The sequence below is a fragment of the Rhinopithecus roxellana genome, chromosome 14 (assembly GCF_007565055.1).
Source record: "Rhinopithecus roxellana isolate Shanxi Qingling chromosome 14, ASM756505v1, whole genome shotgun sequence".
NCBI lineage: Eukaryota > Metazoa > Chordata > Mammalia > Primates > Cercopithecidae > Rhinopithecus > Rhinopithecus roxellana.
In genome coordinates this window covers 36132191-36254865 of record NC_044562.1, presented here as the reverse complement: position 1 = coordinate 36254865, position 122675 = coordinate 36132191, and the positions used below count along the sequence as shown (strand labels likewise).

General features: G+C 38.3%; 1 protein-coding gene across 1 annotated transcript; it reads left to right on the top strand.

Moving 5' to 3' along the window:
* Positions 1 to 25198: 25198 nt before the first annotated feature.
* Positions 25199 to 110962, top strand: LOC115893159. Its single transcript, XM_030916112.1, has 3 exons — positions 25199 to 25360; positions 25455 to 26183; positions 109829 to 110962. The coding sequence occupies exons 1-3, from the start codon at positions 25199 to 25201 to the stop codon at positions 109967 to 109969; spliced, it is 1032 nt and encodes a 343-aa protein (XP_030771972.1). The 3' UTR covers positions 109970 to 110962.
* The last annotated feature ends 11713 nt before the right edge of the window (positions 110963 to 122675 follow it).

The window sequence follows — 122675 nt, the reverse complement described above, 5'->3', positions numbered from 1 at the left end:
TGAAACAGAGTCTCGCACTGTCGCCCAGGCTGGAGTGCAGTGGCGCGATCTCGGCTTACTGCAGCCTCCACCTCCCAGATTCAAGCGGTTCTCCTTGTCTCAGCCTCCCGAGTAACTGGGATTACAGGTGCCTGCTACCACACCCGGCTAATTTTTGTATTTTTAGTAGAGAAGGGGTTTCACCATGTTGGCCAGGCTTGAAATCCTGACTTCAAGTGATCTGCCTGTCTTGGCCTCTCAAAGTGTTGCGATTACAGGCGTGAGCCACCGTGCCCGTCCAGTTAACTATTTAGACACAAAGGCTCACTCTGTCGCCCAGGCTGGAGTGCAGTGGCGCGATCTCACGCTCACTGCATTCTCGACCTACTGGGCTCAAGCGATCCTCCCACCTCAGCCTTCTGAGTAGCTGGGACCACAGGCAGGCCCACGCCACCACGCCTAGCTGAAAGAAGACTGCTTTGTAAAGAATACGTATTTTTGGTAGGTAGCTAAAATGATTACAACTGGATAAACTTATAGTAATGATGATGATTATTATAGCTGCCATTTATCAAGTACTTTGTTTCAGGCACAATGCTTTATGATTAGTATCATTTAATCTTTTCATTCTCACAGCAAACTTTCAGATAGATGCTCCAATTATCGTCATTGCACGTGATGAAGCAGAGGTTTGGAGGATAAGTAATTTGATCAAGATCTAAAGCTGTAGGAGGTTTAATCCTGGGTCTCCCCCCAACCCACAGTTCTTGATCTTAACCATTTTATCATATATTTTTTAAAGAATCAGCAGTAACAACTGCTTAAAAGTTACACCAGTAACAACTATTGTACACACTACTATAAAAGTTTGACTTTGGGTTACTTTGGCTTCAAGATATAGAATTAAAAAAAGAGTAACTATATTAATTTTTGATTTGTTCAAAGATTAGCTCTTCATATTATTTACCCAAAATAAAATGGGAAACAATTTTTGTTTATCTTACCCGAAGAATCCCTAAAGTCATTATACATGTCTGCATGCAATTTAAGCTCATTTTGTCAGGTTTAAGTCTCTGTGGAAATAGAGAATACAAACCTATTTAGATGAAAACTCATATTCTAAAGCATAATAATTTTACTGTTCAATACCAGTAGAACTAATCTTCTTTGGGCATTTTTTTTTTTTCCTAGGACTGTTGATGGATTTGGGTAGATGTTACTATCCTGTCTTGCCCAAATCTTTTTTGACTGAAAACACTTATTTTTCAAGAATTGCATTCTCTTAAAAAATGTATTCAGTGCAGTAGGTGTTTAATCTGAAAAAAATTTACATAATTTAGGGAACATTAACTGTGTTTCAAAGCTGGTGTTGGGTACTAGAGGGATATACTTTATTTTCAGTATGGCAATTCTCTGTTCTGCCTCTTACTATTAATTCTTACACCAAAAGGAATGTTCAACTTTAAAACTTGGATAAACCACTTAAAATTATGCAATGCACCCCAATTTAGTAGACACTTATAGAGTTCCTATTCTGTGCAGTACGTAATGGAATATAATATGGGAGATATGAAGATGAAGAACGGGGTGTCCCAATAGCAAAGACTTGGAATCAACCCAAATGTCCATCTGTGACAGACTGGATTAAGAAAATGTGGCACATATACACCATGGAATACTATGCAGCCATAAAAAAGGATGAGTTTGCGTCCTTTGTAGGGACATGGATGCAGCTGGAAACCATCATTCTTAGCAAACTATCACAAAAACAGAAAACCAAACACCGCATGTTCTCACTCATAGGTGGGAACTGAACAATGAGATCACTTGGACTCGGGAAGGGGAACATCACACACTGGGGACTATTATGGGGAGGGGGTAGGGGGGAGGGATTGCATTGGGAGTTATACATGATATAAATGATGAATTGATGGGTGCTGACGAGTTGATGGGTGCAGCACACCAACATGGCACAAGTACACATATGTAACAAACCTGCACGTTATGCACATGTACCCTAGAACTTAAAGTATAATAATACATAAATAAATAAATAAATAAGAAATGTAAAGACATATAAAGATGCAGTATTAAATAATGACTGCATGTAATTAACTGCAGTACATACCATACTACTGTAATAATTTCATAGCTATCTCCTGTTGCTATTGTGGGGATCTCAAGTGTTGCAATGATCTGCTAACCTGCCATGTAACACTAAGTATCTCCTTTTGTGCAGTTCTTCTCTCCAGTTAATTGTGTATCTCAGTAAAATTGATCTCTCCAAGTTCTTGCATATTTTTCATTGTGTTTTGTGTAATACCTTAAACATTAAATAACACCGTGGGACCCACAAAAAAAAAAAAAAAGAACGGGGTGTCCAATCTTTTGGCTTCCCTGGGCCACATTGGAAGAAGAGGAATTGTCTTGGGCCACACATAAAATATACAGACACTAATGATAACTTATGAGCTAAAAAAATAAATCACAAAGAAACTCATAATGTTTTAAGAAAGTTTACGAATTTGTGTTGGGCCGCATTCAGATGTGGTCCACGGGCCACTAGTTGGACAAGCTTGATGAACAAGGTCACACCTCTGTTCTCAAAGTATTTTAAATCTAGAAGGATAGAAAAAACTAATTACTCAAAACAGTGTAACATAGATATGCTTATAGGAACATAAAATACAGGCATAACAGGATAAGTGATATATGAACAATGATCAACCGTCTGTGGGAGCACAGAGAATAGCATCACAGAGCACAGCATCCAGGGCTGCGTAAGGGCGTCGTTAAGGCTGGAATGCTGGTCTGGGCAGAAAACCTGAGGGAAAGATGCTGAGCCTGTATCATGTACGCAATGCTGGGCTAGCCACATTCTTTTTAAGTCTTAGTTCTCTCTTTTTCTTTCTCTCATTGGAAACCTGAGTCTTAGAGAGGTAAAAGTGACTCTCATGGTCACATTGCTAGTAAGTGGTGGATGCCATTTTCAAAACTTAGTTCCTTTAAAAAAAAATTATACTTTAAGTTCTAGGGTACATATGCACACAGTGCAGGCTTGTTACATATGTATACATGTACCATGTTGGTTTGCTGCACCCATTAACTCGTCATTTTCATTAGGTATTTCTCCTAATGCTATCCCTCCCCCTGTCCCCCACCCCGTGACAGGCCGTGGTGTGTGATATTCCTCACCCTGTGTCCAAGTGTTCTCATTGTTCAGTTCCCACTTATGAGTGTGAACATGTGGTGTTTGGTTTTCTGTCCTTGTGATAGTTTGCTCAGAATGATGGTTTCCAGCTTCATCCATGTCCCTGCAAAGGACATGAACTCATCCTCTTTTATGGCTACATAGTATTCCATGGTGTATATGTGTCACATTTTCTTAATCCAGTCTATCATTGATGGACATTTGGGTTGGTTCCCAGTCTTTGCTATTGTGAATAGTGCCGCAATAAACATACGTGTGCATGTATCTTCATAGTAGCATGATTTATGTTCGGGCACGGTGCACTTTGTCATGTTACTTATACATGGCAATAAAGAGAATTTTATTCTGGAGACCTTTGTAAATAGGGGCCATTGAAGATGATTGAACCAAGAAGTTGTATATTCAGAGCCAAATTTTAGGAAGATATTTTCATATCAAAGAAGAGTTTTTGAGGGGGCACAGACTGGAAACAGAGAATTGAATTTGGCAGTAGATAAGCATGGCAGTAGAAGCTAAGTTGCCAGGTACAGAGATAGCCTAGACCAGGGAGTGATATAACTTGGTAGATAAAACAACATGAAAAGACATGTTTAGAAGATGCCTCTATTTCCGTTTTCTTTTTTTTCTTTCTTTCTTTCTTTTTTTTTTTTTTTACCTACATGGATTGTTTAATCAGGTCTCAGAGTTTACAAAAGGAATAAAATGGTGTAGAAATGGATGTATTCCTCTCCTCTCTAATTTTAACCATACTCCTATCCCAATCTACTAATTGGGCATAGGATTACAATGAGTTTTGCAATTCCATAAGAAATAATAAGATGAGTGTGCTTATTTTCATGCCAAGCAGTGGCCTTAATTCAATCAACATCACTTTGAAGAGGTCATATTCTTGCTCACTCCAATTGAAGATAGAATATAGACTGAGGCATTCAATATGTTTGGTGGACTGAGAGGGTTATTTACAATTATTTTGGTGCTGTAAATAGTGCTTTGCATGGTCACTGAACTACTAGTAATACCCTCACTCCCACCACCAGCACCAACATTGTCACCACCACCAAAATAAGATCAGTTACTGAGTTAATAAGTAGGAGAGCCATGCTTTGAATCCAAGGTGGTTTGACTCCAAAGTGCATGCCCTTTCTGTTGTGCTCTTGCTACAAAGTGTAATCTTCATAGGCAAATCCTCCTACAGGGAGTAGGACAGTTACATCCTGTTTGATGGCACCACTGTCAGGTACTCTTAATGAGACAATTCCAAGGTTTTTGTGGTCTCAGTTCAAGCCTAAGCAGCAGAACTCCTGAGTTCAGTCTCTGCTAACCTTTCCCTAATCTCTTATTGCGCCTTGTCCTTATCTTTTTTTTTGTTTGTTTGTTTGAGACGGAGTCTCGCTCTGTCGCCCGGGCTGGAGTGCAGTGGCCGGATCTCAGCTCACTGCAAACTCCGCCTCCCAGGTTTACACCATTCTCCTGCCTCAGCCTCCTGAGTAGCTGGGACTACAGGCGCCAGCCACCTCGCCCGGCTAGCTTTTTGTATTTTTTAGTAGAGACGGGGTTTCACCGTGTTAGCCAGGATGGTCTCGAACTCCTGACCTCGTAATCCACCCGTCTCGGCCTCCCAAAGTGCTGGGATTACAGGCTTGAGCCACTGCGCCCGGCTCTTTTTTTTGTTATTATTATACTTTAAGTTCTAGGGTACAAGTGCACAACGTGCAGGTTTGTTACATATGTGTACATGTGCCATGTTGGTGTGCTGCACCCATTAACTCGTCATTTACATTAAGTATGTCTCCTAATGCTATCCCTCCCCCCTCCCCCCTCTCACAATAGGACCTGGTGTGTGATGTTCCCCTTCCTGTGTCCAAGTGATCTCATTATTCAATTCCCACCTATGAGTGAGAGCATGCGGTATTTGGTTTTCTGTTCTTGCAATAGTTTGCTGAGAATGATGGTTTACAGCTGCATCCATGTCCCTACAAAGGACATGAATTCACCCTTTTTTATGGCTGCATAGTATTCTATGGTATATATGTGCAACATTTTCTTAATCCAGTCTGTCACTGATGGACATTTGGGTTGATTCCAAGTCTTTGCTATTGTGAATAGTGCCGCAATAAACATACGTGTGCATGTGTCTTTATAGCAGCATGACTTATAATCCTTTGGGTATATACCCAGTAATGGGATGGCTGGGTCAAATGGTATTTCTAGTTCTAGATCCTTGAGGAGTCGCCACACTGTTTTCCACAATGGTTGAACTAGTTTACAGTCCCACCAACAGTGTAAAAGTGTACCTATTTCTCCACATCCTCTCCAGCACCTGTTGTTTCCTGATTTTTTAATGATTGCCATTCTAACTGGTGTGAGATGGTATCTCATTGTGGTTTTGATTTGCATTTCTCTGATGGTAAGTGATGATGAGCACTTTTTCATGTGTCTGTTGGCTGTATGAATGTCTTCTTTTAAGAAGTGTCTGTTCATATCCTTTGCCCACTTTTTGATGGGGTTGTTTTTTTCTTGTAAATTTGATTGAGTTCTTTGTAGGTTCTGGATATTAGCCCTTTGTCAGATGAGTAGATTGCAAACATTTTCTCCCATTCTGTCAGTTGCCTGTTCACTCTGATGGTAGTTTATTTTGCTGTGCAGAAGCTCTTTAGTTTAATTAGATCCCATTTGTCGATTTTGGCTTTTGTTGCCATTGCTTTTGGTGTTTTAGACATGAAGTCCTTGCCCATGCCTATGTCCTGAATGGTATTACCTAGGTTTTCTTCTAGGGTTTTTATGGTTTTAGGTCTAACATTTAAGTCTCTAATCCATCTGGAATTAATTTTCGTATAAGGAGTAAGGAAAGGATCCAGTTTCAGCTTTCTACTTATGGCTAGCCAATTTTCCTAGCACTGTTTATTAAATAGGGAATCCTTTCCCCATTTCTTGTTTTTGCCAGGTTTGTCAAAGATCAGATGGCTGTAGATGTGTGGTATTATTTTTGAGGGCTCTGTTCTGTTCCGTTGGTCTGTATCTCTGTTTTGGTACCAGTACCATGCTGTTTTGGTTACTGTAGCCTTGTAGTATAGTTTGAAGTCAGGGAGTGTGATGCCTTCAGCTTTTTTCTTTTGGCTTAGGATTGTCTTGGCAATGTGGGGTCGTTTTTGGTTCCATATGAACTTTAAAGCAGTTTTTTCCAATTCTGTGAAGAAAGTCATTGGTAGCTTAATGGGGATGGCATTGAATCTATAAATTACCTTGGGCAGTATGGCCATTTTCACAATATTAATTCTTCCTATCCATGAGCATGGTATGTTCTTCCATTTGTTTGTGTCCTCTTTTATTTCACTGAGCAGTGGTTTGTAGTTCTCCTTGAGGAGGTCCTTTCCAGCTCTTGTAAGTTGGATTCCTAGGTATTTTATTCTCTTTGAAGCGATTGTGAATGGGAGTTCATTCCTGATTTGGTTCTCTGTTTGCCTGTTACTGGTGTATAGGAATGTTTGTGATTTTTGCACATTGATTTTGTATCCTGAGACTTTGCTGAAGTTGCTTATCAGCTTAAGGAGATTTTGGGCTGAGACGATGGGATTTTCTAAATATACGATCATGTCATCCGCAAACAGGGACAATTTGACTTCCTCTTTTCCTCATTGAATACCTTTTATTTCTTTCTCTTGCCTGATTGATCTAGCCAGAACTTCCAACACTATGTTGAATAGGAGTGGTGAGGGACGACATCCCTGTCTTGTGCCAGTTTTCAAAGGGAATGCTTCCAGTTTTTGCTCATTCAGTATGATATTGGCTGTGGGTTTGTCATGAATAGCTCTTATTATTTTGAGATATGGTCCATCAATACTCAATTTATTGAGAGTTTTTAGCATGAAAGGCTGTTGAATTTTGTCAGAGGCCTGTTCTGCATCTATTGAGATAATCATGTGATTTTTGTCTTTGGTTCTGTTTATATCCTGAATTATGTTTATTGATTTGCGTATGTTGAACCAGTCTTGCATCCCAGGGATGAAGCCCACTTGATCATGCTGGATAAGCTTTTTGATGTTCTGCTGGATTTGGTTTGCCAGTATTTTATTGAGGATTTTTGCATCGATGTTCATCAGGAATATTGGTCTAAAATTCTCTTTTTTTGTTGTGTCTCTGCCAGGCTTTGGTATCAGGATGATGTTGGCCTCATAAAATGAGTTAGGGAGGATTCCATCTTTTTCTATTGATTGGAATATTTTCAGAAGGAATAGTACCAACTCCTCCTTGTACCTCTGGTAGAATTCGGCTGTGAATTCATCTGGTCCTGGACTTTTTTTGGTTGGTAGGCTATTAATTATTGCCTCAATTTCAGAGCCTGCTATTGGTCTATTCAGGGATTCAACTTCTTCCTGGTTTAGTCTTGGGGGAGTGTAAGTGTCCAGGAAATTATCCATTCCTTCTAGGTTTTCTAGTTTATTTGTGTAGAGGTGTTTGTAGTATTCTCTGATGGTAGTTTGTATTTCTGTGGGGTCAGTGGTGATATCCTCATTACCATTTTATATTGCATCTATTTGATTCTTCTCTCTTTTCTTCTTTGTTAGTCTTGCTAGTGGTCTATCAATTTTGTTGATCTTTTCAAAAAACCAGCTCCTGGATTCACTGATTTTTTGGAGGGTTTTTTGTGTCTCTATCTCCTTCAGTTCTGCTCTGATCTTAGTTATTTCTTGCCTTCTGCTAGCTTTTGAATGTGTTTGCTCTTGCTTCTCTAGTTCTTTTAATTTTGATGTTAGGGTGTCAATTTTAGATCTTTCCTGCTTTCTCTTGTGGGCATTTAGTGCTATAAATTTCCCTCTACACACTGCTTTAAATGTGTCCCAGAGATTCTAGTATGTTGTATCTTTGTTCTCATTGGTTTCAAAGAACGTCTTTATTTCTGCCTTCATTTTGTTATGTACCCAGTAGTCATTCAGGAGCAGGTTGTTCAGTTTCCATGTAGTTGAGTGGTTTTGATTGAGTTTCTTAGTCCTGAGTTCTAGTTTGATTGCACTGTGGTCTGAGAGACAGTTTGTTATAATTTCTGTTCTTTTACATTTGCTGAGGAGTGCTTTACTTTCAACTATGTGGTCAATTTTGGAATAAGTGCAATGTGGTGCTGAGAAGAATGTATGTTCTGTTGCTTTGGGGTGGAGAGTTCTGTAGATGTCTCTTAGGTCTGCTTGGTGCAGAGATGAGTTCAATTCCTGGATATCCTTGTTAACTTTCTGTCTCATTGATCTGTCTAATGTTGACAGTGGCGTGTTAAAGCCTCCCATTATTATTGTATGGGAGTCTAAGTCTCTTTGTAAGTCTCTAAGGACATGCTTTATGAATCTGGGTATTCCTGTATTGGGTGCATATATATTTAGGATAGTTAGCTCTTCCTGATGAATTGATCCCTTTAACATTATGTAACGGCCTTTTTTGTCTCTTTTGATCTTTGATGGTTTAAAGTCTGTTTTATCAGAGACTAGGATTGCAACCCCTGCTTTTTTTGTTTTCCATTTGCTTGGTAGATCTTCCTCCATCCCTTTATTTTGAGCCTATGTGTGTCTCTGCATGTGAGATGGGTCTCCTGAATACAGCAAACTGATGGGTCTTGACTCTTTATCCAATTTGCCATCTGTGTCTTTTAATTGGACCATTTAGTCCATTTACATTTAAGGTTAATATTGTTATGTGTGAACTTGATCCCGTCATTATGATATTAGCTGGTTATTTTGCTTGTTAGTTGATGCAGTTTCTTTCTAGTTTCGATGGACTTTACATTTTGGCATGTTTTTGCAATGGCTGGTACCTGTTGTTCCTTTCCATGTTTAGGGCTTCCTTCAGGATCTCTTGTAGGGCAGGCCTAGTGGTGACAAAATCTCTAAGCATTTGCTTGTCTGTAAAGGATTTTATTTTTCCTTCACTTACGAAACTTAGTTTGGCTGGATATGAAATTCTGGGTTGAAAATTCTTTTCTTTAAGAATGTTAAATATTGGCCCTCACTCTCTTCTGGCTTGTAGAGTTTCTGCTGAGAGATCTGCTGTTAGTCTGATGGGCTTCCCTTTGTGGGTAACCCAACCTTTCTCTCTGGCTGCCCTTAACAATTTTTCCTTCATTTCAACTTTGGTGAATCTGACAATTATGTGTTTTGGAGTTGCTCTTCTCGAGGAGTATCTTTGTGGTGTTCTCTGTATTTCCTGAATTTGACTGTTGGCCTGCCTTACTAGGTTGGGGAAGTTCTCCTGGATGATATCCTGCAGAGTGTTTTCCAACTTGGTTCCATTTTCCCTGTCATTTTCAGGCACACCAATCAGACGTAGATTTGGTCTTTTCACAGAATCCCATATTTCTTGGAGGCTTTGTTCATTTCTTTTTACTCTTTTTTCTCTAAACTTCTCTTCTCGCTTCATTTCATTCATTTGATCTTCAATCGCTGATACTCTTTCTTCCAGTTGACTGAGTCAGTTACTGAAGCTTGTGCATTTGTCATGTAGTTCTTGTGTTGTGGTTTTCATCTCTATCAGTTCTTTTAAGGACTTCTCTACGTTGGTTATTCTAGTTAGCCATTTGTCAAATCATTTTTCAAGGTTGTTAGTTTCTTTGCACTGGTTACATAGTTCTTCCTTTAGCTGTGAGAAGTTTGATCAATTGAAGCCTTCTTCTCTCAACTCGTCAAAGTCATTCTCCGTCCAGCTTTGTTCCGTTCTGGTGATGAGCTGCGTTCCTTTGGAGGGGGAGATGTGCTCTGATTTTTTGAATTTCCAGCTTTTCCGCACTGCTTTTTTCCCCATCTTTTTGGTTTTATCTGTCTCTGGTCTTTGATGATGGTGACGTACTGATGGGGTTTTGGTGTGGGTGTCCTTTCTGTTTGTTAGTTTTCCTTCTAACAATCAGGACCCTCAGCTGCAGGTCTGTTGGAGTTTGCTTGAGGTCCACTCCAGACGCTGTTTGCCTGGGTATCAGCAGCAGAGGCTGCAGAAGATAGAATATTGCTGAACAGCGAGTGTTGCTGTCTGATGCTTGCTCTGGAAGCTTCGTCTCAGGGGTGTACCCAGCTGTGTGAGGTGTGAGGCGTCAGTCTGCACCTAGTGGGGATGTCTCCCAGTTAGGCTACTCAGGGGTCAGGGACCCACTTGAGCAGGCAGTCTGTCCGTTCTCAGATCTCAACCTCTGTGCTGGGAGATCCACTGCTCTCTTCAAAGCTGTCAGACAGGGACATTTACCTCTGCCGAGGTTTCTGCTCCTTTTTATTTTATTTTATTTTATTTTATTTTATTTATTTATTTATTTATTTTTTTTTTGAGGCGAAGTCTCGCTCTGTCGCCCGGACTGGAGTGCAGTGGCTGGATCTCAGCTCACTGCAAGCTCCGCCTCCCGGGTTTGCGCCATTCTCCCGCCTCAGCCTCCCGAGTAGCTGGGACTACAGGCGCCCACCACCTCGCCCGGCTAGTTTTTTTGTATTTTTAGTAGAGACGGGGTTTCACTGTGTTAGTCAGGATGGTCTCGATCTCCTGACCTCGTGATCCGCCCGTCTCGGCCTCCCAAAGTGCTGGGATTACAGGCTTGAGCCACCGCGCCCGGCCAGTCCGTTCTCAGATCTCAACCTCTGTGCTGGGAGATCCACTGCTCTCTTCAAAGCTGTCAGACAGGGACATTTACCTCTGCCGAGGTTTCTGCTCCTTTTTATTTAGCTATCCCCTGTCCCCAGAGTTGGAGTCTATAGAAGCAGGCAGGCCTCCTTGAGCTGTGGTGGGCTCCACCCAATTCGAGCTTCCCAGCGGCTTTGTTTACCTACTTAAGCCTCAGCAATGGCAGGTGCCCCTCCCCAAGCCTTGCTGCTGCCTTGCAGTTAGATCTCAGATTGCTGTGCTAGCAATGAGGGAGGCTCCATTGGCGTGGGAATCTCCGGGCCAGTTGTGGTATATAATCTCCTGGTGTGCCGTTTGGTAAGACCCTTGGTAAAGCGTAGTATTAGAGTGGGAGTTACCTGATTTTCCAGGTGTTGTGTGTCTCAATTTCCTTTGGCTGGGAAAAGGAATTCCCTTCCCCCTTGCGCTTCCCAGGTGAGGCGATGCCTCACCCTGCTTCAGCTCTTGCTGGTCGGGCTGCACCCACGGACCAGCACCAACTGTCCCACACGCCCCAGTGAGATGAACCTGGTACCTCAGTTGAAAATGCAGAAATCACCCATCTTCTGTGTTGCTCACACTGGGAGCTGGAGGCTGGAGCTGTTCCTATTTGGCCATCCTGCTATTTTTTTTCTTGTTTCCAGGTCTATTAACTTATTGTTTCATTTTGGGGGATTTTAGGTGCTTTCTTTTTCTCTGTAATGGTGGATGTTTGAAATAGGAGAGGTAAGGGATAGAGTTAAAAAAATATGCCTTAAGGAAGCAAAGAAGACAGCTCAGATCTTCTTTTCTCCTACAGGGAACACATCACTTAGACTTTGAGAGGGTGTTACAGAGACAAAGACTAGAACAATATTTGATTTATTGGATATTTTTGGAAAAATTTAGTTCATTTATTTGCCTATGCTGTTTATGAGCACTATTTAGGTGCAAGAATATACAATGTAGAACCTACTGCCTAGCATAATGTATGAACTCAAAAAAATATTTGTAGAATAAGGGAATAAATAAACAGATAAGCCTCACCCCATACCACACTTTATCTAAGCCCCCACCATTTGATTCTTACTTTAGACACTTGGACCATTAAGAGGCGCAACAGCTGGACTATTCCCTAATCCTTACCAGTAGAATGAGATCAGATACTTACTTTCTTGTCCCTAATTCCCAGAAGTGAATTTGGACATGTTTAACTGTAAAGGGAAGTTTTAATTGTGATGCTTAGTAAGAGGTGGCTTTTTTTTTTCATAAGATATAAACTAGGAGACTTCTTCATACTTCAGACAGGCTAGCTCATGGCTAGAACACACCTGTCCCTGTGGACCACTATGACATCCTTCTGGATTAGGAGTGAAGAACAATTGATTATTGCCAGAGAATCTTTTTCTTTGTTCTTTTTCCCCCTCAATGGATATGTGGATTCTAAATTTTAATTGATTTCTCCTGATTGATTTTCCCATTAGCAATTTATGAGAGTACAGATTCCTTTTCATTGGAACACTGTAAGTTCTCACTCTTGGAAGCTTCTGCCAGCTTGGTGGAAGGTGAATCTAAAAAGCTCACTGGTTTGTTCTTTAATAGTTCTGATGTTCCATAGTTCTTTTTTTAATTGACAAATAAAAATATTTTATAAATATATAGTTGTATATATTTATGGAGTACAAAGTGATATTTTGATATATGTATATATTGTGGAATAATTAAGTCATATATATTTATGGAGTACTAAGTGATATTTTGATATATGTATAATTATGGAATAATTAAGTCAAACGAATTAACATATCCATCACCTCATCTGCTTATCATTTTTCTTGTGGCGAGAACATTTAAAATCTACTCTTTTAACAATTTTGAAATGTATCAGTAAAACTTATTCATTCTATCTAAGTAAAATTTTTTACGCTTTGACCAATGTCTCCCCTTTTTCTGTTTCTATGAGTTTGACTTTTTTAGATTCTATATGTAAGTGAGATAATGCAGTATTTGTCTTTCTGTGCCTGGCTTATTTTGCTTAACATATTGTCCTCCAGGTTCATCTATATTGTTGCACATGACAAGATTTCCTTCTTTATAAAGACTGAACAGTATTCCATTGTGGACAAATACTACATTTTCTTTACCCATTTATCTGTTGATGGACACTCAGGTTGCTTCTATATCTTGGCTTTTGTGGATAATGTTGCACTGAACGTGGGAGTACAGATATCTCTTTGACATACTTATTTCAGTTTATTTGAATATATAGCCAGAACTGGGATTGCTGGATCATATGGTAATTCTATTTTTAGTTTTTTTGTGGAATCTTTGTACTGTTTTTCAGGATGACTGTATGAATTTACATTTCTACCAACTAGGCTTCCCTTCTCTCCATATCCTCACCAACACTTATTATCTTCCAACTTTTTGATGATAGCCATATAGCAGGTGTGAGGTGATACCTCATTGCAGTTTTAATTTGCATTTTTTTGATGATTAGAGATGTGTGTCAGGTCTTATTCATTTTTGTACACTGTGAACTTAACCCTGTAATGACACATAACAGGCATTCAATATTTTTTCTTAAACTGCTGAGGTAGAGCAGTGGTACTCCAGGGATATGGGAATGAAATATTAGAGCTCATATTTTTATTTATCTGCATTGATAAGAAGTAAATCAAGTTTTGCTAATGTTTGATATGTAGATTCCACTCTTACCCTTACTTGGTCCATACATGGGTAAAAAAGATATTTTGAGGGAAGATTGGGAGTTCTAGAACATGGAGAATTTGACAGCTCCAACTCATTGCCTGGTCCATGAGCCCAGCTAAATGAATTTTAAATTATGTTGTGTTAGTTTGAATTAAACTAACTCAAGATGGATGCATGGCTTAAATATTCCAGAGAACATAAATCAAAGATAATTCTAGTGAACTTTTCAAAAATTGCAGAGCTTACCCTTCTATTCTTACTGCAAGCACGTTCTCAGCCACATTGCGAAGTAAAAACAATGATAATATACCTTACAAGAAGTCACCTCCCCAAAATTGACTTTTCAGTATGTGGATGTACACCCTCTTCTGTCAACAACAGAAGGCCCTAAATGGATATTGTGTCTTAAGATATTAGCTAATGGTGGTATAAAGCCATCACCATTAGCAAAACATTTTAAAGTAATATTTGCTTCATCTTCTTATAACTCTTTGGTGTATGTTTTATAATGTGCATAAATACTAATATAGAGACACAGTAAATGATGGGCATCTTTAAAAACCAACAAGAATTTGCTATCAAAATGTGTGGAAACTCTTACAGAAGAGCATGGTCCTCAGGATCTGCTTTTTTTTTTGGTTTTATTTTAGGAGGCAGAGGAAATACTTAAAAAGGCAGACAAACTTAAAAAGATGTAAATATAGTACACTTGGTATAAAGGTGTTAAAGGAGAATAAATGGTAATTTGAGGGTTTTGGAAACAGTTTCTGGAAAAGACAATGTCTGAACTGAATTTGGAAAAAGGAGTGATGGTTAGCTCAAGGAAGAGAGGTGGCAAAGGGATTTCATATAACCAAGATGTGAAAAGCATGAAATGCATTTAGTATTCAGTGGATTTCAAGTAGCCTAATAGTCCTAGAGTGTGAAAGAAGAGAAGTAATGTAGCCAGAGAGGATTCCAGGGATATAGATAGGAGCCATGGCCATGTGTGCCAAAGACCCTGGACTCTATTCAGCTGGCACTGGGAAGCCAATAAAGCTTAATAGTGGGAAGTCAGATTTGTACTTTACATAAATCCCTCTAGCTACAATATGGAGGGAAGATGGATATTAGAACATAACACATGGTCACTGTAATCAACTTAATTGGTATTGGATGGGAATCAGGACAATCCAAAAGTAGACTGAAGTACATGTAGAAATGTGATATGTGACAAAAAGGATAATTCTATTCAGTGAGGAGGCAATAGGATTATTTAATAGTGTTGGCACAAATAGACATTCATCTGGAGGAAAATAAAAATAGACCCCCATCTTATTTTTAAAAATTTATTTGACACTTATACACACTCATTAACACTTATAAATATGAAAACCAAACTTAGAAATAAATTATAAATAGGCCAAATACATAAATAGTTTCAAAAACCAATAAAAATCTTGCAGAAAAAGGTAGGATTTGCATCTACAATTTAGGGGTGGAAAACTGCATCTTAATCAACAATGGAGACTCAAAAATTATAATTGAACTGATAGACATTTTTGATTCTTTGAAAATTGATATAATGTGTAGGCAAAAGTTTCCATAAAGTCAGTAAAGGATTATTCTAGATAACTATTAATGTAGATGACATAATAAGGATAATATTTACAATGTGCTGGTTGAGTTCTCTGGGAAGCATATGGAGTTAGGGGTGCAAAAGGTTTATTGGGGAGTAAAATATTTGGGGGAAAAGGGAGGAGCAGGTGGTGCCATCACTCTTGTTACAAGCTGACTTAGCCAGCCAAGTGGGAGTTGTGGAGCAAGGATGTCTGTTGGTGGAGTCCTGTGATGGTGGAAATGGAGAGAGGCATGCCCTCAGCTATCACTGCCTCACTCATTCATTGGCCATGGGCTGCCTGAATAAGAACATTATGATCTTGGTTCAAATTTGAGGTAGACCCTGCATAAGTGAATAGCTGCAGGCTGTCAGTGAACCATACTCCTCGCAGCTGGGGACTGAGTCCTTTATCGTAGCAGGGTCTGGGTGTGGCAACTCCATGTTTGCCACAAAACTCTTAGAATATCCTGAGAAAATGGCATTTGATTCAATAGTAAATAGGGCAAAGCACATTTGTAGACAATTTACTGAAGATCAAGACCAAATGGCCAAGAAACATTGGAAACAATGCTTAGTAATCTGGAAAGTGAAAATTAAAATAACAATAGACTATAACTTTATACCTATAATAGTCACAGAAATTAATGAGAGCTACAATACTTTTTAAGGTGGAATGTGAAGTATTGTAGCTCTTTGGGAAAGCTATCAGGCATTATCTATCAAAGGTAGATATACCCCTTAGACCCTAAAATTTGACTCCTGGGAATCTATCTTATACAAATAAAATCTTTGGTTGATAAATATATATATATAAATGATTTTTACAACATTGTTTGTAGTTGTGAAAAACTAGAAATAAATTGAATACCCTAAATAGGGCAAGGGCTGAATGAATTATGATATATTCACACCATGGAATATTATGCAATTATTTAAAAGAATGAATTAGTAGCTATTGCAGAAGAGGTGGTGGGATTTTTTACTAGCTCTTATTGAATGAAAAAAGAAAGATGTAGAGGAGTATTGTATTGGTCTGTTCTCATTGCTGCAAAGATTATATCTGAGACTGGGTAATTTAAAAGGAAAGGAGGTTTAATCGACTCACGGTTCAGCATGGCTGGGGAGGCCTCAGGAAACTCACGGTAATGGTGGAAGGGGAAGCAAACATGTCCTTCTTCACAGGGTGGCAGGAAGGAGAATGAATGAATACCCAGTGAAGGGGGAGGCCCCTTTTAAAACCATCAGATCTTGTGAGAACTAAGGATGGGGGAAACCATCCCCATGATTCAAGTATCTTCACTTGGTCCCTCCCACAACACATGTGGATTATGGGAACTACAACTCAAGATGAGATTTGCATTGGGATATAGCCAAACCATATCATTCCACCCTTGGCTTCTCCCAAATCTCATGTCCTCACAGTTCAAAACATAATTGTGGCCTTCCAACAGTTCCCCAGAGTCTCAACCCATTCCAGCATTAACTCAAAAGTCCAAGTCCAAAATCTCATCTGAGACAAGGCAAGTCTTTTCCATCTATGAGTCTGTAAAATCAAAAGCAAGTTAGTTACTTCTTAGATACAATGGGGGTACAGGCATTGGGTAAATACACCTGTTCCAAATGGTAGAAATTGGCCAAAACAAAGGGGCTACAGGCCCCATGCAAGTCCAGAATCCAATAGCACAGTCCCTAAACCTTAAAGTTCCAAAATGATCTCCTTTGACTCCATGTATCACATCCAGGGCACACTGATGCAAGAGGTGGGTTCCCATGGCCTTGGGCAGCTCGGCCTCTGTGACTTTGCAGGGTACAGCAACCGCCTCCTGGCTGCTTTCACAGGCTGGCACTGAGTGTCTGCACCTCTTCCAGATGCATGGTGCAAGTTGTAGGTGAATCTACCATTCTGGGGTCTGGAGGATGGTGGCCCTCTTCTCACAGCTCCACTAGGCAGTGCCCTTGTGGGGACTCTGTGTGGGGGTTCCAATCCCACATTCCCCTTCTGCACTGCCCTAGCAGAGGTTCTCCATGAGGGCTTTGCCACTGTAGCAAACCTCTGCCTGGACATCCAGGGGTTTCCATACATCCTCTGAAATCTAGGTGGAGGTTTCCAAACCTCAAGTTTTGACTTCTGTGGACCCACAGGGTCAGCACCATGTGGAAGCTGCCAAGACTTGGAGCTTGCACCCTCTGAAACCATGGCCTGAGCTGTACCATGGCCCCTTTTAGCCACGGCTATAGCAGCTGGGATGCAGGGAACCAAGTCCCTAGGCTGCACACAGCAGGGGGTCCCTGGGCCTGGCCCACAACACCATTTTTTTCCTCCTAGATCTCCAGTGCGATGGAAGGGGCTGCTGCAAAGTTCTCTGAAATGCCCTGGAGACATTTTCCCCATTGTCTAGGTAATTAGCATTTGGCTCCTCATTACTTATGCAAATTTCTGCAGTGGGCTTGAATTTCTTTCCAGAAAATGGGTTTTTCTTTTCTACTGCATCGTCAGGCTGCAAATTTTCCAAACTTTTATGCTCTCCTTCCCTTTTAAACGTAATTTCCAATTTCAGATCTCAATTTCAAAGTTCCACAGATCTCTAGGTTGGGGGCAAAATGCCACCAGTCTCTTTGCGTAGCAAGAGTGACATTTACTTCAGTTCCCAATAAGTTGCTAATCTCCATTTGAGGCCACCTCAGCCTGCACTTTATTGTCCGTATCACTATCAGCATTTTGGTCAAAGCCATTCAAGTCTCTAGGAGGTTCCAAAATTTCCCACATTTTCCTATTTCGTGAGCCCTCCAAATCTCTAAGAATTTCCAAACTTTCCCACATTTTCCTCTCTTTTTGTTGTATCCTCTGAACTGTTCTAACCTCTGCCTGTTACCCAGTTTCAAAGTCGTTTCCACATTTTTGGGTATCCTTATAGCAGCACCCCACTCTACTGGTACCAATTTACTATATGAATCTGTTCTCACATTGCTTCAAAGATACTACTGAGACTGGTAATTTATAAAGGAAGAAGGTTTACTTGATCACAGTTCAGAATTGCTGGGGAGGCCTCAGGAAATTCACAATCATGGTGGAAGGGGAGGCAAACATGTTCTTCACAGGGGGGTAGGAATGTGAATGAATGAACACCAAGTGAAGGGGGAAGCCCCTTATAAAACCATCAGATCTTGTGAGAACTAACTCGCTGTCGTGAGGATAGGATTGGGGAAACTGCTCCACATGATTCAATGATCTCCACCTGGTTCCTCCCACAACAAGTGGGGATTGTGGGAACTACAATTGAAGATGAGATTTGGGTGGGGAACATCCAAACCATATCAAGTATATATAAAATTATCTCTCTCCCGCATTTTTTCTGCTAAACAATGATGAAATATACTTTATTTATATATATATGTGTGTGTATATATATATACACACACACACAAACACACACATATACACAGATGAATGTTAACTTGAGTTACCTTGCAAGGAGTCGGGAGGGTTGATGTGGGTGGAAGAGGGAAGATATGTCCAAGACAGGCAAAAGAAGATATGAACAAATTGTACCAAAAAAGCATACATATGATCTCATTATGCTATAATTTCTAAACCTAATAAGAAAGGCAGAATTGGGGCTTACACAGCTTGCAGTAAAGAGATAAATGAAAAAAAATGGGTCACAGAAATGGAGATCACTATATGCAATTTTGTTGGATATATAAAAGTCTTTAGTTTGTACCAGTTTACTAGATGCCAGAAATATTTACTGGCTATATATAAATCAAACAGTATCTGGCCATATGAACTGAAAATGAAAGCATGGTTGTGGAAAGCACAGGGCTTTCAGTAAACTTACATATGTCTATCACTCAGCAGAGGCTAGGTTATATTACAGTGACAAATGACCCTCAAATCCAAGTGGTTTACAGCAAAGGATGCTTTACTGCTCATGTTATGTGTCTGTTATAGATTGGCTTCAGTTCTGCTCCATGCCACTTTCACTCAGGATTCAGCACCTATCTGGTGAACAATCTAGAGGCTGAGAAAATGAGATCATAGTTAAATTTATGCTGGCTTTTACAGCTTCTGCTTAGAAGGGGGTTCTTTCACTGGTCAAAGCAAGTCACATGGCTGAGACCACTGTCAATGAAATGAGGATGTATGACCCTTCTGCAGGGAGGATCAGTAAACATCCCCCAGGGTATAAAGATCTGCTTTATGACAAAGAGTGTTAATGAAGTGTTTCTGTGTGATCACAGTAGTGAATGTTATGAAGGATTGGTGGATTAATCAGTGGTGAGAATTAAGAGGAGAAATAAAAGGAAATACATTGTGTATGCTACTTTTTAGAATTAAATAAATGTTATTTTTATTATCCACTGGGTGTTAAGTATAAAGACACTCCTTTTGATTTTTTGTTTCAATCACAGATCACAGACCATCTCATCACATTTTCATAAAACAAAGTAAAATCCCTTTAATTCATATTCTGAATATAGAAAAATTATGATAGGCAGAAGGGTAAAATTTTAACTACATATTTTATTTTTCTGAATTTTAGAATTCACAGCAGTTTATTGATAAGAAATACAATGATCATCACAAATCAGAAAACAGATTCCTTCCTTTATAAATTATAGTATAAAATGGTACTGTTTTGTGCTTTTTGCCAGAGTTTAAGTATTTGCTTGTTAAAGAATCTTCCAAATAGATTTTATTTGCAGCTATCAGTTTAGTTATTAAATTTTTACTTTGGTTAGGAAAAAATTTGAAGAAAGTGCTGCAACCTCTTATTACACAAAATGTACAGTACTTCTTACTTGTTATTCTATTTCACAAGTTAAATTAAATTTCAATCCTTCACTGTTGTCTAATATTTCAGATGTTTCCTACAACATACTTAAACAAAATTTCAAAAACAATTGTAACATTATCTGAAATGTTTCACCAGTGCAATTTATACAGAACAGTGAATGGCAAAAGTACCAAGTGTGGTTCAACAGCTGTTGCTCATCTACTGTGGGCTGAGTAGAGGCAGTTGTATCCATGGTGACCTATCTGACTTAGTGAGAGTGGGAACTGCGGGATTCTCACAGGGGTTAATGACAGAGCAAACGCTGGAAAGTCAGCTTTCATCAAGCATTTGGCCTCAAATGGTTTTTTTCTTTTTTTAAAAAAACAAAGGATTCACTTTTTCTAACTCCTTATTTTGTAAAGCAGACAAACTTCGTATTGTGCTTAACAAAAGAGCTGTATATCTGAAAACTAATTCGGAAAAAAAGGGCTTACAAAACAAACTATACTTCACTTTTGTCCTATATTTTAATGTAAAATGTGCTTTATGATTTTATATTTATTCAAATACTGCACTCTGCTTCTTCCTGCCAAAAGGTTTAAGGTAGACTAGAACAAAGGCATATGAATAAAGTCTATAAAATAGGTGTAAGAGTCTTACACATTATGAGTGGAGAAAAGAAGTGCATTAGAAAAAGAAATATGACTCTGTAGTTTCTTTCAGTGGGCCCTATGACACTAAAAAGCATTAATAAACTTCATACCTTGGTATAAGTTGGAGGATTAAAAACCCCACCATCATGTAGGTGATTTCGATTTGGGGAATGCACCTGGGATTTGGGGGCTGGAGGGGAGGAGGAACCTATTATATATTCACTTCTGCATTGAAAATATCAGGCATTGGGTGTATATCTGGTTTGAAAAGGTTTCTGTCATAACTTTGTATCTGGAAAAGATGCCGGTTGTCAAATAAAACAGAGAATCAAGTTTTTATGGGGGCTTTATTGGTGCCATTTCAGTGGTACTCTTTTCATAAGTGCCTCTGGCTTCTGCATCAGTGGGGGAAAAAATCATGACATGAGCTCCAACTCCAGGATCCATGTTAAAGTAAGTTAATACATAGAAAATAAATCAACACTGTCTATTTTTAAAAGACCTTTGCCATGCACAATACAGACTACTACCAGAGGATTGGCCTGGAGCTCCTGATAGTGCCTTAGCCCCAGGGTCTTCATGGGGTAATTCCTGAGGGAATGGTGTTAATGGATAGAGGCCCAGGCATTCTGCTCTCCTGTAGACAGCAGAGGTTTCTAAAACTCTGAAAGAAGCAGCAGTAATCAGACATTGAAAAACATTGGCTGTAATTAAAGATTTCTTAGATTCATTGCCTTTCAGTACTTTAAAGATTCATTAAACTGGGGAATCTAGACCTATTATAAGCAATTCGTAACTTCTCATTTTTGTAGGACTGTTATAATGGAGCACACTTTACTTGTTCTTTGAAATAAGATTAGTTGATTTTTATGTTTTAGTTACTGAAATTTCTTAATTTCTAATATAAGTGACAAAGAAATAACTTTCAAGAAAAAACGTGAATTTCAAAGAGGTCATATACCAAGTTTTGCTTATCTTTTATTGAGTTGTATGTATTTACTCTACTATAATATTCACTCTACAAATTACAAATTCTGTTTTCTTGAGCTAGCAAAGCAAAAAGATCACCATGTATATTGGGGACGGCTATGACTGAATGTAAAGATGCATGCAACTTAACTGAAAATGCTGTATGTCCTCTTCTTTGATTACGTGCAATGCGTCTTTTAACTTATTATGAGAACTGTCTCAATATAAAAATATTTTTCTTACACATATGTGAATGAGATGATAAATGTGTTTCTTCACGCACTAATGAATCAGTCATACTAGTGGTCCATGTGGATGACATAAAGGTCATGCCGATGTTGAGAGAAGAGGTTGTCATGGTTAATATGAATGGTCCCAGATCTGAAGGAGTGTCTCTTCATTCTCCAGGACAGCTACTGGACTTGTATCTTATGAGAGCTTTGAGTAGCAGGAAGAATGTAGGCTTTGAAGTCACTAACTTGGCCTCAAATGCTGGTTCTTTCACTTCCTAGTTGGCTATAACTTCAAGCAAGCTACTTGACCCTTTTGATCCTCAGTTTTCTGATCTGTGAAGTGGCGATCAGAATACTGTAGAGAGGATCTATCTGGTACATAGAAAGCAGTTATCAAAGAGATAGTTCTTTCCCCCCCACTATGACTTCCTGGTAGTATATGGAAAGTCTTAATATTTTCACTGGGTTTTTCTCAGGCCCATGGTTCTGGACTTCCTGGCTGGAAGGACTATACTGACATATCTAGTCTTTTAGTCTGGTCTAGGTATTTCCAGGACTGCTAGAACTTGCTTAGTTCTTATTGGTTGTCTTTCAGTCTAATTCTAGATTTCAAGTCATTCCAATTTATAAGTGCCCTTCTTCTAAGATTTGTAGCTGCTTGGTCTGGACCTGTTCTGATTTCTGCTGTAAAATGGAATTCTAGGATCCTTGAGGATGAGAAGTTCTACCATGCAGACAGTGACAGAACCATTTTTCTTTATCAGACTGATTATTTTATTTAGTCACAGGACTGCAAAATTCTTCTGTCCATAAATATTTATTGAGCGCTTACTCTGTTCCAGACATAGTTCTGGGAGCTAGAGATACAGCAATGAATAAAATCCCAAGGTCTTTAGGCACACGGAGATTGCATTCTACATTGCAGTGAGGCAGAGATAGGGGGAAAGTAAAACAGAATATGTAAGTAAACAATTCCATGGAAAAGACAGTTTGTTCACAGTGCTAAAATCCTGTGAGAAGACAAAACACAATAATACGAGTGACATGGTATGTGTTGAGGGCTGTAGGGGCAATGTGAGCTTTGTAGTTAGAGAGTCCTTTCTGATGTAGTAACATTTGAATTTCCTGCTCATTACTATTATTCACATCTTATCTTTCTACCCCTGCTCACCCCCAAATTCCAATCTGCCAGTCTAGCAATTGTTACCATGACATGATAAAAGGTTGGGAGGCAAGAATTGTAGGTGACAGTTATTTGGAAAGAGGGACTGTTAATGCAGGGATAGGAATGTGCCCATGGCTGCTGACTTAACTGAATCTAGCTAGTCTCTTCTCTCAGTTTTTGAAGTGGGTCCACAAAGCAGAATCTGCTCCTGGATAGGAGCAAGTACACAGGAGGGTTTTTTTTTTTTTTTTTTCTCAGTTGCAAACATGAGTATTAGGAAAAGCCTTCTGAGCTTATGCTGGAAGACAACAATATAAATGACTTTTTAGATCAGGGTCCAACCTGTTTATCAAAGCAAGTAATTTAGACAACAACCTTTATGGATAGAGGCTCAGAGCAAAGGAATCAGAGGGGTGTGTGTGTGTGTCTGTGTGTGCATTTTTCACATGAGAGTGAGAGGGAAGGATGCCAAGGAAGGAAAAAGAGTCCAACTGGACATTGTCTAGTTGAAAGATAAAACATTTTGCAAGTTATGTGCTGTACTTTCTGGCTTCTGTTTTTTTCTTTTTTTTAGATCACTGACCTTGAATGTTTGCTAATAAAGTGATGCTAATTTTAATATTTGTAAAAATAATTATCATAATGGTATACAAGTCTGTAGGATGAGGAACTTATAAATGATATTAATATCCTATAACAAGATGAGTGAGATAGAGGCAATTTTACATTTTTCAGAGGACAATCCAAGAATGGGACTTTTATTAGAGTAACAAAGAAAAATGAAGCACTGACAACTGTAAATGACAGAAGTCAAATGTAATAATAGTTGAATATCAAAGAAAAAAGTGATAGCCTAAAATAAGATATATTTCTGAGGATAGTAATTAAAATATTTCCTATATAGCATAGAAGGGAATTCTCTGAACTAAAGGAGATGGAAGACACGTATGGTTGTTTTAAGTCTGGGTACAATTTATTTTCCTCGTGTAGTCTGTGCGTTATAAAGGCATACCCGTTGAAAAGGAAACTTTTGTTGGGTTACCCCTCCTGTCTTTTAAAGATCAGGGGGAAAAAGAAGCCTTTGCTGTTATAGATGCAGTTCTCAGAATCTCACTAGAGGGTGGTGTTGGTTCTAAAACCGGAGGTCACTGCTACTCTCTTCAGCACATTCATTACTAGGCTGCACTTACGTTTAAAGAAAAGGTAAATTCAAGTGTTCTCAGTCTTCCCTAGTAGTTGGTAAATGTCAAATCTGAAACCTTTCAAGTGCCCCTGCCAGTTCTGGCTGGTTGTAGCCCAGAGGAGACAGATAAAGTAGTGAAGAGATTATCGGAGGAGTTGGGTGGCGGATTCTAATTTCGGCTCCCGCACTAACTAGTAGACAAGGCTCCCTGGGCCTTTGTCTCAACTGTAAAACAAAAATGATGTCCTAGTTGATCCCTAAATCCCCATACATCTCTAAAATTATGAGATTCAAACCAAATTGTTGGTCTAAAATGCTGAATAATTTCTCATGCTCTTAGCCAGACTAAGGAACAAGTAAAATCTAAAATTATTAAATTATTAATAATTAAGATATAATGTAATGTTATAAGTGAGGTTTAATACAGATTCTAATATCAAAGAAGTTTAAAATTAAAATGCCAAGTCTTTTGTCTTGCCAGGGAGCCTTAGAGCCATGGTTTGTATCTGAGCATTCTGTGGATAATTTCAGTGACTTAATGTATCATCCAAAGATCTCTCCTTTCTTGGTTGCTAGCTTACTGGAAATGAGCAAAATATGTTTTTATATAGGATTATATAGAGAAAGGAGGCTGAACCATTGTCAAATAGGAATGTTTTAGGATAGAGACTGAACTCCCCACCTGCATTTATCTGACTTGGATTGTATCTGTGCTTTGTTAAAAGTCAGTCTTTGGAGGAATTTAGTTGGTTCAGTTCCTTTCACCCTCATGTCTTTTCAGCTGACTCCTCTTCCTTGTTATATTTACTCACATTGCAGAATGAACTTAGAATCCTTTCCTGTAACCCGAAGCAAATTATGGAACCCCAAGATCCCAGTAAGCCTTAGTTTATCTCTGCAAGGACTTGACTTCTAAGAATTGGCCTGAGAGCCTGCAATTAGCCTCTGACCACGCGAAGCTTCACCCCATCACGCCAAATGCTTGGACATTCATACTCAATACCTCCTTTCCTCCAAATTGCTTTGTTTGGCAGAAGGTTTCTTTCTCCCCCTTCCTTCCCCGCAACCTGGATTTTGTTGCATTTCAGGCTCGTGTAGCAAATCTAAACTTCCTAAAATATGCACGGAGCGCCTCCGGGTTCGCACACGCGCGCGCGCGCGCACACCCTGGCTCGAGTACACCAGCCCCGCTGGGCCGGCTCCCAGTTGCAGAACACATTCCATTCTTCGCGCTCAGGCACACCCCTCCGCAGTGACGATTGGTCGGGCCGAGCCCCCTCGGCGAGGCGAGGCTCCTAAGAGGCCCAGACGCCTGCCAATCCCCACGGGCTGTCAAAACAAGTCTCCCTCCCTGTCACAACAGAGCTGAGTGGAGGCCGCCGCCACCGCCGCACTTCCTGGGACCGCTGCGCCGCAGTCCGCGGGCAGGTGGCGGGTGCGCCCGGCCGCAGTCGCCCGGCTCTGGCCCCTATCGGGCCGCGGGCGTCCGGGCTCCAGAGGCCGCCTGGCTGGGCGCCCTGTGCCTTTTGTCTGGCGCAGAGCCGGCGTTTGCATCACATTTCGTATACCTCCCTCTCTTTTTTTGCCTCTCCTTCTGCCTCCCGCTCACATCGCCTCCCTACTCCCGCCACCGTCCCCCCGCCGGACTGCTAGCCTCCTAGACCAAAGCCTGAGGACGTCTTTGCCCGAGCGATGTCCCTTCTCCAGAAAGTTGCCACCGCCGCCGCCGCCACTGCCGCCGCTGGGCGGTGAAACAAAGTCTGGCGGGGCCGCCTCCCTGTGCAGGAGCGCACCAGTGCCTAGCGGCTGGACTCTGCTGCCGGGCGTCCCGCCTTCTCCCGGGGAGCCCGAAACGCGCCAGGCCATGGCCGAGGGCGCGGCCGGCAGGGAGGATCCGGCGCCGCCTGACGCGGCGGGGGGCGAAGACGACCCCCGAGTGGGCCCGGATGCCGCCGGGGACTGCGTGGCGGGGGCCTCTGGGGGCCGGATGAGGGACCGTCGCAGCGGGGTCGCACTGCCGGGCACCGCCGGGACCCCAGCGGACAGCGAGGCGGGCCTCCTGGAGGCGGCACGGGCGACCCCTCGGCGCAGCAGCATCATCAAGGTAAGCGAAGCCGCGCCGCACCGGGAGCGTGGCTGTGGGTGATGGGTGGGTCGGGGACCTAGGCAGGATGTGCGGTGTCCGGAGGCATCCAGGCTCGGCATTGTTTTCTCCCATCTCCTTCAACGCCAAACCTTCCTTCCTCATCCGGAGGTTCCCAGACTTAGCTGTCAGCCGTGAGACGCACAAGTGACTTTTCCCCCCTCCCCCCGAAAGCAGAGGAAAAGTTCCGCTTTGCGTCTTTGCGTTCTGATGGATGCTTTCCCTCATTTTCTCTGCAAGCTTCACTAAACCGTTGATGGAGGGAGGAAGGGAGAATTCAGGATAAATGCAGACCCACCGGATGGTTGTGCATTGCTTTCCAGCGAAGGGTGAGCTTTTTTCGTACAATGAAGAAAATGCACAGCTTACTCTCAAGTGGAAAAAAAAAATCCCCTCTAGACTTAAATGATCCCGAAATTCCAAGACATGTGAACTTTCCCGGTAGGCAGGTAGAGTTTTGAGTGGACCCTGCACCACAGTAAAGAGCAATGCAAGAGCCCAGAGTTTTTGCACTGCAGAAAGCACAACCGGAAAGCAATCAATCCCCCAAGCATTATCCCTTGTCCTTGTGGTTACCACTACATCCAGGGAAAACGCTTCCTGACCCGCTAATCACCTCGCAGAATTTCTCTCCATCCATTTGGCAAGGAATTTGTAAACCTCTTTCCTCCCCTTTCTCTTTCCATCTTCCTTCCACTTGGGGCTTGTTTCTTCTGTTTGAGATTTCCTCTTTTGGGAGCATGACTTTGGGGTAAGGTTATTTGGGTAAGAACCCTCTGGAAAAGGGCCTCAGTGTAAATGCATGTGAGTAATCAATCATATGCATGTCAGATTAAAATTGATTTTGGTGAAGCAGTCAGTATAAAACGACATATATGTATGTATATATGTAAGTATATGTGTGTGTGCGCATCCACACACACACCTCAATGACAATGAAAGATGGACTTTGACTTACTGTTGAATTTATTGGGTTCACTAATATATTCAAAAGCTCTGTTCAGGGTTAAGCTGCGTAACCAGTCCATCATGCATGTTCCAAACTCCCAGCACCAGCTTAGGTAGACTGACCACAGAATGTGGCTCCAGTATAGTCTTTTTCCCAACAATGACACATGGAAGTTTAAAATCAGTGGAGAGCTTTCTATAATATAGAAAGAAGAGTGGGTGGTAATTACAAATGACTTGGAGTAGTTTCTGTTATGTTGTGGCTTTTTGATTATGTGACAGGAGTGTTCTATTCTGGGTGTGAATTTGGACAAACAGAAATTACTATTTTGTTTTTAAACCACAGGTCAGAAAGCATACTGTTTTGAAACTTAAAAAAAATCACAATTAGGAAACACATATATTTTGGATTCTACGATATTGATACTACATGGTGTCCTGTGTGTGTAAAACGGGCACCACAAGAGACTTTAAAATATATGACAATAAAGAGCAAAGGGCTCTATAATGTTGTAAAAAACAAAAGTAATGGAGTATAAGGAATATACAAATTCTTGCAACTGAGTTTGTCACTTTGGAATTGTACTATGCTGGTTTATATTCTCCGAAGGGTCGTTGCTGAGTAATGGTGCCTCTTTTGTTTTGAAGTTTCTTTCTGTGAAAAAAGAAGGGAGACAACAGAATATTAACTTGATTTTTCCCCATTTAATAGTGAATGCAATTAACATTTGGTAAATGGCCTTTAAAATTAAATATATTAGAAAATAAAGTGAATTATTATGTTAGGTTTATATTGAAAAAGTAACACAAACATAATTTAAAAAAATCAAATGTGGCAAAGGAGTGTGAAGGAAAGACCCTCAGACACTCTACATTCCCACTTACGTAGTCCACCCTCACAGATGTTAACACTTTCTTATGTATGCTTCCAAAATATTCCATGCATATGTAAGCATATATATCTATATGTGTCTATGATGAACTATAGCAGCTCCTGATTGATACAAAAAAATTTGGCTAGAGTTTTACAAGCCTCATAGCTTTAAACATTTTTGAAGCCTAGAGGGTAGTCTAAGGTCATTGTGATGAACAAACTAATCTTCAAGGATAATCTGGTAGGTCTTTGGTGGGCAGCAGTCATTGGGGTCTGTTCCCAGAGGCCTTAATGCCCTTCTAAGTGGAAAAAAAGGCAGGTGGTAGGCTCTGTTCCACTCCTTCTCTGAGATCAAGAAACCTTTCTGTTGACGTTCTTGAATCTGCTGCCCCATGGTTTTTTCCCTTTAGGAGAGTAAAAATGAGTTTCCAAAAAAAGTCTAGATCATATAAGAAATACATAGCACATGTTCTATATTGAGAGAAAATGCATTTTTCACAGTTTTGCCAAGAGTTTTTTTAATTTGGAATTGAAATGTACACAAAAAGAAAAGCTTTAGTACATTTTATATCAATCAAAATATTAAATGCTGTTCCAAGTAGCTGTAGTGCAGTAATAATTGATATTCATAATGCTGAGCCACTGAAAGGTTGTGAATCATCAAATATTAAATTCTTTTCAGCTCAGTTTAAGGTATTGTTTCAGAATAGTGCTATCCTGCCAGAAAACAGACTGTCTTGTATATTAATAAAAAGAATGTTTTCAGTAAATTTGCCCTCCCTAATTTGTGAAAACATGTGTTTAGTTGAGAAAACAATTTCCTTCTGAGCTGAGGAAAACAATGACAACATTTATCTGTACGCATCTTCAGAAATTCTTTCTACTGTCATTGTGTTTTTCCCCCTATATAACCAATCCTAGCTTTAAAAACATTCAATGTGAGAATTAAACTAAGTTTTAAAAAATCTGTCTACTTTTTTGTATGTTTTTCTGTGTGATTGTTTCAATAGCATTGACATTGATAAATGCTGCATGTTTTTTGGTAAGCGCATTGTTATATACCACAATAATGCAATAGAATCCATTTTAATTTCTTCTTGATGACTTGTGGTTTGAAATGACAGGTTGGATACCTGCAGTATTGATAATCTCTAACAGTTGTTTACTATTCTGCATTTAAATATATTTCTAATTAAGAAATAAGGCCATTCATTTATCTGGTACTTGATATCAAGCTTATAGTATTTAAAATATTTAACATTTTAGATTATAGCTTATAGCCATATAACTCTGTAATGTTTTCAAAATAGGAAGCAGCATAGCTTATTTACTATATTAGATGGTGGGAACTGAGCTACATACGTATTTTAAAAATAGCAGTTGATTTTTCTTCCATTGTATGTAATACATTGATGGGTTCTACTTTTTTCGACTTCCTTTTGTTCTACTTAAGAACAAATTCTCTAGGCAAGGAAGAATAGAAATTGTCACTTGGATCTCCTGGGCATGGGTGTTGGGGATGAAGATGGGAGTTTGGAATGAGGTGCTGAGAACTGCACTGGAGCAGCTACTTGGGTGTTGTTCATGTCTCATTATTTCATATCACGGCAAGTCTTGCTCTATCATGTCATCGTGGGCTGGTATGGTGAATTTTTGAACTGCAGCCTCAAAGGTGCCCCTTGGGTACCAGTTGACTCCTATCAAGATTATGGCTTTCCTCAGAGGGGCAAGAGGAATGCAGTTCACATTAAGTGCCTACTGCTATGAGTCATATACTAAACTAGGAGCTTTCGTACATTTGTACCACTTAAACCTCATAGGAAACTCTAAAGTAGGGAAGGGAGGCACAGAGAGCTACTGTTAAAATCTGGAGTGATGACTGAAAGTCATGTCTGCTTAATTTCGGAGTTTGTGCTCTTGGGTTGGCTCTCAGATGCAAGAAGTCCACAATCCACGAAAACTTTCTAGGTTAGAAACAGCCCAAAGATGTAAGACAGTGACAGAAGAGTATGCATTTTAGGTCCCATGGTTTGTGGGGTAAATTATCTTTTCTCAACCCTCTTTCCTTCAGTTCAGAACATTTGAAGCTTGATGACTCTAGAAAGGGATTGCAACCTTTTCTGTCTTTGGCTATTTTGTTAGGCCTGTGCTGTACTTGAAAAGGCAGAGCAATCTGGCAGTTATATGGAGCTTACACCCTATTATTTTACCCCAGGCGCACTTCCCCCTTGTCCTTGCAGACAGTGGAATTTGTGAAGCATTGCATTCTCTTTTAGGCTGATACGCAGGTGGAAAAAATACCTAGGTCATAGGAATATATATGAATCTAGGGGAGTAAGAAAATGGGGGATCTTCATTTGGAGCTCTGAAAGTGTGTGTGTGTGTGTGTGTGTGTCTGTTATTTTAAATAGAGACAGTTATGAGGGGAAATTAAATGTGATTAAAAATTAGTTAAAAATTTTAGGCACCCTTTGGATTATATAGGCATTTATCAGCATTTATAGATTTTATTCTCTACAAATACATGTTAAAAGTTCCAAATAACCAACTTATGGATGGATTTTGGAGAAATAACCAGAGGAACTGGCCAGCCTTGACTTTACCGTAAGGGTTGCTGAGAGTGTGCCCTGGTGTTTTCAGTTGCGGCTGTCCTCCTGAGATGTGATTTGGCTGAATGAATGGCACGAACTTCTTAGGTAGATTTGGTTTATGATCCCAGCAACTTCAGTTAGAATGTTACTTTCTCTCAAATTGCCATAGTAACATGGTCACATTTCACCTTAGAAGTGGCTTCTTCTAATTGCAGGGCCTTTCTGATGTGATTTCTTATAGCACCCCTCAAGAAAATGAAGAATAAACTTTAGGTAAACAGCCTTGTCATACTTTGATGAAAGGTTTTTGAAGTGTCTGTTGATTAGTGTTTGCTACTATTATTAGAATTTACAAAATTTGTTTTCTCTTTTGGAAAATATATTAAGGCTAAAAATGTTAGTTAATTACATAGCCATTGAGGGGTTAAACACGCATTGTGATTGCGACTGAATAGTGTTTTCCCAACCTTTCCGTTTTTACAATGGAGAAAACAGCTAATTAAATTTTGTACAGTAAAATGTCAATTGAACATTTATTGCCAAATGACACCTCAGGCACAGCAGGGCATTATGAAAAGATATCAGGAGACAGCCGACCTTACCTTGGTGCTACTGAACAAGCAATTCATTAACTGCTTCTAGGCAATGCCACAGCAAACTAATCTGGCAGTGGCCCAGGCAGTAACTCAATGAAGGAATTGCGGCAGTCTTCTCTGCGCCCTCACTCAGTTCTGTTCAGCTTTAATAACTGTGAATATTAAAAATAACTCCACATTCAGGAGCAATGTCCAAACTGAGATGTGCTTAACACTGAATATTAAATAAAAAAAAAAACTATACAACTTTAGATGCCTAGACAGAGCTAAGAGGCAGGATCTCAGCAACAGTAAATGAGCCATTGATTGTAAGAAGGAGGGAGAGAATCATTGTGTTGGACTTTACATTGAAATCTAAGGTAATAAATCAATAAACTTTATTATAGTGAAACTTTTCAGTTCTGCAAAATCTTATATTTTGAAAAGTGTTTTAATAATGTAAAAGAGGTTTATTCGTAGTTTTGTTGACTCTTATTCACCTCCCTATCCTAGTTCATCTCTGTATTCTAGTTCCTGTAATAGGAAACAATGGACAGAGTTTATTGTAATTAATGATTATACTAAACAGACAATAACTATTAGTGCCAAGTGGCCAACTTCTGTAACAACAGCATTCAGTCTTACATATTGGCAAATGTATTGTGTATTTCAGCTAACTTTTAATGGCAACAAAATCATAGTATGGCGAAGTATTGGAATAGTCCATTGGATTTAAAATTGAATTTCATTTGTAGTTTTATCTGTAACATCTTTTGTGAATGTAAGAGAGAGATATAACCTAGTTTATTTTCAACAGTGCCATTTAAACTCATCTTATTAATAATCAATCTAGCATTACTTTGAGAAAAGTAGGATTGTATACAGTAAGTAGAAAAGAAGCATTGTTTATATTATCATTATCACTTCAGAAAGAAGGCAAGTTAATTTTGAAAATAATATAATCTATCAAGACAAAATAACATAAACTATTTTAGTGTGTTTCATTTCCATATATTTCTTAATTTGTATTCGTAAATTTATGAAAGTGTGTAGCTATTATAGGCAAGGTTATTGTGTTTTTCCTTAATCATACATCTTTGTATTCAAAAGTTTAAAATACCTTTGAAAGATAATATCTGCTTTACTCTTATGCTGACCTTTTTCAAGAGCCTTTAATTTTTAACATTTTTACTTCTTTTCTCTTGACCTTTATTTTAGGTTCAGAGGGTATACATGTATAAGTTTGTTACTTGGGTAAATTGCATGTTGCTGAGGTTTGGTGTATAAATGATCCTGTGAGCTAGTGAGCATGGTACCCAATAGTTAGTTTTTCAACCCAAGTTCCCTAACCCAACCTTCCCCTTCAAGTAGTCCCCAGTATCTATTGTTCCTCTCTTTGTGTTCATGTGTATTCAGTGTTTAGCTACCACTTATAAGTGAGAACATGTGGTATTTGGTTTTCTGTTCCTGCATTAGTTCACTTAGGATAATGGCCTCCAGCTGCATCCATGTTGCTGCAAAGCACATGATATTGTTCCTTCTTACTGCTGTGTAGTATTCCATGGTGTATGCGTCCCACATTTTCTTTGTCCAGTCCACCACTGGTGAGCACCTAGGTTGATTCCATGTTTTTGCTATTGTGGAGTGCTGCGATGAACATACAAGTGCATGTGTCTTTTTGGGTAGAACGCTGTGTTTTCGTTTTGATATATACCCAGTAATGGGATTGGTTAGTCAAATGGTAGTTCTGTTTTAGTCTCTTTGATGAATCTCCACACTGCTTTCCAAGTGACTGAACTAATTTACATTACCACCAGCAATGTAAAAGTGTTCCATTTTCTCCACAACTTCACCAACATTGGTTGTTTTTTGACTTCTAAATAATAGCCATTCTGGTGTGAGATGGTATCTCATTGTGATTTTGATTTACATTTTTCTAATGATTAGTAATGGTGAGCATTTTAAAATATATTTGTTGGCTGCATGCCTGTCTTTCGAAAGCCTTTTAAAAGATGCTATGTACTAAACACAGACTAAGCCCAGGCAATATGTACAAGCAGGCAAACTTGTATTATTTACACGGTACAATATCACGGTTAGAAATATTGGGATTGTGATGCTACTGAGTGTTCAGAAATCAGAGGTACTCAAATTCAGACCACCTTCTCTGTGAGACATTCTCTGATGAGAGGGAGATGGGTGCACAAATAAGGCAAAAAGAGACAAAAGAACACTTTAGTATTAGCTGGGACCAAAATTACAGTGTAGAACCCTAGAAAGCTAGACCTGACCTTGTTGTAGGCACTTTTCCCTAAGGCCCAAATGACTTCAAACCAAAGCAAGCCAAATAGCCTGTATATGTAAAGCCCACATCCCACCCCCCAGATCTGACAGCCGATAATGAGGGTAGGCACACCCTGTAGGGTGTAATTAGGGGCACACCAATTAGGGCCAGACAATAAGGAGTCAGGGACATGGTCAGCAGGGGGAGAATATGTTTCCCCTTTAAGCCTCCCTTGGCTCAGACTAGGTAAGGCCTGGTTCAGGAAAAGGGCAATGGTGTCAGAAGAGTGGTGGCCCTGCTCCCCTACAGGTCAGCCCTGATTGTTGGGTTGGGGAGGAGAGAGAGCAGATGATGCTGTGTGCACTCTGACCTCTCTCTCCTTTGAAAGCTTCATCCCCATATAACATACCCCATTCATGTCCTTAAACTTGCAGTTTCTTAATCATTGATGATGACTAATTTTTGGAAGTGGGGGTGGGGATGGAGGTGAGGGAATTGGAGCCTCATGCTCCCCCTAGAGGCATATATAAGAGATGCAAAGTTATCTTCAGCATTTAGTAAACTCCAGCTTTGAAATATTTTGGAATTATTGATTTTATATCATAATTAAATGTTATATATTTAGAAATGTTATTAATAGTAAGTAGCTTTATTTTTATGTTTAATCTAAAATACAAAACACCTAGTAACATCTTGAATTGGTTTTCCTCCTGAGCAATTTTCTTTATAATAGCAAATACTAATATCATTTGTATGATGAGTCTGGCATTGTTTTGAGCATTAATGTGTATCAAATAATTTAATTCTCACAATAATCATATGATATACATATTATTATTATCTCGATTTTTACAGATGGAGAGATGTTAAGTGACTTGCCTTAGGTTACATAGCTAATAAATGCAGAGCCAAGAAGTAGGTCCAAATAATCTAGCTCCAGAGGTTTCTTTTAATCTTTATGCTTTATATTCTCATCCTCTAAAACAGTATTGATTTAAAGCTTAGCTGGTGTGGATAAAATAGCAGACTTTTTATTGTTATTTTAAACACTAAGTTCAGCTGACAAATCAAAAAGAAGTTTTAAAACAGTTTTGGGAAACTCAAGGATTACTTGAATATACATTTTTTCTCAGTTTCATAGCCTTCCTGTCACATAAAATACCCATGACTTTACTTTAACATTGCATTCCATTTTCCCTTGAGAGGAGTGAGGCTCCTAGTAGTACAAGGATACCTCACATAATCACACTTTGTTTTGTTATACTTTGCAGATATTGCATTTTTTTAAACAACTAGAAGGTTTGTGGCAACCCTGTGTTGAGCAAGTCTACTGGTGGCATTTCGTGTCTCATTTTGGCAGCGTGTGCTCATTTTGTGTCTCTGTGTCACATTTTGGTAATTCTCACAAGATTCTTAACTTTTTCATTGTTATTATATCTATTATGGTGATCTGTGATCAGTAATCTTTGATGTTACTATTATAATTGTTTTGGAGTGCCACAAACTATGCCCATATAATACAGCGAACTTTATTGATAAATGTGTGTGTTCTGACTGCTCCACTGACCAGCTGTTGTCAGTGTCTTTCCCTCTCCTTGGGCCTCCTACTCTGTGAGACACAACAATATTGAAATTAGTTCAGTTAATAACCCTATAATGGCCTCTAAATATTCAAGTGAAAGAAAGGTTTCACGTGTCTCACTTTAAATCAGAAGCTAGAAATGATTAAGCTTAGTAAGGAAGGCATGTCTAAAGCTGAGATAGGCTGAAAGCTAGACCTTTTTTGTCAGTTAGCCAAGTTGTGAATGCAAGGGAAAAGTGCTGGAAGGAAATTAAAAGTGCTACTCCAGGAAGCATATGAATGATAAGAAAGCAAAAACAGCCTTCTTGCTGATATGGAGAAAGTTTTAGTGATCTGGATGGAAGACCAAACCAGCCATAACATTTCCTTAAGCCAAAGTCTAATTCAGAGCAAGATCCTAACTCTTCAATTCTATGAAGGCTGATAGAGGTAAGGAAGCTGTGGAAGAAACGTTGGAAGCTAGCAGAGGTTGGTTCATGAGGTTTAAGGAAGGAAGCTGTCTCTATAACGTAAAATTGCAAAGTGAAGAAGCTACAGCAAGTTCTCCAGGAAATCTAGCAGAGATTATTGATGAAGCTGGCTACACTAAAAAGCCTCAAATTAGAAGATGTCATCGAGGACTTTCATAGCTAGAGCAGTAAAATCAATGCCTGGCTTCAAATCTTCAAAGGACAGGTTAACTCTCTTGTCTGGGCTAATGCAGCTGGTAACTTTAAGTGGAAGCCAATGCTCAATTACCATTCTAAAAATCCTAGGGTTTTTATGAATTATGCTAAATCTACTCTGTGCCCTACTGAGAGATGACAATGGGCTAGCAGCCCTCACGCTCAGTGACTCCTCCGCCTCCGGCCTCGGCGTCCACTCTGGTAGCTCTTGAGGAACCCTTCAGCCAGCCACCACACTGTGGGAGCCCCTCTCTGGGCTGGCTGAGGCCGGAGCCTCCTCCCACTGCTTGCAGGGAGGTGTGGAGGGAGAGGCACGGGCGGGAACCGGGGCTGCACTCACGGGCCAGTGTGAGTTCTGGCGCCGGCGGGCACAGGCTTGGCACCCCACACACAGAGGGGCCAGCCGGTGCCGCCAGCCCAGTGCAGTGAGGGGCCTAGCACCTGGGCCAGCAGCTGCGGAGGTTGCGCCCTGTCCGCCAGCAGTGCCGGGTCCTCCAGGGTCCTCCAGCAGTGCCGGCCCACCGGCGCTACACTGAAATTCTCGCCAGGCCTTAGCTGCCTCCCTGCGGGGCAGGGCTACGGACCTGCAGCCCACCATGTCTGAGCTCCCCAACTATGGTAGGCTCCCCTGCGGCCTGAGCCTCCCTGACGGGTGCTGCCCGCTGCTTGATGGCGCCTGGTCCCATCGATAGCCCAAGAGCTGAGGAGTGCAAGCATGGCTGAGGACTGGCAGGCAGCTCCGCCTACAGCCCTGGTGCAGGATCCACTGGGTGAAGCCAGCTGGGCTCCTGAACTGGATGGGGACTTGGAGAACTTTTATATCTAGCGGGAGGGTCGTATGTGCACCAATCAGCGCTCTGTATCTAGCTAACCTAGTGGGGACTTGGAGAACTTTTCCGTTTAGCACTCTGTGTCTAGCTCCAGGATTGTAAATGCACCAATCAGCACTCTGTGTCTAGCTCAGGGTTTGTGAATACACCAATTGGTACTGGTATCTAGCTAACCTAGTGGAGACTTGGACGACTTTTCCGGCTAGCACTCTGTGTCTTGCTCGAGGATTGTAAATGCACCAATCAGCACTCTGTCAAAACGGACCAATCAGCTCTCTGTAAAATGGACCAATCAGCAGGATGTGGGTGGGGTCAGATAAGGGAATAAAAGCAGGCTGCCTGAGCCAGCAGCCGGAAGGCAGTCACCAGCTGTTGCACACTGCGGAAGCTTCGTTCTTTTGCTCTTTGCAAGAAGTCTTGCTGCTGCTCACTTTTTGGGTCCTTGCTGCCTTTATGAGCTGTAACACTCACCCTGGAGGTCTGCAGCTTCACTTCTGAACCCAACAGAGACCATGAACCCACCAGGAAAAATGAACAACTCCAGACACGCTGCTTTTTAAGAAGTATAACACTCACCACAAAGGTCTGCAGTTTCACTCCTGACAGCGAGACCACAAACCCACCAGAAGGAAGAAGCTCCAGACACATCTGAACATCTGAAGGAGCAAACTCCGCACACACCATCTGTAAGAACTGTAACACTCACCGCGAGGGTCCACGGTTTCATTCTTGAAGTCAGTAAGATCAAGAACCCACCAATTCTGAACACACTATGAATGGAACAACAAAACCTGGATGACAGCACATATGTTTACAGCATGGTATACTGAATATTTTAAGCCCACTGTTGAAACCTTCTGCTCAGGAAAGAACTTTCCTTTCAGAATACTACTGCTTGTTGGCAATGCACCTGGTCACCTAAGAGCTCTGATGGAAATGTAGAGGAGATTGTTTTCATCCTGTTACACAAGATCCATTCTGCAGCCTATGGATCAAGGAGTAATTTTGACTTTCAGGTCTTATTTAAGAAATACATTTCATAAGGTTATAGTTGCCATAGATAGTGATTTGTCTGATGGACCTGGGCAATGTAAATTGAAACCTGGAAAGGACTCACCATTCTAGGAACCATTAAGAACATTCGTGATTCATGGAAGGAGGTCAAAATATCAACATTAGCAGGAATTTGGAAGAAGTTGATTCCAACCTCATGGATGACTTTGAAAGGTTCACGACTTCAGTGGAGGAAGTCACTGTAGATGGGGTGGAAGTAGCAAGAGAACTAGAATTAGAAGTGGAGCCTGAAGATGTGACTGAATTGCTTCCATTTCATGATAAAGATTGAATGGATGAGGAGTTGCTCCTTATGGATGAACAAAGAAATTGGTTTCTTGAGATGGATTTTACTCCTTGTGAAGTTGTTATGAGCACAGAAATGACAACAAAGGATTTAGAAAATTACATTAACCTATTTCATAAAGCAGCAGCAGAGTTCAAGAGAGTGGACTCCTATTTTAAAAGAGGTACAGTTGTGAGTAAAATGCTATCAAACAGCTACAGATAAATTTTTCATGAAAGTAAGAGTCAATAAATGTGGCAAACTTCACTTTTATCTTATTTTAAGAAATTGCCACAGCCACCCAAACCTTCAGCAACCACCACGCTGATCAGTCAACAGTGTTCAAAATGGAGGCAAGGCCCTCTACCAGCAAAAAGATTATGACTGGCTGAAGGCTCATAATCATTGTGATTATGGCTAATGACCATTAGCACTTTTTAGCAATAAGGTATTTTAAAATTAAGGTTATATACATTGTACTTTTAGATGTAATGCTATTACACATTTAATAGAGTACTGTATAGTGTAAACATACCTTTTATATGCACGGGAAACAAAAACATTTGCGTGACTTGGTTTTTTGTAATATTTGCTTAATTGTGATGGTCCAGAACGGAATTTACAATATCTGTGAGGTATGCCTGTATATTTTATTCTTTGACTGAAGTTATCTTCTTTACCATGAAGCAAGAGTTTATGGTCCAACTTTGGTATAAATTATATAGGCTAAGGATGAACCATTACTTAATTATTGGAACCTGTTATGAATTATTTTATATTTTGATAGCTTTGTCTCCCAGCATCAATAAATAAAATAAAGAGCATTTAAGTTTCCAGTCCAAGAAGTTGCAACTTTTGTTTAGTGGTAGGAGAGATGATGCTATATGGTCGAGATTTCCTCCTAATTAGTTTTGAGGTAGATATAGTGCATTATATGTAGGAGGAACATGTTAAATATTTGTTAAATTGCATTAAACTGAAATTCTGTCTGATCACTTAATTTCTTATTTTTGGTAGAAATTCCAAAGTCAATATGTGGGAAATTGAAATATATGCTTATGTCATGAAATTAGTGTCCCTGTGGATGCTTTATTGTGTTAAAGGTAATGAATCCAATCTGCTGTGCAGAGGTTTAGTGTTATAGCCAAATGGTACCCAGAAGTTTGTCCTCACAACTTGGAGACTGCCTAGTGTTAAAGGTGCAGTCAGCTCTCTTTTGTATGTCAGTTTTAATTATCTATCTGAAGTTATGTTAAATTAGTGAAAGGTACAGTTCTTTGGCTCTCTGTCTAGTATTACAGCACTTATGCAATAAAGTATTTGGTCACATTCTCTTAAAGTGATTTTTTTTTTTTTGTCCCAAAAGGGTTCTCCCAAGCATTTGAAACCTAAAAAACTTTTTTTTCCCTGATACTTTCTCATGTTTATTTAGCGTGGGAACAAGCTTGTTTTGTGATAAATGAAGTGATGTTTCTATGTGCGTGTGTGTGCGCGTGTGGGTGTGTGTGTATACTTACGCTAGGCATATTGGAAGTCAGAAGTCTCAACAGGACGTAACATTTATTTTTTTAAGTAGAGATGGGGGTTTTGCTATGTTTCCCAGGCTAGATTTGAACTCCTGGGCTCAAGGGATCCTCTCACGTCAAACTCCCACGTAGCTGGAACTATAGGCCTGTGTCCCCATGCCTGGTTTTAGGTAACCTTTTGATCCCCAGTTTTCTTTCCTACAACTGGGAAGATGGTCTTTATCCAGATACATCGTCATCAAAGTAAGAACTGCATAGGCTGTGAGAAGTCACACGCAGAAATGTTAGCTGTTAAGCTTTACCAGTAGTTGAGGTTTCTGAAAGGAGCAAAGAAAGAGAGGGATCAAGGTGTGCTAGAGGGGAATGGAGTCAGATAGGACCATGCTTATAAATGGGCTGAGTAAATGCCTTGACAAATGTGTTTACTTGAATCATTCTGCCAGAAGTTTTACATTTTGGAATTTATTTATTTTTAAAATTTTGATTGTCTTTGGTTCTTTTGGAGAACTTTTAACTGATGGGCACCTGACACCTTCACACACGTAGCCGTGATTGTTGGACACAAAGCTCTTTGGGTCTAAAGATTTCTGAGAAGAATCAAGGGAGGACTGTTCTGGGTTGTTGGTGGTGATGATTGGCATTAAAAGTAAGCTTTGTCTACTTGGCCATTTTGCTAACCCCAGCTCTAGGAAAGTCCAGGGAGATTCTTCATTGTGGCACCTTCAGTATGATAGATTTACCAATAGGGAGAAATGACCTCTGACAAACAAATCATCGTAGAAGTTGGTGTACTAGGATGGAAGTAGTTGTGAGTGCTGGAATTAGCTACTACTGCTTTAAAAAAGGCTCTAAGTATTCACATACTTAGGCAACCGTGACTCTCTCTTCCTTACTAAGAAGCTGCCTTCACTACCTTCACTATTTATTTGCCCAAACCCTTTTCCCGAGGCTAAGGGAATGACTGGAAGGGAAAAGTAGACTTAGAGGTTGTGGGGAGGCGGAGCTATGGTTCCTGAAGAGAGCCTATTCCTTCCACTTACCTCATTGTAGGGTGAAGAGATAATGACCCTTTCTGAGGTTGAGAAAGGACTTAAGTGATGATTCTTTTATGTTTGTTTTGAGATGGTGTCTCACTATGTTGCCCAGGTTGAACTTGAACTCCTGGCTTCAAGCAATCCTCCTGATTCAACCTTTCGAGTAGCTGGGACTACAGCACACGCCACTGCATCTGGCAAAGAGATAACTCTTGAGTGTAAGATTGGACTGGTAATGGTGGTGGCATTTAACTGTCTCCTTCTCCACCAAGTCTCCCCATAAGTTCGGACTGGTGCCTCTCTGTCTTTTCTTGAAAGACAGTGAGTTACTGGACCATCAGAGCAGATGCTCTCCTGTTTGTGGAGAAAGAGGACACTAGAAGACATCCAGTCCTCTTGCTGCTGCCCCATCCAAAGAGGTTTCTTGGGTGAAGGGACCCTGGTAACAAAAGACCGGGACAGGAGCTGGTGAGAGGCGGGAGGGAAAAGGTCAATGTTCACGCCAAATCTCCCACACCAGGATAATAAATGTGTAAGGAAGAAGGGCACTATGGGGAATAAGCAACCCCATAGAGAGTCAGCATTTGGATGTCTGTCTCATAGAGAGAACCAGTGGTCAGTTCAGTGTTAATTTGAGGAGTAGAGAAAACCAACCCAGTGGGGCCTGCAACATCCCTATATAGGGCCATCCTATGGAGAGACCTTGGCTTTGTTTATTCGTCCTCCAGCTCAAGGCTAGAAAGGAAATGTAGCAGGGAAGAGAAAGGGAGAAGTGGGTAGAGTAGACCCATCCCCAGCCCTAGCCATTAAAGCCACCATTCTAGCTTGCCGTGGGGGCTGTGAAGTAGAGAAGACCTTGAATTAAACATGAAATTGAAGTTTTAAAATGAACAAGACTGACTAAGGACTCAAAAGAACCCTTCTGATAAGGGAAAGAGAATGACACACTATGGAATCTGAGTAAGCTATCAGTAATAACTGGAGTACACAGAGACAAAGAGGATCTGAGAATGGGTAGTTAGGGAAAAAAAAATGTTTATACCACAACTTGAGATCGTTTAATTATTCAATTACATTATTATAGAATTGGAGAGCTGAATGGGAGCTTAGAGACCATTTTCCAATTCTACCCTTTCATTTTACTAAGCTGGCTGTCTACCATCCTCCCATTCTTTCAGAGAATCATTAAAATGAGATTATTTGTGATAATTAGATAATGTAATTAGAACTGTTTATGATACCAGGGATAGGTAGTGGAGGTTTCTTTCAAGCATTCAAGTTATAGAATGATGATGAGCATACCATTGTCAAGATCGTACAATAGCTTCACTTCTTTTAACAGTCTGGGAAGACCTGTAGGTATCATTATCATTTCCACCTTACAGATGAGGAAGCCAAGGCTCACTATTATGCGTGTGTGTGTGTGTGTGTGTGTAGTAGGGTTGGGGGAGGGCATATTTTTACTCTTCATTTTCTTTTATCTTCCAAACCTGCAACCTGAAAAAACAAGCAATGATTTCAGAATATATTCATCTGGCTGGAATGGACTTGAGCAGAAAAACAAAAGTTAAGGTGGTTCAACCCTGGCTAGTTTTGCAATAAAAACAACCACCATTTATTGAGTTAGGTGCATATATGTTATTTCATTTAAGTTGGAAGTAGGAAGGATCTAAGAAAAAGCAATGGATCTGAAGTAATTGTTTTGGCACAACTCCTAGGGCTGGGGATTGGGCTTCTCACTCTTTAAAACTTACATGTCAGCAACCCGAAGTATTAGTTTCTTGTTGCGCTGTAACAAGTTGTTACAAACTTAGTGGCTTAAAACAGCACAGATTTATTATCTTATAGTTCTAGAGTCATTTATTGTGTTCCTGTATGCATTGTCAGTGTAATGGGGTATGTACGCCAGCCTGTATGGTAGTGTAAGATATTAAAATAAGAACAAAGCCCAGTTTTCTTAGCAATGCTTATATCAAAGTGTGATTTCCATATAAGCTCACATCATAGGGAATCAGTTGCAATCTGGTTTCATGGATAACAACACCAGGTTATGGAATATTTTTCGTTGCATAAAACCTGTTAAAAGCCAGAAGAGAAAAGCAATACTTTCTGCTGACATTAGGATCAACTGAGAATGTAGTGGGCTTAGTGGCATTAAATAAGGTAAAAAAGTTGAAATCAAAAATTTAAACTCTCTAGATGTAGATATTAGATATTTATTTACATAAAATGAAAATTCTGAAGTGGATATTTTTGCTGTTCTGAACTTCTTCAAGAAAAATTTGGAGAAAGCAAAGCTGTGATTTAAGTTCTTTACCCACTGTGCCTAATACCTTACTATCTTTTAAAGAATTTGCTTTTTTACAAGCTACAAAAACATTGCTTTGAGGCTTCGTATGGATATTAAAGCTTAACTGTGTTTATCTGATTACGTTTTAAACCTTTCTGTATTCTTATTAATGGTTTCAATTTTGATATTTAGGTCTTACTTTTGAAAATGGCTTAAGCATTTTAAAGATCAAGTAGATGATTAAGGTGGATTATTTATCTTATTCCTATAAGGATCACCGTGCTATAACCCACAAGGACTGTCTTTGTAGTTTTCTTTGAGTGCTCTTTTTTCCCCCTGATCATTTGGGTCTTTTCCTTTAGAATAGTTTATTCTGTTTTCAGTGTTCAAGAAGTATATCACTGGTGGTGGTACTCAGCCCTCCAAAGTATTGTTTGCTTTGGAGGAGATAGTTGGCTTGATCTACATCTGAACTTAAAATTTCACTATAAAAATATTTTTTAAAGGGGGAATTTAGCTGAGAATATTTATACATGAACTTCTGAACTTTTGGAGTGAAGAGGTCCACTCTCCATATTTATAAATACTTTCATTTGATGGGAGGCTATGTTGCTCTGACAAAGAGATCCCCACACATAGTGACTCAAACAAGATAGTTTATTTCTTTAATAAGTAGCATTAAGCAGGTTATTACAAATTAGGTGGGTGTCTCTGCTCCATAAAGTAATTCAGGGATCCAGATTTTTTAGTCCTCTTTTTGGGTCACCACTTAAGATGTTGACTTGTCCCTTTGATGAAAATAGCCTATCACCACATTTGCCTTCTATTTCATAAGAAGGGGGATGAGGAAAGTGGAAGGTGATTAGCTTCTTTTTAAGGAAGTGACCTGTAAGTTGTACAAAGCACTTCTGTTCATATCCCACTGGCCCGTTGGCCGATTGGTCATATGCCATACCCAGCTGCAAAGAAGGTTGGAAAATGTAGTCTTTATCTGGGTGGCCATGTGCTTAGGTAAAGATGAGGAGATTCTTATTAGTGAAATGAACAAGAGGAGACTGTAAGTTTTTGTGGAGGTTAAAACAGTAGTCATGGGACGTATTCTTAATTTGGAGAAGGGACCGAAGTGTTTTGTAATAGGAGGGAATCAGACATTATTCTGTTTTTGGGTTCACATTGTTTAACCTGGTTAGGAAAATTGACCAGAACATGGCTCATGTGATACTGGGGTCTGTTTCAATATCTGTATGAGCCAGTTAGCTTCAAAATGATGTCTCACAGACATGGGCTACACTTTTTATCCTGACTTTCAAATGTATACCATATGTGAATCATAGATAAACTCCAAGCAAGAACAATTTAGGATGCCTTGAGTAACTGTTGTGTGCCACACGCTGTCTGAAAGATCCTGTGGTGAACTTTTAGGAGAGCCTTTGGAGGTCATTTTTCAGTTAACTACACTAGGGCAGGAACCCTTCTAGATGCACAGAATTTGCTTCCAGTCAGCAGGGTGTTGCTTCTCTTACTAGGGAGCCAATTTCATTTTCAGTCTGCTTTTGTTGTTTGAAAAAATTCTTATGTTGAGCCCAAATCAAGTTATTCTCTGATACTTAGGCAGTCCTATTTCTACCTTCAGGAGCTATAAAGAGTAAGTTTAAGTTCTCACATGACAGCTCTTGACATATTTGAAGGGAGTTACGTGGGTGTCTCCTCCTACATTCCCACTATAATAAATAACCCCTGACATTTATTGGGTGCTTACCATGCTGCAGACACTGTTCTAAGCACTTTACATGTATTAACTCATACCAATTCTTACTAGTCTTATGAAATAAGGACTCTCTGCCCCATTTCATGGATGAGGAAACTGAGGCACAGACAGGTTAAGTATTTGCCCAAATTCACACAGTAAGTGGCATGTTCTGATTTGTCAGTGTTTCATTTGAAATGGTGTTCCTAGGCCTCAACACTGGTTGCTATGCCAAATGCACTGTGGTCCACCATAGTGTGAGACACTATGCTCCTGAATTTGAGAGGATGTGATGAGTTCACCAAAGGTAGGCTTGATATGGCAGCTGGAGTCAATTTAATATGATGTATAAAACTATTGTACTTTTCTTCAATAGGGAAGCAATTACAGGTAAAAATCATAGGTAAAAATTCAGTTAAAATGATTTTCTATTTTTCCTTTTAAGAGATGGGCTCTCCCTATGTTGTCCAGGCTCGTCTTGAACTCCTGGGCTCAAGTGATCCTCCTATCTTGGCCTCCCAAAGTGGTGGGATTACAGGCATGCACCACTGCACCCAGCTTAAAGATGATTTTATTAATAACTATGTGAAACAATAGAAATAAATTAGGGATTAGGAGAATGGCTAGAAGTTTCTAGAATTAAGTGCTAGATCTAAGAGGTGGTATAGTACTACCATTAAAAGGCCCTAGAATTGGACTGCTAGAATTGGAATACTGATTGTCTCTCTCTCTCTCTATATATATACGGTCGGTGGTTTTTGTGAGGATTTAAATGGGAGAATTCATGTAGAGTGCTTACCTAAGTGGTTAATACAAGGTAGATAGTCAATGAATGTTAATTATTATTATTTGGAAATAGGAAAATAAAATCTGAGGCTAGTTTTTAAAGGATTGTCAGGACTTCTCAGATATGAAGAAATAAAGAAATAGTAATTCTTAAGACTGATCATAGAGGGCTTTGAATAAAATTGTATGTTTGAGTCATGGAGCAAACCTCGTCTTTTGATTGCCATATCTAACCAGATTGGAGTAGTGATGGTCATCTTTCTGGTAGATGGGGCAGTTCCAGTGTCTCATATTGGTCATCATTGCTTTTCTCTAATTTCTTGCAGTGTTACAAAGAAAAATGCCTCGAAACTTTGATTTGAGTTGATATAGTAAGTAGTTACTTTTTTTATGCTTCAAATTTCTCCCAAAGAAGTTTTGTAAACCACCCCTCAGTATGTGTAATTGTCACTCACTCTGTTCCTTCTTCACAAACAAAAGCACAATTTTTACTAAAGGTCAAGTTTGTTTAAAAGTGGTCTCTGCTTTCCTCAAATTCTAGAGTAAAAGAATGCGCTATGTATGAATTTAGCATAGCTCGATTTAATTCAGTATTTGATTTTTAAGTACTTACAGAATTTGACACTATATTCTGTCCTTGATTTTGATCATTCTTTTATCTAAAATTTCACATTAATGAACAATATATAATGTTTTCTTTTCCTTTTTTCAAGTTGATTGAAATTTTAGAAAAGTCTCCATAATTCCCATCTTGACACAAACTAAGACTTAAGAGACACCTAAAACTTTGTGAAGGCATCTGTTAGAATAACTTTCTTAATTTATCCAAACTGATTGCACCTTACAATTCAATGACATCTTTGAATTTTGCTTTTTACTGAGCAAAAGGCCTCTTATAGCTGATGACTTCATACTCTTTTTTTTTTTTTTTACCCTGGAATTATGGCCATTTTGGTAAAATTTGTACTATATACAAAACGTGAATGAAAACTTAAGTATTTAAAAAATCAGTCTGTAATCCAAGCACTTTGGGGAGCTGAGGTGGGAGCATCACTTTAGCCCAGGACCTCAAGACCAGCCTGGGCAACATAGTGAGACTGCATCTGTACAAAAAATACAAAAATTAAAATTAGCTTGGTGTGGTGGTGCATGCCTATAGCCCCATTTACTCTGGATGCTGACATGGGAGGATTGCTTGAGCTCAGGAGGTTGAGGCTGCAGTGAGCTGTGATCGTGCCACTGCACTCCAGCCTGGGCAACAGAGTGAGACCACATCTCAAAAAAAAAAAAAAAAAAAAAAATCATATCTGACTCATACTCAGATATTCAGCTTGTTTGTTTAAGAGTCTGTCTTCCTCGTTAGACTGTAAATTCCTTAAAAGCCAGGACAACAATTTGTTGTCCAAAACGATGATCTGTAAAGGCGGGGGCCTTAAATAAGTAATGACTGGTCTTAAAATAAAACCTTAAAATTAAGGAAAGAGGTGAACCATAAAATTGGCAGCTATTACTCATTTTATTATAAGTAATAATTTGGTTAAAGGAGCAATATTGCCTTTTTTTTTCCTGCAGGCTTTTTGACCAAGCATGCTGAAAATCAGAGGTGCCTCTGGTTTTTTGTCTTAGGTATTTGTCACCTGCCAGGTTCTCGTGGGTAAGACACAAGTCAGTGGGTGGAGGAGGATATAATGAATATAACATTCTTCTACTTCTTTCTTTATTCCTATTAGATTTAAACATAGCTTTCTTTACAAAAGCATTCTGAAATAATTGGAATTTTGGCTGTAATCTTTGTGCAAACCAATCATGGATTCACTCTGAAATTCAGCTGCCATATGACACTGGACCCAGTCCTAGTACCACAGTAAAAAGGAGCCAGCGTTCCTGGAAGTTTTAAGGCTATAAGCTCTTTCAGTAGAAGGCATAGGCAGTATTCTCTTAGCGAATCAGCTATAACCTTGATTTTCACAAGGATGAAATAAGTTAGAAACTATCCTATAAACACTGGGAAATTACAGTGTCTCCTACCAACTCCATGAAGAAAGGGACCACGTTTTAAACTTCTGTTGCATCTTCTGTAGCTCCTACTAAGTGTTAAGCATGTACTTGATTTGTCTCCCGTCTCCCACCCAAACTAAACCAAGACAACTCATTCTCTTCTACCTTCCTTAAGGGAATCTTGCCCTGAGTTAATGTAGTCTACCAATGCTAGGTTTGCTTTCCTTAACAGGAACTTAAGTCTTTGAGAGACAGTGTGGGCAGGTAAGAGGACACAGATTTGAGAATTTGATCTGGGATCCTGGAATCTCATTTTTGCTACTTTCTAACTGTGTGATCATGAGCAAGTTTAAAAATTTTTCTGAGTTCAGTTTCTTCATTGGTAAAATGGGAATTTTAATGCCTATCCCACAAGTTTGCCATAAGGCTTGCAGGTGAATAATGCAGTATAACTGTTAGATATTTTAGAAATATTTTAGGCTGTGCCTAAAAAAATGGACTTGACAATCCATCTATCTAGCAGTTCCTCTAATAAAAACACCGCCCAAGGCCGGGCGCGGTGGCTCAAGCCTGTAATCCCAGCACTTTGGGAGGCCGAGACGGGCGGATCACGAGGTCAGGAGATTGAGACCGTCCTGGCTAACACTGTGAAACCCCGTCTCTACTAAAAAATACAAAAAACTAGCCGGGCGAGGTGGCGGGCGCCTGTAGTCCCAGCTACTCGGGAGGCTGAGGCAGGAGAATGGCGTGAACCCGGGAGGTGGAGCTTGCAGTGAGCTGAGATCCAGCCACTGCACTCCAGCCTGGGCGACAGAGTGAGACTCTGTCTGAAAAAAAAAAAAAAAAAAAAAAAAAAAAAAAAAAAAAATAAATAAATAAATAAATAAAAACACCGCCCATTGGCTACTAATGAAAAATTGGTAATTCTCTAAAAAATTTTACGACACAGTCTTTGTACTTTCCTAGCAGGCGTAGGTGCCAGTATTTCCTTCTGGGAGGCTTTTCACTGAGCCTCACAACAGCAGTGGACTAGTGTATGAGAAGCAGTCCTATCGGCTGCCACTATGTCTTAAACCACATATGATATGTCTTTAGTCAGACTACCATCTGTTCTCTCGAGATACCTTGTTCACAGTAGCGTAAGTGAATGTTTGTGAATATGGACCATGTCTGGCATGGGTGGTCTATCATCTACCTACACTTCAGCCTGTGAGATACAACTAAAATGAAAACAGTGTTCTTTAGGTAATTATATATAAAGGAATTTCTTAGTTCGATTGATTTTGACTCTTTCCTTCAAATATTGAAAATTGAGTTGATATATAATTGATTTACATGTGAGGGTGAGGAAGAATGTGGACCTTTTCTCTTATTATTTAATGTGTTATGTTAAATGTTTAAATGTATGCTTAATATCTCTGTTGTGGATTCAAGGCCACTGAAATTTAACTCTACTAACAGCCTTTTTGGCAATGCTAATCAATTCTTTCTACACTAGAATACATTTGGCAAAGTTACTTTTTGGCAAAGTTACTGATTCGGTCATTTATGTGTTCATTGATGCTTCTAGCATTCATGACAAGACTATCTTTGTAATATAGAGATTTGAAGGTGAGGCAGATATACATTATACCCAATGTATTAAAGCTATAAGCCCAAATAGAATATAGAAGTACAGTATAGAGCTGAGCTCCAAGCCAGGTGCTTAAAAATGTTTATTGAATGAGTGAATATACCCAGGCCTGGATATCTGTTTGCTGGATATTTCCAAGTTCCTAGATTTTTCCTTCTCTGTTTTTCATCTCATGAATAGCACCACTATCCTCAGTTGCCCTTGCTGGCAATCTGGATGTCATCTTTGGCTCCTTTTCCCCCTCTTCTATCATATCCAGTATATCACCATGTTCTCTTGGGTCTACGTCCTAAATAGTTCTCACTGCTACGCTAGTTCAGGCCACTAGCTTGGCCTGTATCACTGTGGCATCTTCCCACATGGTAGTTCTGCCTCCAACCATTTTCTTCTCCAGAGTAGTAGCTAGAGTATTATTTCTAAATGACAAATCCAACTGCATCATTTTCTTCCTTAAAACTTTTTGATGACTTCTCATTGTCCTAGGAATAACGTGCAAATCCCTTTACATGGTTCAGGAGGCCCAGTGCAATGTGGAGCCTGCTTTTTTGTCCAGCTTCAATTCCTACCACTTCCTACTTCTCACATTCCAGTCTATGAGATGACACTGTGTATATATGCACATATATATATATGTATATATATAGGCATAATGCCCTGCTCATAGTTGCTCAATATATGTTGGCTATTCTTATTTTTCTAAATGTGCCTTCTTGGAAACTGGCACAGCTGGGAAAAATGTTTTTAGGAGCCTTAAACAAGGGAGATTGGAAGAGAGAGAAGCTGAGTCGACAAAAGGATATAATGTAGGTGTTGGCAACAAAGTGAATATCACAATAAAGGTTAAAAAATAATTAAATCCATTAAACTTTTGAAAAACATATTTTTGGGTTGGTTTTGAAAAATAATTCAGTGTAGCATTAAAAAAGTACTCTGTCGGATCTTAAATTTATAGTTTCCTGAGATTATGATCTAGTTTAGAAAAGTTGCCAGATATTCGCTCTTCAAGATTTACATTGTTTTCCAAAGTCCCCCAAATGGTCACAGAACTGTTGTTAAGTGTTTAGTTGGCTACAGAATTTCCTTAAATTGTGATTTTTAGTCAATGGAATATGATGACTCACAGGGAATGTAACTGTTTTCTGTTTTAGCTTACTGATCTTTATCGTCACATGGTCAAGAGTCTATGTTTCTATTACTCTCACAGATTAGCAAAGATGTTTTTTATAAGAGGTAAAATAAAATTTAATTTTGATAACATTTTTTGTCTAGTATTACAAGTATTATTGATAACTTGAGATTGAATCATTTAGGTCATGTTTTAGAGATGAATAGAAAAAAGTTTGTCATTATAGTTTTTCTATTGTGTTTCTATAATTTGGGTTAGAAGATTCATTTTCATTAGTTTGGAGTAAATAGATCTTTTGTAAATATCAGTATTTCACTGGTAAGTTTATATTAATTGTGCTTTATTTAATAAAACAATTTGCAAGAGATTGGTAGGTTCACCTGATAACTGTTATCAAATTGCTTTGAAATAGTATAAATGCCACATAGAAAATTTATATTATAGAGATGTTTTGATGATCAAAATCACCTTTGAGTTCAAAACTTGTTTTACTAAAAGTAAAAAAGCACAAAACATTTTATTTAATGTCTTTGTGATTTTAAATTGTAGCCAAAGTTTTGATTTTTTGCTAATTCAATATCTATATTCAATTACAGAATTGTTATTTAACATAGGATTTAAAAATTCTTATGCTTGGATTATTGTAATTTAACAATCAAGTGTGGATTCTGAAAAAATATTCGGTAATGCTGATTTTGAAGTTTAGAACAAATCTTTTAAAGCTTGTAACTTTGCAATGTCATAGGAACTTTTATAAAAGCATCCATATAGTGATGTGAAATGTGCTTATGTGGGCAGAAAATTGATTGCTGTGATCAATTTTATAATTGTATACATAAATCCATAATTGAATATTCCAATCATTGCCATTTGGGTAGAAGCAAATACTAAAAGCTGTTATGTCCCCTTAGGAAGCATATCTAGAACAGATTGAAGCAGAATGTCTTTAACTGTCTTAAAACAATTCCATAAATGGTTACCACTTTCTTTCAAAAGTTAGGAATCCTACTGAATCCACTGCAGTTCTTTACACAGGCTGCCAGATGATTGTGTAATTACATGCCATATAGCACAAAGCATGATTTATGATGCTATTGTTATGGTGTGCTTACTCAAAATAATGAAAAATAGTAAGTATAGTATTAGCAGAGGTGCTGTAGGTGGTTGCCAGACAAAATACAAGGCATGTAGTCAAATTTGCATTCCAGATAAACAGCACATAAGTTTTAGTATAATTTAGGCAAAATTATTTAGTTTATCTAAAATTCAAATTTAACTGAGCATCCTGTATTTTTATTTGTTAAATTTGGCAACCCTAGCTGTACGTGATTGGGTAGACTATAGGTAATAGTAAAGAAACACATTTTTCTGATGAAACAGAATTTCTTCCCTAAGTTCCTCCAGAATCAAATAAAGAATATCTTGGTTACCCAGCTAGTAAATCATATTTGAAGCTAATACCCGAACTTAGAGAGTTAGCTTTAAGAGCCATGCCCTATCACCACCTCTCATATTGGTGTTTGTGTTAGTGAAATTAAAAGTAATTCAATTGCAACATTACACACTATTTCATACTGTATTATGTTGAAGTTATGCATCATTAAAATTATTAAAATCCATTTAAAATTTTACATTAGAAATTAACTTATTTAATAAATTAATGTTTTTTCTTTTTAAAAGAGGCATTTTTGATGAGAATTTTAAAAAACATGTACATTTTTGCTGTTCTATTTTAAGTAGTATTCGTTAGTTTAACCAAGTGTTTTTGTTTGCTTTATGATTAGTAGTGATTTCCCTTTCATTTTCTTGTTAAGGCTGAATTGCTGTATTTGTGCTATGCACCTGGGAAGCAGCCATAGTTTGTAGCGGCACATTGCTTTGGTTGTTTCTTTAGCTTGGCTGACTTCGGTCTCTTCTGCTGTAGCCGTCAATCATCCAGTGCTCTTTGCATGCTGTGGGACATGTTTTTTTTCCCATGAGTGACACTGGTTGCCTTTTATGACTTAGCCCTCATTAATAATTAGGCAGGGATTACATATGAGATCTTGTAATAATTCATGATCTACATTCACTCATTTATAAGTATAAATAAATGAAACCTAACAGTCACAAAACTGGAACCTCTTAAATATAAAGATGAAAACATCACATCATAAGCCCCATTAGTTAAAAATATGCTTTTGAGAATGGTTAAAATGACGTAGCTTGATTTTTAAAAACACATTGCCACCTTTTCTGCTTTAATGGAAACTTTCCTCGTAGGAACATCCAGTGTAATGCCAATTTAGAACATTCAAGAGGAAAGAACAACACTTTGATTAAATAATAGAAAAAGTAGACTAGGAACTATTTAGAAAGATGATAGGGACTTATTTACTAATTAATTAATTAAATTAAACATACTTATATTGGATTATAGACATACGTGGATTAATGTCTTTCAGAATTTTTGTTCTTTAATCTACATTTTTTATTTAAAAAATACTGTGAAAGAGTTTAACGAGATGATAATAAGTGGTATAAAAATATCAATTATGGTAATGCTTTTAAAAAATATTTTAAAATATTTATTATTATTTCAATCTTTAGCTTCAAATGTTCTTGAAACTTCTCACTATAACAGTCATACAACTGAAATGTCTATGATTTTAAAGTCTTTTGAATTGTATATTAAAATTATAGAATTTGTTGGAAACCAACAGAATGGGTGTGACATTGAAGGCCATTAAAAAAGTTGTGGTGGGTGGCTGGCAAGATTGCTGAATAAGAAAAGCTCTGGTCTGCAGCTCTCGTGAGATCAACACAGAAGGTGGATGATTTCTGCGTTTCCAAATGAGGTACCCAGCTCATCTCATTGGGACTGGTTTGACAGTGTGTGCAGTCCACAGAGGGTGAGCCAAAGCAGGGTGGGGCATTGCCTTACCCAGGAAGCAAAAGGGGTCGGGGAACTCCCTCCTCTAGCCTTATGAGGCAGTGAGGGACTGTGCCATGAGGAATGGTGCATTCTGGCCCAGGTACTATGCTTTTCCCATGGTCTTGGCAACCCACAGACTGGGAGATTCCCTCTGGTGCCTACACCACCAGGGCCCTGGGTTTCAAGCACAAAATTGGGTGGCCACTTGGGCAGACACAGAGCTAGCTTCAGGAGGTTTTTTTCATACCCCAGTGGTGCCTGGAATGCCAGCAAGACTGAACTGTTCACTCCCCTGGAAACGGGGCTGAAGCCAGGGAGCCAAGTGGTCTAGCTCAGTGGATCTCACCCCCACAGAGCCCACCAAGCTAAGATCCACTGGCTTGAAATTCTCACTAGCAGCACAATGGTCTGAAGTCAATCTGGGATACTCGCTTGATGGGGAGAGGGGTGTCCGCCATTACTGAGGCTTGAGTAGATGGTTTTCCCCTCACAGTGTGAACAAAGCCACCAGGAAGTTTGAACTGGGTGGAGCCCACCACAGCTCGGCAAAGCTGCTGTAGCCAGACTGTCTCTTGAGATTCTTCCTCTCTGGGCAGGGCATCTCTGAAAGAAAGGCAGCAGCCCCAGTCAGGGACTTATAGGTAAAACCGCCATCCCCCTGGGACAGAGCACCTGGGGGAAGGGGTGGCTGTGGGTGCAGCTTCAGCAGAGTTAAACGTTCATGTCTGTGGGCTCTGAAGAGAGCAGAAGATCTCCCAGCACAGTGCTCGAGTTCTGCTAAGGAACAGACTGCCACCTCAAGTGGGTCCCTGACTCTTGTGCCTCCTGACTGGGAGACACCTCCCAGCAGGGGTTGACAGATACCTCATACAGGAGAGCTCTGGCTGGTATCTGGCAGGTCCCCTTCTGGAATGAAGCTTCCAGAGGAAGGAACAGGCAGCAATCTTTGCTGTTCTGCAGCCTCCACTGGTGATACCCAGGGAAACGGTCTGGAGTGGACCTTCAGCAAACTGCAGCAGACCTGTAGCAGAGGGGCCTGACTGTTAGAAGGAGAACTAAGAAGCAGAAAGAATTAGCATCAACATCAACAAAAGGGACATCTACACAGAAACCCCATGTGAAGGTCACCAACATCAAAGACCAAAGGCAGATAAATCCACAAAGATGAGGAAAAACCAGTGCAAAAAGGCTGCAAATTCCAAAAACCAGAATGCTGCTTCTCCTCCAAAGGATCACAACTCCTGGCGAGCAAGGGAACAAAACTGGATAGAGAATGAGTTTGATGAATTCACAGAAGTAGGCTTCAGAAGGTGCGTAATAACAAACTCCTTTGAGCTAAAGGAGCATGTTCTATATGTTCTAACCCAATGTAAGGAAGCTAAGAACCTTGAAAAAAGGTTAGACGGATTGCTAACTAGAATAACCAGTTTAGAGAAGAACATAAATGAACTGATGGAGCTGAAAAACACAGCATGAGAACTTTGTGAAGTGTCAAAAGTATCACTAGCCGAATAGGTCAAGCAGCAGAAAGGATATCAGAGATTGAAGATTGACTTAATTAAATAAAGTGTGAAGACCAGATTAGAGAAACAAGAATGAAAAGGAATGAACAAAGCCTCCAATAAATATGGGACTATGTGAAAAGTCCAAACCTACATTTGATTGGTGTACCTGAAAGTGATGGGGAGAATGGAACCAAGTTGGAAAACACTCTTTAGGATATTATCCAGGAGAACTTCCCCATCCTAGCAAGACAGGCCAACATTAAAATTCATGAAATACAGAGAATACCACAAAGGTACACCTCGAGAAGAGCAACCCCAAGAAAGGTCGGGTTACCCACAAAGGGAAGCCCATCAGACTAATAGCGGATCTCTCTGCAGAAACCCTGCAAGCCGGAAGAGAGTAGGGGGTGCAATATTCAACATTCTTAAAGAAAAGAATTTTCAACCCAGAATTTCATATCCAGCCAAACTAAGCTTCATAAGTGAAGGAGAAATAAAATCCTTTTCAGACAAGCAAATGCTGAGAGACTTTGTCACCACCAGGCCTGCCTTACAAGAGCTCCTGAAGGAAGCAATAAATATGGAAAGGTAAAGCCAATACCAGCCACTGCAAAAACATGCTGCTGTCAATATTCGACAGATGAATGAGAAAGAAAATTAACAAGGATATTCAGGACTTGAACTCAGCTCTGGACCAAGCAGCCCTAATAGACATCTATAGAACTCTCCACTCCAAATCAACAGAATATGCATTCTTCTCAGCACCACATAGCACTTATTCTAAATTTGACCACATAATTGGAAATAAAACACTTCTCAGAAAATGCTAAAGAACGGAAATAATAATAAACAGTCGCCCAGACCACAGTGCAATCAAATTAGAACTCATGATTAAGAAACTCACTCAGAACTGCACAACTACATGGAAACTGAACAACCTGAATGGCTACTGGATAAATAACAAAATTAAGGCAGAAATGAATAAGTTCTTTGAAACCAGTGAGAACAAAGACACAATGTACCAGAATCTCTGGGACACAGCTAAAGCACCATTTAGAGGGAAATTTATAGCACTAAATGCTCACAGGAGAAAGTGGGAAAAATCTAAAATCGACACCCCAACATCACAATGAAAAGAACTAGAGAAGCAAGATCAAACAAATTTGAAAGCTAGCAGAAGACAAGAAAAACTAAGATCAGAGCAAAACTGAAGGAGACAGAGACACAAAAAAACCCTTCAAAAAATCAATGAGTCCAAGAGCTTTTTTGAAAAGATTAACAAAATAGATAGATGGCTAGCCAGACTAGTAAAGAAGAGAGAAGAATCAAATAGATACAGTAAAAAATGATAAAGGGGAGATCACCACTGATCCCACAGAAATATGAACTACTATCAGAGAATAATATAAACACCTCTACGCAAATAAACTAGAAATTCTAGAAGAAATGTATAAATTCCCAAACACATACACCCTCCCAAGACTAAACCAGGAAGAAGTCAAATCCCTGAATATACCAATAACAAATTCTGAAATTGAAGCAATAATTAATAACCTACCAACCAAAAAAAGTCCAGGACCAGACGGATTCACAGCCACATTCTACCAGAGGCATGAAGAGGAGCTGGTACCATTCCTTCTGAAACTATTCCAAACAATAGAAAAAGAAGGACTCCTCCCTAACTCATTTTATGAGGCCAGCAACATCCCGATACTAAAACCTGGCAGAGACAAAACAATAAAAGAAAATTTCAGGCCAATATACCTGATGAACATCAATGCGAAAATCCTCAATAAAATACTGGCAAACCAAATCCAGCAGCACATCAAAAGCTTATCCACCACAATCAAGTCATCTTCATCCCTGGGATGCAAGGCTGGTCCAACAAATACAAATCAATAAACGTAATCCATCACATAAACAGAACCAATGACAAAAAACACATGATTATCTCAATAGATGCAGAAAAGACCTTCGATAAAATTTGGCCAGGCACTGTGGCTCACGCCTGTGATCTCAGCACTTTGGGAGGCTGAGGCCGGCAGATCACAAGGTCAGGAGTGAAACCTTGTCTCTAATAAGGATACAAAAATTAGTTGGGCGTGGTGGCGTGTGTCTGGAATCCCAGCTATTCAGGAGGTGGTGGCAGGAGAATCACTTGAGCCCGGGAGGCAGCTTCAGGCTAAAAACTCTCAATAAAGTAGTTATTGATGGAACGTATCTCAAAATAGTAAGAGCTATTTATGACAAACCCATAGCCAATATCATACTGAATGGGTAAAATCTGCAAGCATTCCCTTTGGATTGCAGTGGGGAGTTATACATGATATAAATGATGAATTGATGGGTGCTGACGAGTTGATGGGTGCAGCACACCAACATGGCACAAGTATACATATGTAACAACCTGCACGTTATGCACATGTACCCTAGAACTTAAAGTATAATAAAAAAATATATATATATATATAAAAAAAAGAAAACTGGCACAAGAGAAGGATGCCCTCTCTCACCATTCCTATTCAACACAGTATTGGAAGTTCTGGTCAGGGCAATCAGGCAATAGAAAAAAATATAGGTATTCAAATAGGAAGACAGGAAATCAAGTTGTCTCTGTTTGCAGATGGCATGATTGTGTATTTAGAAAACCCCATTATCTCTGCCCACGATCTCCTTAAGCTGATAAGCAACCTCAGCAGTCCCAGGATACAAAATCGATGTGCAAAAATCACAAGCATTCCTATACGCCAATAATAGAAAAACAGAGAGCCAAATCATGAGCAAACTCCCATTCACAATTGCTACAAAGAGAATAAAATACTCAGGAATACAATTTACAAGGGATCTGAAGGACCTCTTCAAGGAGGACTGCAAACCACTGCTCAAGGAAATAAGAGAGGACACAAACAAATGGAAAAACATTCCATGCTCATGAAGAATCAATGTAGTGAAAATAGCCATACTGCCCAAAGTAATTTATAGATTCAATGCTGTCCCCATCAAGCTGCCATTGACTTTCTTCACAGAATTAGAAAAAACTGTCTTAAATTTCATATGGAACCAAGAAAGAGCTGTTATAGCCAAGACAATCCCAAGCAAAAAGAACAAAGCTGGAGGCATCATGCTACCTGACTTCAAACTATGCTACAAGGCCACATTAACCAAAACAGCATGGTACTGGTACCAAAACAGATATATCAGTGGAACAGAACAGAGGCCTCAGAAATAATGCCACACATCTACAACCATCTGATCTTTGACAAACCTGACAAAAACAAGCAACAGGGTAAGATTTCCTGTTTAATAAATGGCTAGCCATATGCAGAAAACTGAAACTGGATCCCTTCCTTACACCTTATGCAAAATTTAATGCAAGATAGATTAAATACTTAAGCATAATACCTAAAACCATAAAAAACCTAGGCAGGCCAGGCGTGGTGGCTCACGCCTGTAATCCCAGCACTTTGGGAGGCTGAGGCAGGTGGATCACGAGGTCAGGAGATCGAGACCATTCTGGCTAACACGGTGAAACCCAGTCTCCACTTAAAAATACAAAAAACATTAGCTGAGTCTGGTGGTGGGTGCCTGTAGTCCCAGCTACTTTGGAGGTGAGGCAGGAGAATGGCTGAACCCAGGAGGTGAAGCTTGCAGTGAGCCAAGATCACGCCACTGCACTCCAGCCTGGGCGACAGAGCGAGACTCTGTCTCAAAAAACAAACAAACAACAAAAAAACCTAGGCAATACCGTTTAGGACATAGGCATGGGCACAGACTTCATGACTAAAATCCCAAAGCAGTGGCAACAAAAGCCAAAATTGACAAATGGGATCTAATTAAACTAAAGAGCTTCTGTACAGCAAAATAAACTATCATCAGAGTGAACAGGCAACCTACAGAATGGGAGAAAATTTTTGCAATCTATCCATCTGACAAAGGGCTAATATCCAGAATCTACAAAGAGCTTAAACAAATTTACAAGAAAAAAACAACCCCATCAAAAAGTGGGTGAAGGATATGAACAGACACTTCTCAAAGGAAGACATTTATGTGGCCAACAAACATATGAGAAAAAACTCTTCATCACTGGTCATTAGAGAAATGCAAATCAAAACCACAATGAGATACCATCTCACGCCAGTTAGAATGGCGATCATTAAAAAGTCAGGAAACAACACATGCTGCAGAGGATGTGGGGAAATAGGAACACTTGTACACTGTTGGTGGGTGTGTAAATTAGTTCAAGCATTGTGGAAGACAGTGTGGCAATTCCTCAAGGATCTAGAACCAGAAATACCATTTGACCCAGCAATCCCATTACTGGGTATATACCCAAAGTATTATAAATCATTCTACTATAAAGACACATGCACACGTATGTTTATTGCGGCACTATTCACAATAGCAAAGATGTGGAACTAACCCAAATGTCCATCAGTGATAGACTGGATCAAGAAAATGTGGCAAATGTACACCATGGAATACTGTGCAGCCACAAAAAAGGATGAGTTCGTGTCCTTTGTAGAGATGTGGATGAAGTTGGAAACCATAATTCTCAGCAAACTAACACAGAAGCAGAAAACCAAACACCGCATGGTCTCACTCATAAGTGTGAGTTGAACAATGAGAACACATGGACACAGGGAGGGGAACATCACGCAGTGGCATGTCAGGGGTGGGAGGCTAGGAGAGGGATAGCATTAGGAGAACTACCTAACGTAGATGACAGGTTGATGGGTGCTGCAAACCACCATGGCATGTGTGTAACTATGTAACCTGCACATTCTGCTTATATATCCTAGAACATAAAGTACAATAAAAAGAACCATTGTGTTAAAATGTGCATAACAGAAATTTTATCATTGTAGCCATTTTTAAGTAGATAGTTTTGTGGTTCTTAGTATATTCACATTGTTATATTCCCAGTGTACATGTCCAGAACTTTTTCGTCATCCCAAACTGACCCTCTATATTAATTACTCCTCATATTCTGCCCCTCCCCATTCCTGGCAACCATCATTATACTTTCTGTCTCTATGAGTTTGCAAAGTTCATTTTTAGTAGTTCAAAAACTTGATATCCACTATTAATAGGAACAGCATAATATGGTAGGAAAAATTTGGGACTGGAGCCAAACACTTTCTGTCATGTTCTAGTTTGTAATCTGGGCCAAACTGTTTGATTTCTTTGAGACTCTGTTTCTTCACCTCTAAAATGGAACTAGCAATTTACTGTGATGTTGTGAGAATTACATGAGACCATATATGTAAATCATCAGGCTCATAATAGGCATTTAATAAATGATATTAGAAATATAGAATGCTCTCAAAATATTCTTATTTTATTTTATTTTTGTTCTTAAAATATTAACTCATTTTTTTTCAGTTGGACAAGTTTTTAATGACTTCTGCAGGAGCCAGTAAGACTACTACAGTGTAATGATAGTATGTCATTGTGAATTCAAATCTACCTATTTCCCGGGTTGGCCCACAGTATGTTACAAATGAATTTTTTTTCCGTGGAGAGTAGAAATCACAAGTTGTTGCATTTTATAAATTGAAGTTTTAAACAATGTTTTGTGATATCTATAGAAATAAATATTTTTGGCTGTTGACAGTAGAAAGCTAAGTAGTGATTTAACTCATGAATTTTATTTTTGGCCATTTTAAAATCATTCTCCAATTTTCCTATTAAAATTATTGTGTTTGTAAAAAATCCTTACTCTTGTTCAATTCACTGTCTGTCACTTCCGTCTTAGAATATATAGAATAAATAAAAGGAGATTTAAGGTAAGCTTGCTAAAGTTTTGTTAGCTCTGATAAAACAGGTCTTCTGTATTCCAGGAATCAAAGAGTATTTAAACCACCCAAATAATCAAGTTATGCAAATTAGTGAAATTCCTATATTGTTAAGTTACATATTTTACTATTTCCGATGTATTAATTGAAAAATATTTACTGGGCAAATTCTCTTTTTTTAGAGATGGGTTCTCCGTTGCCCAGGCTGGAGTTCAGTGACATGATCATGGCTCACTGTGGCCTGGATCGCCTAAGCTTAAGGGATCCTCCAACAGGCACAATCTATGACAGATAGTTTACTTTTTTAAAGGTTTTTTTTGTTGAGATGGAAGTCTTGCTGTGTTGCCCGGGCTGGTGTTGAACTCCTAGACTCAAGTGATCCTCCTGCCTTGGCCTCCCAAAGTGCTGGGATTATAGGTGTGAGCCACTGTGCCTGGCTTTACTGAGCAGATTCTGACCGTCAAGTATTAAGTGTCAGTTTTTGTGAGAGATTAAAAGAAATCTAAATCATGGTCTCTTCCCTGAAAGAATTTAGAGTCTCCTTGGAAAGAGAGGCCACTTGTGCATTAAAGTTTAGGGTTGCAGTTCAGAAGGTCAGAGTCATGGGGTTTGTGAGATTAATGATGAGTTAGGATGTAGCCATGTCATATTTGAGGTGAAGATGGGATATCCTAATTTAAATGAGACTCTGGATCTCAAGACAAAAGACTGGCATGCTATCCAACATAAACGGTTTTATATGCATTAATGAAAAAAGCAGAATGTTGGTACAATTTGTAAACTTTGCTCCCTAATTAGTAAGTATATTTTAAATATTCTACAAAATAATCAAGTTTGACAATAGTTTTCAGTTGCTACCTCTTTCTGTGGTCTCTGTCTGCTTAGCCATTTTCTTGAAATCAGTGGCTTCTGAAAGGAAGAAGGACATCAGGAGTATGTTAGAATTGCGCCTCAAAATCAGCTGACTTCAGGTCATATATCTTCACCACTTTCTGCAGAGAAGATAGATACCAAAAATCCAGCTTGGTTAAGCTAAGGATGGGAACTGAAGGATGGAGGATGGAGAGCTGGGATTGGGCCAGGCCTGTAGAAAGGCATCTAGTTATGACTGGCGGGTGACCCACTGAATCAACTAAGTGAGTGGATTGGTTTCAGTGCACAAAGTTAGTGTGTAAAATTGTTAACTAAAATTAGGTTTCTGGAAAAATTTTGGGATTTTATTACAAAAGCTATGTTAATCCTTAATTATCATAGGAATCATTGATCCGCATTGAAAATGGAAGAAGATATGCATCCAATTAGAATATTATGCAATTTAGCATCACCAGGGAAGGGAAACAGCAGCATTCGTTTGAAATTAGGGGCTCCTTTTTTCCAATTACATTTTTCAAAGTTTGCTATAAACTGTGATTATTTTTCAAAGAATAGTCATTCCTATATTGAATTCAGCTGTGTGTTTAATAATTTTCACATTCTAAAATTTGTATGGGGTATATAAAGTTTCTTTCCTCAGTAGCTGAAATTGCTAGGTTAAATTAAAGAGGAAAATATCTAGCGTTTGCTCTCGGCTTGAAGGGAGCAGCATGTTTCTCAGGAAGCTCTTGCCTGGGAGCTCAGTTTGTTTGACTTCTGTTATTTCTAGTGATGCTAGCTAATCATCTTTTAGAGTTTCAGTTTCTCTTTGGCTATGTCAAGAGGTCGAGTATGATAAACTGACTTCTGCTTTCCTCACTTAGATGGGAGGGCCCATGTTATTCTACTTTCGAAGAGCGTTTAGCTTCTCCAAAGAAAAACACTTAACCAACTAGTGAATCATAAGAGTTCTAAATGCTTTTCTTAGTAATGTCTCACTTTTACTCTGTAGTGGCAGAAAAATTTAGACAGCTATATTTCCTCAGTTTTAGTGTTGGAGAAGACTAAGGCTGGGATTTTTCAGGAAATGAATGATGTTTTAACTTGAAAAGTACTGGATCACAAAGAACATAACATGCGCTATGCTTTCAGTTTCTTTTAGAAAAAAATCATGAATTGAAAAAATTTTAAAAGCTTTCTATGTATGCTGGGCACTTCTGTACCATTCTGGAGACACTAATCAAAGGAATATAAACACGTATATCACAAATGATTGAAATTTGACTTTAAGGGGGTGAGTGGCAGTGGAACACCTCGGTACACTTCTTGTTTTACAGGGGAAGAGATGGGAATTTGCAGAAAAACTGACTTACTTCTGTCTGGATGTGTCAAGACCATGAGCCAGAGCTGGTCACCATCCTGACCCACAGTAGAATCAATGGTTCAGTTGTAATTTTCTCCCCGATTTATCTAAAGAGATCACTGTTAAGAATTCTGTTAGGAACCTGCTTTATCTTAGAAATATGACAATGAGTAAAATTGTGAAATTTTTATATTTTTTTGGTGCATATGCATTTATGTTGAATACTATTCAATGGAAAAGTATTGCCTTATATATCTACTCTGTTTAGTTTTTGAATCTCTCATGCTGTTGTCAACTTTTACAAAAGAATTTAACACCACATTATTTCTTCTTACATCTATTTTTGAAAAGCAGTTGTTCTCAACACTACCCTAAATATTTTAAAAGAAAAACATTTCACTAACACAAGATTTTGTTATTTGATACCTCCCTGTCAACTCTGAACAGGGTACTTTTACAAAAATCTTTGAAAACAACCTTTAGAAATAGTCTGGAATCAGTTTCTGTCAAACAAACCTATGCTCTAAATCAGTAGTCCCCAACCCTTTCAGCATCAGGGACTGGTTTCATGGAAGACTCTTTTTCCAAGGGAAGGGGGGATGGTTTCAGGATGAAATTTCCACTGCAGATCGTCAGGCATTAGTTAGATTCTCATAAGGGGCATGCACCCTAGGTCCCTCACATATGCAGTTCACAATAAGATTCGAGCTCCTGTGAGAATCTAATGCCGCCACTGGTCTGACAGAAGGTGGAGCTCAGTTGTTAATGCTCAGTTGCTCACCTGCAGCTTACCTTCTGCTGTGCTGCCCGGTTTTTAATGGGCCACAGACTGATATTGGTCAGTAGCCAGGGGGTTGGGGATCCCTCTTCTAAATAATAATTCTAACAAGCCACCTTAATATTCAATTCAAGAATGCAGTCCATGATCAAGTAAAATGTTGTTAGAAGAAACAGGTTTTATATTTCATATCTCCAGAGAGTCTTTTATTTTTATTTTTTTAATTTTTTTAATTTTTATTTTTTTTTTTTGAGGCGGAGTCTCGCTCTGTCGCCTGGACTGGAGTGCAGTGGCCAGATCTCAGCTCACTGCAAGCTCCACCTCCCGGGTTTACGCCATTCTCCTGCCTCAGCCTCCTGAGTAGCTGGGACTACAGGCGCCCGCCACCTCGCCCGGCTAGTTTTTTTTTTTTTGTATTTTTAGTAGAGATGGGGTTTCACCGTGTTAGCCAGGATGGTCTCGATCTCCTGACCTCGTGATCCGCCCGTCTCGGCCTCCCAAAGTGCTGGGATTACAGGCTTGAGCCACCGCGCCCGGCCTCCAGAGAGTCTTTAAGACCATTAGACTATTCAGCAAAATTATCCATATATTATTTTTATTTTTTGCTTTCCATTAGCCCAATGTACATATATTATTATTACTTTTTAAAAAACTCCATTAGTATGTTCTAAAGCTTCCTTTTCATTTCTTTTGTGATTTTAATCTTTGGAGAGTGAGCTAGAAATACCTATTAGAGATGAATTCTAGGAAAATAAATGTAAGCAGTAACTCTGGTTCAATTTATTTTTCTTCTCTACAAGAACTGTTTAAAACTTGGCAGTGGAAGACTATTTTCTTGTCTACTAAGTATTATAGTAGAAAGTGCAAGGTCATATATAAATATAGAAGATTCTAGGTTTCTAAGGAAAGAGTGTATCTTAAGAAGGGTAAATGAAATAGTTGGCTAGAGGGAAAGGGAAATTTCCTTATTTCGCCCTGAAACTTGGAAGCATTTCTGAAACAGAGCTTGAAGCTTTGAGATGAATTAAAGAGAGTTTGTTTCACCTTCTATGGAAGCTCTTTTGCACCCAATTTACTTTCCCCATGTCTGGTCAGGAAGGCAATTCATCATTAGAGATTTTGCAAAACTTCATTAGTTGATTAAAATGCAGATAGTGTGCCTCTCGGTGAGAAAATAATTTTAATATTGTCAGTTTTAGAGATCTGTCTACATAAAACATAGGTGAGATAAAATGTGTTTTCAAGCCTGAATTTTTATGTAGGCTTGTTCACTAACTTCTCCATTTCATCATCAGAAGCTCACCCTTTTAAGTTACTTTTCTTTGTGTGTTGTGGGGAGACTGAGGGTAGGTAAGGCATTTTGGCACAACTCAAACTGGTCCATTTTATTTCAAATATGTCCTGATGAAAGAGCAAATCCTACTCTCAGCATCATCTTCTTTAGAAATAGGAGGAATAAATGCTCCTGAAATGGATGCACAGTAAGGAAGGGCAGGGCAGATGCCATGATCTGGATGCAACTTTTAAGCTGATGTGTGGCCCAATGATTCTCATATGTGGAACCCAAATGGACAATAGCACCCTAGCTTCCCTTATAGTCCCCTTTGTTTGATTTTATCAGTTGAGGGAGATGGCCTATTTCTTTGCCATGTGAATAAACAACAGAATGCAACTAATCTTCTAGTGGAAGATCATGGAAAAAGCTGCTACCTATGACCATAGAAGTATATTTCAAAATTTGGTGTAAGTCAGAAACAAAGTCCTGGAAAGTAGTTAAATTTCTTCAGCACTTCAGGGCTAACTTTTTTTTAAATTCATAAACTTTACTTTTTAGAGAAGTTTTAGATTTACAGAAAATTTGGGCAGAAAGTACAGAGAATTCCCATATATTCTTCACATCCCACCCACCCCAGTTTCCCCTATAATTAACATCTTGCATTAGTGTGATACATTTGTTACTTTGATAAGCCAATATCAATATATTGAGACCCATAGTTATTTATATTTTTTAATTTTTTTTCTTCATGAACCCATAGGTAGAGATTCGTAGTTTAAATCAGGGTTCACCCTTTATGTTGTCCATTCTATGGGTTTTGACAAATGCATAATAACATGTATCTATCATTATAGCACCACTCAGAGTAGTTGCACTGTCCTAAAAATCATCCTGTGCTTTGCCTGTCATCCTCTTTCCCTCTTCCAAACCCCTGACAACCACTGATCTTTTCACTGTTTCCATAGTTTTGCCTTTTTCAGAATGTCATATAGTTGGACTCAACTATGTATTGTGTTTTCATACTGGCTTCTTTCACTTAGCGATGTGCCTTTAAAGTTCCTCCTTGTCTTTTTGTGGCTTGATAGCTCATTTCTTTTTAACAATGAATAATATTCCATTGTATAGATGTACCACAGTTTGCTTATTTATTCACTTATTGAAGGACATCTTGGTTACTTCTGAGTTTTGGCAATTATGCATGAAATTGCTATAAACATTTGTGTGTAGGCTTCTGTGTGAATGTAGTTTTTAACTCATTTGGGTAAATATCAAGAGGTATAATTGCTGGATCAAATGGTAAGGGCATGTTTAGTTTTGTAAGAAATATCAAGGTAACTTCTGATGTTCTGCAAATACTTGTAGATTTGAAGAAAGAAAAATGAAGCAGAAGTGGTGTGATGCCTTTAAGAACTGAGACCCTTACAATTGATTGGAAATCAAGTGGTCTATTGCTGTATGTATTAGCTTGGTTTTATTGAAGACATGTAGGGAAGATCTTACCTTCTCCATTCTTTTTCTAGGTAAAAACTGCTCAGAAGGTTTTAGACTGTGTTTTTAAGAATAGCTGGGGGAAAATGAAGCCTTCAGTAAGTCCAAATTTTTTGGCCTCATAGGATCTGAGACTGCCCATTAGGAATGCCTGTTAAGTTTTGTGCCAAAACTCCCCTACATTCTTACCTTTTTCTTTATCATTCCTCCTATCTTCCCCTATAACCATAGCTTACCTGCTGCTTACATGATCTGTGAATAGTCTTGTTTATTCTATCCCTCATTCCAGTTTTGAGGAGAAAGGGTGAGCACACTTCTCCTTGATGCCTTCTTCTAAAGCTTTAAACTCTTGTTCCAGTGCCATCTCTGGGAACCCTACTCCTCTCTGGAGGCTAGTGGACAGCTGGCATTCTGACTTTTCTCATCCACATTAATCTTTTCCACTGATCTCCAGGACTCTCTCACACTCTTTAGTTTTATTATTATCATTCACTATCTCATTCCTCAAAATTGTCATCCTCCATCAGCACCTCTAAACCCTGTCTCTCAAAGGATCATATAATCTCTGGGAACTAATGTTCCAGCTTCAAAATTGCAAACTTTGAATCTCTCTTATCTCATTTGTCTGTTCATTATAATTCTATTTTCTCCTCGCTCACTCTTAATGAACTTGTACTTAACCTTTTCTTTTGTGGTTTCTGATTTCTCAACACACATATTCTAACCCATTAGCTCTCTTGATTCCTTTCTCAGATCCACAATCAACTCTATCAATGAGGCCATCACCAGCACCTAAAATTGTTCTTATCTCTTGTCCTTATGCCACATCTGCCTTGTGAACCTCTGTCATATGCTTTCTCAACTCTATTTCTCTCCCTTGAGGGAGAAAGTTATAAGGTAGAACTTTTTCATTTCACATACATGCACAGAGTGATATTTAACACTGAGCCTCATTTGCTAGACAGTAAGGAATAGGAAAGAATCCAAATTTGTTAATGCATTCAGGTCACTCTAGCACTCCATGATCTGGCTTTAATGTAAATTTTCGTACTTGTATTCTGTTACTCCTTTATAGCCTCTCCTGCCAAACCATATTGCTTATTTTTCTCATGTTTCTTTATTCATCTGTGTGTTTTATCTTACACCAGGGATGGCAAATAGATTTCATCTTATGTGACTGTTCTGCTAATTGTGGCAATGAGCAGGTCTATGTTGAGAAGGATTCTGATGCTCAGAACCAAGTCAGCAAGAGATTGCAATGATTGACTAGTAATGTCCACCACTGGTATGGAAGATGGAAGGACCGTGCATTAGCTGGGCATTGCCCAGCGTTTGCCACATATTTTCCCCTTCTGCCTTACATTCTTCCTGTGTGATTCTATACATCCCTCAAGGTTCAGATTAATTGCTAATTAAAAGAACTTATATTTTTATTCCACATATCTTCTCTTTATAGACTACCATATCACTTTAGATATTTCCTGTGTGAAGACAGGTATTATTGGGTATGAGTACATGTGTTCTTTCTATATTGTTAGCTCCTCCAAGGTAGAAATAATTCTTAATTATTCTATTTTGTTGATCACAATGGAAGCATGATGAGAATCCACAAGGAAAATCTCAAACAGTTGGCATGAACACAAATGGAGTATCCTGAAGTCACTTTTGACTTAAAGTAAAGGTCAAGATGGATAGTGGAGGAAGTATCCATCCCAGGCTCTGCTACTGCTCTGCTTCCATTTGGTTGTCCTTCCCAAAACTTTACATACTTCCAAATTGAAAGATTTCCTAGATCTGAAAGGAGAAGGAACAATTTTAGTAGGTCTGGTGAAGAATATAGAAACTTACTCTTATTGCAAATAGTTGAAACAGAACCAAGGAACATTTGTGACTTGTCTAGTTTCACAGATAATGCTAACATTAATCATGGATTTCTGAATCAGGTTTTTCATCTTTTTACTAGGCAATGCAGCATCATATTTAAAAATTATTTTACTCATTTTGGAGGAACATGTATTGGTTGTGCTATTATTTTGTCACACATCAAGTTTTATGCAATTAGAAATTAACCCATGGTTTTTGTTAAGAAGTACACATTTTCTGTAAAGTAATTTTTCATTAGGAAGAAGCTTATGGACATTACTATTATTATTTTTTGGCAAGTAAACTTTTATTTGAAATATATATACAGAAAAGTGGTACAAATCTCAAATAGATAATTTGATGGATTTTCAAAACAGTGAACCCATCTGTGTAACCAGCACCTAGATCAAGAAATAAAATGGTGTCAGCACCCCACAAGCTACCCTCACACCTTCTCCCAGTTGCTTCCTCATCCTAAAGGTGACCACTCTGCTAACTTCTGACCCCATAGGTTAGTTTGACCCATTTTTGAGCTTTGTATAAATGAGTCATATAATATGCATCTTCATGTTTGGCCTCTTTCCCTCCACATAATATTTGTGAGATTTACCTGTATTTTGTGTGAAGCAATAGTTTATTTTTATGGATGTTCAGTATTCCATTGAGTACATATACCATATTCTGCATTTTAAATGATTCTTTTACACTTACTGTCACTCTTAAAGTGGAGTTGAGAAACTGAGTATAAAATGTCTAAGATTATAAGGATCTTTGTGTTATTTAACTTATTTATCATTTTCATTATTTTAATCTACTTCATGGAAATTGTGGCTAAGGATTTCTAATATAAGCTCTAAAATTTTAGTATTATATTTTAGCTTTCTGAATACAGTGAATCAATATAGTAGGCCTTTGGAAAGGTTTTTAAAGTAAATATTACCAGAAAAAACTAGTTTGTTAGAGGATTAAACTCTCTGCATTCTGTTCTTATAACTTCATATATGACATTTCTTGAAATGACTGGAGGAATTCTTGGATTTAAAGGTCATCTCGATTTCCCTAGGAAGTCATTTAGACATTATAAATGATGGTTTATTCAGAAGAAAGAAAATGAGAGATGGAGATTTCCTTTCAGTGCAAGGATATTGGAGGACAGACTTCAACATGTTATTTATATATATTGGTATCTTATCCAGTTCAGCTCAAGGCAGATAATAGGTGAGTGTTTTGGTGCTGTGTGTATAGGTTCTGGTAGATTAACAAGTTATTCAGTCTTGTGGCTGTGTTTTCAGATTTGAATCAATTAATATTTATAGAACATCCATGAGATAAAAAAATCAAGATGAAGGTAAAAAAATGACACAAGAGCTCTGAATTCCCACCTTTGAGGGGGCGGCATACAATTTATTCAGGAAAATGACAAGTCAAAGATTCTACAAGTTTGACAATTAGATACTAAAACAAATATTTTACACACACGTGCTAAGTGTGTGTAATTGAAGAGGGTTAAGGAGGGAAGAATACAGAGTATTTCTTTTAAGTAGACCAGGAAGAAAGGACATTTGAGTTAGACTTTGTAAGTAGGAGAAGTGAGATAATTGGCATAGAAATGTTGGTCATTAAGTGGTGAAAGCCATCGCCATGGAAAAATAAGGCATAAAGGAGCCTGGTAAGAAAAGAAAAGATTCACTGGTGTGGAGGGAGAGAGAATGAGGACGTGGTCAGCCTTTTCTTGGGAATTTGAATTAGTATTCCAGGTAAAAGAACGCCAACACAGTGCTTCTCAGTAGTTTTTAAGCCAATGCCTCCTTTAGATAGACGTATATCTTTACTACTCCATCCTAAAACTCTGATTAACTTTCCTCCCCATAATATGTAGGTGATTATCTTTTCTACATTATCTCCAGCCAAGATGATTTCGTTAAGCTTCACTCTCTATAGTATATATTGTAGAGAAAGGATTCCCCCCAAATGTAAATTAGATGAGAATATTGAGTTAAGTTAATAACTACATACATCCTGGGGACATTCCAACATGCCTCTGTGTGTATGTACTTTTTCATTTCTCCTCCATCCTTTGAAAATCACCAAGGCTAAGTGGCATAGCCAAAAGAATAAATGAGAAAGGTGAGGTTTCCTCCCCAGTGCACTTGATACTAATTGAAATTAGGGTCCACAGACTAGGAAATTTAGTGAAATGGGTGTATTAAAAGAACTAGGGTCTGGTTGGACAGTCTACTCTGAGAGGAAGAGGGGAATAAAGTAGAATATGAAGAAAAAAATCTGAAAGTACTGTTCTGAACTACGCTATTAAAATAGGCTATATATCCACTTTCTCCAGGTTTTTTGGACTCTGGATGGAAAATGAAGTGTTTTGTTTTAGCCATTTGAAGGATTATTTGTCTGCATGACATTTGGTGAAGGTATTTGATAAGTACAGGAAGTAAAAGATTAGCTAATAAGAGAAAACAATCAGGACTGGAAAATTAGATTTGGAGATGATTCATATAGAGATCATTATAATTGCAAAGGCAAATTATGTTTAGGAGGCTCTGTATAGGGTAGAGAGCAACTAATCAAACCCTGGGGGAATATTAATAGTAGTACGAGAGAAGCAAATATTAGGTTTCTGTCTGAGTATTCAGATGACCAGAAGGCAAATCACCAGGAAAATATATTTTAAAAGGTAAAATTAGGAATCATTTTGGGGAGGAATTTATTTAGATTTAAAAACACATTTATTGAGGACCTACTATGGTAAGTGCTGGGGTTGTGAGTATAAATAGGATAGAGTCCCCTAAACCTCAAGAAGCTGACAAATATGGTAAGGAATAAAGAACTGAAGACAATTGGGGTATAATGTGATGGGTGAGTGCCCAGTAATTTACAAAATAGTTATTTTCTAACTTAATTTGGCTCAGGCAAGAAAAAATAGTGCAAATGTTTGGGGTAGGAGGGTGAGAAAGCAAAGAAGTGGCACAAATATTGTGGTTTTATAGTAAATGTTGGCAAGGTGGAGACATATATGGATGATAGATCCTCAGGGATATTTTGTGGGTTTAATATATACAATGGAAATTCTTTAGAGAAGGATTTGAGGAGTTGTGCAGCCGTATTGCTGATATGAGACTTGTGGTTTCTTTTCCACATTTTATAACTATGAAGTAGTAGGCTGGGTCCTTGAATGAATGTGTGTTCTTTGGTTTGCATGAATGGTATGTACTTTGAATTCTCAAAATAGAACTCCAGTTTATTTTCTCAGTAGTCCCAGTGAGAACAGCTGTATTTCTTAAATATGATCAGAAAGCACTTGGCGGAGGAGTGTTTACTGTAGAAACCTATGATTGTCTGCAGGTACCAGCATACACATGTTCCCATTCCTCATCCCAAGGGGATAATCTCATTATTAAACCTGTGCAACCTTCAAGTTAGCTTATTTTTAATGTTTGTTTCATATTTTAGAAACAACAAGTGAACATGGAAAAAAGTTTAACAATATAAAGGAACATATAATAAATGGTAAGCCCCAGATCTTCAGTGTCCCAGATTCTCAGCACCCCAGAGGCAAATACTGTTAACAGTTTCTAGTGGGTCTTTCATACAATAGATGTTTTTATTTTCATAGAGAGAATGCCTTTTATTTGACCTCTGGAAGGCATAAAGGTAACTGTAGTTTCCTTGCAATGCAGTTGGCAAATTATTTTTACCTTCTTTTTCCAAGCAGACTCTGAAACATGAGTTTTGAGGAGCAGGATTAAATATTCTGACCTAAGAGACACAGATATTTGGATTTTTATGTAGACATGTGCTCACTGAAACTGAAATTTGGAGGAACTGGAATTAATAACATTTTCCCTCATGTAATTCATGGAACTTATTGCTTTGACTCCAATTATGCATTTATGTTATATTCTGAATAATGCAAAGGAGAATGTTCAAACATTTTAGGCCATCAGAACACTTTTCCCACTCTCAAGCTGTCTCCCTATTGTATTTGTGCTGAAATGCCAAGCTGCATGTGACAGTAGAAGAGTTGGCAGTATCTCTGTTAGAATAAGCTTTCACATGCAGCTTCAAACACCTTTGTGGTTTGGATTGTATTTTGACAGTTGCTAGGTAGCTTGAGTCAGAGAGTGCAGCTGTGCAATTTCAGATGCGTTTTCCTATCCTATCCTCTAAAGAGAGCTAAAAAAGTAAAACTGTAATCAGATTTCTAAAGTGTTAAAGGGAATCAAACTACTTAGAACCTATACAATAGAATGAAGTAAATGAATTCTGATAAAGCACATAGACACGAGAGTATACCAGTGAATGTATTTCAGATGAAACTAGGTAGGCTCATTGTAAACAGATGAGCTTCTGAAATTTCTGAACTGTTTCATTGAAAGGTAAAACAATGGGTTTGGGAGCACCCAGACTTCTTGGACAGGTGAGTGGTTGGCACTCATTAACCACCAAATTCTGACACAGACATGCTGTTTATGAAGAAAAGTCAGGAAAGGAGACTAGGATTTCTGATAAGAAAGAGTAGAAGAAAATGTAGAAATTCAACTTACTTAGTAAAATGGGAATACTTCAGGATTCGAAATGGGCTCTTACAAAACGAGAAATAAAGATAGCTTTTTCATAGGCTTCCTATTCTGAGAGTTTTTCTTGTTGATTTATAGAGTGTAAATGTACTTCTTCCTGAAGACAAAGACTAGGCCGAGTTAGGTTTGATGTAAATGTGGGGACTCATTTGTTACGAACCCATAATAGACTGCTGTGGGAGAACATTGTGAACAAAAGAAGGAGTCAAAAAATAAACAAAAAATTTTGTGGCAAGTTATCTAAGACAGATCCTGGCTGATTGAGAACGTAAACTGGAACAAATGGCTTTGGAAATAATAGACAAGGTCAAAATATTTCTGGGCAAGAGGGACAATCAAACCACTTGCAGGTGTTGTGTTGCTGCCTAGAGACTGGTTTGGTCTGACCCAAGTGATGGTGTCTGGAGCCAAACCTTTTATCAGGAGAAATATAGGACCACAGAGAAGAGACAAGTACTACCAGCCCTGGGGAAGTAAAGAGAAGGAAAATTCCTTTCTTTAACTAGAGAGGATGGACCCTGCAGTCCACCTGTGTACTTGCAGAGCTATATGTGTTTGGTATTCTGATATACTTCACAAAGTATATTTTATGCCCTAGGTGCTGACTAAGTGAATTGACAGTGAAGACTTGGTATTGAGGGAATTAAAGGGCAGGTGGAGTTCTGTTCCCAAGGCTACAGTCCATAGAATATTGGCAAGGTGGAGACAAACATGACATACAATCTTCCCTGCCTTCTTTAATCCCTGGGTGGATGATAGCAGGCAAGAGAGTAACAAATGCAAGGAACAGTAGGTTTGCAGTATTGGTATTCTGTCATATGTGTAATTGAAAGCCACAACAAAATAGCAATAGAAAAGAAAATATTGGTGAGGCGGCTCATGCCTGTAATCTCAGCCCTTTGGGAGGCTGAGGTGGGAGGACTGCTTGAGGCCAGGAGTTTGAGACCAGCCTGGGCAACATAGAGAGACTCTATCTCTACAAAATTTAAAAAAAAATCAGCAAAAGAAAAAAGGCTTTTGTGTGTGTGTGCACATGTGTGTGTTTTTGGGAGGTCTTAATTTTTGCCTTGAAGTTTAAAGGAAGATTTAAATGATTAAAGTAATGATTAAAGTAATTATGAGATGTGCAGATGACATAGAATAATGGAAATTAAAAGATAAATATTTATTGCCTTTTCTTCTCTGCTTACAAAAGCAGTACAGCTCAATGTACGAAATTTGGAGAAATGTAAAAGAAGAATGGCATTTAAAAATAACCTTAAAATGTTTTTTTCTTGAAATATTCAATGGTAGTGGGTAGAGAGTGAGAGAAAGAAACTCCTCATGGACTTTGAGGAAACCAAGAGGGTTTAAAGAGCAATAAAAGGAACTGAGTACATCTCCTTTAGATCTGTAGAACTGGCCTTAAATCAATACAGAAATGTCTACCAAGAGGCAATCTCTCTGGGGAGATTATTAAAGTGAGAGTAGATTATCATTTGAGTGACTGGTTCAAGTTCTCTTAGGTGCTCTTGAAGTACCACTACTGTTGAAGCATGTATCTAAAATTGCCTTTTAACACAAATTTTCAGTGCTTCTCTTAGAGGTTAAACACACACACACACACACACACACACACACACACACACACACACACACACACACGACTGCAGCCAGGAAGCCTGGCTCAGTCACCAGGTAGTGGTATGCCCTTGGGCAGGTGATTTAACCTTTCTAAGTTTTAGCAGTTTCCTCATTAGTAGTGTAACAGGATTGAATCAGATTTTCTCCAAGGTTTGTCCCTGCTCTAACTCTTTTGTTTTAAGGAATTGATCTCATTCTCTCTTCCTGTCTGTCTCACCCCACCATTTCCCCTTGTCCCAAGGTAATTAAGCCATTTCCAGTTCGGACAGTGAGCTAAGTGCTTTTTGGAACATATGAACTTAAGGAATGCATGTTTTTGTCAATTGTTTGAGAAAGTGTGAATCCTGCATGGAGTTTAGAATATATGATTGTCAGAATTATCTTGATAAATATGGTGTGTGTGTTTGTGTGAAATAGAGAATGCATGTAGGAATAAATGAGTAAGCATATAATTTTGAGTAATATTTGGAATGAGAAAAATTAAGAGGGTTCAATACTTGATAAGAAGATGGCTTTCATGAGTAGAATAAACCTGAAGGCCATATACATATCAGGAGAGTTACTTTATGGCTTATATGGCTTATATGTTTCTTTCCCTTCCAATATTATAGAAGACAGGTTATATTGTCTATACAACTACACCTACCTACTCCAGGTCTGCATCTTTGGAGTGGGGACCTGTGGGAATCCCTGAGTTGGTACAAAGTTTATTTTAAGCTGAAGACATTTGAGATTCAAGAACACATATTGGAGCTTCCCTTATCTTACTAAAAGCAGCAACTTGTGGGAAATGAGGCTACCATAAATCCTCTCTCCAGGAGAGTTTCATGGCCTTGAAGAAGACAGAAAGACCACTTGCACCTTCATAAACAAACATTATCACAACTTTCTTATCTACCGTTTGCTCTCCTAAAAATGGATTTGCCTTTTCTAAGGAAGCCTACCTGTTTTTCCCATAGGAGCTTCCTCCTCTTTCCCCACAAAGTTAGGTGTATAAGTCTCATATTCTAACCACCCCTTTGAGTTATTCGTCATTGGGCACTCCCATATATATGTGCATTGCACATGTAAAGAAACTCCTTCTTTTTTCGTGCTATTTTATTTTCTGTCAGTTTAATTCACATACCTCCAGGAAATAAACCTAAGAGAGCAGTGGAAAAACTTTTTCCTCCTGACATCTGTTTTGTGTAAATGCAGTTTTTGTAAACATGAAGATAGGATTTCCGGAAACTTCAGACTTTGGGAGCAGTTCTACATACATAGAAAAATACAACAAAAAAGTCAGTACAGGTGCTTTTTAGTAATTAAGTAGCTTATCAAGTAATAATCAACCTAGAATCTGAAGAGTTTTTTCTATTGCACAGTGATGGAAGGACTGATTAGTTAGCTGTCTGGAATAAAAGCAGTGCTCTGATTGGCTGCAGTGGTCTTTGTTTGAAGAAACATATGAAGCTATTGGTGTTTATGGGAAGGCATGCTGCCTGAGCCGCTATAAGAAGAAAGACTTTCCCAATGACACCTAAAATCTGGGTACAAGTGACAAGAAAGAGAAGAGACAGGAACTGGGGAAGGTAGTGAAAAGCAGCAGAGACCGGGAGAAAAGGCATTGGCTCCAAGGGGAGCAATTTCACTTCTTTTACCCCTCACCTGAAGGTCCTGATACGGAAATAGGCATGGTAGAGGAGACGAGGAGAACAAGAAGGTCTGGCCTTGGACAAAGTTCAAGGGGCCTTTAAACCCCAACAAGATGAAATAGAAGAAGTACCGGCACCTGGCCCCATTCCCCTGACTTCATCTCACCCAAACCCTGATGATTATATATTAAGATTGTGCTTCTGTACCAATGTGAGGCCACGTGATAGATGGCTTGTGGCTGGGCATTTGGATTTGCTGTTAGTAGTAAAAGGTGAATGTAGAACAATTTCCAAATAGCTCTCCTCTCATATATGAATAAGGATGGTTGGCATTTGATTTTTCTATGTATTTTAAAGCTGCAGCAAATGCCGTGAATGAATTCAGTGACAGGCTTTTGCCATGTTTTTGATGTACCGGCTGGTGATAGTTGGAGGTAGGAGGGGCTTAATAGCATGTGGAATGAGGGCAAAAATATCATTCAAGGCAATGCGCCTTTCAATTCCTGGCACCCCCTGTTGCACAGCTGCAATGTGGCAGAGTGGGGGAGGGAGCAGGGAGGATGGTGGGGAGATGGCACTGCTGTGTGCTGCAGCCTGCCCTGGACAGTCAAACTCTTGACACAGCAGCTGGAGAGTACCAATCCTGGCTCTAGATTGTCATCTGATTACATATTGTTTTACCACCTTCATAACTGTTATCTGTTTGCTACACCTTGTAAAAAAATCTCTATGCTTGGAATGGCACGGTAGTGATTAAAAAGAGAGAGGAAGCACTTAATATGCTCATTAATTTGCATTTCTTATAGTTTAAAGGAGGAGATGAAAGTGTGTAACTATCTTTTACTATTGCTCTCAGGATTAATATGTCATATTCCTTCTGTCATTTAACATTTTTATACTGATGGATTTTTCTTCAATGTTCATGTATGTATAGAAATGTTGATAGATGCCAGTCACTGCTAATTAATGTTATAATTCTCAGATGCTGGCGGGTTGTTGGTAGCTTTGGCCAAGGTCCTTTCTTTAAACCTCTCCTACTTTGGGCCTGAGGGTGAAACTAGTCACTCCCTTTAGAACACAGAGCTAGGCTTAAATCTCAGAGCAGTCACTAGGATATCTATATACATCTATAATATAAATCTATGTCTATTTATATAAATTTTGTTTTATTATGGTAAATATATTTAACATAAAATTAACTATTTTAGTCATTTTTAAGCATTAAGTACATTCACATTGTTCTGCAATCATTACCATCCATCTCCAGAACTTTCTCATCTTCCCCAATTGAATGAAATTCTGTAGCCAAGAAACATAAACTCCCCATTTTCTCCTTTCTCCACTCCCTGGTGGCCACTGTTCTACTTTCTGTCTTTATGAATTTGACTCTTTTGTGTACCTCATATAAATGGAATCATACAATATTTGTCCCTTTATGACTAGCTTATTTCACTTAGCATAATGTCTTCAAGGCTCATTTGTATGGTAGCAGGTATCAGAATTTCCTTCCTTTTACATTCTGAATAATATTCCATTGTATGTATGTACCACATTTTGTTTATCCATTCGTCTCATGATGGACACTTGTGTTGCTTCCACCTTTTGGCTATTGAGAATAATGCTGATATGAACACAGGTGTACAAATATCTGTTTGAGTTCCTGTTTTCGGTTCTTTTGAGTGTATTCCCTGGAAGTGGGATTGCTGGATCAATCATATGGTAATTCTAGCTTTAATGTTTTGAGGAACTGTGATATCATTTCCTAGGATAAACTTTAATCTCTCTGTGCCTTGCCTTCCTTATTTGTGAAACAGGAATAATCATCCTTAACTGGCAGAGGTCTATCAGGGTTAGAGATAATGTGTTAAAGTTCCAGCATTTCTTGCCCCTAGAGCCAGTAGCAACAACATGTGTAGTTTCTGCCTAAATTTTACTATTTCTCACTGCCTCTGCTCTTGTTTTCTCTCTGTAATGCCCTTTCTTACCTGGCTTCCTCCTATGCATCCTATAAGACTTGTTCAAGGGCTGCCTTCTCTAGGAAGTTGTCCCTGTTTCTACCCAAGCTATATTGCCCCTCTTTATGCTTTTATGGCACCTCTATCATTGTACCTACCACACTGAATAGGGATTATCTCTTCATTCTTCCATCTCCTGTTTATAGACTAATTTAATATGTCCTGAAATATCTAATATGTGGTCAGTGCTGGGGATTCAGTGGTAGCAGACACTTACAGGATCTATCTGCAGGGGGCTTCATCTGGACCAGTTCCTCAGAGTGTGTTCCTAAAGACCACCTGCATCAGAATCCTTGGAAGCTTTGGGAACCCATGCTGGGTCTGAGAATCTGAATTTTAACATTCCCCTTGGGTGATTCTTATGCACATTATTAGCCTGTGAGTTCAGAGGTTCCATGAGGGCTGGCCCTGTGTCACTTCAACACTGCATCCTTGGCCCTGTGTGCAATTCCTGGCACAAAGCAGTTACATAAAAATATTTGTTGAAGAAGGAGGGTACCCTGAATTGAAATGGGGTTGGAATTTAGGTGTGACCAGCAATAGTATGGGGTTAAGATTAACTCTACCTTTTGCCAACAAGTGGACTACCAAGTCAATTCAAACATAAATCTAAACATATACTGATTTCTTACTGAGTGAGGCTTCTCTCTGCCTCAGCCTTATCTCTAGGAGATTTCCTAAAGGAAGAAAACGGACCCATTTTCATCTTAAATTCCATTAGATTGTTGACTAGTTGACAGTCTTCATGCTTCTTTAGTTTCCAGGAAAAAAAAATCTTCAAATGAGCTTTTATTAAGCATTATAGTGTTTGCAAAGGTATATAGTGCAAGAATTTGAAATAAAGTTTTCTGGATGCCACAATTTATGTTAACATTTATTTGTAAAGAAACAAAAAAAAAAAAAAAGAAAATAACAAAAGTGGCATAAAACTATGGATAAAATTGTGAAACTTTAAAGAAGCCCTTAAAGAGTACCTAATTAAATGGACATACATGTATATAAATATAAGCATATATTTATATACAAGTGAATATTATATAAATAATGTTTGTTTATTTATATCTAGATAGAAAAACTCCTTTAGGCAAAGTTCTTAATTTTCCCTGTGTTGATTCATACATCAATGCAATTGTGATTAAAACCTCAACAGAGAGAAAAAAAAAAAAATACATACGTATGCACCAAAAACAAAGGCAAAATAAAGCAACTTTCAGATAAAATAGAATTGTGAAAATTGGTCCCCCCCCCCAAAAAAAAAAAAAAGAAATACATACATAATATTATAAAATTTTGTATGCAAGGACTCCACTTGTATATCTGTATACTAGGACAATACTTTTTGTTGATGTGTAATGACTTAAGTTTATTTTTAAGCATTTGTGTAAGGAGAAAAGGAGGGAAGATGCAAATTACTTAAGGGCCTGAAATTACTAGCACTCAGGAGTTACTTGAATTTGACTTGTCAGTTTTTTTGGTACTATAATGCCATGCTTTCCCTTCCCCTACTCTTTTGCTTTTTGGTTTAAAGCTTAAGCTAAATATTATTCTGAAAATTACATGTTTAAAATAAAAACAGAAGTTTTACAGCTTGTCCTGTGGTCATTGTGAATATTCTTTTGGATAACTGAAATGGTCAGTCACTAGGATAAAGATCCCTGTGTTAGTTGAGGCCCTCTTTTGGCTAATATTCTGGGAGCAAGTAACTTAATAAAGCTCATAAATATTCAAGTCAGTAAATTGATTTCCTCATTTAGTTTAAGGAAACTGGAGAAATAATTTTGTTAAACTGAGAGGTGGGCTAAGGGAATAAACTGTTCCTTGCATCCGTGTTTGTGACTGGCACCTGACATTAGTTTCCTCTCAGCTTACATGCTTGCCCATTCTAATCTAAGTAAATCCCACTCTTCATTTTAGCTTTGCATTTTTTCCTGGCACACTGCTATTTTTTTTTTCAGAGCTGAAGCCACTTAATCCCCACATGTGGGTTCTGCCCTGCTTTAGGTTTTTCTACCAGTCCTGTTCTTGGTGCCTTAGTCTGGTCATTCACAACAAATCAATCTTTCGTTGGTTTTGCTATGCCTTTGTCTGATTCTATTAATAAGCCTTTTTCTTGTTCATTGTGACCAAAATTCTGCACTATCACTTTCTTTCCACCTTTTCTGATAGCCCAGCTAGTCTGGTGCTGGGTTGCTGCCTGGATTCTATAGGCTTCTCCAGAACAATCTAGTTGGCTGGGTTTTAATTTATCTGCTGCCACGTCTTTCTATAATTCCAAGAGCTTAGTTACTTACACCTCTAGCTAACTTTACTCCTTGCCTAATGTAGGCTTGCCAACTTGATGTCCTTCACTTGTTCCAAATCACCTCCCCACTTGGGTTAGTCTTCGTGTCCTAGCCTTCTTTTACAAGGCCCATCCTGCTTCACCTGAATCCTGATTCAGACAACCAAAGACCAATTCAGTGGCTAAATTGTTAACATCTGTGCTTTTAATCCACTACAGGAGAAACATCCTGGTTAACCTCTGCTTCTCAGTCAGTTGTTCAGATGTGCCATTTGAGCAACATAAAATATGTCACTTCAGAATGTTACTCAGTAAGGGCATCTGTTTTAGCTTGGTCACCTCCTTTGGACCTAAGACAGAGTCCAGCCTTATCTACAGCAAGTGTCCCCACCAAATTTTGTCTCATTGCATAAGCTTTACTTTCTAAGGTGATTTTGAATGGAACTTTAAGAACATATCAGACAATTTTGATTTACTTGTCTTGCTGTGCTTTTTATCTTACTGGTCCTAGAGGAAATACACATATCCATAACATTTTCTTTCCCAATTTAGGGAGTTCATGGACTACTTAGAGGTCCCCAGGCCCAGCCCCGTAGGTCACAGTGACACTGTGATGGAACATTTACTTCTTTTTTATAGTTGTCATATCCAACCATGCTTATTGTAAAGACAACTGATAAATGAGATAGAAGTTGAAATAAGTTAGAGGAGAATGATGCTAAAATTTGTTTAGCATTATAGGATCTTAGATTTATGCTGTTTGGCTTACTGTTACTACAACGATAGTTTTCTAAATGTTATTTTTAAAAAACAACTTACCAAAAGGTATATATGCGGGAAATGAACTTGAAAAAATCAGAAAAGCATTTATTTTTAACAGAATGTTATTGTCAACATTTTAAAATGTATGTATGCAGTTAAAAATTATATAAAAGTGAGTTTTGGCTCAACCAAACATCATATTTTATTCTAGTAGGGAAGAATCAGTTGGAATTTTATTAAAATTCAACCTGGACTATTTTACTTGGAAGTTGAAGAATTACAGCTAGCCTAGTGGTTTATACAATATACAAGTTATAAAAAACCCTTTACAGGACATTTCATTGATTTGTTTCCAAGTTTAGTTCAGATAATCAAAGACCAATGTATAGATAAAGATGAAGTGAACCATTATTTTGCCATTATTTGCAATATTTGTGACTTAACATTTATTTCCTACATTATTCTTCATTATCTTTATTCTGTTGTTTAAAACTACTTTTTAAAATACATTATGATGAGGCTTTTTGCAGTTTTTTCAAAGTGGCCTAACTTTAAGAAGATTGTATATTTAGAATTCCCATACTTTAAAAATACTTATTGAGAATGAGGGGTGGGAAGAGGGAGAGGATCAGGAAGAGTAGCTAGTGGATGTTGGGGTTAATACCTGGGTGATGGGATGATCCGTGCAGCAAACCACTGTGACACATGTTTACCTATGTAACAAACCTGCACATCCTGCACCATGTACCCCTGAACTTAAGATAAAAGTTGGAAATTTAAAAAAGAATGAACTTTTTGTTTTTAAAGATCACTTTGATAAGGAGAAAGTCAATAGATTGACAGAATTTTATAGCTGAAGCTACCAGAAATGTCACCCAGGCCAATTGTCTTAGATTGAGACCCAGAGATGGCATGTGGCCATTTCCGAACCCTTCCTGTGTTCTTTTCTCTATACCAGGCTGCCTGGCATGCTTTTAAGTCACCACCAGTACAACCTCTACAGAGAGCCTCAGCTATATTCTCCAGCAGCTTAATTTTTCTCCCAAGGTTAAACCTTACACAGAAAGTTTGTTCTGTGATAGGAATAGGTACACTGAATAAACTACTACAGTACTGCTGATCAGGGCTTCTGACTTTGAAACTGACCTGCAAAACAAATGATCAGCTGATTGTATCAGCTAAGTGAGGTGAAAAGCTAGGAATTATTTGCAAACAAACAGTCTATTTAAATGTTAAAAGAGAAGAAAGCTGGTTTCCATGTTGTAGTAATGATTTACTAGTTTTCTAGTGAAGGTCATTTGAAAGGAGAGTGAGCAGTGATGGGTATAGCTGAACACAGAATGATTAATTAGACGTTATTAAAACCTGGCTTCACTTTGGGCTTATTGTGCATAAGCAAGTTAATATATGCACTTGAAGAAACTTGATACAAACAGAATGAATGAAAAAATGCAAAGGCAAGGGCATAAAATAGGTAGGAGAGCAAGATAGCTGCACTCAATGTTTCTGGAATTATATAACCTTGCCCATGAGGAAGTTGGCATATGGTGAAAGGGATCTCAAAAAAAAAAAAAAAAAAAAAAGGAAGCCAAAAGGGTCCCTGATTGAGGGAGTATGCCTTGAAATTTCTTCATCTAATCAGAGAAATGGACAGGAAACCAGGCCCTCTTACTCCTACATCATGGGGCTGTTGAACATACCTCATGAGAGAGAAGTGCTTAGATAGGCTCTGCAGTGGGGTATGTTTCGGGATCCTGAAGTAGAGATGTTTTCAATTGATATAAAACTTGGTGTGGAGTAGATTACAAAGTCAAAATGAATATGTGATCTATTGGTAGGGAGGTAGCATGAGTATTGCAAAGAGCATATGTTTTGGAAACAAAGGGACTTGAGCTCAAATCCTGGCTCTCCAGCTTGCCATCCATGTGATCCCAAGGCAAGTGACAGCCACTGAATTGTAGCCCCTCTTGTTAAATAAAGTAATGCTAACTGTTGAAGTGTATTTCCTGTGAAGTTAATGAGGCTTAGTGAATGAAGCCCCCCAAACGGCCCAAGCCATGTGTTCACATGGCTATCTGTTTTTATTAAGCCTGTGGTCTCCATTCTGATTTTTCCTCTATCGCATTTGCCCTTATGTGGGGTGTGCAGTGGTAGTGGAGTGGCCATGGATATTTTTGGATTTATAATTATGTGTTTACTTCCTTTGTATGTATATTTCGTATTATTTTCCTATCTCTATATTATGTGTACTATTTTTCCTAATGAAAACTTCCCAAATTGGATAAATTTCATTCCTCACAATCCCTGGGTCTGCCATGTTTATTTCATAACTTTCTTATTAAGATTAAGTAAAATAACCATGTAAAGCACTTTATCAGTTATTTATTGACAAATAAAAGCCCATCCTAAAACTTAGAAGCTTAGAACAGTAATTATTTTATTTGTTCACAATTCTGTGGAGCAACACTTCAGCCTGGGCTCTGCTTGGTGGTTCTTCTGCTGGTCTGACCTTGGCTCACTCTTGTGGTAGCAGTCAGTTGGCAGAGAGTAGGTGGTCTAAGATGGCCTCAGTCAATTGTCTGGCAGTTGTCAGGCTATCAGCTGGTTACCTTGTTTCTCCTTCATGGGACCTCTCTAGTGGACTAGCTCAGAGCTGTTCACAGGGCATAGCCTTTAAAGAGGGAGAGAGAGAAAGCTGCAAGGCCTCGTGAAGTCTGTGCTTAGAACTCCCACTTGTGCTGCATTCTATTCATCAAAGCAAGGCATAAGATTAGCCCAGATTTAAGGAGTTGAAAAGTAGATTCCACTGCTTGATAGAATGAGCTGCAAAGAAATGTGGCTGTTTATAGTCTACCACAAGCTCTGTGCCTGAAATAGGAGATCCTGAAATATGTTAGCTTTCTCTTCTTCCTCTTCCTACCTTGCTTCTTATTTCTGCTGAGGTTAAATAAACAAGAATAGAAGAGAAGCTTCCATGGAAGAAGAGAAGAAGAACTAGACATAAGTAAGGCTCCCTCAGATGTGTCTGATACTCAATTTTATAAATTCTTAATCTGTTGTTTAAATTCGATTGAATTTTAAAATCCTACTTATATCTTTTAAAAATAAAATACTTAAAAAGTTTATATATGGCCGGGCACAGTGGCTCAAGCCTGTAATCCCAGCACTTTGGGAGGCTGAGACAGGTGGACCACGAGGTCAGGAGATTGAGACCATCCTGGCTAACACGGTGAAACCCTGTCTCTACTAAAAAATACAAAAAATCTAGCTGGGTGAGGTGGCGGCCGCCTGTAGTCCCAGCTACTCAGGAGGCTGAAGCAGGAGAATGGTGTAAACCCGGGAGGCGGAGCTTGCAGTGAGCTGAGATCTGGCCACTGCACTCCAGCCTGGGCGACAGAGTGAGACTCTGTCTCAAAAAAAAAAAAAAAAAAAAAAAAAAAAAGTTTGTGTATGAGACATTAAAATGTCTTGCCTTTTTCAGTTTATATCTGTGAAATTGTGAAATACATACAGTGAGGCACCACAACAAAATTTGGTCAACTATGGACCACACATACAACAGTGCTCCCGTAAGATTGTAACGGAGCTGAAAAATTTCCATGGTCTTGTGAGTTGTGGAGGTGATAAAGTCATAGTGATATGTATTACCTTTCCTATGTTTAGATACACAAATACTTACTGTTGTGTTACAATTGTTATAGTACTCAGTACAGTAACATAGAGTACAGGTTTGTAGCCTAGGAGTAATAGGCCTAGGTGCATAGTCAGCTATACCATCTAGTTTTGGATAAATACATTCTATGATGTAAGCACAATGACAGAATTGCCTAACAATGCACATTACAGAACAGATCTCTGTCTTTTTAAAAAGTTTTTTAAGTTCAGGGGTACATGTGCAGGTTTGTTATATAGGTAAACTGTGTCACAGGCATTTGCTGTATAGATTATTTTGTTACCCAGGTGTTAAGCCTAGTACCCATCAGTTTTTCCCGATCCTTTCCCTCCTCCCACCCTCCACCCTCAGGTAGGCCCCAGTATCTGTTGTTCCCCTCTATGTGTCCATGTGTTCTCATCATTTAGCTCCCGCTTACAAGTAAGAATATGTGGTATTTGGCTTTCTATTCCTCTTATAGTCTGCTAAGGACAATGTCTTCTAGCTCCATTAATGTCCCTGCGAAGGACATGATATCATTCTTTATTTATGGCTGCATAGTATTTCTCAGTGGATATGTACCACATTTTCTTTATCCAGTCTACCATTGATGGGAATTTAGGTTGATTCCATGTCTTTGCTGTTGTGAATAGTCCTGCAATGAAAGTATGTGTGCATGTGTCTTTATGGTAGAATGATTTATATTTCTTTGGGTATGTATCTAGTAATGGGATTGGTGGGTCAAATGGTTTCTGCTTTTAGTTTGAGGAATCACTACACCGCTTTCCACAATGGTTGAACTAATTTATACTCCCTCCAGTAGTATATAATTGTTCCCTTTTCTCTGCAACTTTACCAGGATCTGTTATTTTTTGACTTTTTAATAATAGCCATTCTGACTGGTATGAGATGGTATCTCATTGCGGTTTTGATTTGCATTTCTCTAATGATCAGTGATGCTTTTTTTCATATGCTTGTTGGCGGTGTGTATGCCTCTTCTGAAAAGTGTCTGTTCATGTCCTTTACTCACATTTTAATGGGGCTGTTTTTCTTGTAAATTTGTAAGTTCCTTATAGATGCTGGATATTGGACCTTTGTTAGATGCATAGTTTTCAAAAATTTTCTCCCATTCTGTAGGTTGTCTGGTTTAGCTGATAGTTTCTTTTGCTGTGCATAAGTTCTTTAGTTTAATTAGATCCCATTTGTCAATTTTTGCTTTTGTTGCAATTGCTTTTGGCGTCTTCGTCATGAAATCTTTGGCCGTTCCTATGTTCAGAATGGTAATTGTTCCTATGTCCAGAATGGTATTGTCTAGACTGGGATCCCTTTCTTAAGTGACACATAGCTGTATTTGGTCTTCTCCCAGTTTCCTGGTGTACAACTCCTAAAATCCTTAAAATCTCCAAAGTGATAAGTGTCTTTTTATTTGCTAATGAGATGACTGGTGGCTAGCAGTCCCTAGGAAGCTTCAGGATGGGGGCTGATCACAAGAAAGAATAAGGCATGATTATGTGGTTGGAACTTTTTAAGCCCTATTCCTCAACCTCTGAGAAGGAGAGAGGGGATAAAGTTTAAGTTGATACCAATAGACAATATTTTAATCAATCATGCCTACATAATGAAGCCTCCATAAAAGCTTTGATTAAGCTTCCAGATAGCTGAACACATGAAGGTTTCTGGAGGGTGGAGCACCTAAAGAAGGCATGGAAGCTCTGTATCTGTTCCCCATACATTGCCCTGTCCATCTCTTATGTGGTGTTCATTAGTATCCTTTGTAACATCCTTTTAAATAAACTAGAAACTGTAAATAAGTGTTTCCCTGAGTTCAATGAGCCACTCTAGCAAATTAATCAAACTTGAATTATAGCCGATTGGTCAGAAGCACAGGTGAAATAACCTGGAATTTGCAATTGACATCAGAATGGTGGTGGGTGGAGGATAAGGAGGGGAAGTCTTGGGAACTGAAACTTCAACCTGTGGGATCTGAACTACCTCCAGGTAGATAGTGTCACAATTGACTTGAATTAGAGGACTCCCAGCTGGTGTCTGCTGCAGAAGTGATTGCTTGCTTGGTGCATGGGAGGAACCCCTACCCCTACATTTGGTCACAGAAATCTTTTGTGTTGATTGTTGAGTGAGAATATGGGAGAAACTGACTTTGTTTTTTTCCTATGTTCTCAACATCAAATAAGAAATTTGCTGAAGAAAGCTTGGTTTTGGAATGAAGATGAATAATAATTTAAAATACGGAAAAAGGAATATATTTAGCAGTTTGACAAAGGCTCATGACACTCTTCTTTTTCAGTTTAATGGAATTGTATATATGTAATTAAGAAAACCAATAAAGCAAACTTCTAGCATTTTCCCCTTTAAGTGATAATTAATTGTCTGCTTGTTGAGTAATTAAATTAATCTGAGTCTACAGATAGATGAGTTACATGCATGTTTAATAATTTAGATAGCATCTATAACTTTTAAAAGCCTGTTAAATGATCACGAGAATCAACCAGGTTCTCCTGGTGATGCCATGATCATAATAATCAGCATTGCAACTAAAAACAATCATTTGGAGAATTAGTTGGAAACACTGTTCTTTATATAACTGACAATAATAAATATTTTCTGATGAATGCTAACTTGATTTAATGATTATTGGAGAGCTAAGAATAATGAGTGAAAAGAGATACGAAAATGAAAGGAAAAGGAAGTACATGCTACTACTTGTCTTTAGTTTATTTCTAGTGAAATCAGATCTATTAGTCAAGACATTTAGTTGCAAAGGACAGAAAATGTAAAATGGGAAATTATTGGTCATGTAAAGGGAGGGTTAAGAGGAATACATTTCAGTATAGCTGGATATAGGGGCCTGAGGAGGTAATGAAGACCCAGTTTTTCTTTCTCCATGTTTTTTGTCTCTTTCTTCTGTGTTGGTGCTGGTCTCAGGCTTGATGTGGGAACAGCTTAGTTGTAATAGTTTAATTCCCTGTATTCTTTTGGTTTAAGTACTGTAGAAAAGAATGGTTTTCTAATCTCAGGAAAATGCCTGAGATTAGCTCTGTTTAGGACTGCTTAATCTGGTGTGAGTCATGTGTCTGTCCAACCCCAGATGAACGAGAAGGATGGATTATCTCAGACCTGTCTCCTGCTTCACTTGTTGTTCTTCTGGAACAAAATCAGGAACCCTCATCCTAAGCCCACAGACTGAGATTGGGGAAGAGCAGATTCTAGATAACAATAGGAGGCTTCAAAAGTAGGGTAAAGCCGACATGGCAAGCCTAACACAGCTAGGGTCTATTATAAATGTAACATACATGTTCCTGGAATATAGTAGATGCTCAATAATATGTATTGAATTAGAGATTGTTGTTAGAAAAGGATATTTTAGGTACTTTTTTCTGTGGAGCCATTTGGGTTTTTGTGTATTTTGCTCTCAGAACTCTGCTGGGTAAATATAGATAAGAGTTTGCACTGTCTGGTCTTTTCTTAAAGCATTTTTTTTTTTTTTAATGATTATGTTCCTTTCACACAGTTATTCAGCAATAATGATGTTCTGATTTTACAGATGAAAGGCACTGAATATGATGAAAAGGCTTGATGCTGTTTATAAAATTCAACATTGGACAAACTTAAAATGTTTTCTCCATTAAAAATTTATAAATTGTTTTAAAAGTACTCAAAACAGTTATATTTGCATCCATCAGTTATATAAAATAGTCTTGTGACTATTAGTCTGATAACAGATAAATATGATCGATTATTGTATGTTTCTGGGTAGCTTGTCATATCATAACCATTTCTAGAATTCTTGGACGCATTTAATATATTCCTTTAAAAAATCAGAACGGATATTCTGATTTGTTCTGTCTGTTGGAAAATTCAAGTCAGAGATGAATTAGCTTCTGCCAACTTGGCCTATTTAAGTAGTATAGGGGTTTTATATAATAAGATATAAAATGTCCTTTTATTATCATAGATTACTGTATAAATAGGTAATCATCTAATCAATAGTCCAAACTAGGACATTGTTGAGAGTGACAGGGGAAAATTACATTGGGAGACCAGGAAGAATCTAGACAAACCAGGACTTGAAGTCACCCATGTATAAACAATACAACTTCTATTACCTGTACACTTAATATTAAATTCTCTGTATAAGGAACAATGTCAGAGGACTTTTTTAATACTGCAAAGCACTTTGATAAGATAGCTGTTGGTCATGTGACTTCTTTGTATGGCCTATTTTTCCTTTAAGAATTAATAACATCTTAAACACTCATAGACACGATAGCATTTGGAAAGTCCCACTGCTTCTTTCTGCATTTTTCTAGCAGAGTATTTAGTAGGAGGAATAATTAATTTTTTGAATGATAGATTTAGCTCTCTAACCATGTCCCTGGTCACCTCTTAGACTAAGATAGATCATGCCAGGTAAACTATGATAATAATGCCTGATAAAGATATCTTGATGGTATAATTGACAACACCTCAATAAGGCAGTGGAGGTTAGAAGAACAACGAGAGGTCTTCTACTGTCCCCTGCCTCGCTGGTCCTGCCAATTTCATTATATTACATGGAAGTTATTTTTCTGTTATCCTTGCCCCTCTGGGTGGCATTTAAGATTTGAGCATCATGGTAACAGAGGGCCAGAGAATGAAGGCAACAAATCTCATATCAACTCTTTCTTTTTTTTTTTTTTGTTTCTCTATGTTTCTGTTTATTTTTTAAGGAGTGAATTCTCTTTGCTAAGTATAATTTCTATTCTATAATAGTAATTTAATAAACACTTAATAATGTGAATTCATATTTCAATAGCTTTTTTTTTTTTTTTTTTTTTTTTTACACAGGGTCTCACTTTGAAACCTGGGATGGAGTGCAGTGACACAATCACAGCTCACTGCACCCTGGACCTCCTGGGCTCAAGCAATCTTCTCACCTCAGTCTCCCGAGTAGCTGGGACTGCAGGTGTGTGCCACCATGCCTGGCTAATTGTTTTGTAGAGACGGGGTTTCACCATGTTACCCCGGCTGGCCTCGAACTCATAGGCTCAATCATTCTGCCTGCCTCGGCCTCCCAATGTACTGGGATTACAGGCCTGAGCCACTGTGCCTGGCTGATTTTACTCTTTAAAAAAAATCTTATTTCAATTGAATACACTTTTATACACCATAAAAACATGTTAAAAATCAGCAGTTACAGAACCAGTTAAGAACTTCCTTGTGAAAGCACTGTTCACTCATTCTTTATCTTCCAAGTGACTTGAATGCTCTTAATACTAATTGCACCTTGATCCAAGCCACTTTATATTAAACTCTTTTATTTAAAGTTAGTTGGTTTTGAGCCCACTACATAGAGACCCTCTAATTCTGCGTAGTGACTTGTACTTCAGTGCCCAATTAGTGTATGAATCAAGGTTAATTAGCAACAAATCATCTTTTTATAATTGAAGAATCTAAGGTACAGCAAGATAAGTGACCTACTGAGGGACAGAGTTCAAAATAAAATAGGTTTCAGTCACTCAATGAAGTGCTCTGCTGGGAGATCTCCCCTGGTTCTGCAATCCCTTAGTGAAATATGGAGAAACCAGCAGGGGAGGCAGGTCAGATAGTTTATAATGGTGAGTCATAGGTCGTATATTATAAGGAGCATTTCTCAGCACTGAAGAAATTTCACTAGATTCCAATTCACCCTTCCAAACTATTAAAAGCAAAACAAGACTGTTTTTCAAAAATTGGAAAGTAAACCTGACTTCTTGTTAAAAATTTGGAAAATACTGAGAAGTTTTAGACTCAGTCCCTTTAACCTTAAGGAGCTCACATGCAATAAGATGGAAGGGGCAGGGGAGATCAGCACAGAAAACTACTGATATGGCTGTAAGAGCATGGAAGCTTAGGGTCAGTGAATTATTCTTGAATTTATCTTTTTATAAATCTTTACAAACAAATTTGACTTTAGAAAAGCACAGATATAAATTGGAAATGCTAATTAGCACATTACGTTAGATGAAACATATCAGTGGAATCAAACTTCATGCTTCAAATGATATATTTTAATATTTTAAATATTATAGGTTAAGCTGGACATAGTGGCTCACACCTGTAATCCCAGGACTTTGGGAGGCCAAGGTGGGCAGATCACTTGAGCTCAGGAAAAAATCTTATTTCAACTGAACACCCTAAGGAGTTCAAGACCAGCCTGAACAACATGGTGAAACTCTGTCTGTACAAAAAATACAAAAATTAGCGGGATGTGGTGGTGCCTGCCTGTAGTTCCAGCTACTTGGGAGGCTGAGGTAGGAGCATAACTTGGGTCCAGAAGGTTAAAGGCTGCAGTGAGCCGTGATTGCATCACTGCACTCCAGCCTAGATAACAGAGCGAGACCCTGTCTCAAAAAAAAAAAAAAAAAAAGTTTAGTTTAAGAAATGAGCAAAAATGAATAGCTAGGCAGAAATTTATGGTAGCTTTTCTTAGATTAAACACCAAAAATATCTTGAACATTTGCGTTGGCTGAAAATGTTCTTTGTAAACAGTGAGAAAAAAGCTACAGTTTTATTTTAAAGAAGAATTAGTTATGTTTCCTCGTACTTTCACATTGAATTAATTTGTCACTTATTCTAGTGGATAAACAAGAATAGAGCTACTTACCTGAATGTTAATGTGGCAGATACTACCAGAGCCAACCCTTATCCTCAGGACCTTTCACGTTGCTCTTGTGAACTTTCTACTGTCAGCATCTGCATCTCTGTGTCTGAGGGCCGCCCCTCAAATGCTGATTTGCCCATGGACAGCAGCTCATTCTAGGGAATTAATATGCCTGCTTTTCCAGCAGCCCTCATCTAATAACTCTCTAGAGGTGACATATAAATACCCCAGCTCCCTCACCCTCAGATGAGATAATTCTGAAGCTGTGTTTTGCACTAGTTCTCAAAGCTTCTCCAGAGAATTCAGCTCCAAGCACCCGCTCTGGCAGCTGATTTATTAGATGCTCTTCCTTCTTTGTCTCTCTTCCCCACTTCCCTGCCACTCTCCCTACTTGGGGTCTGCTTCTGGAGAACCCATACTAAATCCTAAAATTAGGCATTATTGTTATTACACTTCTGTGCACCACCTGGATTAACCCCATGGTGATCATGGTTTAGGAATTCTCAAGTGTTTTACATAAAAGTCATCATTCATAAAGCTAAAGAACGACCAGTAGGATCAATAGTGCACACTAATGGATTGAAAGAGTTATCTAGCATGACCTGAAATGCATTAGCAAACACAGGAAATCTGACCTTGGGAGAAAGCCCCTGAGCTGAGCCTGGAGAGTAAGACTGAAATCAGAATGATGAGACTTCCTTGTCCAGTGTCACAATGTTTTGGATTTGCTGTGGAGCTGGGGGTTCAGGGAGGGGCATTTCTGCAATGCCTCCTTTTACTTTTGCATGTCCTTCCTAGCCTGACTGATGTTGGCAGTGATCCCATTTTATTCTTTCTCCCTAAATCTTCTGCAGTACTTTACACATAGATAGTGAATACTTGTTGATTAACGGGCCACCGTGCTGTGCTGTCAGGTACTATATTAAATTCTGTTATATCAGTTACTTCTAGGATCTGTAGGTATGTTTTTTTTTTTTTTTTGTACCATAAGCCCCCTGGTCTTTGTTGCTATTACATTATGGAGCATTGTCAAATATTTCGTTTTCTCTTCAAGGAGTCCTTGGTAAAATTAGCATCTGATGATTTATTTTTGAAAATTAGTGATAAATATTGACGAAATAGACATAATTTCTAATCTTTTGTTTCTAGTCCCATTTAGTTCTGTGCATGATCTTGTGAATGGGAACTTTCTTATACTAAGGAAATCTCTTCTAGCCTTAACCAATAGCAATCAAGCCAGTTATTGCTGACACATCCCTGCTACACCCCACTTCTCTGGCTGTGGTGTCCTTGGATCCCCAGGGCAGTAGTTAGATGAATACTGCCATTATCTTCCCTACTCTGCTCAAGGATTTCTAGCATGGCTCACTGTCCCCAACCAGACGTCCTTATCAGCTATTCCTTAGAGATGTCACTCTGACTCAAAGTGATCTCACAGAAATACTCATAAAAAATTTGAGTATGCTGCTGTGTGCTGTAAATTGTCTTTCTCAACTTGAAGTCATGTCATTTCTCAACATACTCAAATGTTCATCATTTCTGTGACAACTGTGTGAGTATACTGTATACTTTAAACATGACAATGATTGATCCTGTAGGTAAAATACCAAATGGTTGAAAACAACCGGCAAGGATTTTTACAGTTGAAAGGCCTACCCACCCTGTGACCACTGCATTATTCATTAGAAATAGGTATTATCTTAGCTATTATAACTGCTGGAGATTTTGTGAACATTTTGTGTCCAGTCAAAACTGCAAACTCTGCATATGCTTGCTTATGAATATTACTTCTAGCTAAACAAGCATTCATATAGTCTTCCATTTAAATACATGGCTAGGCATTTACTGAAAAGTGAGCTATTTACCACTGGTAGATTACTGCAGTGTCTTTCGTATCAGCTGTTGCTTATCTGACAATCTTAACTAGGTGGAACCTAGGCAAGAAACAGGTAGGAAGCTGAATTGGCTTGTGAGATAACCTAAGAGGTATCCCAGTGTCTGTGCAGTACCTATTCTTGTGTACTTTATCTTTATTCACTGGAAAACCCTTCTACAACCACATGCAAAATCTGGTTTTAAAAAATTTTACACTTTTTTTTTTTTTGAAGACAGGATATTGCTTTCTTACCCAGGCTGGAGTGCAGTGGCACGATCATAGCTGACTGGAGCCTCATTCCCTGGGCTCAAGTGATCCTCCTCTCCTGAGCTCAAGTGATCCTCCTACCTCAGCCTCCCAAGTAGCTGGGACTAGAGGTGCGTGCCACCATGCCTGGCTAATTAAATTTTTTTTTTTTTTTTTTTTTTTAGTAGAGATAAGGTCTCGCTACATTGTCCAGTGTGGTCTTGAACTGCTAGACTCAAGTGATCCACCCACCACCCACCTCAGCCTCCCAAAGAGCTGGGATTTCAGGCATGAGCTACCATGCCTGGCCTTTACACATAATTTTAACAGGTTTGATTCAGTTACATAATCTCCTGGTTAGTAGCAAACAAGAAGGGAGAAAAGAATAGACTACCAGAGGAAAATACTAATAAATTATACTTTATTAATATTTAAATGATTAAAGTTAGTGAAAGAGTGAGTTTTAGTCAAGTTTTAACTTAAAAACTGATAATTGCGTTAGAAGGCTTCACACAGTTTATTGAGTGCCTGTTATGCGCTGAGCAATGCAATGCAATGTTTACCAGAGTCCTCTCTAGCTCTTACATCTTATCTGTGAGATAGACATTATTATTACCATTTTAAAAATTAGAGAACAACTGAGGCTCTGATGAGTGAAATGATTTGCACAAGACCAAGTTGTAAGTAACTGAGTTAGAATTAAAACCAGGACTGTCCGATTTAAAGGCCCTGTTGTTTCTGTCATATCAAATTGCTTCCACGTGGGCCATTCCACAATGTACTTAGTGAAATTATTATTTTAAGAGCAATACACTTCTTAGAGGAACTTAATAATAACCACCTCTGACTCCTCTGAATTTATGTATCCTTTTTTTTTTTCCTAAATGGGGATATAAACAAAAATCATGATTATTTTGATTCATATTTAAATAATAACTTTTTCACTTTGTATAGATTCAGTTTATGACTCTAATAATACTATTTCTGGCCTCAGGCCTGTTGAGGTTCGACTCATGCAGTCACATACTTGTTCTTTAAATGGTTGTGGGGAGGATCATGTGAAGGAAGGAACAGCCAGAAAAGCATCAAGATAATTGTGACAACTGCCACTGGTGGTACAGTGATTAAAGAGAACAGATATGTAAAAGTAATTTCTTTGCTGAGCCATCACTGGTGCAGAGAGCAAAATAATGGGGACAGATGTGACTGAAAGAAGTTTTGATGTTATCCTAGTGTTTGTTTTTAATCCCTCCTCATCAATTTTTATCTGTCATGTAAAAACAGCAGCAACAGCTCATAGTAGAAGGTATGCTGCAACGGTAAATTTCATGGCAAGACTTCTTACATAATTCAGGGATCACATGAAAGAAAACCACAACATTATCTTCTAGCTTCTTATCTGATTTTGTAAAAGGGTTTCGAGCATAGTTTTTTTTTCCATAAGTGTTATTTATCAGAAATCTTAAATGGTAGAAACCAAACTTTGTGAAACAGGAAGGGTAATAAAAATTCCCGTGTATCTGGGCGGTCATGAAGCATCGTAGAGTTTTTGTTTTGTTTCTCTGTTGGAGTTCACTGGTTTTAGTAGTTCTACTGAACTTTAGCTAAAATGAATTACACAAAGAACTGATTAGAATTGACTCATGCTGGAATTTGAATTACTAAAGCATGCAGAAATTAGAGTAAATGCGAAGGGGACGCCTTGCTGCTTTTAGGTTGTTTGATGTGAATTCTGATCTGCTCACATACTACCTTCAATCTATTTGATACTATAGTACAAGGGACACTCAGGTACATGTCGGCTCCAAACCATTATCTAGTCACATCTTCATGCGCCACACTGACCTTTTTAGCATAGAATGTAGGTTAGAGGCCTATGGTTCTTTTTTGCTGCGTTACAGTCCCACTCACCCAAGACCCACTGAATGAGAATCTCTTGGTGTAGGGCCTACAAACGGGCATTTTAACTATTCTTCCTGGGTGAGTCTGATGCATATTAGAGAACCTCTGCACAGGCCTCGTAAGTATGATAACCCCTTCTAAATATGTGGCATCTCTACTCTCAGAGAGTGTTACCATGTTTGTTAGCAGGAAGGGAAGAGAGAAAAGTGTCAGCCTTGAACAGAGGAGAACTTTGAACATCTATTCAAAGAGTGGAAAACTTTGAACCTCTTTATTCTACTACCCATACCTCCAAGTCCAGCTGCCTTGGTATAATTATGTTTCTTGAAGATGCATATTTTCCTTTGAGCTCGAATAGAACTGCTTCTCCTCGGATGTGGAATTGATGTGAGGTAGATAGGAGTGACACTCTTTTTTAGAGCTGGGATTCTTACTACTGGGGAGAAAAAAGACCAGGCTGCCCCTATTCCTTATCACACTCTCTTACCCTGATCATTCCAGTTCACTATATCTGATACCATCTGTGATTCAGATGCTCATCCCTGGAGATGAGCTGTTTTTCTAGATATTAAACTACATGACCAAGAGTGAACATTTTGTATTTGTGTAAAATTCCATGTTTGGGATGGTGTTAGAGGCAGAGATACTTCCTGGGCCTAAGGCTACACAGAGAGGCTTGATACTTACCCTTAAGCAAGAATGACAGGTACATTTAAATTACTAGACTGATTAGACTCCTGAATTTAGACTCCTAATTTAAACTCCTGAAGAGTTAGCTGAGGGATGTGAGGGGCTTGTGCAGTTGCAGACACGTCTGTTTCACCCCAAACAGATCTTGTGCTGTCTGGGGAGAACCCCCTAGTCTTCCCTACATCCCTGGCTTCAGATTTTTAGGGGCCTGTTCTTAGAATGAGGTTCATAAAGGAAGGGGCAGTGTGGCCCTCCTGAGACCAGAGGGAATAGGATAGGGCAGAAGTTCTCAGGTGTTGATAAGCACCAGAAACACCTGAGGCTCTTGGTAAAATGCAGATTCCCAGATCCCATCCTGGATCCACTTGGGGGAGTGCATTAGTTTCTGTAGTTGCTGTAACAAATTACCACACCCTTGATGGCTTAAAACGGAAATTCATTTTCTCATGGTTTTGGAGGCCAGAGATCTGAAATCAGGGTGTCAGCAAGGGGTGGTTCCTTCTGGAGGTTCTGAGGGAGAATTTGTTCCATGCTTGTCTCCTGGCTTTTGGTGACTGTGGGAAATCCTTGGCATTCCTTGGCTTATAATAACATCATACCCCAAACAATACAAAACAAAAATAACAAAATACTACCTAAATTAAGTTAGGTGCACTCCTTAGTGTCCCCCTCCCTGAGTGCTTTGAGTAAATCTCTAATTTTGCATTGATTGCTCTGGTTAACATCCAACCCTTAAGAACACGACCAGCACTGCAACACTCACCTATCTGACAAGGACGCCTGTGCTTTCCCCTCTACGCCCTCTACAAAGGGACTTGGAGGCTCTCTAATAAACCCAAGGACATGCTTTCCGTCATGGGAAAGAAGCGGGGGCACGGGGGCAGGTACTTAGCTCCTGGGACTCCTGGTGAATGGCTAGTTTGTTCAGCTGTGCTGTCACCTTATTGCTGTAGACACTAAATTCCACTCTGGATTACAAACCTTTTGTGAGTAACTCGGACTAATATTTTACAATGCTGGAAGATGTAAAATTTAAAAAGCCAGTTGACCTGAAATAATTTGTTAGTTTTTTTCCCCGGCCTAATCCAAGAGCTTTCTGCTTAGCTCATCAGGTCCTCTGATGACCTTAATTTACTTTTAGGTTGCAAATTTCCTGTTCCATGCAAGCAGAGGAAGCTCTCTGAATGAAATATAGCCAAATCAGCACAATACCAATAACCTATCCTATTAATTTCTTTATACTAAGTCTGGAAGGCATTTAGGGCCTTGAATCTCTTTGCCTGCCTATGTCCTCCCTCTTTCTCATTTGTAATCTGTCTCTGTTTTCCCCATTAAACTGTAGGCATCAATGCCAACCATAAGTTTTATGTCAAATGTATGATTGGCATCCCTTGCTGGGAGGCACTGTGCCCTAATGGTTAAGGGCTATGCCACAGATCCATGACTGTATTCAGCTCTACCATTTACTAGACTGTGATCATAGGCAAGTTATTGAACTGCTCTAAGCTTCATTTTTCCCTTCTGACAAATGGGGGCAATGATGACAAAGATCATGATACCCACTTTATTGGATGATTGAGAGAATTAGATTAGGTAAGCTTTATAAAGGGCTTGGTCCACAATAAATTATCAATTAGATATTTTTGTGATTACAATTATAATTATATTATTATTGTTTGTTTAAAATTCCAGGAAGATAAGCTTGAGTAAAAGATCTCTTATACTAGGAAAGAAGACAATAACTACAGGATGACAGGGTGAGTAAAATTATTTGTATAATAACCCACATTGATTAGGCTCTTAGTAGGCATTAGCACAATCCGAAGTTCTTACATCTATGATCTCATTTGATCATCATGGCATGCTGAGAACTATTACTATTACCTCATTTTCCTGATGAGAAAACTGAAGCACAGAGAGATTAAGTACCTTGTTCAAAGTTTGTCAGAGTTAACAAGGGTCTAAGATTTACCGCACACTATGTTATAGTCACTCCACTGGCTTCAAAAGATTAATGTAGAGAAGGTTTCCAAATTGCTCATTTTTATAATATAATTATTCAACATGTCTGTTTATTCAATCCAAATTGTTTACTATAACATTATTAAAAAAACTTTCTATTAATACACATATCACAAACACATGTTCCTTTGGGGTGGGGGTAAAAAGCCCCAGTATCTTAACTTCTAGGTGGAACCTGCAGGCATGGAGTGCTCTTTTTCTCTCTGCTGGTTGCATAGGTTACAGAGCCAGCAGGAAGTCCAGTGCCTGTGGCCAGTAGAGGAATAGCATGGACCCTGCCGAGAGACTGTCATCAAGCTGTGCTGGGCAGGTTCTTACTCTTTGTGGTGGGGAACTTTCTTGCTGGGAGAGGTTCTTCTGGGCTGTGGCTGCTCACAGCCATGCTATAATTGGCTTCTGCAAAGTAGCAAGCATGTTGGCTTTGCTACCCCCATCCATCTGGCTGAGTTTTATACACATGCAAATAATGGAACCCTTATTTGTGGCTATCCCTGGGACTTATGAGTCACAATGCATACATCCATACGGTCTACAATGTCATACAGCCAAAGCTGGGGGTGGGGATTAGAACATTTAGAATCAGCCATTCTGACTTTATCGTCTCTGTGCCTCACCAGTACATCAGGCTACCTTCCTCCAATAGGAAAATCTTAAAAAAGTCCTGACATTGATGTCTCAATCTTTGCCAGATTTTTAGCACAGCACAATCTGAGCTTAAATTGTGATGCAAAACATTTTGGACAAGGCTCAGCATTGCTACTTGTTTGTTTGCTTATTTTTTGTTGGTAACCCAGTGTAGTTCATTTCATCTCCACACTCAGCTGTTCACTGATAGCTTTTCTTCTTAAAGGAAATAATTTTATACTTGTTGATGTTGACTTTAGTAACACAGTATTATCAATAGTATTTAGAATGGTTCTTTAACCAAAATATAATTTCAAAGCAACCTTATGAAATGTTACTTGCAAATTTTTCGTTTTATAGCACTTGCTCTGGGAAATGGCTACTTGTCAAAATAATGACTGATTCCAATCTCAGTGGTGTGTAGTCACATTTCCATAGTAAATATGCAGCCACAAGTCCTTTCTGGTATTTCAAATTTTCCCACTTTGTTAACATCAACTTACTTGATATATATTCTATTTTCTTTAGATTATTTTTGAATATTGCAATTTGAAGGCTGATGAAATTATTTTCATTATAGAAAAAAGTAACTTTAAAAATTATAATAGTTTTAGTTTAGAAGCTTTGGAATATGTAGATAAACAAAAAGAAAATAAAAATAATTAATAATCTCATCATCCAGAGATAGCCATTGCTAAAAATTTGTTTTTTATAATGAAATGATTTTTAAAAATTTACTGCTTATTGCGGGAAAATATACTGACAGAAAATTAAATTATCTGTTTACACTAACCTTGATAGATTTCTTTAGAAAGAAGCCCAAGTCCTCCAAACTATTTAAAAATAAGCAAATAAACACTTTATTTGAAATTTTAAAAGGTGAAAAAGCATAAATTCAATATTAAGGTTCATACACATACACAGGTGTTTTAGATTTAGATTGTTTATGATTTAATAGTTAGATTTTTGTGTCATGTAGCATAATGTTGTGTTGGGATTCTTTTTGCATATGGTACACTAAGGTTTCTTATGCATTGGTAGCATATGTTATATTTATGCTTGTTTTCTAGAGTTTGGAGTGTACTTTTATGTATTTAAATTTATAATAGTCAAAACAACCAAAATGTTCTTTAATTGTAGGATAGATAAATAATAGTTTACCTAATGAAATACTATGCAGTGATGAAAATGAGTGAACTATAGCGATGTTCAACAACATGGATAAATCTCACAACCATAATATTGAATGAAAGAAACCAGATACAAAATAATACATATACTCAGGCCAGGCGCAATGGCTTATGCATGTAATCCCAGCACTGTAGGAGGCCGAGGTGGGTGGATCATTTGAGGTCAGGATTTTGAGACCAGCCTGGCCAATGTGGTGAAACCCCATCTCCACTAAAAGTACAAAAATTAGGTGGGTATGGTGGTGCATACCTGTAGTCCCAGTTGCTCAGGAGGCTGAGGCAGGAGGATCACTTGAATCCAGGAGGTGGAGGTTGCTGTGAGCCAAGATTGCACCACCGTACTCCAGCCTGGGTGACAGGGGGACACTCTATCTCAAAAAAACAAAAAAAAAACAAACAAACAAAATCGTATGAATGTATTTATATAAAGTTCAAAAATAGATATAACTAAACTATAGATGGGATAAGGACAGTTAGGAAATTATAATACAGTTAGGAATTCAGGATGTTTGTTGCTTTTGAAAGGAGGAAGAGGGTAGTGATTGGGAAAGGCACGAGGGAACATTTGGGATACTCAAAATGATCTATTTGTTGACCTGGTTGATGGCTAGTAAGGTGTACTCACTTTTAAAAAGACCGCATTGAGCTTCCTTTATGTTTTGTGTACTTTGCTGTGTGTGTGATATACTTCAGTATAAAAAGCTAAATAATTACTACAGAAGTCATATTTATTTGATATCTACTCTTTGCTCCCGACATAACACCCAGTCTTCCTATTATTTCCTCAGGGAAATATGGTCTGCTTTATTGTCGTGGTTTCCAAGGATGCATTAGGCTTAAAAAAAAGGTAGAACTGCTACCATTTGTTTTGTCTCTATTGTGATAAAATTTCCAAGTCATTTAAATATTTTCTAGATGGTTGATAAATTTTATTAGTTCTTGTTCACAGCAGATGTGTGAGACAGGCTGGTATTGCAGTCTCTATTGTTCAGATAAAGAAAGTAGACACAGGGAGAGTAAATGTTTGGCTGAGCCTGGAATTGAAATGTAGTTCTTTTAACATTCCGGTGTGCTGTCTGACTATATAATGCTGCTACAGTCATAGATAACTCAGAATTTCCCCAAATCTTGGATTCCCAGAGAAAAAAGATTTCCATGAACACGAATAGGCACTAACTGTAAAAACATTTTTGTAGATGAAATTTACATTTGTATCTAAGAAGTATGGTTTAAGCACATTGAGGGAAGTTACTCACTGATTCAACAAAAATTTCTGAGCATTGGGTATTGTGCCAGCCTCTGCAGGAGATGAAGCTAGGAATATTACTATAATACAAATGTGATGAGTGAAATAATAGAGAATCCCACAGCGTTTTGTGGAAAATATTGGCCCAGAGGAGGGACTGGTAACCAGCTTCTTAGGAAAGAAGCATTTGGAAGGTCTTTTGAAGGAGGGGATGCCGGAATCAAATCTGAAATATACAGGGATGCATTTTATTTTACGTAAAACTAGATAGGTGAGTTAGATTTCCTACATTTTCTCTCTCATAATATTTTGACCTCCTAATTTTAAGAAACTTTATATTCTTAGAGAACTTTTTTTTTTTTTGAAATTGAAAGAACAGATTGAATTTCCAGAGATGGCAGCTAGATGGTAAACTCTTCGAAGATAGGACATCTCATGCTACCTTGTTTTTTTTTCCAGGGTCCAGCAGCATAGTAGCCTGTTCGTTAAGATTATTGCGGGATTGTTTTTGGAGGGGGCTATTTTTGGTGGAAGTGAGTTCTTCACTTTAATACTACACTTGCCTTCTTTGTCAGTGAATCTAAAGTGCTGAGCTGTTAGGCTTGAGGTTGTTCAGATATTTTATTTCAGCTGAATTCTAACATCATCAAGTCATACATATCAAAATCCATTTACAAATAAATTCAGTTGAGCTGCATACAGCCTGTTGATGGTATTAATTTTTAAAAATAGGTTATGCTATAGATTTTATTTATAGGCATTTAGATGAGTGTAAAGCTCTAAGGAAGCAAAATCCCGTGTACAATAGTAATGCCAACATAGGCCACTTTTCAAGGTTGACATTTTTGTTTTTCAGATGTGATGTGTGCATCATCTTATTCTTTATGTGAGGTTCAATAGAGGATCCCTTGTTTGTAAACAGAGGTCAGGCCTAACCAAATTTCAGCAATGAAATTCAGTTACAGAAAGAAAATATAATAGCATCAAAACCTTTATGCAGAAATGGTATTTTGCATTTCCTGATAGACATATGCTGGCATCTGTAATGACATCCACTAAGGTGGTTCTCTAAAATATTTTATAATTGCTGATGAGTTGTTAGGTAATATGGAGAAAATGCCTTAGATCCTTTCTCTTCTTTATGGGAGGAATGCCTGGGAAAATAAATGAAAGTTCAAGTGGGAGACAGCAGAACATTAGTGATAAAGGAAGCAACATGAGGGGCCTGTGTTTATAAGGGCTTTTAAAGTTAATTTTACCATTAAAATTGTGTAAAATGTAAAATATTGGCCCATATTATAGGGTAGCTGTGGGAAATATTTCCTGGAAGTGATACTGTCATACTCTGCCACTTTTCCGCATCATCTTAACATTTGATGGAAAGGAAATGTTAATGATGGAAAGAAAAAAGTACTTATGGTTCAGAAATAAAAAGGAGTCATATATTTTACCAAGTGAATGGTAAACTATTCTTAGCCAATTAGTAGCCTAATGATCTGCCCAGGCCTGACTGGTTTAAAACGATGGTAATTCTAAAATATAAACAATTGCTTAAATATATGTCAATAAGAAAGGAAATGAACGCAAATTCACTGCCTTAATTTTTTAGAGCAAATCCTAAACTAAATGTTTTGGGAGGTTAGAGTAAATGAAATAAAAATGAAATTACAGTAGTTTTGTAGCAGAGTTCTTGAATTAGGATAGGGCCTTTGGATGGATATCTTCAGGGGGTCCTCAAACCTCTTAAAATTGTGTGCAAATGTAGTAAATCAAAGCCCTTTTTCAGGAGTAAGTAGGTCCTACACTTTTATCAGGTTCTCAACAGTTAAGAACCATTGATTAAACCAATTCGTAGTGTGTGTGTGTTAGAGATAGTGGGTAAATAGTTGGGAAATATAACAAGCCTGTAAAATATACCTATGTATATGGTAACAAAGATGAAAGGAGCGTGTATTTCTGGGAATGCAATAAAATGATACCTATGTTATTAAAATATTTGCATAGAGAACTTTATTCTTTTGTTGAGATGCAAAACTTTTATTTCTCTCTGTACTATGTTGCCTTGTCCTGCAAACAGACAATGAGAAATAACCTTCTCCGTGATTAAAGCTATGCTTAGATCAGAAGTTTGGACATTCTATTTATTTTTCTTCAGTTATCACACTTTGCTTGTACCACATCACAGATTGAATAAGGAATAAAGCAAGGGTGGCCTGGTAGCAGCAAGCATTTGACTTGTCACTGAAAATGAGCTTACTGGATTTTGAATTGGTTACTTCATATCCCCAAGAACAATTTGCTTCCCCAAGAACAAAATGCTATGTACATTTTGCTTTTTGTTAAGAACAAGGTCAACTGTGATTAAGGTCAGCCTATCTTTTGGAATATGAATGTATTTTAAAAGGATTTCCATTTTCTAGGATACACAAGCAAGCTATTCCTCAAGTCAATGAGGGATGAAAGTGCTCCAGAAATTATCTGTGATCCTGGATCTGTGAAAAACTGTGTGTGTGTGTGTGCGTGTGTGTGTGTATACAAAGCTCATTGAACAAAGTATGATAGAAAAGTAGTGTCTACCTTAGGATCAAATTGAAGTTTCCACACCATTTTTTCACCCTCGTTTGACTAGGTTCTCACAGTGGTCTCCAAGATTGTGCATTATCAGGTTGGGGGAGGGAGAGTCAAGGAAATATTTTACTCTGTTCTTTCTCCATAGTTTCCCTGAGATCTCAAAACTGGCAGCCAGCTGGCTGAAGCCTGCCCACAGACATGTTTTATTTGGCCCATGCAGTGCTTTTACAATGTTTGTGCCAACATTTTAATAGGAAGATTTCACATATGGATCTGCATTTCTGCATTGTCTTGAGAAATCAGAAGACATGGGAATAACTGGCTGGAGCTGGGGGGCAGTCGTCTCCCTCCCCGTGGGGCACAGCTTCCTTCTGCAGCTCCTTCCGTGACTTCATGTGCTCACACCCAGCCCAAGTGGTTATTTACCTGCTTGACTGCTGGAGGCGTTCGAGTTTGAGACTGGCTTAAGGCTGCCTTTGAGATTGCCTTAGTCTTCTGATTAATAACTAGGTTTTGTATAAAACTATCTTCTTGATCCCAGAGAGCCTTGTTACTTAATAATACACAGATATCTGACCATCAAATCTAATAATTTTCAGGTTCAAAGGATTTAGAATTTCTAATTTGGGCTTGAAGTTGGCAAGGAATGCAAATAAAAGAGAACATAAATGCCTGAAATGCTTATCTTTCCTTACAAACATTCAATTTCTGTTGTTGTGTATCAGAGCTGGTGTGAAGCTGTAATTACAGTGCTGCTGTAACTAACTTGTGCTTGCTGGTTCTGGAATTTGATGATAAAAAATGGATTTTTTTTTTTGCCTTAAGACAAAGAGTTGATTGATTCAAAAGGCATTATGGTATATGTAGACTTCTAGGATGTTATGTTTTCTTTATGCTTTAGACAAAACCCTGAGGAAAATTTAATAGATTTGGGTTGTCTCTTTAATTCATGAGGCTGTAAATTTCTAACTTTAAATGTTCAATTATTTTGGTCAGTATAAAGGGCTGTGTAAATTCAGGTAGTCTTCCTTTCCATTTGTTCCAAACAACCCTTTTGGGTTATGGGTAAATCTCCTTGCCAAAACTCATATTCAGCTTGTTGGAGGGCCAGCCTTTATCTTTCTACCTAAGATCTTTGGAAGCCATTTTTAATCCCACTAAATTCTGCAGTTTAATTAAGATAGAGTGGCTGAAACAAGGTATTTAGTAATATCATAAATGTGAGGGTAATTAATATTTAATGTCTAAAAGAAAAAAAATAAAACTTGCCAGTGTGCTAACTTGGAACAATTATATTTCTTTCAAAACAATTTTGTTTTCACATACTGCTAGCCTAGCAATGAATTAGAATGCATAAAAGCTCAGGGGATTTGAATGTGGGAATGGGTAAATGTTTTATAATGAGGTAGAGAATTATTGCCCAACCTTAGAAATAAAAGCTCCACAAAATTATGAATGTCCAGATCAATAGCATTTTTAAACATTATAAATCACTTTTGGCAATGCTTATGTATGAGCAGAGAAGTGATCTAATGATTATGAAATTAGATTTTTTTCCTCTCTCTCTCTTTTTCTCTTCTATTTTTTTCCTCATAGAGGCAGCCAAAGGACGTTGGGTAAACCACTATAACTTGCTAAATTTCCCCAACAGTGAAATTTTTAGAAATATGTTTGAATGTTCTGAGTACAGATTATATTACTTCTGTGATTTTTTAGGTTGACCAGAGGTGACATCTATTTTTATGTGAAAAGTAAAAATGTGGTACTCTAAAAGAGTTAATTTTGATAACTGCTTTTTTACTTTTTAAGTAATTTTATAGTTTTACTTGTCATCAGATGTTCTAAGACACAATGGAAAACAAAAGAAAACAAAATGAATTTTCTTTCCTAGACTGTAAGGAAAAAGGCAATCTACTCCAAAAGAAATGGAAGTGAGAATATGCTTCATTAGGATTTTATCTAGCACATCTAGAGTTTAGAATGAACAACATTATGTATAGAAGAAAAGTGGAATATTTATAGTTTTTTGTTTTTTAAAAAGATGAAATCTCACTGAAGGTTCTTTATATAGCTCCATTATGGGAAGAATCACCTGGACAGATGTTCAGAATAAACTCATCATGGTCAAAAGCAAACATTTACCAATGCATGACAGTTTTTGTCTTCTTTTAGGCGGTTGCCTTCTCTTTATTAGTGCCTGACAATTTGCTAGTTAGAATAAAACCATACCTTATGCTGGTTTACTGCTTTAAAATTATGCCCATCTGAAAATGTCTAAGTGCAGAAATGTACCTTTTAAAGGTTAGTCAATCTGAATTTAGAGCTGTAGGGAATTTAGGTTGCTAGGGGACTCTGTGGTTCTCCTTCAGAATTGTTAAAAAATTCTCTGGCAGCCTGTGAACTCCCTGAGAGCAGGCACTGTGCTTATCTCTGTAGTATCTCCAACTCCTAACACAATTCTTGGCATATAGTATATGCTCACTTTTCTTATCTAACTGACAAGTGAAGGGGTAATCAGCTGCTAGTGTTTCTGTTGCTAATGTGTGACAGTTTCAGCACCTTGCAAGGCAAGTGTGCGACTTTGGGAGGTTAACCAAACAATCATGCAAATTAATGTAAAATTCTCGCTTCACTAATCAGATTTTTATCTCTGTTATAGGGGGACAGCCCTCTTAGTTTTGTGAGCAGAGCATAGTTTGTGAAAGAGCCCATGGGTTTCAGGCCCAGGCGGTGTTTCTTTTGAATTCTTACACATCTAGTTTGGACTAGCTTCATGGTTTTTGCCATATACTTCTCTGCATTGGAGCAGTCTCTCTGGAAGAAGGAACAGTGCCTTGTGTGTGCATGCATGTGTGTGTGTGTGTGTGTGTATAAGTGAGCTAGTTTTTAGTATCACCTCTGTAACTGCTCATGTGACTTTGGCAACTCACTTAACCTCTAGGCCTCAGAGTCACTTCTTTCATGCTAAGGTTGGGATTCATAACTGCTATGGCCCCTTTAAACTTCAGTAGGCTATTTGAATGCATGGTTTAGTGCTTTTATTAGTCTGTATGTTCTTATGCATTTTTTTGTGTATGTTTTAAAAAACTTTTTATTATAGATAACTTTGACCACACACAGAAGCAGACAGATCAATAATATGAACCCTCAAGCATTTATCACCCAGCTCCAACAATCAGTCCATCAACTCATAGCCAGTTCTGTCCCATTCTGCCCCATCTTCTTACTCTCCTTATTATCTGGAAGCAAATCTTAGGTACTTGTTATTTAATCTGTAAATATTTTGTATTTGTATGTTTTCTCACCTCTCAGGCACCTAACATAGAACCTTGTATACATTAGGTAACAAGATGATGATTTTGAATAAACGAATGAGAGTGGGTTGGGAAAGGTAAGAGATGAGGCACCTCACCCCCCACCCCAAATTATAACTATGTAAAACATTTTAAAAATTGTTAACCTATAATTTCTCAGGGTAGTGGAGGGGGAGGAGCCAAGGCTTCCAGTGATTGGGAATCCTAATGTGGTGTGGAATTTTAAAGGGCAACTTTATCTATTACATGTAATCACTGTATCACTAGGGAGCCCCAGCATGTTCCAAGAAGTTAAGGTACATGCCAAAGATAAGCAAAAAAAGGCATGCAACCCTGTGGGTGCATCTTGAGGAAATATATTAGTATTAGGAGATAGCACAACCTAAAGGCCAAACTGTGTTCATCTAACTTAATGGGAATTCAAAAATTTATGGGAAGGACTTGACACTTGATGCTTCTCTTTAGTTTACACTTTGCATTATCTGTTTTCTAAACATTCTTTATCCTTTATAATAGTCTCTTTTCCTTCTTTCTTTTCTTTTCATTATTTTCCTAACAATGCTAAAGCACTCAAGGGAGTTTTGTTGAGCATTGAATTAGGTATAACATATTTTAGCCAAAGAAGTATGCATGCTTACTTTGAATGTATTACTCCCAAATGTATAGGCAATATAGTCTGTACCCACAAATAAAACAAAAACAAGAATAAAAAATTCTAAGTAAAAAACTTTATGCACTAAAAATATTGGGTAAGACTGTTAAAAGCAGTATTATGTACAATAAATATAAAACTGCAAATATATACTATATGTATACTTACTATGTATAGCAGATACAAAACTTCAAATAATCTAAATATCCTTTAACAACAGAATGGATAAGTGGAATACTATGCAGTAATTAAAAATAATAAACTATGGCTACTGTAATATTATGGATGTATTTTACAGACATAATGTTAAGTGAGAGATTATATGTCACACTACTCCATTTACATCAGATTCAGAAATAGGCAAAATGAATCTGTGGAATCAGAAGTCAGGATAATGGTTAACTTGATGGGGAAATAGGTGATGACTGCACAGAGCTTGAGAGAGGATTCTAGATACTGCAGATGTTCTATATCTTGAGTTAAGTGGTGGCTACACAGGTGTGCTCATTTTGTAAAATTTTATCAAGCTGTTCATTTAAGATCTATGTACTTCACAGTATGTAATTATATTTAAATGAAAAAGTAAAAGGAAAAAATCCTTCCTTTTGATTACTTAGGAACACCTAAGGTTTAAATCTGTTGTCAGCCTGACCATATAAAAAATAAAACTTGCCTTACTAATCAGATTTTCTCTGTTATATAGGAGATAGACCTGGTAGACTGAGGAAGAAGTTATAGATACATAAAGTTTTTACTGTACAAAGTATTTGTTTCTCTGCCTCATGGGATAATAATCATCAACAGACTGAAATGATTGTTACAATAAAGTACTGGGAGCTGTGGAAAACTTACAATTATTTTCCTACAGGGTGCATAATTAGTGGGTCATGTAAGGGAAGGTCCCGACTTAGAGTTGGAGTATGTATTATACTTGCCAAAGTAGTATGACAAGAGGACTTCAGAATGAAGTTCAGCATGTATTTAGTTGCAAGAACAACTATAAATATAAGTAGCATTTTAATACAATGGAAATAAACCTAGGGCTGAATTGATAGGTGAATACGGTAAAAAGTGTGTTGCCTTTAGAAAAGGTAAAGCAAGTGATATTCACATGATATAAATAGTAACACTTTTAGATAGGAGATAATTCTTCCTTATATCAAGTTGAATAGGGCTATTTTGGGTATCATCTGCAGAACGGGTCCTAGATAGGATTTTGCTACTAGGAACATTTGACTCTGGTGCCTTTTTTCTTCTCTTTTAAGTACAGAATGGTATCACATGAAAACAAAACACGAACTTTGGAATTAGACTGCTATTAGTTCAAATCTTGACTCTACCTTAAGTAGTTTGACTTTGGCAAGTAACTTCTCTAACCCTAATTTTTTCATATTTAAAATGAGGGTTCTACCTAACTAGGATATTTAATAGATATATCAATTTATCTTTAAATCTTTGTGTCAGTTAGGACTCAAAATAACTGTAAACACACAATAATTTATTCCACTTAAAACAAGTCCAGAGATAGAGAGTCTAGCACTGGTACATCTGCTCCCTGAAATGACCAGCAACTTAGGCTCCATTTAAACTCTTTAATCTGCTATTCTCAGCACATGAGTTCTATCCTCAAAGTGGATGTTGGAGCTCCAAGCCATCTTCCTCATTCCAGACAGCAGGAAGGAAGATGGGGCATGGGGCAAAAAGTTTAGCTCCCAGTTGAGTTCTCTCTCTTTCAGTTGTCCTAGAAGTCCCATACAATACTTCCATTTTGTTTCTTATTGGCTAGAACTTAGCAACATAACCTCACATAGCAACAGGAGGAGGCTGGGAAATGTAGTCTTTTAGCTGGAATAAAAATGGGAATTGGTTACTAAGGAAGAAGTGGAAAGTGATTTTGGCTGTCAACCAGGAATCTCAGTCACGATGTTCTCAACAAAACTCTTCATGGCCCCCCTCCTTATCTTAGCAAATTCTATCACTATCCACCAGATAGTTTACTCTGAAAATCTGAGATTCATTCACCAATCCTTTTTTTCAAACCCTTCATTCCCCATATCCAAATTAGCAGCAATATCACAGTTCTAAAATACATCTTGAAATCGGAACCTTCTGTCACTACTATTAAATCCGCAATTCAAATCACCATCGTCTGTCATCTAGATTCTTTCAGTTGGCTCCTGATTGATTCCCTGCTTCTTGTGTTGCTTTCCACAGATCATTGCCTGCATAGCAAACAGAATGATTTCCTAAAAAAAAAAAAAAAAAAAAATTGAGATTGTATTGTTCCCTTGCTTAAAGCCCTCCAACAGCTTCCCATTGCAATAAAAATAAATGTCACCTTCTTATTTGGCCTATAAGGCCTGACGTGGTTTGGTTCCTGCCTCTGTAAACTCATCATCTACCCCTTGTCCCCAGGTTCTCATGCTCCAACAACAGTGGCTACCTTCCTGTCCCGCGAATGTACCAAGTATGTACTACCCCAGAGTTTTGCTCTGGAACATTCGTTCTCATTTTTGCATGGCTAACCCTTTCTGTATTAGTCAGGGTTCTCCGTAGAAGGAGAATCAATTGGTTTTTTATATTTTTAAGGAGATTTTATTATGGAGAATTAGCATATGCAAATATGGAGACCACAGTGTGCTGTCTACAAACTGGAGACCCAAGACAGCTGGTGGTATAGTTCAGTCTGAGTCCGAAGGCTGAGAGCTAGAGGAATTGTCAGTGTGAATCCCAGTCCGAAGGCAAGAGAAGATGAAATGAGATTTCCTAGCTCAAGCGGTGAGACAAGAAACAGGGAAGTGGGGACAAATTCCTCTTTCTTCCATGTTTTGTTATATTCAAAATGGATTGACTGATGCCCACAGTGGGGAGGGCAATATGTTTTACTGAGTCCACTGATTCCACTGCTAATCTCATCCGCAAACCTTCACAAACACACCCAGGAACGATGTTTAATCTGGACATCCCTTGCGTGGTCCCGTCAAGTTGACACAAAAATTAACCATCACACCTTCCCGCAGTTTGGGTTTCAGCTCGAACGATTTCCCCTCAGATAGGCCCTTTCTGACCATCTTTCTAACTTCATGTCCAAGACATCCTTTGTCTTGCTATCTAATTATATTCAATTCAGGGCTTGACATGTACTTCCACCCTGATCCTCTAAATAGACAAAAAATTTGGCCATGTGCTGAATTGACCACAGTGTGGAGGAAGATGTATTCTGCCGCATCATCAGTGGTGAGTAAATGCATTGGCGAAAACCTCTATAGAGGGCACTTGTACAGTATCCACTATACTTCATGAGGAAAAGAGACTATGGCCAAAGTAGGAGTTCAGTAACTTGTTGAAAGAACGGTGAATTTGAAGATTAAATCACAGAGTATCTGATTCCAGTTCTTTTTGACTTCCTTTTTTTCTCCATAGCTTTCATCCCATATTTAAAGTGTCCTCTGCTAAGATGCCAACACATATCCTTTGAAGTGAAATTTCTGGCTGGGTGCAGTGGCTCATGCCTGTAATCCCAGCACTTTGGGAGGCTGAGGCAGGTGGATCACTTGAGGTCAGGAATTCAAGACCAGCCTGACCAATATGGTGAAACCTCGTCTCTACAAAAAATACAAAAATTAGCTGGGTGTGGTGGTACGTGCCTGTAGTCCCAGTTACTCAGGAGGCTGAGGCAGGAGAATTGCTTGAATCCGGGAGGTGGAGGTTGCAGTGAGCCGAGATCACACCATTGCGCTCCAACCTAAGCAACAGAATGAGACTCTGTCTCAAAAAAAGAAAAAAAAAAAAAAAAAAAAAGTAAAATTCCTCAAATGGGTGCATCCCAGTTCCTGGGTGCTAGGCCTCAGAATAAACCTACTGCATCTTCCTGGATTGTCAGTTTATTTGAAGGTTTGTGAAAAAAAAACTTATCAGAAAGAGTATGGACATATTAAAAATGTGAGGGCCTTTCGATCTACTTTGTAGGTCCCTGGGGGAACAAGCTCAGTGTCTTTGACACTAGGGGCTATTTGATGAAGTTTGAAAAGCACTGTTTAAAGGTGGTGGCTCTTGGTGGATATTTGCATTTTGATAGAGAATTCTTCAATCCATCATAAAGTATTTTTTGAGGAATTATGCTTACTGGGTTTAGCTCAGGGCAGTAGGTGCTGGATCAATCAAAAGTCTTCCTGAAATGCTAGTGATAAAGCAATATCCAGGAAGCCTTATGTTTGTATATTCTGTTATTCTCTTCAGTTTGCAAACTGCTTTAACATACATTATTTTATCTAATTGGCTGCTCACATCAACCAAGTTAAGTATAGGCATGCAAAGAATTAAACACTTCAAACAATATTACATTTTAAAATAACTTAAATGTAATTCCCCAGAGTCCTGCATCCTTAGTTCCAGTCCTGCATCCTTAGTTCCAGTCTCTAAAGGGGAATTTCTTGCATATCTTTCCAGACATATTTTATTAAGCACATACTATCTCAGATCTTTGGGTGTGATCTCCATGTATATTTTTCATAGGCAAATGAGGAGTAAACTACAATATATTCTGCTTTTTAAAAAAAGTATACTGTTTTACATTGGAATGTAGTGTTTTATTGTATGAAATACCCAAAATTCAGTTAATTCTGAAGGTGGGGGGACATTTGAGTTGTCTTCAGTATTTTGCTGTAATAGCTGATTCTCTTAGGAACATCTTTTACATGATGATCATTTTTTTTCTTTGCCCACATAAATAAAATAAATAACACATTCCAAATAACACATCTCCAAGGAGAGCAATTGCTGTGTTTAAGGCTGTGTTTAGGTCTCCTAAATACTGTAAAATTGCCCTCCAAAAATTTTTAACACATGCATTCCCCACTGATGGTATATGAGAGTGACTTTTTCCTACACCATGGTCAATTCAGTATATGAAAAATTTTAATTTTATTTAAAAATATTGTTGATTTGTATAAATTTAAGAGGTACAAGCACAGTTATGTTACATGGATATATTGGTAGTGGTGAAATCTGGGCTTTTAGTGTAGCCATCACCCAAATAATGTACATTGTACCCATTAAATAATTTCTCATCCCTCATTCCCTCCCACCGTTCCAAGTCTCCAGTGTCTATTATTTCACACTCTATGTACAAGCACGTGAACAATTTAAAAAGTTTTGTTAATAAGATAGGGAAAAGGCCTGGTTCAGTTGCTCACGCCTGTAATCCCAGCACTTTGGGAGGCTGAGGATCACTTGAGCCCAGGAGTTCGCGACCAGCCTGGGCAACAAGTGACACCCTGTCTCTACCAAAAACTAAGTGTGGTGGTGTGTGGCTCTGGTCCTAGGTACTTGGGAGGCTGAAGTAGGGGGATTGTTTGAGCCTGGAAGGTTGAAACTGCAGTGAGCTGTGATTGTGCCACTCGACTCCAGCCTGGGTGACAGTGAGACACTGTCTCAAAAAAAAAGGGAAAAATATCTTATTTTTACTAGCAGTTATTTAATTGAGATTGAGCATTTTTTCCCCAAGTGTTTCAAAGCTATTAGCAATAATTTTTTTTTTTTTTTATAAACTGGTTGTATTTCTCACCTAACTTCATTGAGTTGTTGGTCTTTTCTTTCTTTTTTTTTTAAATTTGTAAAGATTCCTCATATGTTAAAGATAGGTAATTAACCCTTTCTGCCATATGTATTTCAAATATTTGTTCCCAGTTAATTGTTTGTTTATTGGTGTTTATGAGCAACCGTCTACATTAAATTAGGTGAAAGTGAGCTTAATTAGAAACATTAAGGGCTTATGAACTGGCAGAACAGCATGGAGAGAGAGCAAGAAATTGAAAGAAAAGGTCAGAGGTTGAGTCATGGAGCTGGGACTTTCTAGCTTTATGATCTTGGACAATCACTTAATGTCAGGAGACCTCAGTTTCCTCAACTTTAGAGTGGGGATAATTACAATACTTCCTCATAGAGTCAAAGATTTAGTGACATCATGCATGTTAAAGTGCTCTATAAATAAGACTAAGTGAATATTAGTTTTTATTACTGATTTGATAACTGAACTATCTTGCATATTGGAATACAATAGTTTAGGAAATATAAATTTCTGTCTTGAATTATTTTTTGAAAGACAAAACTAATTTTTATATCTCAGATGTTTTTCTGCTGTTAGCATAACTCATGATTCCTGCTGATTCCATAATTAAGGAAGACAAATTTCTTTCTAATATTGGAACTAGAAATAAAAGATACAATTATTAAATGCTAATGAGTAATAAAGGATGATATGACACTAGTATTGAAAAGTAAATTAATTATATTGAAATGGTAAGGCTATATCTTATTTCCTTTTTCTTTTTTTTTTTTTTTTTTTTTTTTTTTGAGGCGGAGTCTCGCTCTGTCGCCCGGACTGGAGTGCAGTGGCCGGATCTCAGCTCACTGCAAGCTCCGCCTCCCGGGTTCACGCCATTCTCCTGCCTCAGCCTCCCGAGTAGCTGGGACTACAGGCGCCCGCCACCTCGCCCGGCTAGTTTTTTTGTATTTTTAGTAGAGACGGGGTTTCACTGTGTTAGCCAGGATGGTCTCGATCTCCTGACCTCGTGATCCGCCCGTCTCGGCCTCCCAAAGTGCTGGGATTACAGGCTTGAGCCACCGCGCCCGGCCTATTTCCTTTTTCAAAATGTCAGTGGAAAAATTTGCTAAAATGCAGTTCTTTTATTTTCAGTTTTTTTAGATTATAAAAATAGGATGTTTTCAGTTTTGTATATGTGTAAAGAGCATGTATAGAATTAGAGCTTTAAAAATGTTTAATCTGGAAACAACCTAGACATCATCTAGCCCCTGGCTTGTTTTTACAGATGAGGAAGTGAGAAATTCCGAGAAGCCTAGTGACTAGTGAGTCATGTGGCCATTGCAGAACAAAAGGAAAGAAATCTTCTGTCTGCTGTCTCCCAGTGTAGGGCCCCTTTCACTGTCCTATGTCATTTGGATGCATAGGTTGCATTTCTGCTACATTTTTGGGGTTTATGACACTAGCTATACCCCTTAAACTTGTTAAATGAACAGCCATGGTTTTTGAGCCTAGAAGGTAATAAGTTATACTCAAATTTTGCTCTTTTGGAGATATGATTTCAAGCTGCTTTAACCAAAAAAACAAGCTTTAAAAACTCTTCCTATACTTCTGCTTACATTGAGTTTTAATATTCTATCAAACATTTTAAACTTTTTTTTCCTATTTACTTCAGGTTTTCATAGAGTAAGGACATTTTAGAAGAACCCAAGAAGCAAATATGTTCAAGTTTTTAAGCTATACCAACACACATTTTTCTGTTGATATTCAAGCATAATATATATTTAAAGCATGCAAAGTTGATCCAAACTATGAAATCCTAGCATGACTAGCAAATTTATTTCTGTTTTTTTTCCTTGCAAATCTTAGTTTTGTTTGTGTTTTAGGCTAAATGTTAAAATTAGGAAAATAAATACCAATAAATTGATGTGTTCTTTCTGTGGTTGGTGTGATTTTAATTTTAATTTATTTTTCTTTAAAGTATCTTGAGTTCATGTAAAATATTAATTGAAATGAAAGTTGCTTGTAGGTTTCTGGTATAGTATAAGAAAAAAGACTGGAGATATCCCTCCACCTCCCCATTCATCCTTCTCATAGCAGAAGTAATGCCCCCATTTGGTGATAGTAAGAGAAGGTCATTGACATCAGCTTGCATACACAGCTTTGGTATCATGCTAAATAGAATAAAACAGTATTTAACAAATTCATCTTGGACAGTGAACATTCTGAAAGGTGAGAGAAGAGTCAACAGGGAAGGTGAAATGAGGTTGGAAACTGATTTTCACAACTGAAAAAATTGACAACAGATAGTGTCTTTATGCTGAAACTAATTGGTATTGTCAAAATTGAGCTATATCATTTCCACTGGAAGCCACAGTTCTTATTAGAAAAGTGTTATGAGAGAAGATATTTAAGGCTATTTAAATATTTTTTCTGAATCCCAGACAATAGAAGGAACAGTTGTGAGAGCCAGTTGCTAAGGACAACCCATTTCCTACTTTCTTTTTCTCCCTCTTAGCAACAACACCAACCTTTGGATCACTGCCAACCTTCGGAAATCCCAGTCTTTGCAAGGAGAATAAGTGAAGCCATCATTTACTGTAACAGCATTTATTCCCTAAGCATTTAAAATGGGAAGCTTTAAAATGTAAAAATGATGTACATGTTTATTATACAAAATTCAAATTAAGAAATAAAGAAGAGAATAAATGTTATTCATAAACCTACCACCCGGAGACAACCACTGTTAACATTTTGGTGTATATTCTCCAGGATCATTATAGACCTATGTTGCAATTTGCTTTTTTATTTTTTTGCTCTCTCTCTCTATATATATCCTGGGTATCCTTCCAATCAATAAATAACCAGTGTCATTTTTAATGAATGCTTATTCCACTGGATGGTTGTACTGTAATTAACTTAGGTAGATTCCAAATGATAGAGTTTTAGGTTGCTTCAATTTATTTTTTAACTTAGTATATGTAATGCTGCAGTAAACCAGAAAATATTGAACACCTACTCTGTCAAGGATGTGCTAGATGTTGGAGATACAGAGATACATAGTATGCATCTCCTACATTTAGGCACTCAAAGAGGAAACAGGCATAGAAACATGTAATTGCAACACTGCGTAAGGTAGACAACAACAGAGCCACATATAGGCCGATATTGACACTAAGGATGGAGTGACCCGTTCTGTGTGGTTACACTGAGAAATTTGACCAATGATGAGACAGTCTTAAAGCATAAGCAGTTGTTTCCCAAGAATCACCTGGGAGAGTGATTAAGATTGCGCCATCACAGTTCTGTCTCCCAGAGAGCATGATTCAGAAGGTCAAGGGTGGGGCCTCAGGTGGTCCTGTTGTTGCAGGTGATCTGCTCTTGACTGAGAAATAGGCATTGGGCATGTGAAGGGGCTAAGGTGGAATTGGAAAGGGGATTACTGCCAGATGGTGGAGGAGCTTGACTGTTATACTGAAGGCTTTAGATTTTTTTTTTTTTGATAGGTGAAGTCATTGAAGGTTTTGAATGTCATGATTAGAACTGTGTTTGAGATAAGCTAATCTGACAGGGAGAGTATTATGGGAATGTTTTCTCAGCTTCTTGTGCAGAGGTAATAAATTTTTGGTTTGCTGGTTATTTTTATCAACAATAAATCAAACTAAGTGCTGGATGGGCAGTGTTCAGTGCTTCTCAAACTTGAATGTGCTTATGAACTACCTGGAATCTTGTGAAAAATATGTATTCCTACTTGATAGGTCAGGGTTAGGATCTGAGATTCTGCCTTTCTAACAAGCTCCTAGGTGATGTTAATGGCTCTGATCTGTGCACTACACAGGAGTAGATGTGCCAAAGGAAGGCTTTTGATTAAATGAGAATTTCCACTTTATTCTTTACATGTGAGTGTGCTTTATGATCTTAAGACTTCAGGGAGCTCGCTTTGAGATCTGTTATGGTAATATCCCTAACAAAGTTCTACTTCCGTTGACCCCTTTCTCTGTGCAAATAACATCCTGTTTACTCACGATTTACTATGTGAAAGCTTCAATGCAGAGCCAACCAATATATATGTAACTCAGAGCCAATTTTCTAGTTAAGTCTTAAGTGTTTTCATAAAACTGAAAAATGCGGGTGGGTGCAGTGGCTCACGCCTGTAATCCCAGCACTTTGGGAGGCTGAGGTGGGTGGATCACGAGGTCAGGAGTTCGAGACCAGCCTGACCAACATGGTGAAACCGCGTCTCTACTAAAAATACAAAAATTAGCTGGGTGTGTGGTGGCACGTGCCTGTAGTCCCGGCTACTCAGGAGGCTGAGGCAGGAGAATCGCTTGAACCCAGGAGGGGAAGGTTGGAGTGAGCCGAGACTGCACCACTGCATTCCAGCCTGGGCAACAGACCATCTCAAAACAAAACAAAAAACAAACAAAAAAAACCTGAAAAGCGTTATTGAGTAGGAGGAACTTTCACAGAATAAGAGGTTTGAAATTAGTTAATTGTTGAGTTACAAAGCCACCATTGCTTATTTCTTGGTATAGTTGTTCCTTAATCAAATTTCTTAATCAGATATAACCAACAGATGAATTATAAAGTAGAATTTAGAATATCTGTAACTTTAAAGTACCGCTTTTGTTTGCCTTCACTACACATATACTGTCTCTTTTTAGATTTGAACCCTTTTTGCTTCAAAATAGATTCTGTGTGTTGGCTAGAAAGCATAAATATCCTTTAGGGAAGAATAACTTAAAAACCAGTATCGTGTCTAGTGTTCTTGAGTCAACTCAGTGCCATAATATGTTTGTTGTCAGATTTGGGAGTGAGATAGGTGGCAACGAAATATTTGTACAGGGAACATAATACATATAAGGAGTATACAACTTTTACATTCCTATAGCACGTTAGGGCTTATTCAAAGCGAGGTCCTTCATTTGACCCTCAGAATAGTCATGTGAGATAGGCAGCACAGGCATCATTACAAACGTGACTTTACAAATGTGAGAAGGCTGAGGCTCAGAGAGGTGAAATGATTTGGCTAAGGTCAAAAGCAAGTCACAGTGAATGCCTGGTCTAGAGTCCAGTGTGTTTTTCATCTCAGCATGCAAGTTTAAACCCAAAGAAAGTTAGCTGCTTAAATGCTCTAGGTTAGCTGGGCTTTAAGTGGCTACTTACCACAGTGTTTATTTAAATCTGTTAGAGAAATAGCTTCAAGCAACAGAAAGCTTAACTTAGAGTGGTTTAAACAAATAGGGATTTAATGTTTTTGTATAATTAGAAGCTGGAGGTAGGCAGTTGCTAGTGCTGGTTCTGCTGTTCAGTGACCCAGGCTCTTTGACTTTTTGCTCTGCCATATTTGCATACGTTGACTTTGATTCTCAGGCTTGTCTCCTTCTACTTGCAAGGTGGCTGCCCTAGCTCTGGGAGAAGGGTGATGGAGTGTGTGTGCAGTAAGGGGTGGGGGATAGTGTCAGCTTCATCTGTCTCTCTTATCAGGAAAAGGAAAAGCTGCCTAGAATTTCCATCAGCTGACTTCTATTTAAGTCATATTGGCCAGAGAGTTGGTACATGTCCTTTTGTCTATCCCCTGTCCACGCCCCGTTCCTGCCTTATGAAAAGGAAGGGAAAGTGAATATTTAGCTTTGTCAACCTTAAAAGTAGAGGCAGGCAAGGGAGACAGGTGGTTGACAATAGGTGTTGAGTGAGCAGGCCTACAGTGCCTGTCACAGTCTTACTGTAATTCTATTTGGAACAAATAGCATTGGATAAACATTGAGTGAACATCTTCATAGTTTCCTGCCACTGATGGATTTTGTGATTATTGCTTCTGAGTGCTAGGCAGCTCTTTCTGCTCACTTCTGGAGAAAGTCAAATTTAAATAACTATAATTACATGGGAGAAGGGAAGGGGTGCTGGATTCTTAATAGTTCTTTGTCAGTATAACTAGCTCATGATTTTTTTTTGTGGGGGGTACAATAATTACACATCTACCTTATCATCCTTTGTAAATGTTTATTTTCTGCATGCATGTAAATTAGTTAAGAATAGGAATTACACTGTGACCGCTTGTCTTAAGAATTGTGTAGGATCAGTAAGCCTTGGATTGTGTGTGTTTGCCTAGAGCGGAGTGTTTTTATGAAGAAGCAAAAACCTATTCATGAATGTGTTTAAAGCTGCAGCCAAGTGACTATGTATATTCCATTTCTCAGGTAAGTGCAATGTAAAGAGAAGTTTTGGAGTCAAATGGACTTGTGCTATAATCCTGGGTCACCTCCTGAACCATGGTCCCTCCTTTTCCAAGTGAGGATAGGGGATTCATGACATGGCACATGACTGGCAGCACCACAGAGCTGGGCTAACTTCACTGTGTTTTAGCTTCCTTTTTCTTTCTAGTTCTTTGTTTTCCATACAACACTGTGGCTTGTTGACCTTGGAAGCTGTTTATCTATTTCCCTTGATAAACAGGTTTAGTTTTTGTTTCTTACAGAAAGGGGAAGTAATTTAAAAATGTTGGCCCAGTGGACTTCCCTTTTGATTAAATACACAGCAATTATGTTTAATTAAAAAGATACAAGTGCCAGATAAAATTATCATAAGTTATCACTTTGGAGAGAGCATACTCTCTACCAAGAATAAAAGTGCTCCCTTAAAATGGAATCCATTGATATCTCTCCACACCCTCCATCCATCTCCGTTTCACTTCAGTAAGCTATCTTGAGTAAGAGAAAGTAAAAAGTGCCATTCTAGGGCCATTTTGAAAGGAAAATACTAAATAGAATGTGTGCATCTAAGAGAATAATATAGGTAAATAAAAGATCAATCATTTTTATTTTTCTTTTTGTTATATATTTTATATATATATACATATAAAGCAAATTTCCATATGTAGAAATTCATGTAATTCTTAATGAAGTCAAGGAGCACTACTTTCCTGATGTAGTTGCTTTTGTGATATTTATAAAGCAGGTTGTAAAATATAAGTAAATACTACTATAATTTTGGGTAGCTAGTTATATTGAATTCAGAACATTTATATATATGTACTTTAAATAGTGTGCTCTGGAAACAGTTTTTTGCACACACGTTTGGTAAATAATCAAGAAGCATTTCCATGATAAGTTGGATCTTGCCGTACAAGGGCCATTTGTGTTTATTAGAAGCAAAATGTGGAACTTCACAATTTAGTGTTATAGAATGATCATGAGAACCAACATTAACATGTGAAATATGGGCCTTGAGTTAGAAGCCTTGAAGGAGAATGGAACACATCAGTGAAGCTCTAAGGCCTGTTGGTTTTGAAGCTTATTGGAACCATACCCTGCAATTCCTGTTGAATTGATCATCTTTTGATTATACTGTCACATATAATGATGTGGTTTTTTTTTTTGGCAATTGCTGTCCTCATTCAACATTAAATATTATTCTTTGTTTTAGGAGCTAAAATGCATTTTTGGAATACCTGGCTGAGATTAGAGTTATAAATCTGAGAGCCAGAAGAAAGCAAACTACTTCTTAACAAAATTGAACCTGTGACTTTGACTCAGTAGTCTCCGGCTTTCACTGAACTAAATGAGGCAGATTATAAACTGTGTATTGTTTTTTTTTTTTTTTTTTTTTTTTTTTTTTTTTTTTTTTTTTTTTTTTTAAACTGTGTATTGTTTAGTGGAGTCTTTATGTTCTGTTAATACTCTGAATTTTAAACTGTTGTATAGATTATTCTATCTAGTGTACAAATTAATACCCAAATTTCATATTAATTCAAATATGGTATGTACTTTACAAACTCTTAGCTTAAAAAATTTTTTTTCATTATGTGACATGTCAGGAACATGCATAAGTAAGTAGAGTAGTATAAATAAAAAACAAAGAGCATCCTAGAGCAAAGCCCTATGTGCCCATCTCCCAGCTTCAACAATTCTCAACTCATGGTTTCCCTTGTTTCACCTGCTCCTCTATCCACTCTCTGCTTTTTCCAATCTGGAATCATATCATTTTTATTTTATCTGTAAATATTTCAGCATATGACTCTAAAAGATAAAGACTAGTCCCCAGTATTAAACAGTTTGAAATGGTTATTTTATATGGTAGATGTGTAAAATGTGAGAATAGTGTTTAATATCAGGCATAATAAATTGCAGATCGACATGGTTTTGGCACATGTCTGCGTTCAAACTCATTTTCTGTAAGCTAGCACTTTTGCTGCTTAAAGTTTGGTTATCTTTGTTTACATGCAATTTAGTTAAAATGCTAAAAGAGTTTTGTATTTGTTTTCCTTTCATTGGTGGCTTTTTTCCAGATAGAATTTGTTTGCGTCCACAGAGTAATTGGTCTCTGTTTTACATGAAAATGTTATCTCTAAGACTGGTTCCATGTGACCACTGATGATTCTACAGTTGTGCTTTTCTGTCTTAAAATTACCCTCTGTATTTTAGAGCAGATGGAAAGAAGATAAAAACGCCTAAATTTGAGAATTGGGGTTTATGACAGACATGTCATTTTCATTAGAAAACTATATACTGCTTTTAGTGTTTTGTGATGAAGCCAAACAGTATGGTTGAACATTTCCATAATGATACTTTTGGGGATAAAAATATGACTCCTCTTCTTCTTCTTCTTCTTCTTCTTCTTCTTCTTCTTCTTCTTCTTCTTCTTCTTCTTCTTCTTCTTCTTCTTCTTCCTCTTCCTCTTCCTCTTCCTCTTCCTCCTCCTCTTCCTCTTCTTCTTTTTTTATTTTTATTTATTTATTTATTTTTAATTATACTTTAAGTTCTAGGGTACATGTGCATAACGTGCAGGTTTGTTACATATGTATACTTGTGCCATGTTGGTGTGCTGCACCCATCAACTCGTCAGCACCTATCAATTCGTCATTTATATCAGGTATAACTCCCAATGCAATCCCTCCCCCCTCCCCCCTCCCCATGATAGGCCCCGATGTGTGATGTTCCCCTTCCCGAGTCCAAGTGATCTCATTGTTCAGTTCCCACCTATGAGTGAGAACATGCGGTGTTTGGTTTTCTGTTCTTGTGATAGTTTGCTAAGAATGATGGTTTCCAGCTGCATCCATGTCCCTACAAAGGACACAAACTCATCCTTTTTTATGGCTGCATAATATTCCATGGTGTGTATGTGCCACATTTTCTTAATCCAGTCTGTCACAGATGGACATTTGGGTTGATTCCAAGTCTTTGCTATTGTGAATAGTGCCACAATAAACATACGTGTGCATGTGTCTTTGTAGTAGAATAATTTATAATCCTTTGGGTATATACCCAGTAGTGGGATGGCTAGGTCATATGGTGCATCTAGTTCTAGATCCTTGAGGAATTGCCATACTGTTTTCCATAATGGTTGAACTAGTTTACAATCCCACCAACAGTGTAGAACTGTTCCTATTCCTCCACATCCTCTCCAACACCTGTTGTTTCCTGACTTTTTAATGATTGCATTGTAACTGGTGTGAGATGGTATGTCATTGTGGTTTTGATTTGCATTTCTCTGATGGCAAGTGATGAGGAGCATTTTTTCATGTGTCTGTTGGCTGTATGAATGTCTTCTTTTGAGAAATGTCTGTTCATATCCTTTGCCCACTTTTTGATGGGGTTGTTTGTTTTTTTCTTGTATATTTGTTTGAGTTCTTTGTAGATTCTGGGTATTAGCCCTTTGTCAGATGAGTAGATTGCAAAAATTTTCTACCATTCTGTAGGTTGCCTGTTCACTCTGGTGGTA

Bases quoted from the DNA above. Each gene is read 5' to 3' on its own strand.
- LOC115893159 (XM_030916112.1), top strand. From the start codon at position 25,199: ATGCACGGAGCGCCTCCGGGTTCGCACACGCGCGCGCGCGCGCACACC. The intron at 25,361-25,454 runs GCGAGGCGAGGC...AGCTGAGTGGAG, and splicing joins GGTCGGGCCGAGCCCCCTCG to GCCGCCGCCACCGCCGCACT. The intron at 26,184-109,828 runs GTAAGCGAAGCC...CCTTGTCCCCAG, and splicing joins GGCGCAGCAGCATCATCAAG to GTTCTCATGCTCCAACAACA.